Raw genomic sequence first — 144,179 nt, 5'->3', positions numbered from 1 at the left:
GAAATGAATGATATTGAGCATATAACAACTCAAAATTTATGGGACACAGCAAAAGCAGTACTGAGAGGAAAGTTCATAGCACTACAGGCACACTTTAAGAAGCTAGAAAAAGCTCAAATTAACCACTTAACTCTACATCTAAAAGAACTAGAGAAAGAACAGTAAGTAAAGCCCTGATGTAGTAGAAGGAAGGAAATAATAAAGATCAGAGCAGAAATAAGTGACATAGAGGCTAAAGAAACAATACAGAGGATCAATGAAACCAGTAGCTAGTTCTTTGAAAAGGTAAGCAAGATCGATGAACCTTTAACTAGATGCACCAAGAAAAAAAGAAAGAAGACTCAAATAAAATGAGAAATGAGAATTGAGAAATAACAATTGACACAACAGAAACATAAAATAGTGTAAGAAAATACTATGAAGAACAATATGTCAGAAAACTAGACAACATAGTGGAAATGGACAAATTCCTTGAAACATACAATCTTCCCAAAAAAATTTGGAAGAATCAGAAAACCTAAACAGACAGATTACAACAAATGAGATCAAAACAGTTATTAAAAAACTCCAAAACAAAGAAAATCCTTGGCCTGATGGCTTCACAAGTGAATTTTACCAAATATTCAAAGAAGAACTAACTCCTATCCTTCTCAAGCTATTTCAAAAAATTCAAGAAGAAGGAAGACTTCCAAGTTCCTTTTATGAGGTGAGCATAATTCTGATTCCAAAACCAGGCAAAGACAACACAAAAAAAGAAAATTATAGACCAATATCCCTGATGAATATAGATGCTAAAATCTTCAACAAAATATTAACAAACTGGATCCAGCAATATATGAAAAAAATTATACACCATGAGTAAGTGGGATTTATTCTGGGAGGCAAGACTGGTAGAATATTTGTAAATCAATCAATGTGATTCATCACATAAACAAAAGAAAGGAGAAAAACCACATAATAATTTCAATAAATGCAGAAAAAGCATTTGATAAAATCCAGCACACATTCATGATAAAAACTGTAAGCAAAGTGGGAATAGAGGGAACATACCTCAACATGATAAAGGCATCTATGACAAACCCACAGCCAACATCATTTTCAATGGGCAGAAATTAAAAGCAATCCACTTAAGATCAGGAACAAGGCAAGGGTGCCTCCTTTCACCACTCTTATTCAACGTAGTTCTGAAAGACCTAGCCATAGCAATCAGACAAGAAAAAATAAATAAAAGGCATCCAAATTGGAAAAGTAGAAGTAAAACTATCATTATTTGCAGATGATATGATATTGTGTATAGAAAACCCTAAAGTTTCAGTCAAAAAAATTAATAGACTTGACAAATGAATTCAGCAAGGTAGCAGGATATAAAATTAATACTCAGAAATCAGAGGCATACACCAACAATGAACTGTCAGAAAAAAAATTAAGGAAACAATCCCCTTCCCTACTGCAACCAAAAAAATAAAGTACGTAGGAGTAAGTTTAACCAAGGAGATTAAAGACTTGTACTTGGAAAATTATAAAACATTGATAAAAGAAATCAAGGAAGATGCAAAGAAGTGGAAGCATATACCGTGCTCATGGTTAGAAAGAATAAACATCATTAAAATGTCTATATTACCCAAAGCAATTTATAAATTCAATGCAATACCAATTAAATTACCAATGGCATATCAATACTTCAAAGATATAGAACACATATTCCAAAAATTTATATGAAACCAGAAAAGAATACAAATAGCCTCTGCAATCTTGAAAAGGAAGAAGAAAGTGGGAGGTATCACAATCCTGATATCAAGTTATACTACAAGGCCATTATACTCAAAACAGCCTGGTACTGGCATAAGAACAGGCATATATATCAATGAAACAGACAGAGAACCCAGAAATAAACCCACACCTTTATGGACAACTGATATTTGACAAAGGAGGTAAGAGATACAATAAAATAAAGACAGACTCTTTAACAAATGGTGTTGGGAAAATGGGACATCTACCTGCAAAAAAAGGAAACTAGACCATGAACGTATACCATTCACAAAAATAAACTCAAAATCGATAAAAGAAATAAATGTAAGCCGTGAAACCATAAGCATCTTAGAAGAAAACATAGGCAGTAAACTCTCCGACATCTCTCACAGCAATATATTTGTTGATTTATCTCCACAAGCAAGTGAAGTAAAAAACAGGGTAAACAAATAGGACTATATCAAACTAAAAACCTTTGCACAGCTAAAGAAAATAAGAACAGAATAAAAAGTCAAACTACACAATGGGAGAACATATTCGACAATACGTCTGATAAGGGGTTAATAACCAAAACTTATAAAGAACTTGTAAAATAAAACACCAGGAAGACAAACAATCCCTCAAAAAATGGGCAAAAGAAATGAATGTCTATTCATTTCTTCACTTCACCAAAGAGGACATACAGGTGGCCAATAGGCACATGAAAAAATGCTCAGCATCACTAATCATTAGAGAAATGCAAATTAAAACCACAATGAGACATCACCTCACACCAGTCAGAATGGCGCTCATCAACAAAACAACACAGAATAAGTGCTGGCGAGGATGTGGAGAAAAGGGAACCCTCCTGCACTGCTGGTGGGAATGCAGACTGGGGCAGCCACTGTGGAAAACAGTATGGACATTTCTCAAAAAATTAAAAATCGAACTGCATTTTGACCCAGCTATCCCAATTTTAGGAATATACCCTAAGAACACCATAGCACTGTTCCAAAAGAAGAAATGCACCCCCATGTTTATTGCAGCATTGTTCACAATAGTGAAGATCTGGAAGCAGCCCAAGTGTCCATCAGTGATTAAATGGATTAAAAAGCTTTGGTACATATATACTGTGGAATACTACTCAGCCATAAAAAATGTTGTCATCGTATCATTTATAATAACATGGATGGACCTTGATAACATTATACGGAGTGAAAGAAGTAAATCAGAAAAAAACTAAGAACTATTATGATTCCATGCATAAATGGGACATAAAAATGAGACTCAGAGACATGGACAAGAGTGTGAAGGGTATGGGGAGGGGAGAGGGAGAGGGTAGGGGAAGGGAGGGGTACTAAGAAAACCAGATAGAAGGTGATGAAAGACAATTTGACTTTGGGTGAAGGGTATGCAACATGCTCAAATGTCAAAATAACTTGTAGATGTTTTCTCTGAACATATGTACCCTGATTTATCAATTTCACCCATTAAAATGAATTAAAAAAATCATAAACTGACATATTTTTCTGAAAACTCTACTTCATATTGTTCTCTTATAGTCAATAAGATATGATTTGATATAAAACTTATTTATCTCCCTCTCCAGGGAATTAAGGAATGTGAAATATAATTCTTTGATTATTAACTGCTTTCTGAAACATTAATCAAAGGCATTAAATTTTTAAGTACATTCAAACAATTATTCAGGGTTAACTATTTATTTTAAAAATAAACTTTTTAAATTACATTCATAGAGATGACATTGGTCAATAATGTTATATCAATTTCAAGTGTACAATTCTATAATAAATCATTGGTATATTAGCTTTGTGTGCCCATGACCTGAAGTCTAGTCTCTTTCTATCACCATATATTTGACTGCCTTTACCCTCTTCAACCTCCCCTAATTCCCCTTCCCCTCTGATAACCAGCCTACTGCTGTCTGTGACTATGTGTTTGTTTTATTTGTTTCTTGTTTTCAGTTTTTTTTCCCACATTTTTTTTTTTTGTATTTTTCTGAAGCTGGAAACGGGGAGAGACAGTCAGACTCCCGCATGCGCCCGACCGGGATCCACCCGGCATGCCCACCAGGGGCGACGCTCTGCCCACCAGGGGCAATGCTCTGCCCCTCCGGGGTGTCGCTCTGCCGCGACCAGAGCCACTCTAGCGCCTGGGGCAGCGCCCAGGGAGCCATCCCCAGCGCCCGGGCCATCTTTGCTCCAATGGAGCCTTGGCTGCGGTAGGGGAAGAGAGAGACAGAGAGGAAGGAGGGGTGGGGGTGGAGAAGCAAATGGGTGCTTCTCCTATTTGCCCTGGCCGGGAATTGACCCTGGGTCCCCCACATGCCAGGCCGACTCTCTACCGCTGAGCCAACCGGCCAGGGCCATTTCCCACATATTTTTGAGGAAACTCTATACTGTTTCCATAGTGACTGTACCAATTTACATTTTCACCAGCAGAGGATGAGGCTTTTTTTTTACATCCTCTCTAACACTTGTTATTTCTTATCTTGTTGATAAGCGCCCTTCTAAACAGGTGTGAGATGGTAGCTCTGTGGTTTAATTTGCATATCTCTTGTAACTAGTAAAGTTGAGCATTTTTTCATGTATCTGTTGGCCATTTGTATGTCTTGTTGAGAAAAATGTCTTTTCAGGTTTTCCACCCATTTTTAAAATTGGACTTTTTGTTTCTTGTTGTGTTGCTGAGTTGTTGAGTTCTTCATATCTTTGGATATTAGCCTCTTTTTGAAGAGTATGCCTGTACATATCTTCTAAATTTTTGTTGGTTATGCTTTTGCTCTGTAGATTTTTTGCTTTTTTTGCTGTGCAGAAACCTTTCACTTGATGTAAGCTATTCATTTATAAAAATAAATTTATATTAGTAGTTATTGCATTATTCAAGTTTTAATATTTTATTTTATTTAGATCATTAGTTTCATAAGCAAGTTATGAAGCATATTCTTGGAGTTTTTGAGTATTCAAATATAGACTTATTTGGCTACATCACAAGAGAATGATTATTTCCCTGAGCAAAAAAATTTAGGATTATATTATTACCTTAGAATTCTGACATATTTCCCAAAATCTTGGAACATGAAGTGTTTGAAACCACTGTTTTAGAGTTTGGAACAATGGACAAGACTGAGTGTAAACTTTTCTCAATAACTCGGAGCACAATTCTATGCGTCCTTTATAAATGTAGAGGTTTTAGATTAGAATTTTTTACATTGTTTTGTTTTGTTTTAGCTTTTGCTTTATTTTCTCTTAAGTACTTGTCTGTGAAATCTTAGGTTCTGACATATGTTTCTGCACCAGGTGTTCTCTGACTAAATGTCAGTGGATTGTGTCTATGAAAACCATAGCATTAGTAGTTAAACTGCCTGCAGGTTGCACAGCAAAACATCAATGAAAATAACAAAAGTAAAGACTCAGCACATTAACTAATTTTCCCATGAAGCCTCCAGTCCCTGGAGACACATCTTGCCTCTAATAAAACTCTTCTATAATTAGCCACACTGAGGGAACTCCCCAGTAAATGAACTGTGAGGGGAAGGCTGCATGAATGCTCTTCATTCCCAGGGGACCTGGAGACACACTCAACTCATTTAGGGTAGAGTGGGAGCCCAAGGCCCTGTGCATCTCCTATAGACCTACTAATACAACATGAATGAAAATACATCGATTTATCTGCTTACCACTTTCAGATCAAGCATACTCATGATTATTTAACAGTGATAGTTGGCCTGACTGGAGAATCTGAGCAAAAGAGTATTTTTTCTTAAATACCTGATAATCTGTATTGCCACTGCTGCTCCTTCCTCATTGTGGATTATAGAGATTTGCCTGTGATTTATACAGCAACATTCAAAGTGCCTATTGTCTTCTGATAAAGATTTTGTGAAAATCAGGATTAAAAGACAGAGGGTAGTGAGAAAACAGGGAGAAAATATGAAATAACGACAAGAGAGGCAGTAGACTCCAGAGGATAAAATTGTGGATAAGTAGAGAAATATGGAGAAGACTACGAAAAAGAGGGAAAAAGAAGGCTAGGAAGGTGATTAGAGGAGGAGACCACAGAGAGATCAGGAGTGGGGACACTGCATAAAAGGCCACTGGGCACTACTGAGGACTTTCTGTTACTTCTTTTTATAAAAAAAGACATTGAGTATTCAAGTGTGGGCTTGAGTTATACAAGGCTAAGAAGTATTATATTTTTTAGTCAGAACACCAACTATTGATACATACTTTGTTAAAAACCAGGACCCCTTTTATACATGTTGGTGCAATGGGGAGGTCAGGAGGCAAAGAAGAAACAAAAGCAAATCTGGAATCCTAAGAGTGGAAGAGATGGAGGGGAAATGAGAAAGACCCTGTGGGAGGCTTGTGGCTGAGGGAGGTGGTCAGGTTTCTCTGATAGGGAAGTGAGTAGAAAGAGATGTTGGTTTGTGGCAAAGTAAGTGACAGAAAAGTTAGAAAGGGTTTGGAGGGGAAGCTGATATCTGAGTCAGCAGGCACTCATCCTGCTGAGGCATTCTTACCTAACAGAGTTCCAATGCTGCTGCTTCTGCCCCTGCTCTTCAAGGAAATTCTCTGGCATGGGCCAAGTACAGTAGGAAAGAAAACCCAGGTGAAAAGATACCTGTGCTTGGGAAAAGCAGGGTAGAAAGAAGTATTTGAGAAGATCTGGATGCAGGAGTAATCCTCCTACTGGGCGCTCTTGGAATCTGCATGCCAGGAGACTGCCAAGCACCAATCTTTATCCCAGTCTGTTTCTCATTTTGGGAATAAGAAGCTGGATCAGGAAAAGAGGTTATGAGACTATGTACAAACGTTGTAACTAATCCCATTTTTCTTTTCCTACATGGGTCCCTCATCTCCCCTTCTTTCACCCTCTCTCAATGGTCAATTCTCTCTCTTTCAAGTACCCCAAATAGAGCACACTATCATCTAGCAAAAGTAGAGCCACCCCTCCTATCACACACTCTGAACTTCATTTTTTCCCAACCAGAGCTGGCAGCACACCAAGGGCTCAGGCTCACTGGGCAAGATTCAGACTCATCGCTAGGACACCGTTAAACACCATTCACTTTCTGTTGCTCTGTTCCCAAAGTAATTTTAACAAGGAGAGTTGAAGAACAAGCAGGTGTTATTGCAGTTGTACATGCATAGTTTTCCCTTGAAAGTCTAGGTCTTTTCCAGTCAGTTTCAGTTTGAATGTGAGTTTTCTTTTCCAAGCTGATATTTGCCTGAAAACACAGACCAGAGAAGGAAATACATGGGCTCCACCGTTATTCAATCTTCCTGACCTTGTGTTTGGTCTCCCTTGGCTCATTCCTTCTTTGTTTCATCTTTCACCACTGTTCTGACTGTTCCCCCACCACCTCATACAAAGAAGGACTTACATGTATATATCTCCTCACACTCCTGAATATACTCTCATATTCATGCTTCTTGGTCCATCTCTCACCTTGGATGTTCATTCCCCCATCCTTGGCGTCAGACTCAGCCTTTCTCAACCAGAATTGGCCCTTCCTCCTTGTGGCCTAACCAGGACCTAACCACTCCTGAGTGAGCTCTTCCTGACTGGTTTCCTATATTTCTAACAGTCTTCCCATCAAGCCACTTCAAATTAATTATTTCAACATTCTTTTATTATTTTCACATTTTCATCCACAGATTTCCTCCCACTTTTTTTTTCAAACTGCAGTCTTCCACGTGATTCACCAGAAAATGTTCCTTCCCTTTAATCCCTTTACTTTGTACATTATTGATTTCCTTGCTACTATGTCATGAACAGAAGGTCATATACTGGTAGCAAATGTAATTTTCCTTGTCAACACCTTCTATGATATTAGATAATTTTGCTTGAAGTATAAACTGTAGTATTTACTTTATTTGATTTTAAGATATTGGTCTGCTGTACCATTGTTTTGGCAAATGTTTTAAATGCTTTCCTTTTAGGTCCCCGGCCAGGTAGCATATCATCCTGATATGTCAAGGTTGCAGTTTTGATCTCTGATCAGGGCACATGTAATAATTAATTAATTAATGCATAAATAATAGGAACAACAAATTGATGTTTCTATTTTTCTCTCTCCTCTATCTCTAATCCTTCCTCTTTTTACAATCAATTAAAAAGTGTTGGAAGAACTAAAAACATTAAAAAATGGAAAAAAATATGCTTTGCCTTTTGTAGTTGTTCATCAACACACATCCACACACAAATGTGTGTTTAGGGAGGCCAGACAAAAGGATAAAATGAGAAATAAGAGCCATTGAGAATGTGCAAGAGAAGAGTGGGCCATGTGGAGAAAGATGGAGGTTGGGTGGATGAACCAAAAGAATTTTTCTGAATTAAGGCAGGCAGTTGTTTCACAGTGCCTTCTGATTTAAAAGATGTTACAATAAAAGATTGAGGAAGTAAAATAACCTTTCAAAACCATATGATGGTTTTTTCAAGGTAGTATAAAGAGGACCGAGGTCAGAAAGAAGAGGTGGAAGCCAGGAGAATATGAAGAAATTCTGTTAGTCAAGGGCTGGAGTGGAAATGATAGGCAGAGTGGGAGGGTCAGGGTGTGGGAGGCACAACTTTTCTCTGATGTTCAACATAAATGAGGCAGAGTTTTGATCCTTGAAGAGGAAGTCACTATAGAGAACTGAGGAAACAACAGTTTGCCGAGTTCAGAGAGCAAACACCAGCTGTAAGAGGTAGAAGTTGTGTCTGTATCACCAGGAGGCGAAATGTTGCTATTGCCACTTCTGTTGCTAGCACATCTCATCCCAGGTGCTGACAACAAGGTTGTACACAAGAATGGTAAGAGTAACTCTGACTAACTCTGGGTGTGGGTGGTCTGGATGAAAGCATGCTGTGCATACCCCTGAGGGTCTGCGCCAGCCCATCTTCAGTCCTCTTCTTCTATTTTGGAGGCTGAGGATGGAGCCAGAGGTCCTGACACAGGCAACTGTTTCTGCCATTTTGCTGTTCAAACTCTATTTTTTTTATTTTTTTCTGTATCTTTCTGGGTTTTTTTTTTCACTTTTTCTATTCTTCTACTACCCACAGCTTTCCAGGGTCCAACCTCTTTCCATGTCATCCAGATATCATCATTTGTTAACAGCACCTATGCACAAAATCAAGGCTCAGGCTGGCTGGAAGATTTGCAGATTCATGGCTGGGATAGTGACTCAGGTACTGCCATTTTCCTGAAGCCTTGGTCCAAGGGCAACTTCAGTGATGCAGAGCTGACTGAGGTGGTGGAAGCTTTCCGAGTTTATTTCATCGAATTCACTCCAGTAGTACAGGATCGTGTCAGTGAATTTGAGTTGACATGTGAGTGCTGTTCTATGATCTGTGGAGATAACCAATAATTCCTCTCCCCCTCTCTCTCTCTCTCTCACTCTCTCTCTCTGTCTCTCTTTCTCTCACTCTCTGTATCTCTCTCGGTTCATGCTGTTGCTCCTCAGGATCTTTCTCTTCTCCTTCCCAGTTTATCTAAATGTGCACACACTCATCTCTAGAACAGTCTTCCTCTTAGACTCCATAACTACACAGGGTATTTCAGATTCTTCCTGCTTCTCGCACCCTTGTATGATAAAGAACCCCTTTCATTTGTGCACAAGTTTTCTCTCTGAAACCCCAAGCAAGAAGCCCTCACTTTTCCTACCCTGTCCCTGAGTGAACCAAAGTGTGACTTAGTTTTCAGTCCATCTGCTCAAGCATCTCCTCCCTACTCCCTCTTTTTAATGTATTTCTCCCATTCATCCTGGAATGTGTACTTCCTCCTGACTTCATCACCTGGCTCCTCACATTATGCTATTCTTTCTTCTTACCCACTGTACATTTTCCACCACTTTTCCCCTGGTTCTTTTCTATGGAAAGGTCTCTGAATAGCCTTGGCTGGGTTTCTCAGTAGTTTAGAGTGCTATCTTAATATGTTAAGTTTGCAGGTTCAATTCCCAGTCTAGGCACATAGAAGACTCAACCAATGAGTGCATGTATGGGTGGATAATAATGGATGTTTCTTTCTCTTTCTCCCTCTCTCTCTCTCTGTCACTCCCCCACCCCATCTCTGAAATCAATCAATCAATAATTTTTTTTAAAAAAATCAGCCTCTGAATATAGTCATACACTTGACAGTGAGGACATGTTTTGAGAAATACATTTTTAGACAATGTTATAGTTGTGCAACTATCACAGAGTGCACTTAAACATACCTAGATAGGATAGCCTACTACAAACCTAGGGTATACGATATATATTTTGTATCAAGACTAATATACTATACATCATATTGCTGTACAAAAAATATGTATCATTAAATCAAACAGAAGAGTAAATTATGCTATCAACTGATGCAGTAAACATGAGAGGTATAAGGCTATTGCTGGTATAACACAACATACTCCTTTACAACAAACTTTTTTTGTAAGTAGGAAGCATGCATTCTAAAATAACAAATAAAATATTTTATATAATAAATAAATATACTAGTTACATTATCTATTACCATTATCAAATACTATGTACTATACATATTGCATTATTATTTTCTTATACAACCAGCTGCACTGTGGTTTTTAACACAGCATCACCGCAAACACATGAGCAATGCATTATGTTGTTAACGATGGGCACAATATCAGTAAGCAATGGGACATTTTTAGCTTCATAATAATCTACAGGATTACCCTCTTGTATGTATTTTGTTATTCACTGAAAAGTCATTTTGTGGCATGTGACAGTATTAGATTGGCTCTTGGTTTCTTTCACATCTCAAACATTTCTGCTCACCCAAATCAAATGAGTAGGTTCTTTCCCCATCTCTTTCCTCCTTATTGGCTTTTAAATATGTTTTTCTCTTTTTTTTCTATCCAGATCCCTTTGAGATCCAGGCTATTGGTGGCTGTGAGATGCATTCTGGTGAAACCACTGTAAGCTTCTGGAGGGCAGCTTTGGGAGGAGTGAATTTAATGAACTTCCAGAATGATTCCTGTGTGCCTGCTGCAGAGGGTGGCAGCAGAGGACAGAGGTTCTGTGCAATTCTCTCTGAATACCAAGGTATCTCTAATATTGTACAGAAGCTCCTGTCAAACACCTGTCCCCGATTTCTCTTGGGTGTTCTCAATGCAGGCAAGGCAGAACTGCAAAGACAAGGTTAGTCCTGTTCTCTCTCCAAGACTTTTCTATTTCACTTTCCACCACTTCTTTAAATTCTAAGGGAGGAGTTTTCTAAGAGATAGAAGCTTAATCAATAAGTTATTTTGATTCCAAAGTAATGGGAGAGGTCACTGTTCAAACTTATGTTTTTTTTCAGTCCCTATGCTCTAATTAGAGTCATAATGTGACACTGTCCTGCTCCTTTCTGTCCCAGTGAAGCCCAAGGCCTGGCTTTCCAGTGGCCCCCCTCCTCTGCCTGGTCATCTGCTGCTGGTGTGCCATGTCTCAGGATTTTACCCCAAACCTGTACAGGTGATGTGGATGAAGGATGAGCAGGAGCATCCAGGAACTCATCAAGGTGACATGCTTCCCAATGCTGATGAGACGTGGTATCTCCAAGTAACCCTGGACGTTGTGGCTGGGGAGGAGGCTAACCTGAACTGCCGAGTAAAGCACAGCAGCCTGGGAAGCCAGGACATCGTCCTCCACTGGGGTGAGAAAGAATTGGCCCTGGACGAAAATGGAAGGAGATGGTCCAAAAACATGGAGGGAGGGGTGAGCAAAATGGTGAGACTTAGTGGGTGTGACAGAGAAACAAGGAGGGAGGAGAGAGAAAAAGAAAGAGGAAGAAAAAATAAGTGAGACAGAGAGATGAACTAAGGTAGCAATTTTCAAATGGTGTGGCACAAGATTTTTAAAAAAACACAGTACTTGAATATTTAGTTAGGGGTGCTGACCTTTTTTTTTCTTAGATTGTCATATTTTAAAAAATGACAACAGCCAACACAGTGATATCTGTCTGGTGTGAATGGATCAAAATTTTATCTATTTTTTTTATCAGATCAGCATAAAATATATTTTTTGGTGTGCCACAGAATATTAATTAGTGTGTGTCATTTGGTAAAAAAGAAAAGTTGAAAATCACTCACCTAAGATATAAAGGAGGTAAGAGTCACAAACCTATTAATTGGTTGAAGTGACACAAGAAGAAATGATAGAAGATAGATGTGGATTATTGTGTTAGAGAATCTGACAGGGGAAGTTGGATACACCCTTCAATCAAAAGCAGGTGAATGATGGAGCTGACACTCAGGTGAGCAAAGGAAGGGCAGGGGACTCAGGAATGGAGTTTTCAGTGACATCTGTGTGTCTTTTCCCAATTGCCAGGACATCTTACCTCTGCAATGGTGATAACTTTGGCAATAATATTACCCACCTTCATTCTTTTGATATGTCTTACATTATGGTACTTGAGGCGAAGGTAAGTTTTTAAAAATCTTTCTTTTCTGGCCTAACCTCCTGTGGTGGTGCACTGGATCAAGCATCGACCTGGAATGCTGAGGTCGCTGGTTCAAAACCCTAGCTTGCCTGGTCAAGGCACATATGGGAGTTGATGCTTCCTGCTCCTCCCCTCTTCTCTCTCTCTCTCTCTCTCTCTCTATCTCTATCTCTATCTCTATCTCTATCTCTCTTCTCTAAAATGAATAAATAAATAAAAATTAAAAAAAGTCTTTCTTTTCTGTCCACATCCCACTCTTTTATGCCATTTTTTATTTATTTATATCACTTCAGCCTCAATCTTTATTTTATTTATTTTTTAATTTATTAGGTTGACATGGTTCACCAAACCATACAGGTTTCAAGTGTCAACTCAATATTACCACCATCAGCACTCTGCATCCTGCTCCCTCTCCCCAGTTCAGTCTCTTTCTGCCCTCCTCCCCTCCCTCTGCCCTCCTCCCCCAACCTCTTTAACACACTTTCCCTCTGACTACTGCCACTCTGTTGTCTGTATCCATGTGTTATCTGTTTATGTTTTGGGCTAATCCCTTCACCTTCTTTGATCCAGTCCTCTCTTCCCCTGTCCCTCTGACAGCTGTGTCCCTGCCTCTGCACTTTCCCCCACTTCCCACCTATTTTATGTTAATCTGTTTTTTAATTGTGGTAAAGTATACATGACATTGAAGTTATTATCTTAGTCATTTTAAATACATAGCTTAACAGTATTAATTACACTTCCATTTTGTGTAGTTAATCTCTAGTACTCTTCTCATCTAGAAAAACTAAAGTTGTATACCCATTCAACAACATCTTGTCATTTCCTGGTCTTCTAGGACCAGACAACCAACATTCCACTTTCTGCCTGTATAAATTTGACTACTCTACATACCTCATGTCAGAGGAATCGTTATTTGGTGGTATTTTTATGACTGGATTATTTTATTTACATAATGTACTTATGGTTCAGCTATGTTGCAGCATATATCAGGATTTATTTTCTTTTTAAGGAAGGCTGAAGTATAGTCTATTGTATATATATAACATGTTAGTTTATTTGTTCACTTGGCATTGGATATCTGGGTTGATTCCATCTTTTGGTCATTATGAATAATTCTGCTATAAAATTGGTGTGCTAATTTGTCTTATGTAGAGCTAAAACTGCTTGTGTTCTTAACAGGTCATATCAGAATATCCAGTGAGATTTCATCATGTCTCCTTTTCCATTTGGAATAAGGACCCAGAAGACCAGAAGCTCAAGTTGTGAGCCCAGGAGTCAATGTCATCATATTTAATAAAATAATTATCATATTTTATCAACTCAGAGTTTTCATTGGTTGTGAGATATATCATAATTTACACAGTAGCATAAAAAGAATTAAGAATGATAAGATGGTATCAATGGTGGACTCCATCCAGATTTCAAAGACGTAAGATGTGAGAAAGAATATATGTTATAATAGATAAAATAAAGTACAGATGGTCCCGGACTGACATTTTTTTTATTCTATAATGGTGTGAAAGCGGTACATATTTAGTAGAAATGGTACTTGAACTTTGATTTTTTTCCTTACCTACCCACATGGAGTTATGAGATCATGAGAATAAACCACCAATATTCTACTGTGTGTTTATTGTGTTAGATGATATATCTCATATGTAGGCTAATCTGTTTTGAGCACGTTTAAGGTACATGAACTTAGTTATGCTGTGCAGTAGGCTACTTACATTAAATGCTTTTTTTTATCTTTTTTGCTTTTTTTTGTAGCAAGAGAGAGGGATAGACAGGGACTTTCAGACTGGAAGGGAGAGAGATGAGAAACATCAACTCATAGTTGTGGCACCTTAGTTGCTCATTGATTGATTTCTCATATGTACTTTGACTGAGGGGCTTCAGCTGAGACTATGACCCCTTGCTCAAGCCATTGACCTTGGGCTCAAGTTGGTAACATTTAGGTCGAGCCAGTGACCATGGGGTCATGTTATGCTCTAGCTTGTGACCTGGCACTCAAGCTGCTGAGCCTGCATTCAAGCCAGATAAACCTGTGTTCAAGCTGGTGACCTCGGGGTTTCAAACCTAGTTATTCAGCATCCCAGGCTGATGGTCTATACACTGTGTCACCACGTGGTCAGGTGTATTAATGCTTTTTGACATATGATATTTTCAATTTACAATGAATTTTTTTACATGTTTCTACGTTGTAGGGTCAAGGAGCATCTGTATATATTTTAATTATGACATATCTTTGTCTTCCTGTTTTAAAACATTTATTATGCTATACTGAAATAACATTTATCAAAGTAAGCTAACTAAAATTATACTGAAATAGTGTTTTCAGAGATACTGATCATTTTTAATGTAATTTCTCTGTCACTATCTAGACAACTTTCTAAACCTCAAGGCTCATTTGTGATGCTTCTTCCTCCTTCTCTAGTTCTACGATGAAAGTATCTTCCCTTGTCTGGTGTCATACAGAGATCAACTTTACTCTGTGTTCTTAACATTGCAGTGACTTTTTTTTTTCTTTTGTAGTTGTAAGTCCCTTGAGCGAAGGCTTGCTCTAGATGGATCCCTGGCTTGATCACTAACTTGCATATGTATTTGTTCAGTAAAATGATCTGAGTTGATATAGCTGCCATGTTAAATGGTTTCTTCAAAATTACTTCCTTCTGCTTGACCAGGCAGTGGCACAGTGGATAGAGCATCGGACTGAGATGTGGAGTCTCCAGGTTCGAGACCCTGAGGTCTCCAGCTTGAGTGTGGGCTCATCTGGTTTGAGCAAAGTTCATCAGCTTGGACCCAAGGTTGCTGGCTTGAGCAAGGGGTTACTCAGTCTGCTGTAGCCCCATGGTCAAAGCACATATGAGAAAGCAATCAATGAAAAACTAAAGTGTCGCAATGAAAAACTAATGATTGATGCTTCTCATCTCTTTTCGTTCCTGTCTCTCTGTCCCTATCTGTCCCTCTCTCTGACTCTCTCTCTTTATCTCTGTTAAAAAAAAAACCTTCCTTCCTCCTTTTATTCTTTATATTTGATTTCTACATTTCCCTCTTATTAAAATATTTCTTAAACAGCAAATATATTTATATATACCATGTTCTCCTTTTTGTGCCCTGAACCCCTCTGGAAAAACACCCTCATGCCCATACTATAACTAGAGTTTACCTACAAAAATTAATCAGAATAGGATCCTGCTCCTCATTCCTTAGTGATAGTGAATGAGAAGTAGGATGTGTGAAGGATAGTAGAGCAAGGCAATTGTTAAATAGTCAAATCAAAATCAAGAGGGCCTTTCTTACCTTTAGAGATTTTGAGATTTATGGTGTATCAATTCATTTAGATCTTTGATTTATATTTTTTATTTTTATTAATTTTTATTTTTTTGCTTATTCCAGTGGTGGGATTCAGATAATTTCACAACAGGTTCTCTGTCCTAATTATCATTTTAAGTATTAAAAAATGATATACCAAAAGGTAGTTTATTAGTTCATGCATTTAATATTTAAATAAGAACAACAAAAGAGGTACATAAAACTAGATTATATTATAAAAAAGAATTTTAAAATATTAATAAAAATATTAAATAATACCTGACAAAAAATAAATAAAATTATTTAAGATATTTCTATATTGTTTTTTGTTTTTTTGTTGGGGTTTTTTTTTGTATTTTTTTGAAATTAGAAGTAGACAAGCAGTCAGACAGACTCTGCATGCACCCCACCAGGATTCACCTGGCATGCCCACAAGGGGGAGATGCTCTGCCTAACTGGACCATTATTCCGATGTGACCAGAGCCATTATAGCACCTGATGTGGAGGCTATGGAGTTGTCCTCAGTGACAGGGCCAAGTTTGCTCCAATGGGGCCTTGGCTACAGGAGTGGAAGGAAGAGATAGAGAGGAAGGAAAGGGGGGAGGATGGAGAAGCAGATGGGAGCTTTTCCTGTGCCCCTGGCTGAGAATCAAACCAGGGACTTCCACATGCCAGGCCAACGTTGTACTGTTGAGCCAAGCAGCCAGGGCCTCCATATTGCTTCTTGATTGACATCCTCAATTGCAACTTTTTTCTCCTTTGGATGGAATGAACATTACTACGGGCACTTAGAATACTGAGTTGCACAGAAGAACACACACACAAAAAGAGTAAAGAATGTAAACTTCTGATTTCCACATTGAGTGGCTGCCCAGGAGTCCACATTGGATAGAACCCTGATTACAAGTGCCTTTTTAACAACCAGTTCACTGAACTCAACAAAAAAATTAGGTATTGGTTCTGCTGGACCAGTGTGAACTGGCTGAATCACACCACTGGCTTATTCCATAGTTTTCTAGAATCACTATTTAAAAAATCTAAATTCATTTGATTAAAAAAGCTGGAGAAAAAGGGTGGAAAGCATTTGAGTTTATTTTTTATAGAATTTGAAAAAGGAAGTCAGAGCAAGTAGAACTTTGGGAGAAGCGAGAGGTACTGGAAGCTTTTCTCCCACCTGGTAATTTTTAGGATAATGTCGACTCCTGGAATTGAGATGGGAAGGAAATGGCTGAAAATATAGGTTTATCGTCTCAGCATTAAAATAGCGATTACTTTTCCAGAATGCATTAAACTCCACCTTATCTTGTAGATTATGCATGTTATTGTCTGCTTTACTGAACTCTCAGCTATAGTCTAGGATTATAAATAATCCATGTTTCTTGGAGTGTGGACTATGAGTCACCACCAGTAGCAGTGCCTATGAGTTTGTTAGAAAAATAATTTTCAGACCCACTCTAAACCTACTACATAAAAAAACACAAAAAAGGAAACTAGAAAGCTGTGTTTTAACAGGCCTTTCAGATTATTTTTATATACATTTAAATTTGAGAACTCCTGGTCTAAAGATTTCTCAGCTGTTCAGTATTGACATTTGGGAGCAGATGATTCTTTGTTATGGAAGGTTGTCCTGTGCACCGTAGAAATTTTAGGAGAATCTATACTCACAAGATGTCAGTAATACATTTCCAATTTTGAAAACTATACATATCTTCAGATACTGTCAAATGTCCTTTATTGGTCAAATTTGACCTCTAATGGGAGCCTGCTTAGTTGGAATAATTTGTTCACTGTGTTATGTGACCTAATTTGGTCCAATCCAGCTAAAGCTGATTGATTATATTTGGTGGATGAGAAAAGAGAGGTCTTTATTGTCTGGATGGTATGCCACCTTCAAAACTCAAGATTGCCACAAAATTTTTTTCCATGAGTAAAGCTGACCAGGAATAAAGCACACAAATAAACAGAATGATGAATTGATAGAGCCAATGATCAAGTCCCGCTCTACCTGGAGATTCAGCTACCTCTGGATCTTAGTTATATAAACCCAACTTTCATTTTTCCTTTTAAACCAATTTAGTTGTAACTTTAAATTCTTTGAAAATTTCTATTTCTCTGCTGTCTAATGTCCTGGAACAGTTTTTTTATATTCTTTTTAAATTTTTCTCTACTTTATTTACTTTCTTATTCTCCTTCCTCTCCCAATCCATCATCGCTCAAAGATGGTTTTCTGAACTCATGATTTTCCCCTAAGTGTCCTTATGTTGGAACACATTAATTCACCCATGATTCTCATATGACTTCTGAATGAATGACTTTTAGAAAGAGAATTTCAGTTTCAAATTACATGTGCTTTTCCACTTATTCTATATTTATTTATTTATTTATTGTTGATAGTGTGTGCATGTATATGTGTTCCTATGTATTTTGCTAATACATAAAAATATGTTGAAAATATTTATACCTGGCTCCCAGTATCTATGTAAAATTAACTGAGGAACTTTTATATTTTATCTGTAGATTCTCTTGGATAGTCTATGCATATGACATCTTTAATTGTGAAATATTCAATTATCACTTTTTTTTGTATTTTTCTGAAGTGAGAAGCAGGGAGGCAAAGGGACAGACTTTTGCATGCGTCCAACTGGGATCCACCCGGCAAGTCCACCAAGGGGTAGTGCTCTACCCATCTGGAACATTGCTCCACTGCAACTGAGGCACTAATTCTAGTGCCTGAGATGGAGGCCAAGGAGCCATGATCAGTGCCGGGGTCAACTTTGCTCCAATGGAGCCTTGGCTGTGGGAGGAAAAGAGAGACATAGATAGAAAGGAGAGGAGGAAAGGCGGAGAAACAGATTGGTCTTTCTCCTGTGTGCCCTGGCCGAGAATCAAAACTGGGACTTCCACACGCTGGGCCAATGCCCTACCACTAAGCCAACTGGACAGGGCAATAGTCTCTTCTTAATCCTTTATTGCATTGTCTTGCCAAATTGCACTGGCTATGAACTCTAGTATCATATGAGGAGTACTGACAGCTGACATTCTCATCTTTTAAAATATATTAGATAAGAATTATTCAGGGGTTAACATTAGTTATTATAATTACTGTTAAGAGTTTGTGGCCCTGGCCGGTTGGTTCAATGGTAGAGCATCGGCCTGGCGTGCAGAAGTCTTGGGTTTGATTCCCGGCCAGGGCACACAGGAGAAGCGCCCATCTGCTTCTCCACAACCTCCCCCTCTCCTTCCTCTCTGTCTCTCTCTTCTACCGCAGCCGAGGCTCCACTGTAGGAAAGATGGCCTGGGCGCTGGGGATGGCTCCTCGGCCTCTGCCCCAGGCGCTAGAGTAGCTCTGGCCACAACAGAGCGATGCCCTGGAGGGGCAGAGCATCGCTCCCTGGTGGGCAGAGCGTCGCCCCTGGTGGGCGTGCCAGGTGGATCCCGGTGGGGCGCATACGGGAGTCTGTCTGACTGTCTCTCTCCGTTTCCGGCTTCAGAAAAATACAGGAAAAAAAAAAAGAGTTTGTGAATATCTTTTATAAAATTAAAAACATTTTCTTTAATTTCTAAATATTTATCAGTTACTGTTATTAGGAATAGCTATTGAATTTTATTAGGTGCATATTCTATCTGTCTTGAATTAACAAGATATTTTATATTTTGTACTTAATATAGTGAATAACATTCATTGATAATCAAATGTTAAATAAAATTGTATTTCTATAACATATCTCTCTTGTTCTTAATGTATGTATGTGAATTCAGTTGGTAATATTTTGTTTATAATATATTTTTATCTATCACTTATAACTTCCTTGTTAAGTAATTCTATTAAGGATTCTTTGCCTCATAAATTGAATCAAGAAATATCTCCCATATTTCTATTCTCAGAGACAGTTTCTGTGTTGTTTTACTGTTACTGTCTGGTATAATTCACCTGTAAAGCCATATATGTTGGAACATAATTTTCTGAGTGGGGTGTAAACCTCACAGCTAAATAAAACATAAATATACCTTTATTCAAATTATATACTTATTTTTGTGTCATATTTGGTATGTTGTATTTTTCAAGAATTTGTCTAAGTTTTCAATGTTCAATTTATTGTTGGCTCTATGCATAATATTTATTAATTATCATGTTAATGTCTGGAGGGTTCACAGTTATGTACCCTTTTTGCTAGGTCTTGGAAATTAATTCTCTTTCTCATTTTTTCTTTCTCTTCCTAATATTGACAGTTATTTAACAATTTTATTAATTTCTCAAAAACTAACTTTTGGCTTTGATGGGTGTCTCTGTAAGCATTTTATTTTCTTTTTTTTCCAATAATTTTTTTAATATATTGAGGTAACATTGGTTAATGAAACTATGTAGCATTAAAGTGTAAATTCTATAATAGATTATCTGTATATTGCCTTGTGTGTTCACAGTCCAAAGTTATATACCCATCACCCAAAGTCAAACTGTCCTCTGTCACTCTTCACTTGGTTTTCTTTATGCCCTTCCCTTTCCCCCACCCTTTCCCTCTCTTCTCTTCCCCTCCCCCTGGTAACCACTGAACTCTTGTCCATGTCCATGAGACTGAACTTCGTGTCCCACCTATGTATGGAATTATATGGTTCTTAGTTTGTCCTGATTTATTTATTTCACTCAGTATAATGTTATCAAGGTCCATCCATGTTGTTGTAAATTATCCAATGTCATCATTTCTTATGGCTGAGTAGTGTTCCATAGTATACATGTACCACATCTTCTCTATCCAGTCATCTATTGAAGGGCTTTTTGATTGTTACTATGTCTTGGCCACTGTGAAAAATGCTGCAATGAACATGGGGCTGCAAGTGTCTTTACGTACCAGTGTTTTTTAGTTATGGCAGTATAAACCCAGTAGAGGGATTGCTGGGTCATATGGTAGTTCTATTCTTAATTTTTTGAAGAACCATCATACTTTCTTCCATAATGGTTGTGCTACTTTACATTCCCACCAACAGTGGATGAGGGTTCCTTTTTCTCCGCAGTCTCTCCAACAATTGTTATTACATGTTTTGTTGATAATAGCTAATCTAACAAGTGTGAGGTGGTATCTCATTGTAGTTTTGATTTGCAATTCTCTAAAAGCTAGCAAAGATGAGAATCTTTTTATATATCTGTTGGCCATTTGTATTTCTTCCTGGGAGAAGTGTCTGTTCATTTTTTTATTGGATTGTTTGCTTGTTTGTTGTTGAGTTTTGTGAGTTTTTTGTATATTTTGAATATTAGGTCCTTATATGTGCTGTTCTTTGAAAGTATCATCTCCCATTTAGTTGTCTGTCTATTTGTTTAGTTGTAAGTTTTGTTTTGTTTTTGCTGTGCAAAAGCTTCTTAGTCTGATGTAGTCCCATTCATTTATCTTTGCCTTCACTTCTCTTGCCTTTAGAGTCAAATTCATAAAATGCTCTTTACGGCCAAGGTCCATGAGTTTAGTACCTATGTTTTCTTCTATGTAATTTATTGTTTCAGGTTCTATATTTCAGTGGACTCATTTTGAATTAATTTTGGTACAATGAGACAAACTGTATTCAAGTTTCATTCCTTTGCATGTGGATCTTTAGTTTCCCCAGCATCATTTATTGAAAAGGTGTTTTTTTTCTCCGTTGGGTGTTTTTGGCTCCTTTATCAAAGATTATTTGACCATATATATGTGGTTTTATTTCTGTGCTCTCTATTCTGTTTCAGTATCTGAGTGTCTATTTTCCTGCCAATACCATGTTGTTTTGATTATCATGGTTCTATAATATAATTTGAAGTCAGGTATTGTAATGCCCCCAGCTTTGTTCTTTTTCCATAGGATTACTATGGTTATTCGGGGTTTCTTATAGTTTCATATAAACCTGACGATGTTTGTTACATTTTTTAAAAAATGGACATTGGAATTTTGATGGGAATTGCATTAAATTTGTATAATATATTGCTTTGGGTAATATGGTCATTTTGACTATATTTATTCTTCTTATCCTAGAACAAAAAATAATTTTTCATTTCATTGTATCTTTTTTGATTTCCCCTAACAATGCTTTGTAGTTTTTATTATATAGGTCCTTTACATTCTTTGCTTGTTTATTTTTAGGTATTTTTATTGTTGTTGCAACTGTAAAACAGATTATTTCTTTGAGTTTGTTTTCTGATGTTTCATTGTTGACATATAGGAAGGCAATAGACTTCTATATATTAATTTTGTATTCTACAACCTTACTGTATTAGTTTATTGTTTCTAATAGTCTTTGTGGAGTCTTCAGGGTTTTCTATACACAGAATCATATCACCTGCAAAAAGCAAAACCTTTACTTCTTTTTTCCCAGTATGAATGCCTTTTATTTCTTTCTCTTGTCTGTTTGCTCTGGCTAGAACTTTCAGCACTACGTTGAATGAGAGTGGAGAGAATGGACATCCAGCCTTGTATTGTTCCTGATGTTAAAGGAAAAGTCCTCAGTTTTTTGCCATTTAATATGATGTTCGCTGATAGTTTATCATAAATGGCCTTTATTATGTTGATATTTTTCTTCTATACTGATTTTGTTGAGTTTTAAACATAAAATGATATTGTATTTTATTGAATGCCTTTTTGCATCTATTGAGAGGATCATCTGGTTTTTGTTCTCATTTCTTCTAGTTTCTTTTTCGTTGCTCAACCTTCTCTTGATTTCTTTGCCATAGTGCATAATTATATCCTAAAATATCTTCTGTCCATTTTTTTCAAAAAAATATACTTAATACAAAGCAGCAGATTTTAATAATATTTGAGAAACTTTGTGTTATGAAACATATGTCAATAAATTGTACTTTTTTTTTTGGTTCCTCAACTAGTATATACTCCCTGTGTTTAATGGGTTTTAGTATACACTGTGTTCTTTTTTTCAGGTTAACTCCTAATCTCTCAGAATGCAAATGTGTCATCATTTTATGAGAATCCTTTTTGATATCCTTGACTTGGTCCATCCTTCCAATCCTTTTTTATCATCTCACTGTATACTTAAAAAAAAATGTTGGCATGACCTGTGGTGGCACAGTGGATACAGCGTCGACCTGGAATGCTGAGGTTGCCGGTTCAAAACCCTAGGTTTGCCTGGTTAAGGCACATATGGGAGTTGATGCTCTCTGTTCCTTTCTCCCCCTTCTCTCTCTCTCTCTCTCTCTCTCTCTCTCTCTCTCTCTCTCATTCTCTCTCCTCTCTAAAAATTAATAAGAGTAAAAAAAAAAGAAAAATATCTAGCACACAGTAAGTGCTCAGTATTTAATAAATAAAGAAAATATAAATACTGGGGTCCTTTGGTTTTGGCATAGTTCTGTTCCTACAACAGTAACTTGAGCCAAATTTTGTTGTAAATCAAAACATATTCTAGCACAGGCATGGCCAACAGTTTTTGCCCCCAGGTCAGATTAGAAAGAAAACTTTATTCACAGGCTGGATGAAATATTAAAATTAAAAAATGTTAAATACAAGACAATTCATTTAGGTAAACAAAATTTTATTATGTAATTTGTTTATGAATAAATGTAAGTAATTTAGTACAACAAATTAACAAAAAAACTAATGTGATGTGTTGAAGTGCTTTGCATCACCTATTATTTTTTTAATGTCTGACTCCATACTTGTAGTAGCTATTCTTAACACAGCCTCCAAATGTAACTCATTCAAACTTGATCTTGTTGTACTTTTATTTAGATTCATTAAAGAAAATGTTTGTCCACAAATATAAGTTGAGCTGAAGATTACTAAATATTTCTTGGCAAGTTTTTTTAAATTTCCATATTTTCCATTATTCAATTGCTTATAAAAATTGCACAGACAAGTACAAAAGTTGTAAATCTTTATAATGGAATTTTTTAAAAAAATAAAGAAGTATCATGAATCCATTCAACCAATTATTGGAAGTTAACCCTAGATTAGTCACACATGGAATTCTTTTCCGTGTATCACAGTCTTCTTAAATATCTCGATTTCCAATAATCAAAGATGCTTCCACTTCTGAGTTGCTGAGATTTTAACTTTCATTGTTGTAACATGGTTAAGTATTGTAGTGTATGTATAATGATTTAAAAGTACCACTTATTTTGTTTCCCCAGCGCATTATGCAGATAATATTAAAAATTTAATCATGAGCCACATAAATTCATTACGCAGGCCAGATGGGCCGGAAGTTGGCCATGCCTGTTCTAGCCTAACACAAATGATACATTTGTGCTTTCCACAGTCCAAAATAGCAAAGGTAAGCATACCAGGGGACACCAACTTCCTCACTTATTTGCTCCATTACTGCATATTCTTCCACAGTGCAACTAAACTATTTTGCCCACGTAGTCTGAAAGTGCGACACTAATCATGTAAGCAGAAACACTCATATCTCACTTTTTTAAAGTTTTTATGAGAGTGAGAATAAAAAACTTGAAACATTGAATGTTAAGATTGTTGTAACCTAAGGACAGCCTGTGAATTCATTCAAGAGACTTGAACATTGCCCTGGCCGGTTGGCTCAGCGGTAGAGCGTCGGCCTAGCGTGCGGAGGACCCGGGTTCGATTCCCGGCCAGGGCACACAGGAGAAGCGCCCATTTGCTTCTCCACCCCTCCGCCGCGCTTTCCTCTCTGTCTCTCTCTTCCCCTCCCGCAGCCAAGGCTCCATTGGAGCAAAGATGGCCCGGGTGCTGGGGATGGCTCTGTGGCCTCTGCCCCAGGCGCTAGAGTGGCTCTGGTTGCAACATGGCGACGCCCAGGATGGGCAGATTATCGCCCCCTGGTGGGCAGAGCGTCGCCCCTGGTGGGCGTGCCGGGTGGATCCCGGTCTGGCGCATGCGGGAGTCTGTCTGACTGTCTCTCCCCATTTTCCAGCTTCAGAAAAAATGAAAAAAAAAAAAAAAAAAAAAGAGACTTGAACATTTTATAAGACACAAAAAATAAAAATTAACATCAAATTTTATTTGAAAATGACAGATTTACAGAACTCTACATTGCTTTCTATGGCCATGTGCTCAGCAGATACTGTTTAGCCCTTAACACCTTCTTGCAAAAATCTATATGCTGTGAATCACCAAAATACTTCAAGATGAAACCTCAATTTCAACATAACCCAAATGGACTGCGTATCTCAATACCCCCTTCCCTCCCTATAAAGCTAGTGGCTGTCACTATGGCCATGCAGGTTCACACTAGATTCTGGGAGACAGTAAAAGAACTGAGGAGCCAGAAAATGATTGGCCATTCCATTTATTAGAGTCTCATAATGGTGGATAAGCATACAGGCAGGGAAGACCACTTCCCTTTCTCCCATCTCAAGACCCCACCAGTCTCAGCAGTCCTCAGCCAAACAGGCATTTCAGGGCTTCCATGCCCCTCAGCACTCCTTCTCTCCCTCTCTGAATGCACTACCCAAAACAGGCTAGCGGAAAAAAACCCTTCTCCAGCAAAAAATCTCCCTTCTCCATGGAGGCAGGCAATCTGCAATTTGCAATCAGCTGCCCTGAGGGCAAGCACCCACAGGCTTCCATAGACTATACATACATGGTGTTGTCCCAGTATAAACCAGCATTCCTACAAAACATTTACTACAAACTTGTTTTCCCAACACTGCCAAACTGTGTTGTCTATCTTCATAAATGACACCATTTTATGTCTTCCTGATCACACTTTGTTTGACTAATCCAGCTTACCACCATGCTTTGTACTTTCTACTCTGCAGCCTCACTGCTACTGCCTTTGTTCAGGTCACTAAATTTATCTGCCTTTTTAGCTTTCATCACTGTCTGATTGCAAATCTCAACGTGAATTAGAAACTTTTCTAAATGCTATTTTAATCACATCACTCTCATGTTTAAAATTGTTCACTTGATTGAAAAACAAGACAGTTTTTCAATATGGCACCTGTTATCAGGGCTTCTCCTATGATGTATTTCTTTTTCTTTTCCCTTTGTTCCCTAAGCTTTAATGTTTACTTCTCTAATGTAAGATTTTATATATTTCCTACTTTCTACTATGTTTTGTTATGTGTAAAGCAAATAGGTCCATGATTACTTTATAGCAAAAATATGTATGATATTATGCTTTTATTTTTTTCAGATAAAATTTTTAAAATATGTCATATGTATTAGAACTTTCTGTAGAACTAGAGGGCTGCTACTCAGAATACACACTTTTACCCTTTATCTTTCTGTGTACATGAGGCAATTGATCCTTTAGTTTCTAGCAAGCACAAAAACGTAGAGTTGAGTGTCTAGTTAATTTTTCCATAATCTCCTTTTCTTTCAAGTATTGTGTCTGTTTTCAGAATGTAGTATCTTCCCAGGCAAACATATCCTTTTCGCTATAAGAAATTCCTGGATTACTGTTACATAACTGACTGCTCTTAAACCTTGAAATTCAGCGAAACCAGTGTTAATAAATAATTCTTTAGCTATTATAGGTAAGACAAGTAAATATAAGTTTTGAAGAGGTGATGTAGAAGATGAAATTATCATACACTGCTGATGGAAATGTAAATTGTTATAACTACTATTTTAAAAAGTATGGAGGTTCCTCAAAAAATTATAAATAAAGAAATCATATGAACCAGTAATTTGTCAGTTGATATATACCTGAAAATGTTGATAGCACTTATTTCTAAAGACATATGTACTCCTATGTTCATTGTAGAATTATTCACAGTGCCAAGACATGGAAACAACAGAAGTGTTGCTCAATATATGATTAAACAAAGAAGATGTGGTACATAAATACAATGAAATCATACACATGCATGAGAAAAATAAATATAATTATTTTATTTTCAATAACATAAATGTATCTTAAGAATAGTATGCTAAGTGAAATAAGTTCAATGGAAAATGTCAAGAAGCATAGGATTTTATGCATATGTGGAATATAAATATGGAAGCAGCAAATGAACAAAGAAAACAAACAAAAATATACAGCAAACAGTATGGTGATTCCCAGAGGGAAAAAAGTGCAGGGTGAAGTAAAAACAGGTAAAGAATGTCAAATATGTGCTGATGTAACATAAGAAGATGTGACTACACACATTGCAAAACACAGAGACAGTATTATAGAACTGTACACTTGAAAACTATATAATTTTATTAAACCATGTTATCCCCATAACTTTAATGTAATTTTAAAAATATTTAACATACTTTGTATGCTTTGTTTTCCTTTACAGTATTTATAAACATTCATTTTATGGTATTATTTTACATTTTTTAAAAGTTATATTTTATTGATTTTACAAAGTGAAGGGAGAGAGAGACAAGATGGTGATGGAATAGGCAGACATACCAACTCCCACCTCCCAGAACCAAAGTGGATTACAAACTAATTTTAAGAACCATCATCTGGAAAAAACAACTTTGGACTAAAGTAAGAGAACTCTTCAACCAAGGATCACTGAAGAAGGCACATTGAGACTGGTAAGAAAAGGAGAAACATGGAGAGGGCTGCCCAACTTCCCAGAGCGAATGGCAGCTGGAAGAGACTCGCGTGGTGGGAAGTGAGTTTAGCAGAGAGGGGAGGGTTCAGAGTTCCAGGAACAAAGCCTCAGCCTGCAGCCCCAGAGCCTAGAAGAGGTGTAAGGACAGTATTTAGCTGGAAACAAGACAGGATACTGTTTGTGAGAAAGAGACTGCTTTCTCAGACTCAGGATTCTTCTTAAAGGGACCGCGCAGTAAACCTCTCTCACAACCACTCACCCGGGGCCCTGGGAGATGGGGAGAGAGGAAAGGACCAGAGTAGCAGGAAGAGAGTGTAATCTAGGAGGAACAGGGAGAAACATTTTGAAAGACAGCCACCCTAACCCCTGGGCTGAGTCACTTCCCAAATCTAAAGTGAATATTTCCCTTGGAAGCAGCAATACCAGCAAAGAGAAGCAGGACAGCAGCCAAACAAGCTCTCCCATGGCACTCAGAGAAGAGTCGCTTAGAAGGAGGAAGCTTTTGGGGCTATAGTAGTGAGTCTTAGGGTCTGAGCTGCAGCACCCCCACCCACACGGCTGAGGGCGCGCCTGAGAACGGGTGGCGGCGGGACGCAAAAGTGCAGTTTTGTCAAGGGCAGGAGCTGTCGGGCCACCACTGAGGCCCAGGGGTGAGTTCAATCTTGCCCAACTAGAGAGGAAGGAACGTCCAAAGTGGTCAAGCCCAGCTGCAGGTCGCCTTCAATCCAGCCTGCTGGGGAAGGGCGGGAGCCCTGGAAGGGGCGGAGACCCACCCTTGAGCAAGGGCGCAGGAGCAAAGCCCTGCCCCACCCACGGAACCCAGGCTTGTGGCCTGACTTGGGAGCCAGCTCCTCCCACAGGGGTGGAGCCAAAAGCCCAGAACAGGCGAAGCGTGGACATGCAGCCCCGCCTAGCCTGTGGAGCCAAGGTTTGCAGCCATCCCAGAGCAGGTTCCTCCTGCAAGGGCAGGGCAAAAGCCCAGAATAAGGCAGAGACCCGCAGCTAGCAAAGGTGCTCACCCCTGCCCTCAGGGCCAAGCATAATGCCATCTGCAGGGGCGGGGCAAAGGCCAAGTCCACCGAGACTTGTATACCTGAGCATGTGATCAGAGCCACCCTCGTGAAGGAGAGGAAGATACCACAGCAACAGTCCCAAGGGGCAGGCACTGGCCAAGGACACACCTGAACGCCCTAGGCAGCAACAGCAGAGGGGGTGCTGGGCCTGCAGACAGACCACACATAGGGAACACAGAAGACACACCCAGTGGACTCCAATGGCCAAAACCTTCTTTTACACAGACAAAATTAGAAAGCAGAGAAATGCAACACAAATGAATCAAGAGAAATCCCCAGAAAAGGACCTGAATGAGTCAGATATAACCAAATTACCAGATACAAAGTATAAAATAACAATTGTTAGGATGCTCAAAGATATTAGAACAACAATAGTCATTACAAACACCTAAATAAAGAGATAGCAAATATAAGAAGGACATTGAAATAATAAAAAAGAATAAGAAATGACAAATACAATATCAGAAATGAAGAACACAATGGAAGGAATTAAAAGCAGGATGAATGAAGCTGAGAATCAAATCAACAAGTTAGAGGACACGATAAATAAAGGCACAAAAGCAGAACAGAAAAAAGAAAAGAGACTCAAAAAGTCTGAAGAAACTCTAAGAGAGCTCTGCAATAACATAAAAAAATATATCATCCACATCATAGGGGTTCATGAAGAAGAAGAGAAAGAACAAGGGATAGAGACTGTTCAAATGTATCATAGATGAAAACTTCCCTCAATTAAGGCAGGAAAACACCTCACAAGTTCAAGAAGCACAGAGAACTTCATTAAAGAGAAACCCAAAGTAATCTACACCAAGACACATCATAATTAAAATACCAAAGCTAAGTGATAAAGAAAAAATATTAAAAGCTACTAGAGAAAAAAGACTATCACCTAAAAAGAAGCCCCCACAAGGATGACTTCTGACTTCTCAAGAGAAACACTTGAGGCCAGAAGGAAATGGCAAGAAATATTGAAAGTAATGCAGAACAAGAGCCTACAACCAAAGACTACTTTATCCAGCAAGGCTATCATTTAAAATTGAAAAACAAATAAAAGGATTTCCAGACAAAAAAAAAAAACTCAAGGAATTCACTTCAATCAAACCAAGGCTGCAAGAAATACTAAGGGGCCTGTTGTAAACAGATCAAAGGTGAAAAAAATATAGCAAAAGAGGAATAGAGTTTTAAAGAATAAAATGGCAATAAAAAATTATATATCAATAATAACCTTAAATGTAAATGGTTTAAATGATCCGATCAAAAGACATAGGGTAGCTGCATGGAAAAAAAAAACAGGACCCATACATATGCTGTCTACAAGAGACACACCTTAAAACAAAAGATGCACACAGAATGAAGAAAAAAGGATGAAAAAAAAATTTAATGCAAATGGAAATGAAAAAAAAGCTGGGGTAGCAATTCTTATATCAGACAAAATGGACTTTAAAACAAAGACTATAGTAAGAGATAAAGAAGTTAACTACATAATGATAAAGGGAGCAGTCCAACAGGAAGATATAACTGTTATAAATATCTACGCACCTAATATAGGAGCACCTAAATATATAAAGCAGACTTGATGGATTTAAAGGGCGAGATCAACAGCAATACTATAATAGTAGGAGATTTCAATTCCCCACTAACAACACTAGATAGATCCTCAAGAAAATTAACAAAGAAACAGCAGACTTAAAGGGCACACTAGATCAATTTGATTTAATAGAAATCATCAGAACCTTTCACCCTAAAGCAGCAGTATATACATTCTTTTCAAGTGGTCATGGTATATTCTCTAGGATAGACCACATGTTAGGGCACAAAAGCAGTCTCAACAAATTTAAAAAGATTGAAATCATATCAAGCACTTTCTCTGATCGCAATGGCATGAAACTAGACATCAACCACAACAGGAAAACTGAAAAATACTCAAACACTTGAAAACTAAATAGCATGTTATTAAATAACAAATGGGTTAACAATGAGATCAAAGAAGAAATTTAAAAATTCCTAGATATAAATGATATCGAGGATACATCAACTCAAAATTTATGGGACACAGCAAAAGCAGTCCAGAGAGGGAAGTTTATAGCATTACAGGCATACCTCAAGAAGCTAGAAAAAGCTCAAATAAACAACTTGACCCTGCATCTAAAAGAACTAGAAAAAGAACAGCAAGTAAAGCCCAGAGCTAGTAAAAGAAAGGAAATAATAAAGATCAGAGCAGAAATAAATGACATAGAGGCTAAAGAAACAATACAGAGGATCAATGAAACCAGGAGCTAGTTCTTTGAAACGGTGAACAAAATTGACGAACCTTTAACCAGACTCACCAAGAAAAAAGAGAGAGGACTCAAATAAATAAAATTAGAAATGAGAGTGGAGAAATAACTGACACAACAGAAATACAAAATATTGTAAGAAAATACTATGAAGAACTGAATGCCAAAAAACTAGACAACCTAGATGAAGTGGACAAATTCCTTGAAACATATAATCTTCCAAAAATCAATCTGGAAGAATCAGAACACCTAAACAGACCAATTATACCAAATGAGATTGAAACAGTTACCAAAAAGCTCCCAAAAAAGAAAAGTCCTGGGCCTGATGGCTTCACAAGTGAATTCTACCAAATATTCAAAGAAGAACTAACTCCTATCCTTCTCAAGCTATTTCAAATATTCAAGAGGAAGGAAGACTTCAAATCTCCTTTTATGAGGCAAGTATAATTCTGATTTCAAAACCAGGCAAAGACAACACAAAGAAAGAAAATTATAGGCCAATATCCCTGATGAATTTAGATGCTAAAATCCTCAACAAAATATTAGCAAACTAGATCCAGCAATATATGAAAAAAATCATACACCATGATCAAGTGGGATTTATTCTGGGACGGCAAGGCTGGTACAGTATTTGCAAATCAATCAATGTGATTCATCATATAAACAAAAGAAAGGAGAAAAACCACATGATAATTTCAATAGATGCAGAAAAAGCACTTGATAAAATCCAGCACCCATTTATGATCAAAACTCTCAGCAAAGTGGAAATACAGGGAACATACCTCAACATGATAAAGGCCATTTATGACAAACACACAGCCAACATCATACTTAATGGGCAAAAATTAAAAGCAATCCCCTTAAGATCAGGAACAAGGCAGAGTTGCCTCCTTTCACCACTCTTGTTCAACATAGTTCTGGAAGTCCTACCCACAGCGATCAGACAAGAAAAAGAAATAAAAGGCATCCAAATTGGAAAAGAAGAGGTAAAACTATCATTATTTGCAGATGATATGATATTGTATATAGAAAACCCTAAAGTAGCAGTCAAAAAACTACTGGACCTTATAAATGAATTCAGCAAGGTTGCAGCATATAAAATTAATACTCAGAAATCAGAGGCATTTTTATACACTAACAATGAACTGTCAGAAAGAGAAATTAAGGAAGTAATACCCTTTTCTATTGCAACCAAAAAAATAAAGTACCTAGGAATAAATTTAACCAGGGAGATTAAAGACTTGTACTCGAAAAATTATAAAACATTGATAAAAGAAATTAGGGAACATACAAACAAACGGAAGCATATAGCATGCTCATGGTTAGGAGAATCAACATCATTAAAATGTTTATATTACCCAAAGCAATATATAAATTCAATGTAATACCAATTAAAATAGATATAGAACACATATTCCAAAAATTAATATGGAACCAAAAGAGAACACGAATACCCTCAGCAATCTTGAAAATAAAGTGGGAGGTATCACACTTCCGAATATCAAGTTATACTACAAGGCCATTGTAGTCAAAACAGCCTGGTATGGGCATAAGAACAGGCATATAGATCAATGGAACAGAACAGAGAACCCAGAAAAACCCCCACAGCTCTATGGACAACTGATATTTGACAAAGGAGGTAAGAACATATAATGGTTAAAGACAGCCTCTTTAATAAATGATGTTGGGAAAATTGGACAGCTACCTGCAAAAAAATGAAACTAGACAACCAACTTACACCATTCACAAAAATAAACTCAAAATAGATAAAAGACTTAAATGTAAGCCCTGAAACCATAAGTATCTTAGAAGAAAACATAGGCAGTAAGCTCTCTGACATCTCTCACAGCAATATATTTGCCGATTTATCTCCACGGGCAAGTGAAATCAAAGACAGGATAAACAAATGAGACTACATGAAACTAAAAATATTCTGTACAGCTAAAGACAATAAGAACAGAACAAAAAGCCAAACCATACAATGGGAGAATATATTTGACAATACATCTGATAAGAGGTTAATAACTAAAATTTATAAAGAACTTGTAAAACTCAATACCAGGAAGACAAATAATCCAATCAAAATGGGCGAAAGAAATGAATAGACACTTCTCCAAAGAGAACATATAGATGGCCAATAGGCATATGAAAAAAATGCTCAACATCACTAATCATTAGAGAAATGCAAATTAAAACTACAATGAGATATCACCTCACACCAGTCAGAATGGCACTCATCAACAAAACAACAAGAATAAGTGCTGGCGAGGATGTGGAGAAAAGGGAACCCTCCTGCACTGCTGGTGGGAATGCAGACTGGTGCAGCCACTGTGGAAAACAGTATGGAGATTCCTCAAGAAATTGAAAATTGGACTGCCTTTTTTTTTTTTTTTTGTATTTTCCGAAGCTGGAAATGGGGAGAGACAGTCAGACAGACTCCTGCATGTGCCGGATCAGGATCCACCCAGCACGCCCACCAGGGGGTGACGCTCTGCCCACCAGGGGGTGATGCTCTACCCCTCCGGGGAGTTGCTCCGTTATGACCAGAGTCACTCTAGCGCCTGGGACAGCGGCCAAGGAGCCATCCTCAGTGCCCGGGTCTTCTTCGCTCCAATGGAGCCTCAGCTGCGGGAGGGGAAGAGAGAGACAGAGAGGAAGGAGAGGGGGAGGGGTGGAGAAGCAGACGGGCGCCTCTCCTGTGTGCCCTGGCCTGGAATCGAACCTGGGACCTCTGCACGCCAGGCCGACGCTCTACCACCGAGCCAACCGGCCAGGGCCTGGACTGCCTTTTGACCCAGCTATCCCACTTTTAGGAATATACCCCAAGAACACCATACCACTATTTGAAAAGAAGAAGTGCACCCCCATGTTTATGGCAGCATTGTTCACAATAGCGAAGATCTGGAAACAGCCCAAGTATCCATCAGTGGACGAGTGGATTAAAAAGCTTTGGTACATATATACTATGGAATACTACTCAGCTATAAGAAATGATGACATTGGATCATTTACAACAACATGGATGGACCTTGATAACATTATACTGAGTGAAATAAGTAAATCAGAAAAATCTAAGAACTGTATGATTCCATATAGAGGTGGGACATAAAAATGAGACTCAGAGACATGGACAAGAGTGTGGGGGATATGGGGTGGGAGGGAGGAAAGGAAGGGAGTTGGGGGAGGAGAGGGCACAAAGAAAACCAGTTAGAAGGAGACAGAAGACAATTGGACTTTGGGTGATGGGAATGCAGCATAATCAAATGACAAAATAATATAGAGACGTTTTCTTTGAACATATGTACCCTGATTTATCAATGTCATCCATTAAAATTAATTTTTAAAAAAATTTAAAAAAAAAACAAGAAAGAGAAGGGAGAGAGCAAGACAAAGACAAGAACATTGATCTGTTCCTGTGTGTGCCCTGACCAGGGATCAAAATGGCAGCCTCTGCATTTTGCTACAAAACTAACCAACTCAGCTATTTGGCCAGGGCTTTGCAGTATTTACCTTTTGCATGATTTTAGGGCTCTGTACTTTGAGGCATTTTATTTGTTGTCTTTTTAAAGGACTTCTTTAAGGTTCCTCTTCACAACAGAATCTCTTCATTGTTTTCTAGAATGTGATGAATGTATTCATCATTTAAAAATAAATATTTAAAATATTTTCACGTTTTCAAGATAAGGAAAAGGCCAGTGCTCTCCACCACTGTGACTAAATGAAGTCTTCTATAAAAGTCATAATTTAACATTTTTCTGGAAAACTCCACTTTATATTGTTCTCTTGTGGTCAATAAGATAGGATTTGATATAAAAATTATTTACCTCCCTTTTTTTTCTGTCTCCCCAGGGAATTAAGTAATATAGAATAAAATTCTTTGATTAACTTCTTTCTTAAATATTAATCAAATGCACTAAATTTTTCAGTGCATTCAAACTATTATTTAAGGTTAACTATATATTTATATTATTTAAAGAAATTTTTAAATTTACATTCATTGAGATGACCTTGGTCAATAATGTTATATTTATTTAAGGTATACAATTTTATAATAAATCTTTGGTGCATTCCATTATGTTTCATGACCGAAAGTCTGGTCTCTTTCACTCTCCATATATTTGACCCCCTTTACCTTCTTCAGCCTCCCTTTATTCCCCTTCCCCTCTGATAACCACTCTACTCTTATCTGTGACTGTTTATTTTGTTTGCTTGTTGCTTTTTGCATTCTATCACTCATATTATTTTGGGGGGAAACTCCATACTGTTTTCATAGTGACTGTACTAATTTATATTTTCACGAGCAGTGGTTTTGCCTTTTTTTTCTACATTCTCTTAAACACCTGTTCTGTCTTATCTTGTTGATAACAGTCATTCTAACAGGTGTGAGGTGATAGTTCTGTGGTTTGATTTGCATTTCTCTTGTAGCTAGTGAAGTTGAGCATTTTTTCATGTATCTGTTAACCATTTGTATGTCTTCTTGAGAAAAGTGTGTTTTCAAGACTTCTACCCATTTTTTAAATTGGACTTTTTGTTTTCTGTTCTGTTGTTGAGTTGTATGAGTTCAATGTATATTTGGATATTAGCCCTTAGTACAAGATTTTATTTGCACATATTTTCTAAGGTTTTCGGTTACCTTTTGTCATGTTGATGGTTCTTTCTGTTGTGCAGAAACTTTTTTAAGTTTGATGCACTCCATTCATTTATAAATATAAATTTATATTGGTACTCACTGCATTTTCAGGTTAATGTTTGGTTTTAATTAGACCATTAGTTTCATAATGGAGTTATATGGCATATTCTTTGATTTTTTGAGTATTCTAAACAGAGTTATTTAGTCCTCACAAGAGAATGATAATTTCCTTGAACAAAAAACTTTAAGATTATTTCATTACCTTAGAATTCTGACATTTTTTCCCACAGTATTGAACATGAGGTGTGTAAAACCAGTGTTTTAGAGTCAGAAACAATGAATGACACAGGGTCTAAACATTTTCTATAATTTGGATAATTATTCTGTGAGTCCTTTATATTATAAACATAGAGGTTGTGGATTGGTATTTTTTGTTTTGTTTTGTTTTTTCTTAAGAAATTCTCTCTGAGCTCAACCAGGCAGTGGAGCAGTGGATAGAGGATCAAACTGGGATATGGAGGACCCAGGTTCAAAACCCCAAGTTCACTGGCTTCAGTGCTGGTTCAACTGGTTTGAGCAAGGCTCACCAGCTAGAGCCTAAGATCATTGGCTTCAGCAAGGAGCCACTTGGTCTGCACATATGAGAAAGCAATCAATGAACAACTAAGGTGCCGCAATGAAGAATTGATGCTTCTCAACTTTCTTCCTTCCTGTCTGTCCCTATTGGTCTCTGTCACACACACAAAAAAAGACATTCTCTCTGAAATCTTAGTGTCTGACATAAATTTTGCAACCAGGTGGGCTCTGATTAAAGTTAGTTGAATGTGTCTATGAAAAGCAAGGGTAGTATTTAAACTGCCTGCAGGCTGCCATAGCAAATATCAATGTAAAAAACAAAAGTAAAGACTCAACAGTTATTATTTCTCCCATGAACACCCCAGTCCCTGGAGTGCCTCTTGTAGTAGACGACTCTGCACCAATGTAGACAGCAGTTAACTGCAGAGCAAAGATTAATTGGAGATAAGAGATCTTGGAGTATATTGGCCATAAAGAGACATTGGCCAGGGTTACTTGAATGCATGTACGTAGGATTCCTTTTGGAATGCCTCCAAGAACCAGATGTCCTTTGTAATTGATAAGCTCTGGGATTCTGACTATTCTTGTGACCTGTTCATGAAAAGAAACAGTAGATGTGCAGGGTTGGAGATAAAACAGATAGGAAAAATGGTTTGTGTAACTTTCTAGTTTTATCTGCTAAGTTATGGCTTTTGGAACTCAGTAAATATGCAGTGGCGCTGTTTCTCAGGGCTGATTCCACTTAAGAGTTTCAGCCCTCTGCCCAGTTATTTGAATCTGGTGTGTCTTTAGCCTCACAAGCATGAACTGTAAAGAAATTCATAACAGCCTCCTATAGAATACTTCTCTAATTAGACACATCAAGGAGGCACCAGTGCTTCCAAGACATAAACCGTGAAGGGAAGGCTGCATGACTGCTCCTCATACCCAGGGAAACTGGAGACACACTCAACTCACTTAGCGTAGAGTGGGAGCCCAAGCCCTGTGCATCCTCGCTAGACCCACTTATGCAACATGAATGAAAATCTGTCTACTGACCAGCTCACCACTTCTGGGTCAAAAATTCTTATGCTTCCTTAACAGTGACAGTTGGTCTGACTAGGGAAACTGAGCAAAGGGGTATTTTACTGAGATTACCTGATAATCTGTATTGCCACTGCTGCTGTTTCTTCACTGTGGGTTATGGAGATTTGCCTGTGAATTATACAGCTACATTCAAATTAACTATTTTTTTTCTGACAATAATTTTAGGAAGAACAGGATATAAAGACAGAGGGTAGTTTGAGCAAACAGGAGGAACAGATAAGGCAATGAGAAGTGTGGCAGTAAACTCCAGAGAAAAAATAATGGGGAAATAGAAAAATACAGAGAAGATCAAGAAAAGGGAGAAGGGAAAGACGGGAAGCACATCATAGGAGGAGAAGACCACAGAGAGATCAGGAGTGGGGACACTGCTGAAAAGGCCACAGGGCACTACTGAGGACCTTCTGTTACTTCTTTTTATAGAAATGGACATTGAGAATCCAAGTGTGGGCTTGAGTTCTCCAAGACCAAGAGGTACTACATTTCCCAGGCAGACTACAGACTGCAGACATGGTTATCAAGCCACAACTCCTTTTATACATGTTGGTGCAATGGGGCGGCTAGGAGGCAGACAAAAGTAAAAAGAAAATCTGAAATTCAGACAGGGAAGAGATAGAAGGGAAATGAGAGACCCTGTGGGAGGCTCATGGCTGAGGGAGGCAGCTGGGTTCTTCCCACACAGAAGTGAGCAGAGGGAGAGGTTGGTTTCTTTTTGTGGCAAGGGATGTTACAGAAAAGTTCAAAAGGGTTTGGTGGGGAAGGTGTTATCTGAGTTCTGAGGACAATTTGTTTTGCTGAGGCATTCGTTATCAAACAAAGCTCCAATACTGTTGCTTCTACCCCTGCTCTTCCAAAAAATGATCTGCCATGGGCCAAGCAGAGTGCATGAGAAGAACCCAGGTGGAAACATACTTGTGGTTGGGCAAAGCAGAGTGAAGAAAAGTTCTTGACTGGACTGCTGTCTTTCTAACAGTATTCTCATCTAGCCCTTTCAAATTAATTATTTCAATATTTATTTATTATTTTTACATTTTCATTCCACAGATTTCTTCCTGCTTTTTCTTCCAAAATGTAGTCTTCCATGTGGTTCACCAGAATATGTTCCTTTCCTTGAATCCCTCTACTTTCTCTATTGTTGATGTTTCCTCCCTACAATGTTATCCATATTGACTCTCTCTTCCTTGAACATCCCCAGATCCCATTGAGATCCAGGTATCAGCAGCTTTAGAATGCAATCCCAGGGAGGCCTCAGAGAGTTTTTTTAAATGCGGCATATCAAAGATCAGATTTCTTGAGTTACCAAGGAAATTTCTGGAAGCCGTCTCCAGGAGCTGGGAGTCAGGCTCAGAATGTCTGTAATGTGCTTAATTGGTACAGCATTGTTAAAGTTCTGATTGGCCTTCTCAGTGACATTCTCAGGTCCTCGATTCTAGTCAGCCCTCCTGCAAGGAGGGAAGTGAGACCTGGAACGACAAGGTGAGCCCAACCTCCTCTCCCCTCACAGCCTCACTGCTTCATTCTTGTATTTGAGTTTTTTCTCTTTATCTTCCCTTTGAAACCCAGAATAAGAGACTTAAAAGTGAGTGTGGGTTCAAGGGTTCTAAGGTACCAGAGTCACAAGTTCTGGCTTGAGATACCTAAACTCCACTTCTTCTCATCTCTTTCCAGTGAAGCCACAGGCTTGGGTGACCAAATGCTCCAGGCCTGGTCCTGGCCATCTGCTGCTGGTGTGCCACGTCTCTGGCTTTCATCCAAAACCTGTGTGGGTGATGTGGATGCAGGTGCAACAGGGTACTTAAAAAGGTAAAATCTTGCCCAATGCAGATGGAACATAGTATCTTCGAGTAACCCTGAATGTGGCAACTGCAAAGGTAGCTGGGCTAAGTTGCCGAGTGAAACACAAACTGGGAAGCCATGATATAATTAATCATCCACTGGGTGAGAAAGAACAAGGACCCCATTGAAATGATAGTCTTCCCATAGTTCCAGAGCTAATGAATGAGCAATTGGAGAATGGATAGGACTCCTATGCACAAGAGAATAAAAGTGGGAGAATACAAATCATAAAGAAGTGTAAAGATTCAAAGCAGTTTTATTTCAAGAAAACAGAGAAAGAGGATTAGAGGTACTAAAGAAAAATGAAAGGAGACACATTGACTAGAAAGAATTGAAATGAGGGCTCTAGAAAATGCAAAGAAAACTCTTGTAAGGTCCCAACTCTGTGAAATGAGAGGCATTAACTGAGGTAGGATAGAGTGTATTTCATAGATTGACATTATTTAGTCCCTAATCAGAAGGACATTCTATCCTTTGAAACTGATCTGTTTGGCTGTAACAGTTACCCTGGTTATGCTGGTTGCTGTGAACTTATGGTTTAAATAGCACAGGTGAGACTTCTTGTTTTGTTTCTTCAACCTCTTATACACTTCTCTTTTTTTCTCTTCTATTATTCTTTTTCTCTCTGATTTCCTGTCTTTGAGATAAATATCCTCTTCTTCGCACTTAGCTCAGATCAGAATATCTACTCTCCCCTTTCCCCGAACCCTGGCTCTCCCATTGAAGGAACACCCGGGAACGCAGGAAATCAAGAAACCACCACTGCTTGGCACAGAAATCATGGGCCAAAAACAAATTGTTGAAGAAATGGTAAATGAGCCTGTTCCAACTCTGCTGATATATGTTTAACCTTATCCATGAAAATCTGGTCTGCTTCTTCTTGAACATGGTTTATACCAATAAACAAAGCATGGTTTTGTTAAAATAGTTTTCTGAAAGAGATTCTGACTCATTTAGAAACCTCTCCCCACCCCCGGCCCCTGATCTTTGACAATCTCTTTCCTGAGGGCACCTGTTTGTTGATCCTTCAAACTCTATTTCAAATTCCTATTTCTGAATCTTCCCTGGAAGTTTCCCTGAATGACTCAATTAAAATCACAGAACAAATACCATATGATCTCACTCTTATGTGGATTATAATGAAGAAAGTAAATTAATAAACAAAATAGAAGCAACTCATAGGTACAAAATATAGGTTAATAGCTATCAGGAGAATTTTGGGGGGCTGGTAAAAAAAATGAAGGAATTAAGCAGAGAAAAATGCACATAGACACAGAAAACATTAAGATGATTACCAGAATAGATGGAAAGGAGGGTGGTGGAGGCAGTAAAGGGGTCAGGGGGGAATAAATGTGATGAAAAGAAATCTGACATACAATAAAATATACAGATGATGTATTTTTGAATTGTACACTTGAAACCTATATAATTTTTAACCAATGTTCTCCAATAAATTTAATTTTTTGAAATTCTGTAGGGGAAAAAAAGAAATCTATTTTGTACTTCCAAAATTTGACTGATCTTCCTAAGTGCATTAATATTTCATACTCTGAACAATCATTATTTAAGTACTTATTCTATTTTTTTGTCTCCATTTTTTGAAAATAGAATTTAGATATTGTATTTGTGTCCATGACCAAATGCCTAGTCTGAATTCAGGGCCTGCTTGATGAGCAAGTGACTTGTGCGATTGTTGCCATCTTTAAGTTTTTAATAATCTTTGAAAAGGGATATTGCATTTTCATTTTGTACTGGTCCCACAACTTATATAGCTGGTTCTGCCTGAATGTGATATTTCTCATATATGCTGATTTGTGAGACTTAATTTGGGGTGGTGAGCACACATTGCAAAATAGAGAGAACATATTATAGAATTGTACATGTGAAACCTATATAACTTTATAAACCAATGTTATTCTAATAAAGAAAATATAATTTTAAAAATAAAAAATATATATAATTATCTAGTTATCATACTTTTATGTTTTCCTATACATTTCTAGTATTTGCAAACATCTTATATTTCTTTCATATGAATTTCAGATAGTGGATAATTAGGCATTTTATCTGCATTCATTTATTTATTTATTTACTTTGTGACAGGGACACAGAGAGAGAGACAGAAAGAGGGACAGATAGGAACAGACAGGATGAGAGAGAGATGAGAAACATCAACTCTTCATTATGGCACCTTAGTTGTTCATTATTGCTTTTCATACGTGCCCTGACCGGGGGGCTACAGCAGAGAAAGTAATCCCTTGCAACCTTAGGCTCGAGCCAGTGACCTTTGGCTTCAAGCCTGCAATGTTTGGACTCAAGCCAGTGACCATGGTGTCATGTCTGTGTTCCTACGCTCAAGCCAGCAACCCTGTGCTCAAGCTGGTGAGCCTACACTTAAGCCAATGACCTCGGGGTTTTGAACCTGGACGATTTGATCCCAGTTTGACACTCTATCCACTGTACCACCAGGCTCTGCTGTTTTTATGAAGGACTTCTTTAAGGTTTCTCTTCACAGTTGAATTGTTTCATTGTTTTCTAGAATGAAAATGAAAGTATTCATCTTGTAAAACAAATATTTTAAAAACATTTTTAGTGTTTTTGAGATAACTCTTATGTGTTCTTCCACTGTGACAAAATCAAGTCTGCTATAAAAATCATAATTTTAAGAAATTTTGACAAAAACTATTTTATATTGTTTTCATGTGGTCAATAAGCCATGATTTTATGTAAACCTTATTTATCTTCCTTTTTTATCTGAATCCCAAGGGAATTAGGTAATATGAAATTCAATTCTTTGAATAACTTCCTGCTGTAATATTAATCAAATGCATTAAATTTTACATGTCTGTTTAAACAATTATTTAGGGTTAACTATATATTTTAAATAAATTTTTAAAATTACATTTATTGAGGTAACAATGGTTAATTATTATATCAGTTTCAAGTGTACAATTCTATAATAAATCATTGGTATATTAGCTTTGTGTGCCCATGACCTGAAGTATAGTCTCTTTCTGTCACCATATATTTGACTCCCTTTACCCTGTCAACCTCCCCTTATTCCCCTTCCCCTCTGATAACCAGCCTACTGCTGTCTGTGACTATGTATTTGTTTTGTTTGTTTCTTGTTTTCTGTTTCCTATCCCACATATTATTTTGGGAGGAAACTCCATACTTTTTTCATGACTCTATCCAATTACTTTTTTTTTTTTCCTGAAGCTGGAAACGGGGAGAGACAGACTCCCGCATGCGCCCTACCGGGATCCACCCCGAGGCCCACCAGGGGACCACGCTCTGCCCACCAGAGGGCAACGCTCTGCCCACCAGGGGGCGATGCTCTGCCCCTCTGGGGCGACGCTCTGCCATGACCAGAGCCACTCTAGTGCCTGGGGCAGAGGCCAAGGAGCCATCCCCAGCGCCCAGGCCATCTTTGCTCCAATGGAGCTTTGGCTGCGGGAGGGGAAGAGAGAGACAGAGAGGAAGGAGGGGGGGTGGAGAAGCAAATGGGAGCTTCTCCTATGTGCCCTGGCCAGGAATCGAACCCGGGTCCACCGCAAGCCAGGCCGACGCTCTACCGCTGAGCCAACTGGCCAGGGCCTCTATTTTCTTTTGATAATGATTTTGTAAGGATCAGGATAAAAAGACAGAGGATAATGAGGGAGCAGAAAGAAGAGGTGAGATCATGAGAAGAGAGAGACTCCAGAGGATAAAATTGTGGAAAAGGCCCTGGCCGGTTGGCTCAGTGGTAGAGCGTCAGCCTGGCGTGCAGAAGTCCCGGGTTCGATTCCCGGCCAGGGCACACAGGAGAAGCGCCCATCTACTTCTCCACCCCTCCCCCTCTCCTTCCTCTCTGTCTCTCTCTTCCCCTCCCGCAGCCAAGGCTCCATTGGAGCAAAGATGGCCTGGGCGCTGGGGATGGCTTCTTGGCCTCTGCCCCAGGCGCTAGAGTGGCTCTGGTCGCGACAGAGCGACGCCCTGGAGGGGCAGAGCATCACCCCCTGGTGGGCGTGCTGATGGATCCCGGTCGGGCGCATGCGGGAGTCTGTCTGACTGTCTCTCCCCGTTTCCAGCTTCAGAAAAATACAAAAAAAAAAAATTGTGGAAAAGTGGAGAAATACAGAGAAGACCAAGAAGAAGGAGAAAGAAGGCTGGGATGCTGATTAGAGGAGGAGACCACAGAGAGATCAGGAGTGGGGACACTACTGAAAAGGCCACGGGGCACTACTGAGGACCTTCTGTTACTTCTTTCTATAGAAGACTACATTGAGTATTCAACTGTGGGCTTGAATTCTCCAAGGCTAAGAGGTACTATATTTTTAGTCAGAACACCAACTACATACTTTGTTAAAAACTAAGACACCTTTTATACATGTTGGTGCAATGGGAAGGTCAGGAGGCACACAAGAGCAAAAAACAAATCTGGAATCCTAATATTGGAAGAGATGGAGGGGAAATGAGGGAGACCTTGTGGGAGGCTTGTGTCTGAGGGGGGCAGGGAGGCAGTTGGGTTTCTCTGACAGGGAAGTGAGCATAGGGAGATGTCCATTTATGGCAGGGTAAGCGACAGAAGAGTTCAAAAGGATTTGGAGGGGAAGCTGATATCTGAATTTGCGTGCACTCATCATGCTGAGGTAGCCTTACCTACCACAGCTCCAATGTTGCTGCTTCTGCCCCTGCTCTTTAAGTGAATTCTCTGTCATGGGCCAAGCACAGTAGGAAAGAAAACCTAGGTGGAAAGATATCTGTGCTTGGGCAAAACAGAGTAGAAAGAAGTACTAGAGAGGATCTGGATGTAGAGAGTAATGCTCCTACTCGGTGTCCTTGAAATCTGCATGCCAGGTGAGTGTCAGGCACCGATCTTGACTCCAGTCTGTGTTTGATTTTGGAAATAAGAAGCTGAATTGAAGGAAGTGGGTATGAGACTATATGTAAACTTTGTAACTATTCCCATTTTTTTCTATCATCGGTCCCTCATCACCACTTCTTTCAACCTCTCTTGTTAATTCTCTCTCTTTCAGGTACCCAAAATCTAGCACACTAATCCAGCCCTCCTATCATATGCTCCAGATCTTCTTTTTTGTCAACCAAAGCTGGCAGCACACCAAGGGCTCAGGCTCACAGGGCAAGGACAGACTCATTGCTAGGACACTGCTAAGCACCATTCCTTTTCTGTTGACCTGGTACCAAATTAATTTTAACAAGGAGAGTTGAAGAACTTGCAGATGTTACTGCAGTTGTACATGCATAGCTTTGCATTGGAAGTGCAGGCATTTCCAGTCAGTTTCGGTTAGAATGTGAGTTTTCTTTTTCAAGCTGATATATCCATGAATGTCCTGACCAGGGAAGATGATATATGGGGGTTCTGATCATTATTCAATCTTCCTCACCTTGTGGTTGGTCTCCCTTGGCTCACTCCTTCTTTGCTTCTTCTTTTACCACAATTCTGACTGTTCCCCCACCTCACCACATACAAAGAAGAACCTCCATGCACATATCTCTTCACACTCCTGAATATACTCTCGTATTCATGCTCCTTGGAACAGCTGACACCTTTAGATGTTCATTCCCCCATCCTTGGTCTCAGACTCAGCCTTTCTCAACCAGAATCTGCCATTCTTCCTTGTGGCCTAACCAGGACCTAACCACTCCTGAGTGGGCTCTTCCTGACTGGTCTGCTATCTTTCTAACAGGCTCCCCATTTAGCCCATTCAAATTAATTATTTCAACATTCCTTTATTATTTTTACATTTTCAGCAGCAGATTTCCTCCCACTTTTTCTTCCAAACTGTAGTCTTCCACGTGATTCACCAGAAAGTGTTCCTTCCCTTTAATCCCTTTACTTTGTTGATTGTTGACTTTTCCTCGCTACTGAAACGAAGATCATATACTGGTAGAAAATGTAATTTTCCTTGCCAGAAACTACTATGGCATAAGATAATTTTGCTAGAAGTATAGACAGTAGTATTTACTATATTTGATTTTAGGATATGTGTCTGCAGTTACATTGTACTGGCAAATGTTTTAAATGTGTTCCCTATCAGACCCCAGCCAGGTAGCACATCATCCTGATAGTCCAAGGTTGCAGGTTCAATCCCCAGTCACAGCACATATAGTAATCAATAAATGCATAAATAAGTGGAACCACAAATTGATATATCTATTTTTCTTTCTGTTTCTCTTACCCTTCTTCTCTTTAAAATCAATTATAAGTGTTGGAAGAATTTAAAACATTGAAAATATGTAAAAATAACCTTTTGCCTTTTGTAAATGGTCATCTGTACACACACACACACACATAAATGTGTTGTTAGGGAGACCAGACAGAAGGATAAAATGAGAAAGAGGAACCACTGAGAATGTGCAAGAGAAGAGAGGGCCATGCAGAGGAAGATGGAGTTGGGTGGATGAACCAAAATAATTTTCCTAGATTAAGGCAGGCGACTGTTTCACAGTGCCTTCTGATTTAAAAGATGTTACAAAAGATTGAGGAAGTAAAATAACCTTTCAAAACTATATGATGGCTTTTTAAAGGTAGTATAAAGAAAGCTGAGTTGAAGAAGAACATCTGGAAGCCAGGGAGATAAGAATAAAAATCTGGAAGTCAAGGGCTGGAGTGGAAATGACAGGCAGAGTGGGAGGGTCAGGGTGTGGGAGGCACAACTTTTCTCTGATGTGCAACGTGGATGAGGCAGAGACTTGTCCCTTGGAAGAGGAAGTTGCTATAGAGCACTGAGGAAATAATAAGTTTGCTGAGTTCAGAGATCAAACAGCAGCTCAAAGAGTCAGAACTTTTAGCTACCGGTAAAATGCTGCTTTTGCCACTTCTGTTGCTAACAGATCTCATCCCAGGTGCTGACAACAAGCGTGGACACGAGCATGGTAAGAGTAACTCTGGCTGGAACTCTGGGTGTGGGTGGTCTGGATGAAAGCATGCTGTCCATACCCCTGAGGGTCTGGACCAGCCCGTCTCCAGCCCCCTTCTTCTATTTTGGATGCTGAGCATGGAGCCGGAGGCCCTGGCACAGGCAACTGTTTCTGCCATTTTTCTGTTCAAACTCTATTTCTTTTATTTTTTCCTAGATATTTCTGGTTTTCTTTTCCCCCACCCCCATTCCCTGCTGCTTTTCTCTCTTTTTTTTCACTATTCCTATCCTTCCACTACCCACAGCTCTCCATGGGCCGACCTCTTTCCATGTCATCCAGATATCATCATTTGTCAACAGCACCTGGACACAAAATCAAGGCTCAGGCTGGCTGGAAGATTTGCAGATTCATGGCTGGGATAGCGACTCGGGCACTGCCATTTTCCTGAAGCCTTGGTCCAAGGGCAACTTCAGTGATGCAGAGCTGACTGAGGTGGTGGAAGCATTTCGAGTTTATTTCATCGGATTCAGTCGGCAAATACAAGATCGTGTCAGTGAATTTGAGTTGACATGTGAGTGCTGTTCTCTGATCTGGAGAGATTACCAATAATATCTCTCTCTCTCCCTCTCTCTCTCTCTCTCTCTCTCTCTCTCTCTCTCTATTGGTTCATGCTGCTTCACCCCAGGATCTTTCTATCTCCTTCCCAGTTAATCCAACTGTTTGCACACACATCTATAGAGCAGTCTTCCTCTTAGATTCCATACCTCCACAAGGTATTTTAGATTCTTCCTGCTTCTTGCACCCTTGTCTGATAAAGAACTCCTTTTGTATATAAATATTCTCTCCTAAACCCCAAGGAAGAAGCCCTCACTTTTCCCACCCTGTCCTTGAGTGAACTAAAGTGTGACTTCCTTTGTTTTCAGTCCATCTCAAAAGCATCTCCTCCTCTCAATGTAATTCTCCCATTCATCCTGGAATGTGTACTTACTCCTGACTTCACCACCCTGCTCCTCACATTACCCCCTTCTTCCTTCTCACCCACTGTACTTTACTACAACAGCCTTTTCTCACCACTTATGATATGTTTACTTCTTCCCTGTTATCTTCTATAGAAAGACCTCTGAATAGCTTTGATGGCGTAGCTCAGTGGTTTAGAGAAGTCATCCCCAACCCCCGGGCCGCAAACCGGTACTGGTCTGTGGGCCATTTGGTACCGGTCCCTAGAGAAAGAATAAATAACTTACATTATTTCCGTTTTATTTATATTTAAGTCTGAACAATGTTTAAGTGTTTTCTTGTTTTTTTGTTTTTTTGGGGTTTTTTTTGCATTTTTCTGAAGCTGGAAACGGGGAGGCAGTCAGACAGACTCCCGCATGCGCCTGACCGGGATCCACCCGGCACGCCCACCAGGGGGCAATGCTCTGCCCATCCGAGGGGTTGCTCTGTTGCGACCAGAGCCAGTCTAGCACCTGAGGCAGAGGCCACAAAGCCATCCCCAGCACCCGGGCCATCTTTGCTCCAATGGAGCCTTGGCTGCAGGAGGGGAAGAGAGAGACAGAGAGGAAGGAGAGGGGGAGGGATGAAGAAGCAGATGGGTGCTTCTCCTGTGTCCCCTGGCCGGGAATCGAACCCTGGACCTCCTCATGCCAGGCCGATGCTCTACCACTGAGCCAACCAGCCAGGGCCTGTTTAATTTTTTAAAAAATGACCAGATTCCCTCTGTTACATCCGTCTAACTCACTCTTGAAACTTGTCTTGTAATTTCGAAAATTATATTTAAAAATACCACAGTTTTTACGCCAGTCGCATAATTTTATTTTGTGCATTTATCCATCCCACCCTAAAGGCCGGTCCGTGAAAATATTTTCTGACATAAAACCGGTCCGTGGCCCAAAAAAGGTTGGGGACCACTGGTTTAGAGCACTATCCCAATATGTTAAGTTTGTAGGTTTAACCCCAAGACAGGGCATATAGAAGACTCAAGCAATGGATACATGTATAAGTAGAAAATAATCGATGTTTCTCTCTTTCTCTCTCTTCTTCTCTCTCTCTCTTGCCTCCCTCCTTCCATATCTAAAATCAATCAATCAATAAAAATTAAAAATAAAATTAACAGTCTCTGAATACAGTCATACAACACTTGACATTGAGGACATGTTCTGAGAAATACATTATTAGACAATGTTATTGTTGTATAACTATCATACAGAACACTTAAATATACCTAGATAAGATAACTTATCACACACCTAGGCTATATGGTATATTTATTTGCTTCAAGGCTAATATACTATACAGCACATTACAGTACAAAAAATATGTATCATTAAATCAAACAGAAGAGTAAATTACGCTGGAAACACAAGAGGTATAAGGCTATTGCTCATATAACATGACATACTTTTACAACAGTTTTTGTAAGTAGGAAGCGTACATTCTAAAATTAAAATTAAAAATATAATAAATACATAAACTAGTCACATTACTTATTATCATTATCAAATATTATGTCCTGTACATATTGTACTTTTATTCTCTCAGTGGTTTTTTAACCCAGCATCTCCACAAACACACGAGCAACGCTTTATGCTGTTAACAAATGGACATGATGTCAGAAAGCGATGGGAATTTTTAAGCCTCATTACAATCTATGGGATTACCCTCTTGTACATAGTTTATTATTCACTGAAAGTCATTATGTAGCATGTGACAGTAGTGGAATGGCTTTTGGCTTCTTTCACATCTCAAACGTTTCTGCTCACCCAAATCAAAAGAGTAGGTTCTTTCTCCATCCCTTTTCTCCTTGTTGGCTTTTAAATATCTGTTTCTCTTTTTTCTTCTATCCAGATCCCTTTGAGTTCCAGGGTATAGGTGGCTGTGAGCTGCATTCTGGGGAGACCACTGTAAGCTTCTTGAGAAACGCTTTGGGAGGATTGGATTTCATGAGCCTCCAGAATAATATGTGTGTGCCTGCCAAGGAGGGCGGACGCAGAGCACAGATGTTTTGCGCACTCGTCTCTGAATACCAAGGTCTCCTTAATATCATAGAGACACTCCTCTCAAACACCTGTCCTCGATTTCTCTTGGGTGTTCTCAATGCAGGGAAGGCAGAACTTCAGAGACAAGGTTAGTCCTGTTCTCTCTCCAAGGCTTTTCTATTTCACTTTCCATCACCTCTTTAAATTTTATGGGAGTATTTTTCTAGGAGAGAAAAGCTTAATCAATAAATTTTGGGGTGTTCCAAAGGAGAGGGAGGGTTCACTATCCAAAGTTGTGGGTTTCTGAGTCCCTATGCTCTAGATTAGAGTCATAATGTGACACTGTCCTGCTCCTTTCTACCCCAGTGAAGCCCGAGGCCTGGCTTTCCAGTGGCCCCCCTCCTCTGCCTGGTCATCTGCTACTGGTGTGCCATGTCTCAGGATTTTACCCCAAACCTGTATGGGTGATGTGGATGAGGGGTGAGCAGGAGCATCCAGAAACTCGTCAAGGTGACATCTTGCCCAATGCTGATGGGACGTGGTATCTCCGAGTAACCCTGGACGTTGTGGCTGGGGAGGAGGCTAACCTGAATTGCCGAGTAAAGCACAGCAGCTTGGGAGGCCAGGACATCGTCCTCCACTGGGGTGAGAAGAACTGTCCCTGGCTGGATATGGGAGGAGATGATCCACAAACATGTAGGGAGGGGCAAGCAAAATGGTGAGACTTAATGGATGTGATCAAGAAGCAAGGAGGGAGAGAGGGTAAAAAGGAAAGAAGGAGGAAAAACAAGAGGGATAAAGACATAGGTGACCTAGGCAGCAGTTTTCAACTGGTGTGCCACAGGATTTTTAAAACACTCAGTACTTGACTATTTAGTAATGAGTGCTGAACTCTTTGTTTCTTAGATTGCCTTATTTTAAAAAAATGACAACATCCAACAAAATAATATCCATTTGGTGTACATGGATCAAACTTTACTTATTTTTCTAATCAGATCAGCTTAAAATATATTTTGGTGGGGTGCCACAGAATTTTAGTAATTAGTGTGTGTCACCAAATAAAAAAAATTGAAAATCACTCACCTGTTACAAAGAAGATAAGAATTATGGGCCTATAAATTGAGTGACATGAGACAAGAAGAAATGATTGAAGATAGGTATGGATGATTGTGTTAGAGAATCTGAGAGTGGAAGTTGGCCATGCATTTACATCAAAAGCAGCTAAGTGATGGAGCTGACACTCAGGTGAGCAAAAGAAGGGCAAGAAGAGTCAGAGAATGAGTTTTGCAGTGACATCTGTGTGTCTTCTTTCAATTGTCAGGACATCCTACCTACACGATGGTGATAATTTTGGCAATAATATTGCCCACCTTCATTCTTTTGATATGTCTTACATTATGGTACTTGAGGCGAAGGTATGTTTTTAAAAATCTTTCTTTTCTGTTCACCTCCCACTCTTTTATACCATTTTTATTTATTTATATCACTTCAGCCTCTATCTTCCTTTCAATTATTTTTTAATTTATTGGGTTAACATGGTTCACCAAACTATACAGGTTTCAAATGTACAACTCAATATACCACCATCTGCACTCCATATCCTGCTTCCTCTCCCCAGCTCAGTCTCATTCTGCCCCACTCCGCTCCCTCTGCCCCCCTCCCCTCCCTCTACCCTCCGCCTCCTCTCTCCACCCCCTTTCTCTCTGCCTACTGCCACCCTGTTGTCTGTATCTATGTCTTACCTGTTTATGTTTTGGGCTAATCCCTTCACCTTCTTTGATCCAGTCCCCTCTTCCCCTGTCCCTCTGACAGCTGTCCATCTGCTCCCTGTGTCCCTGCCTCTGCACTTTCCCCCACTTCCCACCTATTTATGTAAATCTCTTTTTTAACTGTGGTAAAGTATGCATGACATGAAAGTTATTATCTCAGTCATTTTTAAATGCATAGCTTAACAGTATTAATTACACTTCCATTTTGTGCAATTAATCTCTACTACTCTTTTCATGTAGAACAGTGGTAGTCAACCTGGTCCCTACCGCCCACTAGTGGGTGTTCCACCTTTCTTGGTGGGCAGTAGCAGAGCTACCAAAGTATAAATAAAAAGATAGATTTAAGTTGTTTTACAAAGATTTATTCTGCCAAACTTAGCAAAAATCTGACATAAAGTACTTGATAAGTAATTATTATTATATGCTTTAACTTGCTGTAAGACTGCTTTATAAATTTTAAAAAGTAAAGTTACTTCCCTACTTTATAAATCACCATTACTGTGGAACTGGTGGGCAGTTAGAAAATTTTACTACTAACAGAGACACAAAATTGGGCGGTAGGTATAAAAAGGTTGACTACCCCTGATCTAGAAAAACTATAGTTGTATACCCATTAAACAACATCTTATCATTTTCTGGTCTTCTAGGCCCAGGCAACCAACATTCCATTTTCTGCCTATATAAATTTGACTACTCTACATACCTCATGTCAGCGGAATCATTATTTGTTGTTTTTTTATGACTGGATTATTTTATTTAGCATAATGTACTTATGATTCAGCTATGTTGTAGCATGTGTCAGAATTTATTTTCTTTTTAAAGAACACTGAATAATATTCTATTGTATTTATATAACATGTTTGTTTATCTATTCACCTGGCGATGGATATCTGGGTTGATTCTATCTTTTGGTCATTATGAATAATTCTGGTATGAAACAGGTGTGCTAATATATCTTATGTAGAGCTAAAACTGCGTGTGTTCTTAATAGGTCATATCAGAATATCCAGTGAGATTTCATCATGTCTCCTTTCCCATTTGGAATAAATACCTAGAAGACCAGAAGCTCAAGTTGTCAGCACAGGAGTCAAATGTCATCATATTTAATAAAATAATTATCATATTTTATCAACTCAGAGTTTTCATAGGTTGTGAGATATATCATAATTTACACAGTAGCAGAAAAAGAATTAAGAACTATAAATGGTATTAATAGTGGACTCCAACTAGATTTCAGAGATGTAAGATAGGAGAAAGAATGTATCTTATAATAGATAAAGTACAGATGGTCCCCGACTGACATTTTTTTACTTTATAATGATGTGAAAGCAATACATATTTAGTAGAAATGATACTTGAATTTTTATTCTTTCCTTAGCTACCCACATGTGTTGTAAAGTACTGTACCCCAGATGCCGAAAAGTACTGTACCTCACTTCTGCGGGTTTATATAAAGACACTGTAAAGCCAGTAGCCACGGCCGCTATCACAGCAGCCTGGCCCATACAGGTTCGCATTGGATTCAGACAGTAAAGAAACAATGGAGACATAAACTGATGGGCCATCATCTTTAATCCTAGCTTGCACCCGGCAGGCAAGCGAAAACACACACTGGGCTCCAAAACCCACTCACATTCAGTGCTCACAAAGCTACTGACTTATCCGAGTTTCCTAGAATCAAAGGTTTCTAGCTCACCAGACTTATTCACCTCTGTTCCCCATCTCTTTCCTTCTCCGTGCACAAACTCTGCACAAACTGGCTTCTCACTCAACACTCCGCCATCTTGGCTGCTTCTCCTAGCCTTCTCCACATGACCTTTCTCTGCTCTCTTCTCTGCTTTCTCCTCACTAATGCTAATCTCAGGAACCAAGAGCGCAAGCTCTCGTTCTGCCCCCATTTTATAGTGTAGAAATCAAAACCTTTAACCCAATATACAAAATAGGGAAGTCTCTAATACAAACTCATTGAGGCATGATAGGATTGTACCATCCCACATCATAAAGGGTGGGAAAGGCTTAGTCCCAAAACCAAGCCCCAGGCCACAAGTATCCTGCCTGTCCACCGCCCATGCCCAACACACATTAATATCACCTGGGCAACAACTTCCACGTGGGCAGTGCCATCTTTAACAAAGTGAGCATAATATATTTTATCTGCCCAACAGACATGAAGTCCAGATGAATTTTGAAGGGTTTTATTAAAGGAGGAGATTTATTAAATATGCTGGCTGAATATGGCTGACATGGGGCATTTGCAGACCCCGTGTGCATAAATTGTGTGCATAAATATATTTCAGAGCCTGGATATATACCCTTGATCACACACAGGCTGAGTGGAGCATGACATCATGGCACAAGCTTACAACATTTTTTAGGGGATACACAAAAACATTAAGATTTTTAAGGTGATATAATCAAAGATATTTACAGAGCTTTCAGTGTCTCTCTCTCCTCCTTTGCTTAGAGGTATTTTACTCTCAGGATTCCAGGAAAGAAGGTATGTAAATTTTGTCTCTTATTAAAAGGTAAAAGAAGTTCCTCAGTTAACCTTTATTCGATAGTTAGAACTAAATGACCCACTGTCTTTGCAAGCCAGAAACTTCTACATTCTTTTCCCTCCCCTCCCCTCCCCTCCCCAAAGGAAGGACAGGACAGAAAAGCCTCATCTTTTCTCCTAGAATATCAATATTAGTTTTGCAGCTTTTTGGTACCTTACTACGCATGGAGTCACGAAGTCATGAGGACAAACCACCAATATTCTACTGTGTGCTTATTGTGTTAGATGATATTGCCCACATGTAGGCTAATGTGTTTTAAGCATGTTTAAGGTATGCAAAGTTTAGTTTGCTATGGAGTAAACTACTTACATTAAGTGCTTTTTTATTTTTATTTTTAGCAAGAGAGAAGAATAGACAGGGACAGACTGGAAAGGAAGTGAGAAGCATGAACTCGAAGTGGTAATACCTTAGTTGCTCATTGATTGATTTTTCCTATGTACCTTTACTGGGAGGCTCTAGCTGAAACTCTGACCCCTTGCTCAAGTCAGCAAGTTTGGGCTTAAGCCAGTGACCTTTAGGTCTGCCAGTAACCATGTGGTCATGTGTATGATCCCACACTCAAGCTTGTGAACTAGCATTCAAGCTGGTGAGCCCGCATTAAAGCCAGGTGAAACTGTACTCAAGCTGGTGACCTTGGGGTTTCAAACCTAGGTCTTCAGCATCCCAGGCTGATGCTCTATGCAACCACCTAGTCAGGTGCATTGTAAAACCAGTAGCCACTGCCACCATCATAGCTGCCTGCCCTGTGCAGGTTTGCATTTGATTAGGACAGTTGGTAATGAAACAACGAAGCCAAAAACTAGTGGGTCATTCCCTTAAACCTAGTTTGCACCCAGAGGGCAAGTAAAAACACACACTTGGATCCAAAACCTACTCATTCAGTGCTCACAAAGATACTGACTTATTCGAGTTTCCTAGAATCAAAGGTTTCTACCTCACTAGCCTTATTCACCTCTGTTCCCCAACTCCTTCTCTCTGCACAAACTCTGCACAAACTGGCTTCTCCTTCAGCATTCTGTCATCTTGGCTGCTTCTCCTAGCCTCCTCCACATGGCCTTTCTCTGCTCTCTTACAGTATGGGCTCCTCCTAGAACGTAATCACTCTTCTCCCGGAACAACATGATCTCTCTTTCCTTTAAAGCCTTTTGGCATGAAAGCCCTCCCCCAACACATATTAACATAATCATGCCCATCCCAAGCAATCACCTGGGTGATGGGCTTCCACGAGGGCAGCACCATCTTTAACACAGTGAGAATAATATATTTTATCTGCTCAACATGCATTAAAAGCTTTTTTGACATACAGTATTTTCCATTTACAATGGATTTTATGGCATGTTTCTACATTGTAGATCAAAAAGCTTCTGTATATAATTTAATGGTGAAGTATCTTTGTCTTCCTGTTTCAAAATATTTTTTCTACTTGTGCTGAAATAACATTTGCCAAAGTAAGCTAACTAAAATTATGCTGGAATAGTTGTGTTTGCAGAGATACCAATCATTTTAATGTGATTTCTCTGTCATTATCTAGATGACTTTCTAACCTTCAAGGCCATTTGTGATGCTTCTTTCTCTTTCCCTAGCTCTACAATGGAAGTATCTTCCCTTGTCTGGTGTCATGCAGAGATCCATTTTACTCCATGTCCTCAACATAGCAGTGACTTGTTTTTTTTTTGTATTTGAAAGTCGCTTGAGGGAAAGCTTGTTCTAAATGGATCTCTGGCAAGATTTTTAACTTGCATATGTATTGGTTCAGTAAAATTATCTGAGTTGATATAGCTACCATGTTAATAGGTTTCTTCAAAATTACTTCCTTCCTCCTTTTATTCTTTATATTTGATATTTTACATTTCCCTTTTATTATCAATAAAGTATTTCTTATATAGCAAATATATATATATATATATATATCATGTTCTCCTCTTTTATGCCCTGAACCCCTCTGGAAAACACCCTCATGTTCATACTATAACTATAGTTTATCTACAAAGATTTATCTGAATATGATTCTGCTCGCTAATTTCTTAGAATGAATGAGATGTAGGATGTGTGAGGGATAATAGTGCAAGAAAGTTATTAAATAGACAAGTCAGAATCAAGAGGGCTTTTCTTGCCTTCAGGGACTTGGAGATCTATGGTGCATCAATTCATTTTGATCTTTGATTTATCTATTTCATTTATTTATTTTGCTTATTCTAGTGGTAGGATTCAGATAATTTAACAACAGGTTCTCTGCCCTAATAATCCTTTTAAGTATTAAAAATGATATAACAAAAGGTATTTTATTATTTTATGCATTTATAATTAAATAAGAACAACAAAAGAGGTACATAAAACTAGATTATATTAGAAGAAACAGTTTTTAAATATTCATGAAAAAATTGAATAATACTAGACAAAAAGCAATACAACTGTTATTTAAAATATTTTCAGCCTGACTAGGTGGTGGTACAGTGAATAGAGCATTAGACTGGGATGCAGAGGACCAAGGTTTGAAACCCTGAGTTTGTCAGCTTGAATGTGGGCTCATTTGGTTTGAGCAAGGTTCACCAGCTCGTGCATGGTATTGCTGGCTTGAGCATGGGATCATAGACATAATCCCATGGTCTCTGCCTTGAGCCCAAAGGTGGCTTTCTTGAAGCCCAAGGTTGCTGGTTTGAGCTCAAGGTCACTGGCTTGAGTAAGGGTTCACTCGATCTGCTGTGGTCTCCCTCCCCAGTCAAGGTACATATGAAAAAATCAATAAACAACCCAGATGCCACAATAAAGAATTGATGCTTTTCATCTCTATTTTTCCTATCTGTTTGTCTCTCTGTCTCACTTTCTCTGTCTCTGTCACAGTAAATAAATAAGTAAATTAATTAATTAATAATAAAAAGATATTTCTATATTGCTTTATGATTAGCATCCTCACTTGCAATATTTTTACCTATGGATGGAATGAACATTACCACGGATGCTTATAATATGATGTTGCACAGATGAATGTTAAAAAAGAGTAAAGAATGTTAACTTGTGATTTCCACATTGAGTGACTGCCCAGGATTCCACATTGGATAGAACCCTGATTACAAATGCCATTTTAACAACCAGTTTGCCAAACAATAAAAAATTAGGTAGCAGTTCTGATGAACCAGTGTAAACTGGCTGAATACTACCACTGGCTTATTACATAGTTTTCTAAAATCACTACTTAAAAATCCAAATTCATTTGATTAGAACAGCAGCAGGAGAAAGGTGGAAAGCATTTGAATTTATTTTGTAAAGAATTTAAAAAGGGAAGTCAGAGCAAGCAGAACTTTTGGAGAAGTGAGGACTGGAAGCTTTTCTCCCAGCTCAAAATTTTAAGACAATGTCAACTTTAGAAGTTGAGATTGGAAGGAAATGGCTGAAAATATAGGTTTATTCTCTAGGCATTAGAATAGTGGATTACTTCTCCAGAATGCATTAAACTCCACCTCATCTGGTAGAGTAGGCCTGTTGTATGCTTTACTGCACCCTCAGCTACAGTGGAGGGCCCTAAATAATCCATGTTTCTTGGAGTGTGGACTATGAGTCACCACCAGCAGCAGTACCTATGAGTTTGTTAGAAAATATAATTTTCAGACCCCACTATAACTTACTACAAAAGAACCCAAAAAAGAAAACTAAAAAGTTGTGTATTAACAAGGCTTTCAGATTATTCTGATATACATTTAAGTTTGAGAACTCCTGATCTAAAGATTTCTCAGCCTTTTACTATTGACATTTGGGGGCAGATGATTCTTTGTTATGGAGGGTTGTCCTATGCACAATACAAATTTTAGCAGCATCTCTACTTACAACATGCCAGTAGTACATTTCCAATTTTAGCTACTATGTATATCTTCAGATACTGCCAAATATCCTTTAGAGAGTAAAGTCAACTTCTGATGGAAGCTTGCTTAATTGGAATAACATGTTCACAGTTTGTATGTGACCTGATTTGGTCCAAACCAGCTAACACTGACCGATTATATTTGATGGATGAGAAAAGATGGGGTTTTTTTTTGTCTGGATGGTATACCAACTTCAAAGCTCAAAATTGCCACAGAATTATTTTCCATGAGTAAAGCCAACCAGGAATAAAGCGCACAAATAAACAGAATGATGAATTGACAGAGCCAATGATCAAATCCTGCTCTTCATGGAGATTAGGCTACTTCTGGATACCGTAGTTATATATATAAATTCAGCTTTCATTGTTCCTTTTAAATCAATTTAGTTTAATCTTTAAATTCCTTGAAAATTCTGATTTCTTTGCCATCTCATGACTTGCAACAGTCTTTTCATGTTGTTCTTAAATTTTCTTTATTCTTCTTAACCTCCTTCCTCTCCCCCAAATCATCATCTTTCCGATGTAGTTTCCTGAACTCATAATTTTCCTCTAAGTGTCCTCAGCTTGGAACGTGTTAATTTACTCATGATTTTCATATGACTTCTAAATAAATGACTTTTAGGAAGACAATTTCAGTTTCATGATACATGAGCTTTTCAAGTTATTCTTTTTTTTCTTTTTTGACGATAGTGTTTGTGCATCGATATGTTTCTGTGATTTTTGCTAATGCATAAAAATATGTTTAAAATATTTATAACTGGCTCCTAGTATCTATAAAATTAACTTAGAAACTTTTATATTTTATCTTTAGTTCCTCTTGGATAGTTTATACATACTTTTATGACATAATAAAAGTATGTTTTAAGTCATACTTTTATGACTTTTATGACATAAATATGAAAAATTGAATTGTTTATTTTGATCCTTTATTGCATTGTCTTGCCCACCTGCACTATGAGCTCTAGTACTGATCAGTAGAACTGACAGCTGACATTCTCATCTGTTTAAATATATCAGATAAGAATTATTCAGGATTTAATATTAGTTATTATAATTACTGTTAAGAGTTTGTGAATATTTTTATAAAATTAAAAACATTTTCTTTCAATTTGCTAAATATTTATCATTATTATTGTTACTATGAATAGCTATTGAATTTTATTAGGTGCTTATTCTGCCTCTCTTTAAATAACAAGATATTTTATATTTTGTCCTTAATATAGTAAATCACATTTATTAATAATCAAATGGTAAAATAAAATTGTGTTTCTATAACACATCTCTCTTGTTCTTAATGTATGTATATGAATTTAGTTGGTAATATTTTGTTTATAGTATATTGTTACTTATTATCTGTAACGGTCCTGTTAAATAATTCTATTAAAAATTGTTTGCCTCATGAATTGAATCAAGAAATATTTTCCATATTTCTGTTTTCAGAGATGGTTTGTGTGTTGTTTTACTGTTACTATTTTGTATAATTCACCTGTGAAGTCATATATGTTGGAACATAATTTTTTGAGTAGGGTGTAAACCTCACAGCTAATTAAAAAATAAATATATCTTTATTCAAATTATATACTTATTTTTGTGTCATACTTGTTATGTTGTGTTTTTCAAGAATTTGTCCAAGTATTCAATGTCCAATTTATTGTTGGCACTGTGCATAATATTTATTAGTTATCACATTAATATCTGGAGGGTTCACAGTTATGTACCCTTTTTCCAGGTCTTGAAATTTATTCTCTTTCTCATATTTTCTTTCTCTTTCTAATTTTGACAGGTATTTAACAATTTTATAATTTTTCAAAAACGGAGCTTTGGCTTTGATAGGTGTTTCTATAAGCATATTATTTCCTTTTTCTGCCAATAGTTATTTGGTTTCTTAATTAAATTTATTGAGGTGACATTAGTAAATGAAACTATATAGGATTAAAGTATAAGTTCTATAATACTTTATCTGTATATTGCCTTGTGTGTTCACAACCCAAAGTCAAATCTTATTCCATCACAACATACTTGAATCCCTTTAACTCATATTACTCTCCCACCTCCTTCTCTCTGGTAACCAACCACCATACTATTGTCTGTGTCTATGAGTTTTTGTTTGTTTTTCTTGTTTATTTGTTGCTTCAGTTTTATGTCCCAAATGTAAACGAATGAGATCATATAGTTCCTGACTTTTTCTGACTGACTTACTTTGCTTAGCACAATATTCTCAAAATCTACTTATGTTGTTGTAAATGACAATATTTCATTTTCTTCTATGTCTGAGTAATATTCCATTGTGTATTGGTACTATGTCTTTTTTATCCAATTATCTATCAAATGACACCTTGGTTATTTCCATGTCTTGGGCACCATGAATAATGTTGTAATGAACTTACAGGTGTATAAATCATTGCAAATAAATAATTTCAAAATTTTTGTGTAGATGCCTAGAAGTGGAATACTGGGTCGTATGGTAACACTATTCTTAATTTTTTGAGGAACCTTCACACTATTTTCCATAGTGACTACTAGTTTTTATTTCCACCAGAAGTGAATGAGGGTTTATTGTTCTCCACAACTTCTTCAACTCTTATTATTACTTGTTTCGTTAGTAATAACGAAACATATTGTAACAGTGTGAGGTGCTATCTCACCATAGTTTTGATTTTCATTTCCTTAATGGGTAGTGAAGTTGACATTCATATACCTTTTGGCCGTTTGTATGTTTTCTTGGGAAAAATGTCTGTTCATGTCCTCTGCTCATTTTTTATTGAATTGTTTGTTCTTTGGTGTTGATTTGTTTAAGTTCTTTACCCTTTTTGGATTTAAACCCCTTTTCAGAGATATTTAAAAATATCTTCTCTCATTTGGTTGGCTTTTCTATTGTTTGCTGGTAGTCTGTTTCACTATACAGAAACTTTTTAGTTTGATGTAGTTCCATTCATTTATTTTTGCCTTTATTTCTCTTGCTTTGGGGTCAAATGCATAAAATCCACTCTAAGACCAAGGTTCATAAGTATAGTTATTCAAGTTTTATTTATATAATTTCTTCTTTCTGGTCTTATATTTAGGTTTTTAATCAGTTTGAGTTCATTTTTGCATGTGGGGACTAACAGTATTCTGTATCATTCCTTTTACATGTGGTTTCCAATTTCTCAGCACAATTTGAAGAGACTTTTTTTCTTCATTTTGTGTTTTTGGCTCCTTTGTCAAAAATTATTTTCCTTATACAAGTGGTTTTATTTCAGGACTCTCAATTTTTTCCATTGGTCAATGTAATTTATTGCCAATACCATGTTCTTTTATCCTAGCTCTGTGGTATAATTTGAAGTCAAGTAGTGTGATACCTCTGGCTTCATTTTCTTTTTTCACTTTGCATTGGTTATTCAGGATCTTTGTGATTGTATAAAAATCTGATGATTTCTTGTTCTATTTCTTTAAAAAAAATGACATTGGAATTTTAATGGGAATTACATTAAATCTGTATATTGCTTTTGGTAATATAGCCATTTCAACTATGCTGATTCTTTCAATCCATAAACATCGAGTATCTTTTCATTGCATTGCATATTTATCATTGTTTTTAATACAGATTTATAGTTTTCAGTAAATAGGTACTGCACATACATCCTTAAGTTTATTCCTAAATATTTTATTATTTTTGTTGCAATTTTAAAACAAAATGGAGTTTTTAAATTTTATTTTTTAAGAATTCATTGTTGGCATATAAGAAAGCAGCAGATTTTTTAAAATATTTTGGCACATTACAGTATTTATTGTTTTTAAGAGTTTTGGGGGGTTTTCTGTATACAGAATCATGTCATCTGCAAAAGTGACACTTTTACTTCTTCTTTTCTGATTTGGATGCCTTTATTTCCTTTATTGGACTGATTGCTCTGTCTAGAACTGCCAAAATTATGTTGAATAAGAGTGATATGAGTAAACAACCTTGTTTTTTTCTGATTTTAGAGAAAAAGCTTTCAATTTTTTACAATGGAGTATAATATTGGCTGAGGGTTTTCATACTTGACCTTTACTATGTTGAGATACTTTTCTTCTATACATCACTTATAGAGTTTTTCAATCATAAATAAATGTTGTATTTTATCAAATGCCTTTTCCTCATCTATTGATAGGATCATTTTTTTGCCCTGTATTTGGTTAACATGGTGTATTATATTGATTGATTTAGATGTGTTGAACCATTCTCATGCCCAGAAAAAAATCCCACTGAACTGTGATGTATTATTTTTCTAAGGTATTTTTATATTCAATTTGCTATTTTTTGTTTAAGATTTTTGCATCTGTATTCATCAGAGATATTTGTAGCTTTATATTTTGTGTTTTCCTTGTCACATGCTGAAATCAGGGTTATGTTTGTCTCATAAAATGTGTTAAAAAGTATTGCCTTTACTTCAATTTTCTAGAAGAGTTTGAGAAAGATAGGTACCAAATCTTCTTTGAACGTTTCTAAAATTCACTAGTAAAGCCATCTGGTCATGACCTTTTATGTCAGGGATAATTTATTGCATTTGTTTCAATTTCCTCACTGTTTATTGGTTTATTTAGGTTTTGCAATATCTTATGATTTAGTCTAAGAAGGTTATATAGTTCTAGGAAGGTATCCATTTTTTATGAATCATTTATTTTGGTGGCATGTAGCCTCTCACAATATTCTAGTATGATCCTTTGTATATCTATGATGTGTATAGTAACTTCCTCTTTATTTCTGATTATGTTTATATGAGTTGTTTCTCCTTTATCTTTAGTAAAACTAGTCAGGGGTGTTTCTATTTATTTTTTAAGATGTAGTGTTAGATTATTTATTTGGAATACCTCTTATTTCTTGATATAAGCCTGGAATGATATAAACTTCTCTCTTATTACTGCTCTCATTGGATCTCAGAAGTTTTAATATGTTGTATTGTCATTCATATTTGTGTCTATATATCTTTCAATTTCTTCTTTGTTTTTTCTTTGACCTGGTCATTTTTTAATAGTATGTTGTTTAATTTGAACATTTCTGTGGGTTTCTTTAATTGCTTCAATTCTAATCTCAAAGTCTTGTGGTCAGAGAATATGCTTGGTATAAGTTAAACCTTTTATAATTTGTTGAGTCTAGTTTTGGGACCCAACATATAATTGAGCTTTATGAATGTCCAATGTGCCTTGGAGAAGAATGTATGATCTAATGTTCTGTGATAAAAGGCTCTGTAAATGTCAGTTATGTCCATTTGGTTTAACATAAAATTTAAGGCCAATATTGTTTTATTGATTTTTTTTAAATCATTTATTTAGAGCTGTCATTGGAGTATTAAGTTTCCTAACTATGATTGTTTTTCTGTCTCTTTCTCCTTTTATTCTTGTGAGTACTTGCTTTACATATTTTGTTTCCCTATGATTCAGTGAAAATATACTAAGAAGTGTTATGTTTTTTTGCTTTTGTGTCTTCTTTATTATATAAAATGTCCATAAAAAATCTGTACTCAAAAAAGTTATAAGATTCTAAAGAAAAATTAAGGAAGATACCAAAAAGTGGAAAAATATATTGTTTTCATAATTAGAGAAAATTAATATTATTAGAATGTCCATACTACCCAAAGCAATCTATAGATTATATTAAATTCTTATCAAGACATCAATGATATTCTTTGAGGAACTGGAACAAATATTCTAAAAATGGATATGGAACTACAAAAGACCCCAATAGCTACAGCAATCTTGAGAAAGAAGAATGAGGTTGGAGGAAGCATGCCACTTAATATTGAACTTTACGACAAGGCCATAGAAATCAAAACAACAGAATACTCGCATAAAAACAGACATATATCTTAATGGAACAGAACAGAGACCTCAGAAAAGAAGCCATGCCTTGATGGCCAAATAATTTTTCTTTTGATTCTGAAAGTACATTTATTAAAGTTGGGTACAGTAAAACAGAGAGGGGCTAAGGACAGAAGAAACAACATGAGAGGGCCCAGACACAGCTGTTTTGCTCTCTAGAAATGTTATAGAAAAAAAATGTGCATAGATAGGGCTGCTTTGGCTTACTGGAAGTAAATGTCACAGTGGCAGAAGTGAGTCAAGGTAGTGCTATTATTTGCTTACTGATAAGTCAGAGAAAACAAAACTCGGGAGAAAGGTTCAGGATGAAGTTCTGAGAGAGCCACTACTGAGGATGGAAGGGCTCAAAGGACTGACTTAATCAGTTTATAAAGTAACAACCAACAAAAATGCAGTTTCTTTATCTGCTTCCTAGAACAACTTGCTGCACAAGTAAGGAATACAAGATATGTAAATGGTCAAGACAAATGGTCCCAAAATTTCCTTCATTACCCTCTCCTTCTGGAGACATTAGAGACATAGAGATACAGACAAAGGAAAGCTTTCAAGTGAAAGCTGTAAAGGTATATAATACTTAAAAAAGCCAACTTTGAGAATCCAGTGTCTTGATGTCTATTGGGCCACACTGCTTCACCAGCAAATAAATCCCCTTCCTCCAGCACATTGTCTGAGTGTGTTTGTCTTCCACGAGTTGTTTCCTTTGTCCCTGTAATAAAGTTTCCGCTGCACTGGCTAGAAAGCATAGAGGAATAACTTCCACAATTGGTGAACTTTGGGTACCTCCATTGGGAGCCCAAGAACCATCCTGTAGACATGGTCCACTGAGTGTGCACTGGGGCTTTTCCCTTATGGATGTTTCCTAAAGATGAAGCAGCAGGGGTTGGGGGGGGCAGTCCTCTCTATCATCCCAGCAAGGATCAGACAATGCAGGAATGGGAGATCAGAGGTATGCCTGAGTTACAGTAAGGCAAACTGGGCAAGCGTAGCTAGCTAAGAGATCCTGCCCCAGTTGGGCAGATGGAGAATTGATCACCCTCCAGAGGACAGGTTAGGAGTGTTGGGAGGTTATGTGAAAGAGACTGAGTGTAGAGTAAATGAGACAGACATTAGAGGGTTCCAACTTCCTCCCACAAGGCCAAAGTTACTGTTGAGTTCCAAAGCACTAGTTCATAGGGCACCTCATATGGCTCAGAGAAAGAATAGCATGCTGATGGTTTATATCAGCCTGCCATAAGCCAAGATGGTATGATATCTGCACAAAGATAGCTGCTGGTGAAGGAGGAAGTGAATGATGTCCCCACCAAATTCCCCCTATCATTTCCCCATTTTATCCATATGGCATGACCATTGCCTATCATAGAAGGTGTGGGAGGTTCACAGGGAAAATCCACTCCCCTGGCCAATAGGATCAAAAACTTTAAGAATGGGTTCTCAGAGGATTATGAAGTCACTATGTCCCCAGGGAAATTGAGAACCTTGTGTGAACTGGAAGAGCCCATGTTTGGGGTTGGGTGGCCAACATAAGGGAGCTTGGATAGGTCCATTGTGCAGAAAGTGTGGCAGATAATCATTGAAGATCCATGCAACCCCAACCAGTTTTCTTATATAAATACCTGGTTTACACTGGTATTGCACCCTTCCCCTTGGTTCAGAGGTCAGGCATCCACTGTACTAATAGCAAAAACAGGGAAGCATTCCATGCAACCCAAAAAGCAGCTACCGCCACTGGTACCAAAAATTTAGCCTCTGTGAATCAGAAGTAGTAGTAGAAACCTTGACTCCTCTCTTTATGCATCAGCAAAGCTTTACCTTTTCATACCTGGCCCTTCACCCAACCCAGAGACTACCCACAGTCTCTGTTGGAACATAATCTACTAATCCAATTAAAGACTACTATAACTATTGTTGACAAAAGCTAGCTGGACTTGCAGGTGTCAAAACCTAGGTTTGTTTTAACCCTAACCATTTTCAGAGAGGGTGAGTGAGAAAATTTTGCCTCCAAACCTGGAAAACACCTAGTCAGAATTTGACACAGATATGGTCCAAAGTCTGTACTGAAGGCAATCCTCCTATGTTGGGGACCAAAAGAGCCAACAGGGTTTTTGAAGTTTAGATTTTTGGGGGACAGAGGTATGGGGAACTGGCTGTAAGCTGACAGAATGCCCAACCCCCTCCACCTCACTTGCCTGATTAAGTTGCAAAATGCTAAGCCCTTCCCTACACCTCCATGTTAGCTGATACTCACCTTACCCCCCATGTTCCCCAAAAAGTTGGAGGCAAGTTTCTTTTATCCTTTGTTTAGTAAAGTTAAGATGATATGTATGGTGGGGGTTTTCTGTACTTGGTAAAATTTTTGGGTTGCCTTGAAAATGTGATCAGAGATCTTACTGATTTGCTAATGGCCCACTGTGCCCTACAAATAAAGCAAGATGCTGTTTTGGGGCATGGACTGTTTCTACTATCAGCATTGCAGAGCCCTCCCAATTTCATGCTTTAATTATTTAAGTGTATTTTTTAAATTCCATGCCATTTCCCCTCAGGACCTGGAATTACTAGTCATGCTGGTTCATGACAAGTGGTGCTCAAACAGGGACCTAAGAAAGGGAAAACTAAACTGAAGGCAGGTGACAAAACTCCCCAAGTGTGTGCAGTAAGTAATGTTATTGAGTAGAGTTTTAGGGAAGACTATAATCGGGAGTAATAAATTATGGGACAGTTAGGGTCAAAAGTGAGGGATCTTTTTCTTTTTGTACAAATGTTTTCATCTGAGGAGAAGCTGTTGTTTGATCAGAATGAGCTAGAAACAGAGAGATGTATGTATGAGAAGACCTTGGAGTCTGAGGATGACTTGGGAGATAATAAAAATGTTCCATCTAAGGCCGTTTTAATCATTGCACCTCCGCAGTCCTCTGCTCCTCCATACACTTATCAAGTTGCTTCCAGAGTCTCTAACTCAGACCTTTGGAAATCCCCATTCCAACAATCTTTAGACTAGGCTCGAGATAAAGTGGTCAAAACAGAGGAATTGAGCTAAATTAGACAAGGCACTGATGAGCCATTTCAAGAATTTGTTTCACGGCTGATTCAGGCAGTTGAAAGTACAGTAGTAGACAAAGAAATAAAAAGGATTTTAGTAAAACAGTTAGTGTATGAAAATGCTAATTTTGCTTGCCAGGTTGCACTTCGGCCTCACTGCAATAAGGAAGATACAGAGAACTATATCAGAATATGTGCTGATATTGGGACTTCATATATGACAGGTTTTGCTATTGCCATAGCGCTTAAGGAGAGACTTTCAGGATACTTTGATAAAAGGCAAAACAAACAAAAGAAGGAAGGTCAGGGAAGTACTTCTGCCCATAGATCCTGTTTCCAATATGAGGATTTGGGGTATTTTGCTAAAAATTGTCCTTCTCCCCCTGGATGTCAGTCTTGGCCTCTCCCTCAAGGGCAGCCAGCTCTTGTGACTCCTCTGTCCACTCTGGAGGAGAGGAAAACATTGGGCGAATGAATGTAAATATACTGCCAAAGGGCAGCTAACTCAAGGAAATGTGTGGTAAGGTACTAAAGAATTGCAAAAAATAATATTAATGTTTTAGGATAGTCAGGTTTCTTGCCCCCTCCTTTCTGTAGAGAATGAAGGGAGAGGAATGTGGGAGTTTTCTGGCTTACAGAGACATATTATATAAGAAACACCCTTTTATTAAGAAGCTTAAAAGGCATTTTATAATTTAGGCTAAGCATACAGAGAGATTTTGTAAATATAATTTTTATAATTGTATGATTTACACCAGCTCAGGATGACCGACAGCATTATATTGTAAATGGAAAGGTTTTATACTATGTTTTAAATGAAAGTAGGAAAAAACTTAGACCCCATCCCTTCTTCACAGGTGTGGGGAAGAAGGTGCAGGTGAAGGGAAGAAAGATTAAGCAGCCCTTTCTTCTCCTTCATTCTTTCGCCTTAATGAGTGATTTACAAATGCTTATCCTCTGACATCATGTAAGCTCGCCCCCACCCAGAAATCGTGTGATTAATGTATGTACCTCTAAAACAAAGGGATTGCAGATAAACACTAAAAGATTTGGAAAAGCCTTTTAATATGTAAAACAACATTTTTCTCTATTTTGTTACCTTATAAGTTTTAATATGTAGGAAATTTTTTTATAGATCTTATAGACAGATTTTATCAGCTTGATAATGATTATGTCATGCCCCCCCTCCTTTTCCCACCAACCTGTATGTGATCAAGTGTATATAGCCAGCCTCAGAGCTATATTCGAGATGGTACAATTTGGGTAAGGCTATACCCTGATTTGTCATATGCAGCCAGCTTATTAATAAATCATCTCCTATTAATAAAACTCCTAAAAACTTATTTGGACTTGGCGTCTCTATGTAAACATGGCAGAATGGTACTTTACAACAACCAGGCGTCCCCAAACTATGGCCCGCGGGCCTCATGTGGACCCCTGAGGCCATTTATCCGGCCCTCCGCCGCACTCCCAGAAGGGGCACCTCTTTCATTGGTGGTCAGTGAGAGGAGCACTGTATGTGGCGGCCCTCCAATGGTCTGAGGGACAGTGAACTGGCCCCCTGTGTAAGAAGTTTGGGGACCTCTGCCCCACCCACCTCAACTAAGTTTGCTGCTCGGCTAAAATTAAGTTAAAGAAATCTCACCATAACACTGGGGCACAATTCTTTTTCCATTTTCTGTTGCATGAGGTTTTAGGACTTTTTCTAAATATTTCTGTTTTGTTGATTTTAAATCTGAAATCCATTTTTGGTACATGCTCTAGTTTTTATGCAATTTTAATTTCTTTTTGTTACAGTTAATGGCATGCATTGGTTTTTAAATTGGAGTTAAAGGGCAACAACTCTTGGATTAAATATAACCAAAAGGCAATTAATGTTTTACAAACATCACTTTTACATAATTATAGTTGTTTTTAAGTGTAAAAAATTGTTATCTGATAAAAACACCCTCTTATTTTGTTTTAAGTTTAAATCATGACTTCTTTGAGTAGGAGTAAATGTAAAAACAATCCTGACACCTTCTGTTATATATGTGGCTGTTACACACTTCAACGTCAAAGGCATAATATTTCATCATTTGTGACACGTGCATATATTGCCTATTTTCAAGTTCCTCTTGGCAATCAAGACAAAAATTGGGCTCCTCATATTGTGTGTCATAATGGTGAAGAAATGCTTTGTGACTGGACAAAAGGAAAACGCAAAGGAATGCCTTTGGTATTCCCATGGTTTGGTGTGAACCTAAGGACCACAGCAGTGACTGTTATTTCTGTCTGATCCATTCAAAGGGCATCAGCAAGAAAAAATGGCATATGATCACATATCCTCATATTCCTTCAGCAATATGACCTATCCCACACTCTGAGACACTCCTGGTTCCAGTTTTCAATGGTTTTATTTCTTCTAATGACAAAGAAAGTGAACATGGTGATCAAGTGTATTTTGATAAGATACATGAGGAAATGGTTGTAGAATAGGAAGGGTCTTCTTCTGATGCCAAGCAGTCATTAACCCCTCAGCAGTTTAGCCAACCTGAATTGAATGACTTAGTAAGGGATTTGGGCCTATCAAAGAAAGCAGATGAGTTATTAGCCTCCAGCCTTCAAGAAAAGAATGTACTTTACCAGTCAGCTAAAGTATCCCATTTCAGGAAGCATGAACAAATTTTTGTGGACTTTTTTTCCAAAGACAAACACTTTGTTTACTGTCGTATCAGTAGTCTTCTTAGCCAGCTAGGTGTTACCACTTATAGTCCAACAGAATGGCGACTATTTCTTGACTCCTCTAAGCAGAGTCTGAAATGTGTTCTCCTACACAATGGTAATGTTTATGCAGCAGTTCTAATTGCTTATTCAACTCATCTGCGAAAAGATTATAATGACATAAAAATTGTCCTCAACTTACTGAAGTTTGAGGAGCATAACTGGATCATTTGTGGGGATCTTAAAATGGTAAATTTCCTGCTAGGACAACAGAGAGGTTTCACAAAGCATCCTTGCTTTCTGTGTTTGTGGGACAACCGAGCTCGGGGGAAACACTAGACACAGAAGGAGTGGCCAAAACGTGAAGTTCTGGAAGTAGGGATACAAAATATTGTGAATGAACCTGTAGTTAATCAAGACAGGATCATTTTTCCCTATATTTCACATCAAACTTGGCTTAATGAAGCAGTTTGTTCAGGCTTTGAATAGAGAAATTGAATGCTTTCAATATATAAATATTATTTCTGCTTTTCCTGTCTTGTCTTTCGAGAAGATAAAAGCAGGTGTATTTGATGGACCTCAAATTAGAACTTTCATATGTGATGAAGAATTTTCCAGGAAGATGAATAAGGAGGAGAAAGCAGCATGGCAGTCTTTTGTGGCAATTACAAAGAACTTCCTTGGCAACAAAAAAGTGAAAACTATGAACTTCTGGTTCAAAGGATGCTGTTGGCTTTCCATGACATTGGATGTAACATGAGCGTTAAGATTCACTTTCTGAACAATCACCTTGATAAGTTTCCTGAAAATCTTGAAGCTCTTAGTGATGAGCAGGAAGAATGTTTTCATCAAGATCTGAAGATGATGGAAGAGCGTTATCAGGGGCAATGGGTCAGAAATATGATGGCAGACTTCTGCTGGAGCATCAAATGAGATTGTCCTCAACAAGTACACAAACGCAAGAGCTACAAACGCAAATTTTTGCCTGAATAAAATTTAAATAAGTTTTGCACTAATTCTATGATTAAAATAAGTGTTTTAATATGTTCTATTTTGAAATTGTAGACAAATTCTGATGCAATCATATCTTTTAGTGTATTAGTGTATTTACTACATTATATAAATTATTATATTTTCACAAAAATTATGCCCAAGAAGACATTCTACTTTATTATTTTAAACTAAATGTTAAAGATTTTACAATAAGATAAAAACCTAAAGTTTTGAATTGCAAAAAAACCTGTAGCTTACAGAGAAAAACTAATGTCAGATTTGAGATCAGCATACTCGAATTAGGTAAGAACAAGTGTTTTTGTGGATGCAACAAAAATTTTGTTCTCCAGTCAATCTGAACTGCCATTTGCAGCAGCTATTGGAATATGAGAATTAAGACAACTCAGGTGGTAAGAAAGTTATAGCTTTTCTTATTATTGTCTAATTTTTTTTAATGTTTTAGGTACAATCCTCTGAACTATCATTTTGTTTCTTTCCTATTCTTTGCCTGGAAATTGGAGCAAAGGACACCTGTTTGGATCTAGCTATGCAAAATTTTTTGAGGCCTAAGATTTTTCTCAAAAGAATTTTGTTTAACCTCATTTATCTTTTGTTTCCCTCTCAAAAAATGAAATCCCAGGTTTCTCTCTGGTTTGTCTGGATCGTCTTATTTTGTGTGTGCTTAGTCTTTGTTTAATGTTGTCTAAAATGTGTCTATTTTTAAAGCCTGAATTAAATTATTGCATGCAAAAATTGGAAATGCTGGCACTAATATTGAAAAAAATAAAGTGATTTTATCCCTACATTTTTTTAATGGGAATTTGTAAAGAGTGCTCATTTAAATTTAAATAAAATAGAATGTGGATCCTAAAGACTTGCTAATTTGGTTAAGCTGATGCATCTGTTATTGCTAAGCAACATTGATTACTCACTCATGAAACAGTCACCAAGCCTCTGCAAGCTGCAAGCTATAAGGCTAGGGGCAGGGTGGATTTTCCATAACAAAGGTGTAACTTTAAAAAAAATGGGAATATAATAAAAGTCATATCAGATTTTTTCCACTCTTAATATGCTCTCTAAATTGCCTGTTAATTAATAGGGTTGAAATGTTTTGAAGAACATGGGAGTGTTAATTAGAAAAACATTTACTATATTTTGTCATACTTTTGGAATTAACCTGACAACAGGTATTTTCTTACAATCCTCAAGGTCAAGGCATTATAAAGCGTACCCAGCAAATGCTTAAAGGTCAATTATAAAAAATAAAAAAGGAGGAGTCATACCCTGGAACTCCTGCAAATATTTCTTGTCATGCTTTTTACTTATAAAAAAATTTTAAATGCTAATTTACAGTGCCATTCAGCAGCCGAGAGACTCTGGAATTCTTCAAGGAAAACCTTCCCTGAAGTGCAATGGAAGGATCCACTCAACAGGAATCTAGCAAGGGCCAGACCCTTTTTTTTCTGGGGCCGGGGATATGTGTGTGTTTCTCCTGAAGGTCCTCGGTGGGTTCCTGAACGTTTGGTGAGAGACACCATGAGCCAGAATGAGAGACTCACTTCAAAAGAACAATTGTATTTACTATGATATTATCCTTTTCTCTGTCAAACCTGTTCCATCTATCAAATTCTCTTAGCACACTCCAAACCTCTTTCTCCTGCAAATTCCTACCCTCCATTATTTGATTCAGCTAATAATCCTGTCCTGTCTTTTTTCAGTCAGCTTCTGTAAACATTTATATAAATGTTTACAGAAAACATTTATATAAGCAAAGGAGGATCCTCAAGCCCCTCAGCAAAATCTTCTAAGCATGGCTTTTAAGGTCTATAATGACTGAGAGGAATAGGAAAAGGCAGACAGAGAGATCAGGCAAAATACCAGCTCTTGGCATACATCCTTATAGGCTCCAACACCCCTAAGGGGCCTCATAAGATTCCATCAGGGTCATGCTTCAAGAGTGGAAAGGAAAGTCATTGGGCTAAAGCCTGCCTGGCTTTTTGGCCACTGCCAAGGCCATGCGCTTTCTTTGGGAAAAAAGGACACTAGAAAGTAAGCTGCCCCTTGCTCCTCTAAGGGAGGGTTCAGTCTCTTCCAGCCCTCCTCCAGCCACCTCTGACCTAATCTTTCCCAACCTACTGGGACTTGCCACTGAAGACTGAAGGTGCTAGGGCCATTGGCCACATCTCACTTCAGTGTGAGTGAGCCTAGGGTAGTCATCCAAGTAGCAGGTAAGCCGATCTCATTTCTTTTTTTTCTTTTTTTTTAAATGGTAATGGTATTTTTTTTTATTCATTTTAGAGAGGAGAGGGAGAGACAGAGAAAGAGAGAGAGAGGAGAGACAGAGAGAGAGAAGGGGGGGAGGAGCTGGAAGCATCAACTCCCATATGTGCCTTGACCAGGCAAGCCCAGGGTTTCGAACCGGCAACCTCAGCATTTCCAGGTCGACGCTTTATCCACTGCGCCACCACAGGTCAGGCCGATCTCATTTCTTATAGACACAAAGGCCGCTTACTCTGCCTTTCTTGCATATTCGGGTTATGCTCATCCCTCAAAGATCTCTGTAGTGGGTGTTGATAGTCTTATTTTTCTCCCTATTTGACATGGATCCACTGTCTTGTTTAATATATAGTGTCTTCTTTACACACATTTTTCTGCTCCTGCCTCAATGCTCCATGCCTATTTTAGGCTGGGACCTACTCCAAATTCAGAACCTCCATCTCTCTATCCTTTTGCCCACTTCTGTTATGAATTTACCTCTACCACCCAGCATAGTATATCCCAAGGTTCTCCTCACCACCCCATAGCTGCAAAGATCCAGGGAAAGGCCCCCTGGTTTCATCTCTCCAGGATAAAGAGAACAGAAGTTCCATCTCCATAAATGCTGCAAATGGACCTTCCAGTCTACCTGAATCATTGGCTAAAATCTAGTATTGACATTAAGCTTGAGACAAAAGCTTAATGTGCTAAAAGCAGTGGTCACTGGGACTTGGATACTAGCTGCAGAGTGTGGAAATGTGACAATTCCAGTGCCATGCAGACTTTTCCTAAATGTGTGTGACTCCTGCTCCTTGGGACAGTTCTCAGACTGAAGTGGGGTTGAGTTGCATTTACAAATAATGTGGAGCAGTGCTGGTGTCAACATGGACTTGGTGAAATTACATCAACAAGTTGAGGACATTCAAAACTGCAAAGGTTTTATTTTAGATTCTGTTGTATTAGCTTTGCTTGTATAAGAATTTGCTTGATAATCTAAAAGGCTTTAATCCCTTCATTGTAGTAAGACACTTGTTTTGGTATCTGTTAGTATTGGCTATTTTAATTTTGTGTTTCTTTTATATTTTTCCAGTCTGCCTCCAAATTGAAACATGGGAAATCAGATGAGTATGAATCACAGCACATGAATTGAAGTTAAAAAATAGAAAAGGGGGATATGTTGGGAACCCAAAACACCAACAAGGTTTTTGCAGTTTAGATTTTTTGGGGACAGAGGTATGGGGAACTGGCTGTAAGTTGACAGTCTGCCCAACCCCCCACCTCACTTGCCTGATTAAGTTGCAAAAGGCTAAGCCCTTCCCCGCACCTCCATGTTATCTGACACTCATGCTACCCCCTAGGTTCCCGGAAAGACTGGAGGCAAGTTTCTTCTATCTTTTGTTTAGAAAAGTTAAGATTTAATGTATGGTGGGGGTTTTCTGCATTTCGTAAAAAATCTTGGGTTGGCTTGGAAACATAATCAGAGATCTCATTGATTTGCCAATGGCCTACTGTGCCCTATAAAGAAAGCAAGATGCAATTTTTGGGTGTGGACTGTTTCTGCTATCAGCTTTTCAGAGCCTTCTTAAACCCATTCTTTAATTTTTTAAGTATATTTTCTTAATTCCTCGCTGTTCCTTTTCAGGACCTGGAATTACTAGTTGCACTGGTTTGCAACACTCCTGGGCTGGTGATAATCTAAGTGCACCTGTGAATAGAGTTAAAGCCTGGGGTCCTGCCTGTCAACCAGAGACAATACCCAATTCCTTAAGAGGCCTTGGAAGGAATCCAAATATATTTGCAAAGGCTAAAGGAACATGACATTATCATCTCATGCCAGTTGCCCTGAAACACTCTCTTACTCCCTGACAGAAAATCAGGAACCAATGACTACCAATCAGTACAAGAAATAAAAGCAGTAAACCATACAGCAGTAACTCTGCATCCAACAGTACCAAACCGCTACACCCCCCTGAGCCTTCTGCCTACTCAAGCTTCTTGGTTGACATGCTTGGACTTAAATGATACCTTTTTTAGTATAAGATTAGCTCCTGAGAGCTGTGAACTGTTTGCTTTCCAGTAGGAAGAGCCATCTACAGAAGCAAAAGTAAAGCACACCTGTACCCGACTTCCACAAGGGTTCAAGAACTCCCCCACCATCTTTGAGGAAGCTCTTGCTTGTGACATCCAGCTGTTTCAGCACAGGACATTGGAAGCATCCTCCTTCAGTATATAGATGACTTGTTGCTGGACCACAAGACTGTAAGGATGTGCTCAAGGAATGAATGAGCTCTTATATCATCTAGAAAAAAATAGATATAATGTCTCCAAGAAAAAGGCCCAGATGTGTCAGAGGCAAGTACCTGGAATTCATTGTGCAACAGTGAGAGAGAAGGCTAGGGATGGATCAGAAGCAAGTCATTCAAAACATCCTGATCTCCACCTCTAGGAGACAGATCAAAGAGTTCCTGGGTCCAGTAGGATTCTGCCATTTGTAGGTCCTCAATTTTGAAGTACTGGCAAAATCATTCTATGAGATCACAAAGGGAAGAGAAAAGGAACCCATGGAGTGAAGGCATGATCAGAACTGTGTTTTGCAGACTTTCAAAAAGGAATTGCAAGTTGCCCCAGAACTAGGCCTTCTTGTTCTAGCAAAATCTTTTATACTGCATGTCTCTGTGTTAATTCAGAACCTAGGGTCATGGCCTAGATCATTTGCTTACCTTTCCAAACAATTAGATGGGGTCGCTAATGGCTGGATCCCATGTTTAACAACATTGGAAGCTATGTTGGTACAAGAGGCAAAAAAATTAACTTTAGGAAAAGACTTAAAGGTGCAGGTGCCACACGCTGTACTGACTCTGATGAATGCCAAAGGACATCATTGGCTCACCATTCCTGCCTCACTAAATACCATATCTTACTATGTGAAAACCCAATACTGGTAATAGAAGTGGGTACCACTTTAAATCTAGTTACGCTATTCCCGGTGCAGGAGGAAGAACCATGGCACAATTGCCTGGAGATGTTTGATTCAGTGTATTCAAGCTGGCACGACTTGCTAGACCAGCCCATGAGAGACCCAGACTGGAAGCATTATGTAGACAGAAGCATTATGTCAACTTAAAGGGAGAGAGCCAGGCGGGGTATGCAGTGGCAACTCTGACAGAGACTGTGGAAGAGCAACACCTACCCCAAGGCACCTCCACTTAATGAACAAAACTGATTGCCCTGACTCGAGCATTGGAGCTCAATGAAGAAAAAAGAGCAAACACCTTTACTAACTTCCATTTTGCCTTTCTTACTCTCTGAGTACATGGGTCAATACTAAACAAATGGAATTAAATCAAACTAAAAAGTTTTTGCATAGCAATGGAAACTGTCAACAAGTGAAAATAAAATACATGAACTGGAAAGACATTTTCACTAATGATAATCTGATAAGGAGACATATTAAAAATATATAAAGAACTTATATAACTCAACACCAAAAAAAATCAATTTAAAAAATGGGCAAATGACCTGAATGCACACATCTCTAAAAAAGACATATAAATGGTCACTAGACATATAAAACAATGCTCAACATCACTAAGCATTGGAAAAATATAAAGTAAAACCACAAAGAGATATCCCCTTCTACCTGTCAGAATGGCTCTCATCAAAAAAAATCAACAAAAAGCAAGTGTTGGTGAGAATGTGGAGAAAGAAAACTGTGTACTTTTGGTTCAACCACTGAGGAAAGCAGTATGAAGTTTCTTAAAAATCTTAAAAATAAAATGGCCTTATAACCCAGTGATTTTACTTCTAGGAATATCAGAAAAGAGAACAGAAACACTAATCTGAAATTATATATGAACCCTATGTTCATTGCAGTGTTATTTACAATGGCTATGATTTAGAAGCAGACCATCAGTAAACGAGGGGATTAAAAACCTGTGTTACTTTTACACAATGGAATCTACTCAGCCATAAAAAGAAGGAAATCTTACCTTTTGTGACAACATCGATAAACCTGGAGACTGTTACACTAACTGAAATAAGCCAATCAGGGAAAAACAAATACCATATCATCTCACTTATATGTAAAATCTAATGAACAATCTAAGCAAACAAAAAGAAAAAAGAATCATAGATACAGGAAATGGACTGACAGTTGTCTGAGGGGTGAAGGTTTTGGGAGGAGAGCCAGGGTGAAAAAGTTACAGGAATTAAGCAGAAAAATAAAACCAGAAAACAAACTGATAGACAAAATAATATGTTATCTCTGACTTAGTCTGAAGCTATACATAGCACATCTCCCAAAGTTCTGCTTGGCTCACTAAAATTTGTTACTCAAACTTCCAAAGGTCAAGAGCTACTGAAAAGAAGGTCATGTACTAGTAGTATATGCAATATTCCTTTTCAACAATTGCTAAGGCATAAGATAATATTACCTGAAGAATAAATAATAACTAATAAGGAAGTATTTAGCTTATTAATTTTAGAATTTGGGTCTGCAGCACTTTAGTCAATGCAAATGTTTAAATATTTTCCCTTTGGGGCCTTGGCCAGGTATCACATCATCCTGATAAAGCAAGGTCGCAGGTTCAATCCCTGGTCATGGCACAAATATGAATCAACCAATGAATGCATAAATAATGTTTGCATTATTGTTTCTGTTTCTCTATCTCTTGCCTTTTCTCTCCTTAAAATCAATTTAAAAGTGATGGAAGAACGAAAAAACATTAAAAACATGAAGAAAGTGAATGCTTTGACTTTTGTAAATGGTCACCAACATACGCCACACAAATTTAGGGCTAGGGCAATGAGACAAGGGCATAAAATGAGAAAGAGGAGCCATTGAGAATGCAAAGAGGTAAAGGCAAAGAGCAGGAGAAGACAAGACCATGCTGAGGAAGATTGAATCGTATGGATGAACAAAAAGATTTTTTCTAAATTTAAGCAGGTGATTTTGTAACAGTCCCTTCCCATGTAACAGATGTTACAGTAAAAGACTGAGGAGGTAAAATAACCTTTCAAAACCACATAGTGGGCCCTGGCCAGTGGCTTAGGGAGAAGAGCATTGACTTAGTGTATGGTCGTCCAGCTTTCAATTCCTGGTTAGGGCACACAGGAGGAGCAACCATCATCTTTGCCCTACTCCCCTTTTCTTTTCTTCCCATTCACAGGCAGTGGTCCTCTTGGTTCTAGCATGGCCCTGGGTGCTGAGGATTGCTCAGTTAGAGCACAACAGCCTCAGGCAATAAATGTAGCATGGTACTCAGGCATCAGCTCCTGATGGGGTTGCTTGGTGGGTCTTAGTCGAATCACATGTGGGAGTTGGCCTCACTACCCCCTCTTCTCTCATTAAAAAAAAAAAAAGAAAGTAAAAGAAAACCATATAGTGGCTTTTTCAAGGTAGTATACAGAAAGCTGAGATTAGGAAAACAGCTGTAAACAAGGAAGATAATAAGAAAATTTGGAACTCAAGAGCTAGAGTGGAATTGACAGGCTGAATGGAAGGGGGACTGTGGGAGACACAGCTTCTTTATGATGTCCAATGTAAATGAGGCAGAATTTTGTCCCTGGAAGAGGAAGTCACTATAGAGCACTGAAGAAATAACAGTTGGCTGAGTTCAGAGATCAAACACCAGCTTTAAGAGTCAGAAGTTCTATCTACCGGTGAAATGCTGCCTTTGCCACTTCTGTTGCTAACAGATCTCATCCCAGGTGGTGACAATGAGCACAAATACGAGCATCTCCTGCCTGTAACTCTGGCCAGAACTCTGGGTGTAGGTGGTCTCCAGCCTGTATCCAGCCCTCTTCTTCTATTTTGGATGCGGGGGATGGAGCCGGATACCCTGATACAGGCAAATGTTTCTGCCATTTTGTTGTTCAGACTCTTTCTTTTTTTCTCATTTTTTTCTGGTTTTCATTTGTTTTTCCCCATCCTCTTCTTCTTTCTCTTCACTTTTACTATCCCTTCGCTACCCACAGCTTTTCAAGAGCTAACCTCTTACCATGTCATCCAGATATCATCAAATATGAACAGCACCTGGCAACAAAATGAAGGCTCAGACTGGCAGAATGATATGCAGATTCAAGGCTAGGATAGAGACTCAAGCACTGTCATTGTCCATAGCCTTGGTCCAAGGGAAACTTCAGGAATGTGGAGGTGACTGAGCTGGAGGAAATATTTAGGTTCAATATCATCTGACTCCTTCAGGTAGTACAGAATCATGTCAGTGACTTCCGGATGACATGTTAGTTCAGTCCTCTGATCTGCGTAGATTACCAATAACTTTTCTCTCTCTCTCTCTCTTTCTCTCTGCGCACATTTATCTAGAGCAGTCCTCCTCTTAGACTCCACACTTCCACAAAGTACTTCAGATTTCTCTTGCTTCTTTCACTCTTATCTGATGAAGATACCCCTTTGTTTGTGCCTAACTCTTTCTCTCTTAAACCCCAAGCAAGAAGCCATCTCTTTTCCCACCCTTTGCCTCAGTGAACTAAAGTGTGACTTCTTTTGTTTTCAGTCCATCTCCTCAAGCATCTCCTGCTTGCTCCTCCTCTCAATGTAATTCTCCCATTCATCCTGGAATGTGTACTTCCTCCTGACTTCACCACCCTGATCCTCACATAACCCCCTTCTTTCTTCTCACCAACTATTCTTTACCACAACAGCTCTTCCTGCCATTTATGACATGTATACCTTCCCCTGTTCTCTTCTTGTTGAAAAGTCTCTGAATAACCCTGGTTGGATAGCTCAGTTGTTTAGAGCAGTGGTCCCCAACCCCCGGGCCATGGACCAGTACCAGTCTGTGGGCCATTTGAAACCAGTCCGCAGAGAAAGAATAAATAACTTACATTATTTTTGTTTTATTTATATTTAAGTCTGAACAATGTTTTATTTTTAAAAAATGACCAGGTTCCCTTTGTTACATCCATCTAAGACTCACTCTTGGCACTTATCTTGTAAGTTCGACAATTATATTTTAAAATACCACAGTTTTTACGCCAGTCGGATAATTTTATTTTGTGCATTTATCCGTCCTACCCTAAAGGCGGTCCATAAAAATATTTTCTGACATTAAACCAGCCCATGGCCCCAAAAAATTTGGGGACCATTAGTTTAGTGCATCATTGTGATATGCTAAGGTTGCAGGTTTGATCCCCGTCAGGATATATACAGAAAACACAACCAATGGGTGCATCAATGAGTAAAAAGCAAATTGATGTTTCTATCTCTCTCTCTCTCTTTCTGAAATCAATCAAACAATTTTTTAAAAAGAAAAATCTCTCAAAACAGTCATATACTACTTAACATTGAGGACATGTTCTGAAAAATACATTGCTAGACAATTTTATTGTTGAGTAACTATACAAACCTAGATAGGGTAGCTACCACACACCTATGCTATATAGCATATTATATTGCTAAATAATTAAAATCCAGTATTGCACATTTCTGTAAAAGAGATATAGAACATTAAATCAAGCAAAAGAGAAAATTATCCAATCAAGTGATGCAGTAAATATGAGAGGTATAAAATTATTGCTGATCTGACATGACATACTGTGTTTCATAAACTTCTTTTTTGTAAGCAAAAAACATACATTCTAAAAAGCAATTAAAAGTAAAATAAACACATAAACCAGTAGCATCATTTACTATCATTCTCAAGTGTCATGTACTATACATATTGCATTGTTACTCTTCTATACAACCTGCAGCACAATGGAGATTTGACCCCGTCATCACCACAACACATGAGCAATGCATTATGCTGTTATCATGGCAAAAAAGTCACTAGGCAAATAAGAAATTTTCAACTTTACTATAATCTATGTGACTACCTTCTTGTACGTGATTTGTTGTTAACTGCAAAGCCATTGTTTGGCACATGATGCTGTTAGATTGGCTTTTGGCTTCATTTCACTTCTCAAACCTTTCTCCCCACCAAAATCCAAAACCTTAGATTGTTTCTATATCCTTATCCTTCTTGTTGACTTTTAAATATCTTTTTTCTGTTTCTCTTGTATCAAGATCCCTTTGAAATCCAGGCTATATGCAGCTGTGAGCTGCATTCTGGGAGACCACAATAAGCTTCTTGAGCGGAGCTTTGGGAGGAGTGGATGACCTTAGCTTCCAGAATGATTCGGGTGTGCTGCCACAGAAGGCGGCCACAGAACACAGAGGAACTGCACAATTTCCTCTCAATACCAAGGTATCTCTAGTATCATAGAGAAGCTCCAGTCAAGAAGCTGCCCTCGATTTCTCTTGGGCATTCTCGGTGCAGGGAAGGTGAAACTGCAGAGACAAGGTTAGTCCTGTTTTCTCTCCAAGATTTTTCTCTTTCAATTTATACCATCTCTTTGAATTCAAAGGTACAGGGTCCTAAAAAAGGAAGGGTTTAAACAATAAATTATTTGGTTTTCAAACAAGTGGGAAGGATCACTTTCCAAAGTAGTGGGTTTCTGAGCCCCTATGCTCTGGATTAGAGTCATAATGTGACACTGTCCTGCTCCTTTCTGCCCCAGTGAAGCCTGAGGCCTGGCTTTCCATTGGCCCCCCTCCTTTGCCTGGTCATCTGCTGCTGGTGTGCCATGTCTCAGGATTTCACCCCAAACTTGTATGGGTGATGTGGATGAGGGGTGAGCAGGAGCATCCAGGAACTCAGCAAGGTGACATCCTGCCCAATGCTGACGAGACGTGGTATCTCCGAGTAACCCTGGACGTTGTGGCTGGGGAGGAGGCTAACCTGAATTGCACAGTAAAGCACAGCAGCCTGGGAGGACAGGACATCGTCCTCCACTGGGGTGAGAAAGAACTGGACCTGGCTGGAAATGGGAGGAGATGGTCCACAAATATGGAGGGAGGAGTGAGCAAAATGGTGAGACTTAGTGGGTGTGACAGAGAAGCAAGGAGGGAGGGAGGGTGAAAGGAACAGAAGGAGGAAAAACAAGTGAGAAAAAGAGGAAGATGAACTAAGGCAGCAATTTTCAACTGTTGTGCAGTAAGAATTTTTAAAACACTTGGCTATTTAGTCAGGGGCACTGACCTCTTTTCCCTTAGATTGTCAAATAAAAAAAAAAGTAACAACAGTCAACACAATAATAGCCATCCAGAGTGAATAAATTAAAACAATATCTATTTTTCACTTCTCCCAGGAAGAAATACAAATGGCCAACAGATATATGAAAAGATGCTCAGCTTCATTCGTTATTAGAGAAATGCAAATCAAAACTACAATGAGATACCACCTCACCCCTGTTAGATTAGCTATTATCAACAAGATGGGTAATAACAAATGTTGGAGAGGCTGTGGAGAAAAAGGAACCCTCATACACTGTTGGTGGGAATGTAAAGTAGTACAACCACTATGGAGGAAAGTATGGTGGTTCCTCAAAAAACTGCAAATAGAACTACCTTATGACCCAGCAATCCCTCTACTGAGTATATACCCCAAAACCTCAGAATCATTGATACGTAAGACATATGTAGCCCCATGTTCATAGCAGCACTGTTCACAGTGGCCAAGACATGGAAACAACCAAAAAGCCCTTCAATAGAAGATTGGATAAAGAAGATGTGGCACATATACACTATGGAATACTACTCAGCCATAAGAAATGATGACATCAGATCATTTACAGCAAAATGGTGGGATCTTGATAACATTATACAGAGTGAAATAAGTAAATCAGAAAAAAAACAAGAACTACATGATTCCATACATTGGTGGAACATAAAAACAAGACTAACAGACATGGACAAGAGTGTGGTGGTTACCAGGGGTGGGGGGAGGGAGGATGCAGGAGGGAGGGAGGGAGAGAGTTAGGGGGAGGGGGAGGGGCACAGAGAAAACTAGATAGAGGGTGACGGAGGACAATCTGACTCTGGGCGAGGGGTATGCAACATAATTTAATGACAAGATAACCTAGACATGTTTTCTTTGAATATATGTACCCTGAATTATTAATGTCATCCCATTAACATTAATAAAAATTTATAAAAAAATAATAATATCTATTTTTTTCATATCTACAAATACATATAATTTTTGGTGTGCCACAGTATTTTACTAATTACTTTATGTGTGCCATGAGATGAAAAAGGTTGAAAATCACTCACTTAAGGTATAAAGGAGGTAAGAGTCACAAACCTGTTACAATGGTACCTTGGGATACGAACTGACCAACATACGTTTTTTTAGATACAAGCTGCAGCTCAGTCCATATTTTTATTCGAGATCCCAGCGAAATTCCGAGATACGAGTCATGATTCAAAAAGCTGCTGCTAGTTGGCGCATTGGCGCATGGGTACAGTATTGGCAGGTTGATATACGAATTGACGGACTTATGAGTTTGGTTACAGAACAAATTAAATTCGTATCTCAAGGTATCACTGTAACTGGCTGAAGCGGCACAAGAAGAAGTGATAGGAGATAGATAAGGATTATTGTGTTAGAGAATCTGAGAGGGGACGTTGAACATGCCTTTACATCAAAGCAGGTGAGTGATGGAACTGACACTCAGGTGAGCAGAGGAAGGGCAGGAGACTCAGGAATGGGGTTTACAGTGACATCTGTGTGTCTTCTCCCAATTGCCAGTGCATTGCACCTCCACTATGGTGATTATTTTGGCAATAATATTGCCCATCTTTATTTTTTTATATGTATTGCATTATGGTATTTGAGGTGCCTGTAAGTTTTTTAAAATCTTTTTTTCTGTCTACCTCCCTATCTTTTATACCATTTTTCTCTGTTTATATACTTTTAGCCTCAATCTTTCTTTTTCTTAAATTTATCTTTAATTTATTGTGTAACATGGTTCACCAAATCATACAGGTTTCAAGTGTACAACTGAATATACCACCATCTGCACTCTGGATCATTCTCCACCCCACCCCCACTGTCCCTATCTGCTCATCTTTTCTGCCCTTTGTCCCCTCGCTCTACCTCACCTTCTTTCCCTCTGCCCACTGCCACCCTCTTGTCTGTATCTATGTCTTATCTGTTTATGTTTTGGGCTAATCCCTTCGCCTTCTTTGATCCAGTCCCCTCTTCCCCTGTCCCTCTGACAGCTGTCCATCTGCTCCCTGTGTCCCTGCCTCTGCACTTTCCCCCACTTCCCACGTATTTTATATAAATCTGTGTTTTAATTGTGCTAAAGTATACATGACATGAAAGTTACTATCTCAGTCACTTTTAAATTCATATTTTAATAGTATTAATTAGACTTCTATTTTGGTACAATTAATCTCTAGTATTCTTTTCATCTGGAAAACTAAAACTGTTTACACCATTAAACAACATTCTGTCATTTCCTATTCATCTAGGCCAGGGGTCCCCAAACTACGGCCCGCGGGCCACATGCGGCCCCCTGAGGCCATTTATCCAGCCCTCGCAGCACTTCCAGAAGGGGCACCTCTTCCATTGGTGATCAGTGAGAGGAGCATAGTTCCCATTGAAATACTGGTCAGTTTGTTGATTTAAATTTACTTGTTCTTTATTTTAAATATTGTATTTGTTCGCATTTTGTTTTTTACTTTAAAATAAGATATGTGCAGTGTGCATAGGGATTTATTCATAGTTTTTTTTTTTTATAGTCCGGCCCTCCAACAGTCTGAGGGACAGTGAACTGGCCCCCTGTGTAAAAAAGTTTGGGGACCCCTGATCTAGGCCCAGACAACCGACATCCAACTTTCTGTCTATATAAATTTACTCTACATACCTCACAGTAGTGAAGTCCTCAGTGTTTGTCCTTTTATGATTGGATTATTTTAATTAGCATAATGTGCTCAGGGTTCAGCTATGTTGTAACATGTCAGAAATTATTTCCTTTTTAAGGATGGCTGAATAATATTTTATTGTGTTTATATAACATCTTTTGTTTATCCATTCACTTGGCAATAGGCATTTAGGTTGATTCCACCTTTTGGTCATTATGAATAAGTTGTTATGAAATGGGTGTACAACTATGACTTATGCAGAGCTAAAGCTGTTTGTGTTCTTAGCAGGTCATGTCAGAACATTCAGTGAAATTTCATCATGTCTCTTTTCCCATTTGGAATAAGTACCCAGAAGACTAGAAGCTCAGGTTATCAGCCCAAGAATCAATCTCATCATACTTTAAGAAAAGAATCATATTTGATCTACTCAGAGTTTCCAAAAGGTTGTGAGATATATCATAATTCACCCACTAAAAAAAAAAATATTAAGACCTGTGAATTTATTATAAGATGACATCAATAGTGAGTTTTACCTGCTCTCCTCCAGCATGGGCTCCTCTGCTCCATTTTATAGTGTAGAAATCAAAACCTTTAATCCAATATACAAACAAGGAAGTCTCTGATATAGAGTCACTTATCTGAGGTATAATGGGATTCCTCATGAGAGTGTACCACCCCCTATCATGCAACAGCCAAAGGTGGGGGTGGGGGGAAATTTAGTTTTAAAAAGATCTTAGTATATAAAGGACAGGAAAGGCTTAGTCTTAAAACTAAGCCTTAGGCTAAAATGACTTTGCGAGCTTACAGCCTGTCCCTCATATCCAATGCAAACTTAAGCAAGTAAACATATAAATCATATTTATAAATTTATTTGACTAACAAGGGCCTTCTTGTTTTTTGTTTCTTTTTTTTTTTCTATTTTGATTAGTCCCTAAGCTTCAATATTTACTTCTCTCATGTAAATTGTAATAAATTTCCTGTTTTCTAGTATGTCTAGCTGTGTGTAAGGTATATAGTCCCTTTATTACTTTATAGCAAAAAAATGTAGGATGTTATGCTTTTATTTTTTTCAGATAAAATTTTAAGAATATGTTGTATGCATTAGAACTCTCTGTAGAACTAGAGGGCTGCTACTCAGAATACACACTTGTACCCTTTCCCTTTCTGTGCACATGATGCAATTGACCTTTTAATTTCGAGCAGAAACCAAGAGAAATTGTTAGGAGTCTGTAAAGCCAAAAGCCACGGCCACTACTATCAAAGCAGCCTGGCCCATGCAGGTTCGCATTGGATTCGGACAGTCGGTAAAGAAACAACGAAGCCAAAAACTGATGGGCTGTCATTTTTAATTCTAGCTTGCACCCGGCAGGCAAGTAAAAACACACACTGGGCTCCAAAACCCACTCACATTCAGTGCTCACAAAGCTACTGACTTATCCGAGTTTCCTAGAATCAAAGGTTTCTAGCTCACCAGACTTATTCACCTCTGTTCCCCTCTCCTTCCTTCTCCCCGCACAAACTCTGTATAAACTGGCTTCTCACTCAACACTCGCCATCTTGGCTGCTTCTCCTGGCCTACTCCACGTGGCCTCCTTCTGCTCTCTGCTCTGCTCTCTCCTCTAATGATAATCTCAGGAACCAAGAGTGCAAGCTCCCATTCTGCCCCTATTTTATAGTGTAGAAATCCAAACCTTTAATCCAATATACAAAATAGGGAAGTCTCTAATACAAAGTCACTTCTCTGAGGCACGAATGGATTGTACCACCCCACATCAAGACGGGTGGGAAAGGCTTAATCCCAAAACCAAGCCCCAGGCTACAAGGATTCTACCTGCCTTTAGCCCACCCCCAACACACATTAATATCACCTGGGTGACGGCCTCCACGTGGGCAGCGCCATCTTTAACAAAGTGAGCATAATATATTTTATCTGCCCAACAGGGTCTAATTACCTTAGTCCCTGATCTGCTTTTCTTGCAAGTACAGTGCCTGTTTTCAGGATGAAATACCTTCCCTGGCAAACATGTCACTCTGCTAAGAGAAAAATTTTTGGATTACTATCATATGACCAACTGTCCTTACAGCTTGAAACTCACTCAATCCAGTGTTAATAAGTAATTTTTCAGCTATAATTGAGAAGATAAGTAATAATAAGTGTAGAAAAGGTGATGGAGAAAAATAAACCTTCATACACTGCTGATGGAAACATATATTGTTATAACCACTGTCAAAGTAAAATCACTTCCAAAACTGTAAGAATTTTAATGAGTTTTTTTGAGCCAAACTATTGTCAATTGCCAGGAAGCAAAGTCTAAACATATTGAGAAAGTGCTTTGGAAAATAGTATTTTCACTTACTTTACATATCAGAATCAAAGGGGAAGGTGTAAGGGGGTTACATGAAATTGACTGGTGATAGATTAGGGAGGTCAGACACAGCAGAGCTGACAAAGCAGGAATTCTCTGGGATTGGATAAAAAGAAAAATGTATATGCTGAAATTTCTTATACATAAGCAGAAACAAGTCAGTTAACAGTTAATGATTCACATGATCACAATAACAATGAGGGGGTTGGTTGGTTCCTGCTCTGGTGAGATGCCTGTCCTGAGGGGGCAGAAAAACAAGATTACAATTACATTTTTAAAGACATATTATCAGGTACATTATTGTAGACTTAAAAGACAAAGACAGGCTAGATTAAGGTAAGCATTGATCTTTCTTAGAGAAAAATAGCTCCCCTAAGACATGATTAACTTCATAAACTGCTTCTAGTTATAAAGTTTTCAATTTTGACCAACCTTTGTTCTTAGTTTAGGCCTCTCAGTCTGCAAGGCCACTATGCAGGCTTCCTCTGAGCTTGTCAGGGTCACAGTGTGGCCCCTTTTCCATCCATACCTGTAAGAAAAACAATATAGAGGTGTAAAGCCAGCAGGCAGGGCCAGGGCCACTATCACAGCAGCCCAGCCCATGCAGGTTCGCATTGGATTCGGACAGTCGGTAAAGAAACAACGTAGCCAAATACTGGTGGGCCATAGTCTTTAATCCTAGCTTGCACCCGGCAGGCAAGTAAAAACAAACACTGGGCTCCAAAACCCACTCACATTCAGTGCTCACAAAGCCACTGACTTATCCGAGTTTCCTAGAATCAAAGGTTTCTAGCTCACCAGTTTTATTCTCCTCAATTCCCCATCTCCTTCCTTATCCCAGATACAAACTCTGTACAAACTGGCATCTCACTCAGCACTCTGCCATCTTGGCTGCTTCTCCTGGCCTACTCCACGTGGCCTCCTTCTGCTCTCTGCTCTGCTCTCTCCTCTGAAGATAATCTCAGGAACCAAGAGAGCAAGCTCCTGCTTCGTCCCCATTTTATAGTGTAGAAATCCAAACCCTTAATCCAATATACAAAATAGGGAAGTCTCTAATACAAAGTCACTTTCTGAGGCATGATTGGATTGTACCACCCCACATCAAAAAAGGGTAGGAAAGGCTTAATCCCAAAATCAAGCCCCAGGCTACAAGGATTCTGCCTGCCTCCAACACACAATATCACCTGGGCGATGGCCTCCTCGTGGGCAGCGTAATCTTTAACAAAGTGAGCATAATACATTTTATCTGCCCAACAAGAGGCTCCTCAAAAAATTAAAAATAAAGTTACCATATAACCCAGAAATCTCTCAGTATCTACATGAAAAATTTGAAAGCTTTATTTCTAAAGATATATGTACTCCTATGTTCATTGCAGCATTTACTCTCTGTGGCCAGAACATGAAACAACTGGAGTGTCCCTCAATAGATGATTGAATAAAGAGGATTTGGTACATAAATATAATGAAATACTACACAGTGTGGAGGAAAAAAATGAAATATTTTTATTTGCAACAACATGGATGGATCTTGAGAATATTATGTCAAGTGAAAGAAATCAGATGAAAAAATAAAAAACTGTAGGACTTCAGGCATATGCGGGATATAAATCTAAAATCAACAAATGAACAAAGAAAACAAAAACTTACAGACACGAACAACAAACAGTGTGGTAGTTACCAGAGGGGAAAGAGGTAGGGTAAGGTAAAAACAGGAAAAAAATGTTAAGCACATGCTCATTGTAAAGCCAGCAGGCAGAGCCAGGGCCACTATCACAGCAGCCTTCTGGCCCATGCAGGTTCACATTGGATTCGGACAGTCAGTAAAGAAACAACGGAGCCAAAAGCTGATGTGCCGTCATCTTTAATTCCAGCTTGCACCCGGCGGGCAAGTAAAAACATACACTGGGCTCCAAAACCCACTCACATTCAGTGCTCACAAAGCCACTGACTTATCCGAGTTTCCTAGAATCAAAGGTTTCTAGCTCACCAGCCTTATTCTCCTCAGTTCCCCATCTCCTTCCTTATCCCAGATACAAACTCTGCACAAACTGGCATCTCACTCAGTACTCCACCATCTTGGCTGCTTCTCCTGACCTACTTCACGTGGCCTCCTTCTGCTGCTGGCTCTACTCTCTCCTCTAATGATAATCTCAGGAACCAAGAGTGCAAGCTCCCGCTCCATCCCCATTTTATAGCGTAGAAATCCAAACCCTTAATCCAATATACAAAATAGGGAAGTCTCTAATACAAAGTCACTTCTCTGAGCATGATTGGATTGTACCGCCCCACATCAAAAAGGGTGGGAAAGGCTTAATCCCAAAACCAAGCCTCAGGCTACAATGATCCTCAACACACATTAATATCACCTGGACAACGGCCTCTTTAGCAAAGTGAGCATAATACATTTTATCTGCCCAACACTCATGTAAGGAGACTTAATTTGGGGCAGTGAACACATTCAAAATACAGAGAAAGTATTATAAAACTATACACTTGAAACTTATATAATGTTGTAAAGCCAGAAGCCAGGGCCATGCAGGTTCGCATTAGATTCGGACAGTTGGTAAAGAAACAACGGAGCCACAAACTGGTGGGCCATAGTCTTTAATCCTAGCTTGCACCCGGCAGGCAAGTAAAAATACACACTGGGCTCCAAAACCCAATCACATTCAGTGCTCACAAAGCCACTGACTTATCCGAGTTTCCTAGAATCAAAGGTTTCTAGCTCACCAGCCTTATTCTACTCAGTTCCCCATCTCCTTCCTTATCCCAGATACAAACTCTGTACAAACTGACATCTCACTCAGCACTCCGCCATCTTGGCTGTTTCTCCTGGCCCCATGGCCTCTTTCTGCTCTCTGCTCTGCTCCCTCTGCTCTCTCATGCTAATCATCCCAGGAACCAAGAGCGCAAGCTCTCGTTCTGCCCCCATTTTATAGTGTAGATTCAAAACCTTCAATCCAATATACAAAATAGGGAAGTCTCTAATACAAAGTCACTTCTCTGAGGCATGATTGGATTGTACTGCCCCACATCAAAAAGGGTGGGAAAGGCTTAATCCCAAAACCAAGCCCCAGGCTACAACAATCCTGCCTGCCCCCAACACACATTAATATCACCTGGGCAAAGGCCTCCACGTGGGCAGCATTATCTTTAACAAAGTGAGCATAATATATTTTATCTGCCCAACAAATGTTATTAACCAATGTTGTCCTAATAAATTTAATATAATTTTAAAAATAAATAAATAATATTCTAATTATCATACTTTGTATGCTTCATTTACTTTAATAGTATTTGCAAACATTCCCTTATATTTGTAATTATTTTAAATATTTATTTTATTTATTTTAGAGAGAGGAAGGGAGAAAGGGACAAAAAGACAGGAACGCTGATCTGTTCCTGTATGTGCCCTGACCGGGGATCAAACTGGCAACCTCTGCGTTTTGCGACAAAACTCTAAGTAATTGAGTTCTGGCCAGGGCTTTGCATTATTTTTCTTTTGCATGATTTTTGGGGTCTGCACTGTGAGGCATTTTTATCTTTTTGAAGGACTTTTTCAAGGTTTCTCTTCACAGTAGAATCCTTTCATTGTTTTTTGAAAGGTAATGAAAGTAGTCTTCCTTTTAAAATAAATATTTTTAAACATTTGCAGCATTTTGGAAATAAAGAATAGGCTGGTGCTCTCTGCCACCATGACTAAATTAAGTTGTCTGTAAAAATCATAATTTAACAAGTATTTCTGACACATTTATTTTATATTTTTCATTTGTGGTCAATAAGTTATAATTTGATATAAAATTTATCTCCTATTTTTATATGCATTCCCAGAAAGTACAGTAATTTGGAATTCAATTCTTTGATTATTAACTTCTTTCTGAAATATTAATCAAATGCATTAATTTTTATAAGTACATTTAAACAATTATTTAGAGTTAACTAAAGTAAACTTTAAAGTAAAATTTTAAAATTACATTTATTGAGGTGACATGGGTGAATAACGTTATAACAGTTTCAAGTGAACAATTTGAAAATAAATCATTGGTATATTGCACTGTGTGCTCATGACCTAAAGTCTACTCTGTATCCATCATTCTATATTTCATCCCCTTTACCCTCTCAACCTCCCCTTACTTTCCTTCTCCTCTGATAACCACTCTACTTCTGTCTGTGGCTATGTTTGTTAGTTTGTTTTGTTTGTTTGTTGCTTTCTACTTTCTATCAAACATACTATTTTTTTGAAGAAACTCCATACTGGTTCCATAGTGACTGTACCAATATACATTTTTACCAGCAGTGGATGATGTTTTTTGTTTCTCTACATTCTCTCCAGCACTTGTTATTTCTTATCTTGTTGATAACAGCCATACTAACAGGTGGGAGGTGGTGACTCTGTGGTTTTGATTTGCATTTTTCTTTTAACTAGTGAAGTTGAGCATCTTTAAATCTACTGTTGGCCATTGCTATGTCTTTTTCAGAAAAGTCTTTTTGCAGATTTTCAACTCTTTTTAAAATTTGGACCTTTTTGCTTCTTGTTGTGTAGTTAAGTTGTATTAGTTTTTGCATATTTGGATATTACCCCTTCATCAGAGATATTTGTTTGCAGATATCTTCAATTTATTTGTTGGTTGCATTTTTGTTTTGTTGATGGTTGTTTTTGTTGTGCAGATACTTTTCAGTTTGATGTACTCCATTTCCTTATAAAAATAAATATATTTTAGTATTTTTGTATTATTCAAGTTAATTTTTTGGTTTTACACAGAGTATAAGTTTTATAAGAGAGTTATGTAAAATTTTCTTTCAGTTTTTGAGTTTTCAAATATAAATTTATTTTGGCCTCCTAAGATAATAATAATTAGCCTGAACAATAAATTTTAAGATTTTTCTCATTACCTTAGAATTCTAAGATATTTCCCCAGAGCATTGAACATGAGGTGTCTGAGCCAGTGTCTTACAGTCAAAAACAATGGATAAGACTGAGGGTATAATTTTTCTCGACCTGAGCAAGATTCTGTGGTTCCTATATATTATAAACATAGGGTTCTAGATTGGAGGGTATTTCTGTTTTGTTTTGTTTTCTCTGAAGGACTTCACTCTGAAATCTTAGTGTCTGACATATCTTTTGGCCCCAGGTGGTCTCTGACTAAATGTTAGTTGAATGTTTCTATGAAAACCAAAAAGGTAGTGCATAAAGTGCCTGCAGGCTGCCACAGCAAACATCAATGAAAAAACAAAAGTACAGGGGTCCTCGGGTTATGATGACACAGTTCCCTTTCTACGACAGTGACACCATCTGAATTTTAGTGAAACTCAAAACACACTCTAGCCTAATACAGACAAAAAAACTTGTGCTTTTAACAGGCCACACTGGCATAGATAAGCATACTGGGGGACGCCAAGTCCCTCACTCATACACTGTGTTACTGCGTATTCTTCCACTTCAAGAAACCAAATTTGTTTGCCCACATAGTCTGTAAGTATGATGCTAACAGTGTAAACCAAAACACTCATGACTCAATTTCTTAAAGTTTTTATGAGAGTGATGTTGTTAATTTGAAACATTGTATGTTGAGACCATCATAACCAGAGGACTCCCTGTAAAGACTCAATGTGGTAATTAATTCCCCTGTGAGCAATTCAGTCGCTGGAGTCACTCCCTACTTCCAAAAAAACTCTTCTCTAATTAGACATACTGAGGACACACCAGTGTTTCCAGTATATAAATTGTTAAGAGAAAACTGCTGTTTATAATGAGGAGACCTGGAGACACACTCAACTCATTTAAGGTAGAGTGGGAGCCCTAGGCCCTGTGCAACCACTATAGACCCACTCTTACTATATGAATGAACATCCACATTATCAGCTCACCACTTCCAACTCAAGCATATTCACAGATCCTTAAAAGTGCGAGTCGATCTGACTGGAGAAAATGAACAAAAAGGTATTTTTCTTAGATTATCTGAAAATCTGTATTGCTACTCTGCTCCTTTTTCACTGTGGGTTGTACAGCAACATTCAAAGTGCTATTTGTCTTCTGAGAGTGATTTCGAGAATAGAAGGATATAAAGACAGAGGGTGTTCTGAGGGGACAGGGAGAATAGGTAAAGCAGTGAGAAGAGTGACAGTAAACTCCTGAGAAAAAATAATGGATAAGTAGAGAAATACAGAGAAGACCGAGAAGAGGGAGAAATGGGGCTGGGAAGCTGATCAGAGGAGAAGATCACAGAGAGGTCAGGAGTGGGGACACTGATGCAAAGCCCACAGGGCACTACTGAGGACCTTCTGTTACTTCTTCTATTGAAAAGGAATTGAGAATCCAAGTCTGGGCTTGAGTTTCCAAGGCCAAGAAGTAGTACATTTTCCAGTCAGACCACCATCTACAGGCAATGTTAATAGCCAGTGCTCCTTTTATGCATATTGATGCAAAGGAGGAGGTTAGGAAACAGACAAGATCAAAGAAAATTTAGGAGTCAGATAGTGGAAGACAGGGAGGGGAAATGAGAGACCCTGTGGGAGGCTTGTGGCTAAGGGAGGCAGTTGGGTTTCTCCGACAGGGAAGTGAGCAGAGGGAGAGGTTGGTTTGTTTGTGTGACAAAGTAAGTGACAGAAGAGTCAAAAGGGTTTGGAGGGGAAGCTGATATCTGAGTCTGTGAGCACTCGTCCTGCTGAGGTATCCTTACCTACCACAGCTCCAATGCTGCTGCTTCTGCCCCTGCTCTTCAAGGGAATTCTCTGCCATGGGCCAAGCACAGGAGGTAAAAAGAATGCAGGTGGAAAGTTACCTGTGGCTGGGCCAAGCAGGGTAGAAAAGTACTAGAGAGGATCTGAAACAGGGCGTAATGCTCTGACGGGGCGTCCTTGGAATTTTCATGCCAGGCTACTGCCAGGCATCATCCTTGACCCCGTCTAAGTTTGTATTTCTGATTTTAGGGCTAAGAATCAGGATCTAGAGAAAGATGTCATGGGACTAAATGCTCACTTTGTAATTACAATATTCCAATTTTTCTTTTCCTACACAGGACCCCCTTCTCCCCTCCTTTGAAAACTTTTTAATTATCACTTCTGTTTTCAGCTACCCCAGTTTTAGCACTTTATCATCGAGCAACAGAAGAGCTCTCATCCTTTCGAATGCTTCAGATTTTCTCTGCCAACCAGAGCTGGCAGCTCATGGAGGGCTCAGGCTGACTGGGGGAGCTGCAGACTCATCGCTGGGATAGTGCTTCAAGCATCATCCAATAGCTGTGGCTCTGGTACCAGGGTAATTTCAGCAAGGAGGATCTGAAGAACATCCAGGTGGTATTGCAGTTGTACATGCACAACTTCTCTCAAGAAGTGCAGGCATTTTCAGTCAATTTCAATTTGATTGTGAATTTGTTTTCCCAAGCTGATATTTGCTTGAAAGCTCCCAGCAAAGCTGATATTGTTTGGGCTCTGACCATTATTCAATCTTCCTGACCTTGTGTTCTGTCTCCCTGACTCACTCTTTTTTATTTATTTGTTTATTTAGATTCATCTTTTTCCACTATTTGCAATATACCCTCACCCCAAATACAAAGAAGGACCTACGTGTACATATCCCTGCACACGCTGGAATATACCTTCATGTTCTGGCTTCTTATAATATTTGTTGCCTTTTGATTTCTTCCCCTCATCCTTGGCCTGAGGCTCAGCCTTTCACAACCAATATCTTCCCTTCCTTCTCCCTCTCCTGAGTGTTCACATGACCTAACCAGGATCTAACAACTCCTGAGTAAGGTCTTCCTGCGGGTCTGCTATCTTTCTAACAGTTTTCCATCAGGCCTCTTCAGACTAATTATTTTAACATTTCTTTATTATTGTAATATATTCTTCCCACAGATTTTTTTCACCTTTTTTTACCAAACTTTAGTCTTCCATATCTTACAACAGAAAATGTTTCTTCCCTTAAATTTTTTTGTTTTCTAAATAGTTGACTTTTACTCCATACAATATGATTCGTATTAATAATCTTTCTTGTCCACCCTCAGATTCCTTTGAAATCCAGGTTTTTGGTGGCTGTGGAATGCATTCTGGAAAAGCCCAGAGAGTTTTTTAAATGCAGTATATCAAGGATCAGATTTCCTGAGTTTCCAAGGAAATTCCTGGAAGCCATCTCCAGGAGCAGGGATTCAGGTGATAAAAGATTTCACTTGCAGTGGTGAACACACAATACAATATTCAGATGTTGCATTATAGAATTGTACACTTAAAACCTATTTAATTCTTTAACCAGTGGAATCCCAGTACATTTAATAAAAAATAAATAACGGAGATACCAAGATGGCAGGAGTGGGAATACATTCCAACTGCTACCACCCAGAATCAAATGGCAGTTACAACTAAATTTAAGAACATTCATCTTAAAAAAAAAAATCAACTTTGGACTAAACGAAGAGGAGTTTATAACCAAGGATCACAAAAGAAGCCACACCAAGACTGGTAGGAAGGGTGGAGATATGGAAAGGGCTTCCTAGCTTCTAGAAGTGAGCAGTGGCCAAGGGTCCAAAGGAACTCTCATGGTTGGGAGGTTTGCCCTGAGAGGGGAGGGTCCAATGCCCCAGGTCCAGAGCCCCAGTGTGGAACCCAAGACCTTAGAAGAGGTGACAGCAAGTTATGTGGCAGTGAAAAAACAAAGGATTCTGTCTGCAAAAAAGAGATAGAGCTCTCAGATATACAGGCTCTATCTTAAAGGGCCAGTGCAGAAAGCCTTATTCACAGTCACTTGCCTGGGGCTCCAGGAGAGGGAGAGCTAAGAGAACTGGAGTTGTATGAGGAGAATGTGAAGTTGGTGACTCAGGGAGAGATTCTTGAAGATGGCCACCAGAACCCTTATAATGAATCATTCTCCAGTGCTATTGTCATCATTTTTGGGGAGGAATAGTCTCCTCCTTGTGACATCAGCCTGGGGGAAAGCAACTGTTCCACCCTTGGAAATCTCCCCTGCCCCACCATAAGAAGACTGTGCCATTCTGAGAAGTAAGCCAGGAAGCAGGGGTTCCTCAGGGCCTCAGTTCTCTGGCATTCAGGCCAGATCTTTCCCCATATTCTCACAAGAATGTGATTGGTGCTTCTGCCTCACAAGAGAATCAGTAGAAACCGTCCAAACTGCAGGCAGGCAATATCTCTGGGTCTCTGAGGCCACACCCACCACAGTCCTTCTGTTTACACCCTACAGAAGTCTGTAAAATAAGTCAGGACAGAGTGACACCAAGGGATTTAGAATAGGAGCTACACTCACTGCCCTTTCTAATTCCTGAATTGTCAAAGGCTCTAGACTCTACCAGAGGTTTTATTTCAGTGATTGAGTCTAACAAGTGACTGAGTCGTGGCAGTCATAGGCAATGTCCCTCATTGGTTTGCACCAGGTTTTCTCCAGTGAGGCTGAGGGCAGGCACATCCTGATGCCAGCTACAGAAAGCATTAGTTCAGAATCTAATGTCCCTTGTTGGTGGTGTGTCCTAAGGGAGGGCATGTTGGACACAAGGCCTAGCCAAAGCAAGCTCCACTTTATATGGCCAAAACCTGCACAGAAGCTTGCCTAAAAATTGAACAGGGAAAAGTCAGCAAATCAGAGTCCCAGATATCTTCCCACACTAGGTCACATTCCACAGGGTAAGGGAGATAGGCTTGGAGCACGAATATTGAAGGTGTGGGTTCCTGGGAGCCCGTAGTTAGAATGAAGTGAGGGACTTAGCTTCTATCTGGAAGGGCACAGTCTGCACCAGTGGAGGACTTTTGGTCTTTCTCACTGAGACTAGGATTCCCCAGCTGGAAGAACTTCTGTAGAGGAGACTGTTGGCTCCACCCAATCTTAACCTGCTGCTAACCTCACTGGGGAGAAATATAATTGGAGCATCCATCAGTGTCTGATGGTTTGAACTCTGGCAAAGTAGAGCCACTTTCCCTTTCTGAGCTCCTAACCAAGAAGCCCCTGAAATAGGGGGATCCTGTAATGATGTCATCTTGACCTCAACTGCCCTAACCTACTATGCTTACAACCTGTGCAGGGGTTCATGTTGTGATGCCAGTCTGAACCGACACTACAGGCTTTCAACAGAAGACTCTGTGGGAAGACTAGGCAGCTATAAGAGGTTGTAGAATGACTGAAAAGTGGAGAAAACGGAGTTTGGGCTTTTGTAAGATGCTGCTGTCAGCTCTAAGCATGAGGAAGCTGATCCATATACATAGGTTGACACCACCCACAATACACAGGCCCAGAAAATGCAGACACAAACAGTGAACAGAGTGCCAGATCCAGACAGGTGGCCTAGAGTGGGTTGCAAATAATGGTTAATTCCAACTCATACCTGAATCCTGCAAGAGGACCAGAACCAACACAAACAATGATGGGTAACCAACCACACAAATGCTAGACTCAGCTACCTACAGAAGCAGCACACTCAATGGAGGAGTCCAAAAGGCATAAGACACAACAACAAATAAATATACACAACAGGGTAGACACTGCATAACATCTAAAACATGTGATCAAGGTTGACCCTTAGAGCCAGCCAACCTGAAGGGATAACCCTACAGATGAAAGGGTCAATGGCATTCAAGACTCACATACAACAGAAGATAAATATAACTGTCAAGAAACATTACTAGAGCACTTAAGTAACTCAGGCAACCTTGAGGTCAGTACCACAGAGACAATCTTCCTCATAAAGGCACCACAACAAATCTGAAAGTCAAACAGCACTACCTACTACACAGACAAAATAGGCAGACAATGAAATATGACCCAAATACATTAAAGAGAATTCCCCAGAAAACAATCTAAATGAAATGAAAGTAAAGAAACTACCAGACACAGAGTTTAAAATAATGGTTATTCGGATGCTCAGAAATTTAAAGTAAGAATGGACGATCATGAGAACTTAAATAGATAGTAATCATTATAAAGGACATTAAAATTATAAAAAGGAACCAGTCAGAAATGGCAAATACACTATCTGATATAAAGACTGCACTAGAAGAGAGAGACAAGATGGCGCTGGAGTAGGTGGACGTACCAACATCTACCTCCCAGAACCAAAGTGGATTAAAAACTAATTTTATGAACTATCATCTGGAAAAACCAACTTTGGACTAAACTAAGAGGACTCTTCAACCAAGGAACACTGAAGAAGCCACATTGAGACTGGTAGGAAAAGCAGAAACGCGGAGAGAGCTGCCCAGATCCTCGGAGCAAACGGCAGCAGGGAGAGACTAGCGTGGTGGGAAGTGAGTTTAGCAGAGGGGAAAGGGTCCTGAGCCCCAGGAACAAAGCCCCAGCCTGCAGCCCCAGAGCCCATAAGAGGCGTAAGGACAGTATTTAGCTGGAAACAAGTCAGGATACTGTTTGTGAGAAAGAGCCTGATTTCTCAGACCTAGGATCCTTCTTAAAGGGACCGCGCAGAACATCTCTCTCATAACCACTCACCCAGGGCTCCTGGGGACGGGGGGAGAGAGGAGAGGACCAGAGTAACAGGAAGAGAGTGTAATCTAGGAGGCACAGGGAGAAACATTTGGGAGATAGCCACCCTAACCCCTGGGACGAGTCACTCCCCAAAGCTGAAGTGAATATTTCCCCCGGAAACAGCAATACCAGCAAAGGGAAGCAGGAGAGCAGCCAAACAAGCTCCCCCGTGGCATTCAGAGCAGAGTCACATAGAAGGAGGGAGATTTTGAGTCTACAGTAGTGAGTCTTAGGGTTCAAGCTGCAACGCCCCCACCCATGCAGCTGAGGGCACGCCAGAGGGCGGGCAGCAGCGGGAAACAAAAGCGCGGTTCTGCTGGCAGGGGCGGAAGCCAGCTGGCCACCACTGGACTCAGGTGTGAGCTCAATCTTACCTGGCTGGGGAGCAGGGGGTGTGCAAAAGTGGTCAAGCTCAGCTGCCGGCAGACTATAATCCAGCCTGTGAGAGAAGGGCTGGAACCCCAGAAAGGGTGGAGACCAGCCCCTGAGCAAGGGCAGAGGAGCACAGCCTTGCCCCACCCGTGCAACCCAGGCTTGCAGTCTGACATGCTGGCCGGCTCCCCCCGCGGGGGTGGAGCCAAAAGCCCAGAAGAGGCTGAGTTCCGCTACTGAGCTGAGCTTGGGCACGCAGTCCTGCCTGGTGGGAGAGCCAAGGCTAACAGCCGTTCCTCGAGTGGGCTCCTCCTGCAAGGGCTGGGCAAAGCCCAGAAACAGGCAGAGACCCACAGCTGAGCAAAGGTGCTCGCCCGTGCCCTCAGGACAAAGCATAAAGTCACACACAGGGGCGGGGAAAGGCCAAGGCCATGAAGGCTTGTGCAACCAAGCACGTGATCACAGCCACATCCGTGAAGAGAAAATGCAGAGGCAGAGAAATACAACACAAATAAACCAAGAGAAGTCCCCAGAAAAGGACCTAAGTGAATCAGATATAACCAAATTACCACATGCAGAGTTTAAAATAACGATTGTTAGGATGCTCAAAGATATTAGAACAACCATACATGGCCATTACAAAAACCAAAATAAAGAGATAACAAATATAAAAAGGACATTGAAATAATAAAAAAGAATCAGACAGAAATGACAAATACAATATCTGAAATAAAGAATACAATGGAAGGAATTAAAAGCAGGATGGATGAAGCAGAGAATCGAATCAGTGACTTAGAGGACACGATAAATAAAGGCATGGAAGCAGAGCAGAAAAAAGAAAAGAGACTCAAAAAGTCTGAGGAAAGTTTGAGAGAGCTCTGTGACAACATGAAGAGAAATAACATCCACATCATAGGGCTTCCTGAAAAAGAAGAGAAAGAACAAGGGATAGAGACTTTGTTCAAACATATTATAGCAGAAAACTTCCCCCAATTAAGGCAGGAAAATATCTCACATGTTCAGGAAGCACAGAGAACTCCATTAAGGAGAAACCCAAAGAAACCAACACCAAGACACATCATAATTAAAATACCAAAACTAAATGATAAAGAGAAAATATTAAAAGCTGCTAGAGAAAAAAAGAATATCACTTACAAAGGAGTCCCCATAAAGATGACTTCTGACTTCTCAACAGAAACAGTTGAGGCCATAAGGGAATGGCAAGAAATATTCAAAGTAATGCAGAACAAGAACCTACAACCAAAACTACTTTATCCAGCAAGGCTATCATTTAAAATTGAAGGAGAAATAAAAAGCTTTACAGACAAAAAAAAAAAACTCAAGGAATTCACTGCAACCAAACCAAGGCTGCAAGAAATGCTAAGGGACCTGTTATAAACAGATCAAAGGAAAAAAAGAATATAGCAAAAGAGGAATACAGTTTTAAAGAAAAAAATGGCAATAAACAATTACATATCAGTAATAACTTTAAATGTCAATGGATTAAATGATCCTATCAAGAGACATAGGGTAGCTGCATGGATAAGAAAACAGGATCCATACATATGCTGTCTACAAGAGACACACCTTAAATCAAAAGATGCACACAGACTGAAGATAAAAGGATGGAAAAAAATATTTCATGCAAATGGAAATGAAAAAAAAGCTGGGATAGCAATACTTATATCAGACAAAATGGATTTTAAAACAAAGACCATACTTAGAGATAAAGAAGGTCACTACATAATGATAAAGGGAGCAATCCAAAATGAAGATATAACCATTATAAATATCTACGCACCTAATACAGGAGCACCTAAATATATAAAGCAGACTTTGATAGACTTAAAGGGCAAGATCAATGGCAATACTATAATAGTGGGGGATTTCAATACCCCCTTAACAGCATTAGATAGATCCTCAAGAAAGAAAATTAACAAAGAAACAGCAGACTTAAAGGACATATTAGATCAACTCGATTCAATAGATATCTTCAGAAGCTTTCACCCTAAAACAGCAGCATATACATTCTTTTCAAGCGCTCATGGTACATTCTCTAGAATAGACCACTTGTTAGGGCACAAAAGTGGTCTCAACAAATATAGGAATATTGAAATCATATCGAGCACTTTCTCTGATCACAATGGCATTAAACTAGAAATCAACCACAATAGAAAAATTGAAAAACATTGAAACACTTGGAAACTAAATAGCACGTTATTAAATAATGAATGGGTTAACATTGAGATCAAAGAAGAAATTAAAAAATTCCTAGACACAAACGATAATGAGCATACATCAACTCAAAATTTATGGGACACAGCAAAAGCAGTCCTGAGAGGGAAGTTTATAGCATTACAGGCATACCTCTAGAAGCTAGAAAAAGCTCAAATAAACAACTTAACCCTGCATCTAAAAGAACTAGAAAAAGAATAGCAAGTAAAGCCCAGAGCTAGTAGAAGGAAGGAAATAATAAAGATCAGAGCAGAAATAAATGACATAGAGGCTAAAGAAACAATACAGAGGATCAATGAAACCAGGAGCTGGTTCTTTGAAAAGATAAACAAGATCAATGAACTTTTAATGAGACTCACCAAGAAAAAAAGAGAGAGGACTCAAATAAATAAAATTAGAAACGAGAGTGGAGAAATAACAACTGACACAACAGAAATACAAAATATTGTAAGAAAATACTATGAAGAACTGTACGCCACAAAACTAGACAACCTAGATGAAATGGACAAATTCCTTGAATCATATAATCTTCCAAAAATCAATCTGGAAGAATCAGAAAACCTAAACAGACAAATTACAACAAATGAGATTGAAACAGGTATCAAAAAACTCCCAAAAAAGAAAAGTCCTGGGCCTGATGGCTTCACAAGTGAATTCTACCAAATATTCAAAGAAGAACTAACTCCTATCCTTCCCAAGCTTTTTCAAAAAATTCAAAGGGAAGAAAGACTTCCAAACTTCTTTTATGAGGCGAGCATAATTCTGATTCCAAAGCCAGGCAAAGACAACACAAAAAAAGAAAATTATAGGCCAATATCCCTGATGAATTTAGATGCAAAAATCTTCAACAAAATATTAGCAAACCGGATCCAGCAATATATGAAAAAAATCATACACCATGATCAAGTTGGATTTATTCTTGGGATGGAAGGCTGGTACAATATTTGCAAATCAATCAATATGATTCATCACATAAAAAAAAGAAAAGAGAAAAACCACAAGATAATTTCAATAGATGCAGAAAAAGCATTTGATAAAGTCCAGCACCCATTCATGAATCAAAACTCTCAGCAAAGTGGGAATACAGGGAACATACCTCAACATGATAAAGGCCATCTATGACAAACCCACAGCCAACATCATACTCAATGGGCAAAAATTAAAAGCAATCCCCTTAAGATCAGGAAAAGGCAGGGGTGCCCCTTTTCACCACTCTTATTCAACATAGTTCTGGAAGTCCTTCCCAGAGCAATTAGACAAGAAAAAGAAATAAAAGGCATCCGAATTGGAAAACAAGAAGTAAAACTATCATTATTTGCAGATGATATAATATTGTATATAGAAAACCCTAAAGTCTCAGTCAAAAAACTACTAGACCTGATAAATGAATTTGGCAAGGTGGCAGGATAGAAAATCAATACTCAGAAATCAGAGGCATTTTTATACACTAATAATGAACTGTCAGCAAGAGAAATCAAGGAATCAATGCCCTTTACCATTGCAACCAAAAAAATAAAGTACCTAGGAATAAATCTAACCAAGGAGATTAAAGACTTGTACTCGGAAAATTATAAAACATTGATTAAAAAAAATCAGGGAAGATACGAATAAGTGGAGGTATATACTGTGCTCATGGTTAGGAAGAATAAACATCATTAAAATGTCTATATTACCCAAAGCAATCTATAAATTCAATGCAATGCCAATTAAAATACTAATGACTTACTTCAAAGATATAGAACACATATTCCAAAAATTTATATGGAACCAAAAGAGAACACGAATAGCCTCAGCAATCTTGAAAAGGAAGAATAAAGCAGGAGGTATCACACTTCCAGATATCAAGTTATATTATAAGGCCATTGTACTCAAAACAGCATGGTACTGGCATAAGAACAGGCACATAGATCAATGGAACAGAACAGAGAACCCAGAAATAAACGCACAGCTCTATGGACAACTGATATTTGACAAAGGAGGTAAGAAAATACAATGGAGTAAAGAAAGCCTCTTCAACAAATGGTGTTGGGAAAATTGGACAGCTACCTACAGAAAAATGAAACTAGATCACCAACTTATACCACTCACAAAAATAAACTCAAAATGGATAAAAGACTTAAATGTAAGCCGTGAAACCATAAGCATCTTAGAAGAAAACATAGGCAGTAAGCTCTCTGACATCTCTCGCAGCAATATATTTGCTGATTTGTCTCCACAGGAAGTGAAATAAAAGACAGGATAAACAAATGGGACTGTATCAAACTAAAAAGCTTCTGCACAGCTAAAGACAATAAGAACAGAATAAAAAGACAAACTACACAATGGGAGAATATATTTGACAATGCATCTGATAAGGGGTTAATAACCAAAATTTATAAAGAACTTGTAAAACTTAATACCAGGAAGACAAACAATCCAATCCAAAAATGGGCAAAAGAAATGAATAGACACTTCTCCAAAGAGGACACACAGATGGCAATAGGCATATGAAAAAATGTTCAACATCAGTAATGATTAGAGAAATGCAAATTAAAACCACAATGAGATATCACCTCACACCAGTCAGAATGGGACTCATCAACAAAACAACACAGAATAAGTGCTGGCGAGGATGTGGAGAAAAGGGAACCCTCCTGCACTGCTGGTGGGGATGCAGACTGGTGCAGCCACTGTGGACAACAGTATGGAGATTCCTCAAGAAATTAAAAATTGAACTGCCTTTGGACCCAGCTATACCACTGTTAGGAATATACCCCAAGAACACCATAGTATTGTTTGAAAAGAAGAAATGCACCCCCATGTTTATGGCAGCATTGTTCACAATAGCAAAGATCTGGAAACAGCCCAAGTATCCATCAGAGGACGAGTGGATTAAAAAGCTTTGGTATATATATACTATGGAATACTACTATGGAAGCCATAAGAAATGATGACATAGGATGTTTTACAACAACATGGATGGGCCTTGATAACATTATACTGAGCGAAAGAAGTAAATCAGAAAAAACTAAGAACTATATGATTTCATACATAGGTGGGACATAAAGATGAGACTCAGAGACATGGACAACAGTGTTGGGGTTACAGGGTTGGGGGTTGGGGGAGGGGAGGGGCACAAAGATCGTGGCTTCTCACCATTTGCCATATTCCCCCCTTAATCTATAGACAGATAGCAAATATTTACTTATGGTGTTTCCAGTATGAAGACTGCTGTCCTAGGGACAAATGCTGATGAACTATTTCAGCAGTTCCTCCTTCTTCAAAGACTTATATGTCAACATAGAGCTCCATGTTTCATAGGACATTCTCAAGCTCATTCCATGCTCCCTGGAGCTTTAGCACAAGGGAATGCCCTTTTGTTTTTGTTGTTGTATTTTTTCTTTTATTTATTTATTTTTGTATTTTTCTGAAGATGGAAATGGGGAGGCAGTCAGACAGACTCCCGCATGCGCCTGACCGGGATCCGCCTGGCATGCCTACCGGGGGGGGGAATGCTCTGCCCATCTGGGGTGCTGCTCTGTTGCAACCAGAACCATTCTAGCGCCTGAGGCAGAGGCCATGGGGCCATCCTTAGTGCCCAGGGTGGCTTTGCTCTGGTGGAGCCTTGGCTGCGGGAGGGGAAGAGAGAGACAGAGAGGAAAGAGAAGGGAAGGGGTAGAGAAGTAGATGGGCACTTCTTCTGTGTGCTCTGACTGGGAATCAAACTTGGGATTCCTGCACACCAGGCCAATGCTCTACCACTGAGCCAACCGGCCAGGGCCTAGGAATGCCCTTGTTGATTAAGCTACCCAAAAGAAAATTATATGGAGCAACCATGACAGACCAAGCAAGTCAGTCTCATACTATTCATCACCAGAATGCTGCAGCCCGGTGTAAACAGTTTCAAGTTTCTCGGGAAGCAGCACGGCAGGTTGGGAATTCCTGTCCAAGGGGTTCTATACTGCCCCTTCATTTGCAGTTAACCCTCAAGGACCCCTACCAGGACAACTTTGGCAGATGGATGTTACTCATATACCTTCATTTGGCAAACAGTCGTATGTCCACATTACAGTGGATACATATTCCAGATCTATAGTAACCTCTGTCAGACAGGAGAGGCTGCTAAGCATGTTATAGCTCATTGTCTGTATGCATTGTTCTATTATTGGATTTCCTAAACTGGCTAAACTGAAAATACTCCTACATATGGAGCAAAAGCATTTACTGTATTTTGTCATGCTTACAATCTTTAAAGTTAAGGTATTATTAAAGTGTACTCAGCAAACATTTTAAGGTTAATTTAAAAAATTTTTAAAGGGGGTAGTCATATACTGGAACTCCTACGGGTCTACCATATCATGCTTCTTACTTTAAAAAAAAATTACATTTCTTTTGAATGCTGATGAACAGGAGACACCAAATCTTTTTCGCCTGCAAACTACTACCTTCTTTATTAGATCCAGCTAATAACACTTTTTTGTCTTTTTCCAAATAGCTCCAGATATATGGAAACGATTTATATAGGCGGATGGAGATCCTCAAACCCCTCAGCGAGATCTTCTAAGCATGGCTTTTAAGATTCCTAGAGGAAGAAAAAGCCCAATAGAGATCAGGGGAACTACCAGCTTTTAGGATACACCCTTAAAGGCTCCAATGCCCCAAAGGGGTCTCATAGGATGCCATATGGGTCCTGCTTCAATAGTGGAAAGGAAGGTCATTGAGCTAAAGCCTGCCAGGCTTACATGCCTCTGCTGTGAGGAAACAGGGACACTGGAAGGTGGACTTCCCCCTCGCTCCTCTAAGGGAGGGTTCAGTCTCTTCCAGCCCTGCTCCAGCCACCTATGACCTAACCTTGCCCAGAATGCTGGGGTTTGCCACTGAAGGCTGAAGGTGCCCAGGGCCATAAGCCCCATCTACGACACTGTGGACGAGCCTAGGGTATTTCTTCCAAGAAGCAGGTAAACTGATCTCATTTGCAGAAGGGCCACTTAACTATGTTTTTCCTGAATAGTCAGGTTTTTTATTCTTCCCTCAAAGATCTCTGTTGTGGGTGTTGATAGTCCTATTTTCTGTTGCTTTGCTTAATATATAGTGTTTCCTTTATCCCTGCTACCTCAATGCCCCACTCATATTTCAGGCTGGGACCTATTCCTAATTTAGAGCTCTCTTTCCCCCTTTTGCTAACTTCTATTATGAATCTACCTTTGCCACCCAGCTTAGTGTATCCCAATATTCTCTTTACCATGCCACAGTCGCAGAGCTCCAGGGAAAAGCAACCTGGTCTCATCTCTCCAGGCAGAGGAGAACAGAAGCTCCATATCCACGCATGCTGCAAATGGCTTTTCCAGTCTACCTGAATCATTACCAGCTAGAAGCAGCGGTCATTGGGACTTGGACATGAGCTGCAAAGTATAGAATGGTGACAACAATTCCAGTGCCATGCAGACTTTTCCTGGATGTGGACTTTTCCTGGATTCCTGCTCCCTGTGAGAGCTCCTAACAGACTGAACTGTGCTTGGGTTGCATTTTTCAGGGATTTGGCATGGTGATGGGGCCAACTTGGACTTGGTGAACATGTTAAGGACACTACTCTTTTATGGATTCTTGCTGTATTGGCCAAGAGTTTGATTAAAGGCTTTTAATCACTGTAAAAAAAATAGAAGACTGGATTAAGAAGATGGGGCACTCATGGTATACTATTCAGCTAGAAGAAATGACATCGGATCACTTACAGCAGAATGGTGGAATCTTGATAACATTATGCAGAGTGAAATAAGTGAATCAGAAAAAATCAAGAACTGCAGGATTCCATACATTGGTGGGACATAAAAATGAGACTAAGAGACATGGACAGGAGTGGGGTGGTTATGGGGGGTGGGGGGAGGGGAGAAGGGAGAGGGGGAGGGGGAGGGGTACAAAGAAAACTGGATAGAGGGTGACGGAGGACGATCTCTCTTTGGGTGATGGGTATGCAACAGAACTAAATGACAAGATAACCTGGAAATGTTTTCTTTGAATATATGTACCCTGATTTATTGATGTCACCCTATTAAAATAAAAATTTATTTATTAAAAAAAAAAAAGACTGCACTAGAATGCATCAACAGCAGTCTGGATGAAGTGGATGATCAAATCAGTGATTTAGAGGACAAGACAAAATGAAGTAGAACAACAGAGTGTTAAAAAAAATAGAGGCCCAAAAGACTGAGAAAACTCTGAGACCTCTGTGACAACATGAAGAGAAACAACATCTGCATCATAGGGGTTCCTGAAGGAGAAAAGCATGAACAAGGGATAGAGAACCTGTTTGAAGAAATCATAACTGAAAATTTTCCTAAATTGTTGAAGAAAAAAATATCACACATTTTAAGAAGCACAGAGAGTCCCATTAAAGAGGAACTCAAGCAAACCTACACCAAGACACATCATGATTAAAATGCCAAAGTTAAGAGACAAAGAAAGAACACTAAAAGATTCAAGAGAAAAGCAGTTAATTACAGAGAAGCCGTCATCAAGATGATATCTGACTTCTCAACAGAAGCACTTGAGGACAGGAGGGATTGCCAAGAAATAAGAAATATTCAAAGTGATGCAAAACAAGAACCTACAACCAAAACTTCTTTATCAAACAAAGCTATCATTTAAAATTGAAGTAGAAATAAAAAGCTTCCCACATAAAAAAAACAAAACTCAAGAAATTCATTACAGGAGTGACGTCACGGAAATGGCGCCGTGAGCAGCGCGTCCGACAGCTCTCCCCTAAATCACAACAAATTTATCAACTAGAAACAGAAAAATTTATCCTCGGAGCATTCCGGAGTTCCACACAAACTGATAGCGAAAGGACTGTTATCACTTGAATCTGAGAGACGAGGATGTGGAGGAATCGACCACAGGGACGTTCTTTCAAACCACAAGGAAGTGCGCCTGTGGTGAGTCAGCCATATACTTGGGAACCGCGAGCCGCCACCGCGAGCGGCTGCGAGCCCCCGCGAGCCGCCGCCGCCACGAGCGGCTGCCACGAGCCACTGCCACGAGCCGCCGCCGTGAGCCACCGCGAGCCGCGGCACGCGCGCCCGGTCCGGTTGAGCACCGCTGACGTTCCCAGCGGCCCGCACACTGCGAGTGGGGGTCGCCGGCCACCGGTGCCCGGAGCGCCCCATTCGCGCGCGTGCCTTGGGCATTCCACGCGCCCAGGGCGCCCTGCTGGCCCGCACACCCAGGGGGCTCCATTATCCTGCGCCTGGTGCGGTCCAGCCGCCAGCGGCGGGGCGAGCGGGAGAGGCTTGGGAGATTCTCTCCGTGGGCGGGGCACCTCACCCAGCCATTCAAGCTAACAATCAAGCGTTGGGGGAGGGGCGCGCGCAGGCAGCCTAAAATACCTTCGGAAGCACAGCTGCGACCCAATCACTGAAATTAGCTTAACCCATGAAATCTGCGCACCCTCGGTTCTAATTGATAAGATCTCTCTCAGTTCAGCGTTCCAAGACAAGAGGCGTGATATTTTTTAGTGCCTCTCGCTAAAGGGGCGGGGGCAACTTCTGATTAATAGAGCCTCCATATTTAGGGATAAACGCTAACAAGAAGGACTTGGCAGATAATAAGGTCTATACTACACTAGTCGTAAGCAGAGACTAGTGCCTCTTCTTCCCTGCAAAAACAGGCTACAAAGTGTGGAAAGCCTGGGTTGAGAGGTCCAACTAAATGATAGGCGCTGAACAGTCACCTTGACAACAATTGACTCCCACCCCCGCCTGATTACACTGGAGGCCCTGACTGTCAGAGCCTTTCCCAAAGCCTTGCACTGAGTGGGGATAGAGTGGGGATTTCCCAGCTCTTTGAGCCTCTTACTCCCCAGGCAGAAGCAGTTGCAGCCTTATAGCTGGATCACCAGGCTGCTAATTCAGAAAGGGGGGACTAGGAGAGAGAATCCAGGAAAGCAAACTCTCTCATCGTTGGACCCTGCAAACGCCAAGATATTCATTACAACCAAACCAGCACTGCATAAAATGTTAAGGAGCCTGCTGTGAAAAGAGCAAAGGAAAAGAAATCTGCAAAAAAAGGATTGTAGATTTAAAGAATAAAATGAGAACAAATAAGTACATATCAATAATAATCTTAAATGCAAATGGATTAAATGTTCCAATCAAAAGACATAGGGTAGCTGCCTGGATAAGAAAAAAGAACCTGTACATATGCTCTCCACAAGATATTCACCTCAGAACAAAAATACACACAGGCTTACAGTGTAAGGATGAAAAAAGTATTTCATGTAAATGGTAATGAAAAAAAAAGCTGGGTAGCAATAGTTATATCTGACAAAATAGCCTTTAAAACAAGGGCTATATATAGTAAAGAATAAAGACAGTCAATACATAATGATAAAGGAAGAATCAAACAGGAGGCTATAACCATTGTAGATATTTATGCACCTAATATAGGAGCATATAAATATATAAAGCAGATTTTGATTAATATAAAGAGTGAGATGAATAGCAACATTATAATAGTAGGGGATTTCAATACCCCACTAACATCTATGGATAGATCCTTAAAACAGGATCTTTTTATAGTTTCATATAAACCTCATTATTTTTGGTTCCATTTCTTTAAAAAATGACATGAAATTTTGATAGGAATTGTATTAATTTTGTATATTGCTTTGGGTAATATGGTCATTTTGACTATATTTATTCTTCCTATCTAAGAACAAGGAATATTTTTTCTTTTTTTTTTGTATCTTTTTTCAGTTTTCCTTAAAAATGTTTTGTAGTTTTCATTATATAAGTTCTTTACATTCTTTGTTATATTTATTCCTAGGTATATTATTTTTTTTGTTGCAATTGCAAAACAGATTTTTTTTTGAGTTTGTTTTCTGATGTTTCATTATTGACATATAGGAATGCAATTGGTTTCTGTATATTAATTTTGTATCCTACAACCTTATTGTATTGGTTTATTGTTTCTAATAGTCTTTGTGGAGTCTTTGGGGTTTTTTATACACAGGATCATATCACCTGCAAAAAGTGAAACCTTTACTTCTTCTTTTCCAATATGAATGCCTTTTATTTCTTTCTCTTGTCTGATTGCTTTGGCTAGAACTTCCAGCACCATGTTGAATGAGTGTGGAGAGAGTGGACAACCTTGTCTTATTCCTGATCCTGAGTTTTTTGGCCATTTAATATGATATTAACTGATGGTTTGTCATAAGTGGCCTTTATTATTTTGAGATATTTTCCTTCTATTTTCATTTTGTTGAGTGTTTTAAACATAAAATGATGTATTTTATTGAATGCCTTTTCCATTTTTGATAAGATCATATAGTTTTTGTTCTCATTTCTTCTATAATTTCCCTTTCATTGCTCAACTTTCTCTTGATTTCTTTACCACAATGCATAATTTTATCCTAAAATATATTTTCCCATTTTTTCAAAAGAAAATATACTTAAAACAGAGCAACAGATTGTAATGATATTTGAATAATTTTGTGATATAAAATATAAGTCAATGAACTGTATTTTTTTTGGTTCCTCAAGTGGTATATATTCCCTGTGTTTACTGGGTCTTAGCATACACTGTGTTCATCTTTTCAGGTTAACTCCTAATCTTTCAGAATGCATATGTGTCATCACTTTATGAGAATCCTCTTTGATATTTTTGACTTGGTCCATCCTTCCTATTTGTTGTTATCATGTCACTGTATGCTTAAAAAATGTCTAGCACACAGTAAGTGCTCAGTATTTAATAAATAAAGAAAATATAAATACAGGGATCCTTCGCTATTTGCACAGTTCTGTTCCTATGACAGTGACGTGAGCCAAATTTTGTTGTAAGTTGAAACACACTGTAGCTTAACACAAATGAAACATTTGTGCTTTTCACAGTCCAAAATAGCAAAGGTAAGCATATCAGGGACACCTACTTCCTCACTTATCTGCCCCAATAGGGCATATTCTTCCACAGTGCAACCAAACTATTTTGCCCACATAGTCTGAAAGTACAAAGCTAATTGCATAAGCAGAAACGCTCACATCTCATTTTTTTAAAGTTTTTATGAGAGTGAGCATCATAAACTTGAAACATTGAATGTTGAGATTTTGTAACTTAAGGACAGCCTGTGAATTCATTCAAGAGACTTGAACATTTTATAAGACAAAAATAATAAAATTGATTAAATTTAACTTCAATTTTTATTTGAAATGACAGAAGTCTACACTGCTTTTTATGGCCATGTGCTCAGCAGGTACTGTGTAGCCCATAGCACCTTCTTGCAACAATCTATATGCTGTGAAACACCAAAATACCTCTAGCTGAAACCTCAATTTCAACATAACCCAAACAGACTCCTATAAAGCCAGTGGCTGTCACTATGGCCATGCAGGTTCACACTAGATTCAGGGAGACAGTAAAAGAACTGTGGAGCCAGAAAACGGTCAACAATTCTGTTTATTAGAGTCTTGTAATGGTGGATGAGCGTATGCAGGGAAGACCTCTTCCCTTTCTCCCATCACAGGACCCCACCAGTCTCAGCAGTTTTCAACCAAACAGTCATCTCAGGGGTCCCATGCCCCTCAGCACTCTTTCTCTCTCTGAACTAACTAGCCAAAACAAGTTAGGAGGAAAAAACCCTTCTTCAGCAAACAATCCCCCTTCCCAATGGAGGCAGGCAATCTACAAACTGCAATTTGCAATCTGCTGCCTTGAGGGAAAGCACCCGCAGGCTTCCATAGACTATACACACATAGTGCTGTCCCAATACAAGCGAGCAAACCTAAAAAACACTTACTATAAATTGTTTGCCCAACACTACCGAACTGTTGTCTAGCTTCATAAATAACATTATTTTATGTCCTCCTGGTCACACTTTGTTTGACGAATCCTGCTTACCACCATGCTTTGTTCTTTCTACTCTGCAGCCTCACTGCTACTGCCTCTGTTCAGGTCTCTAAAGTCATCTGTCTTGTAGCTTTCATCACTGTCTGATTGCAAATCTCAATTTGAATTAGAAAACTTTTTTAAATGCTATTTTAATCACATCGCTCTCATGTTTTAAATTGTTCGCTTGCTTGAAAAACAAGACAATTTTTTTCAATATGGCACCTGTTATCAGGCCCTTCTCTTATAATGTATCTCTTTTTTTCCCCTTTGATCCCTAAGCTTCAGTATTTACTTCTCTAATATAAGATTCTATACATTTCCTACTTTTTACTATCTTTTGTTATGTGTAAGGCAAATAGGTCCTTGATTACTTTATAGCAAAAATACATATGATCTTATGCTTTTATTTTTTTCAGATAAAATTTTAAAAACATGTCATACGTATTAGAACTTTCTGTAGAACTAGAGGGCTAATACTCGGAATACACACTTGTACCCTTTACATTTTTGTGTACATGAGACAATTGATCCTTTTAGTTTCTAGCAAGAACAACAAAGTACCGTTGGGTGTCTAGTTACTACTTCCATGATCTCCTTTTCTTCAAGTAGTGTGCCATTTTTCAAGATGGAGTATCTTCCCAGGCAAACATATCCCTCTGTTATGAGAGAAATTTCTGTATTACTGTTATATGACTGTTCTTAAGGCTTGAAATTCAACAAAAGCAGTGTTAATAGATAATTCTTCAGCTATTATAGGTAAGACAAGTAATATTAAGTGTTGAGTTGATGTAGAAGAAGAAATCATCATACACTGTTGATGGAAATGTAAATTGTTATAACTACTATAAAAAAACAGTATGGAGGCTTCTCAAAACTTATAAATAAGAGACCATATGACCCAGTAATTTCTCAGTTGATATATACCTGAAAATGTTGATAGCATTTATTTCTAAAGATATATGTACTCCTATGTTCATTGTAGATTTATTCACAGTGCCAAGATATGGAAACAACAGAAGTGTTGCTTGGTATATGATTGCATAAAGAAGATGTGGTACATAAATACAATGGGATAATACACACTCCTGAGAAAAATAAATAAAATACTCTTATTTGCAATAACATAGATGGATCTTGAGAATAGTATGCTAAGTGAAAGAAGTCAGATGAGAAACCTCAAGAATCATGGAATTTCATTCATATGTGGGATATAAATATGAAAGTAGCAAATGAACAAAGAAAACAAAGAAAAATATACAGCAAACAGCATGGTGGTTCCTAGCGGGGAAAAAAGGGCAGGGTGAAGTAAAAACGGGTAAAGAATGTCAGATGTGTGCTGATTTAACATAAGAAGATGTGGCTACACACATTGAAAACACAAAGAAAGTATTAAAAAACTGTACACATGAAAACCATATAATTTTATTAGACCATTTTATACCCATAAGTTTCATATAATTTTGAAAATAAATAAATATTTAACTATCATACTTTGTATGTTTCATTTTTATTTATAGTATTTATAAACATCCTTTTTTGTATTATTTTACATTTTTTAATATATATTTTATTGATTTAAGAAAGAGAAGGAAAAGAGCAAGACAAAGACAGAAATATTGATCTGTTCCTGTATGTGCCCTGACCAGGATCAAAATGGCAACTTCCGCATTTTGCTGCAAACCTAACCAACTGAGCTATCGGATCAGGGCTTTGCAATATTTCTGTTTTGCATGATTTTAGGGCTGTGGATTTTGAGGTATTTTATCTGTTGTCTTTTTAAAGAACTTCTTTAAGGTTCCTCTTCAAAGTAGAATCCCTTCATCGTTTTCTAGAATGAAGATGAATGTATTCATCATTTTAAATAAATATTTAAAATATTGCACATTTTTGAGATAAAAAAAAGGCCAGTGGTCTCCACCACCATGACTAAATCAAGTCTCCTATAAAAGTCATAATTTAACATATTTTTCTGAAAATCTTTACTTTATATTGTTCTCTTGTGGTCAATAATATATGATTCAATATAAAACTTATTTATCTTCCTTTATTTTACTGTCTCCCAGGAAATTAAGTAATATGGAATAAAATTCTTTGATTATTAACTTCTTTCTGAAATACTAATCAAATGCACTAAATTTTCTAGTGCATTCAAACTATCATTTAGGGATAACTATATATTTTTTAGATAAATTTTTAAACTTACATTCATGGAGATGACATTGGTCAATAACATTATATTTATTTCAAATATACAATTCTATGATAAATCTTCGGTGCATTCCATTATGTATCATGACCTAAAGTCTGGTCTCTTTCCATCACCATATATTTGACCCCCTTTACCTTCTTCATCCTCCCTTTATTCCTCCTCCCCTCTGATAACCACTATACTGCTGTCTGTGACTGTTTCCTTTGTTTGCTTGTTGCTTTTTGATTTCTATCCCACATATAATTTTGGGGGGGAAACTCCATACTGTTTCCATAGTGACTTTACCAATTTACATTTTTACGAGTAGTGGATGAACCTTTTTTCTTTACATTCTCTTCAATACTTGTTCTTTCTTATCTTGTTGATAACACTCATTCTAACAAATGTGAGGTGATAGCTTTGTGGTTTGATTTGCATTTCTCTTGTAGCTAGTGAAGTTGAGCATCCTTTCATGTGTCTGTTGGCCATTTGTATGTCTTCTTGAGAAAAGTGTCTTTTCAAGTCTTCTGCCCATTTTTAAAATTGGACATTTTGTTTTCTGTTGTGTTGTTGAGTTGTATGAGTTCAATGTATATTTGGATATTAGCCCTTAATCAGAGATGCTGTTTGCACATATCTTATAAGTTTTTCGGTTACCTTTTGTCATGTTTATGGTTCTTTCTGTTGTGCAGAAACTTTTAAGTTATATGCACTCCATTCATTTATAAATATAAATTTATATTAGTACTTACTGCATTTTTCAAGTTAATGTTTGGTTTTACTTAGATTTTTAGTTTCATAATAGAGTTATATGGCATATTCCTTGATTTTTTTGAGTATTCCAAACAGAGTTATTTGGTCCTCACAAGAGGATGATAATTTCCCTGAACAAAAAAATTTAAGATTATTTTATTAAGTTAGAATTCTGACATTTTTTCCCATAGCATTGAACATGAGGTGTATAAAACCAGTGTCTTAGAGTCAGAAACAATGAATGACACTGAGTCTAAACTTTTTTAAATAACTTGAAGCATGATTCTGTGAGTACTTTATATTATAAAAGAAGAGGTTGTGGGTTGATATTTTTTCTTTTGTTTTGTTTTTTCTAAAGAAATTGTTTCTGAGTTCAACCAGGCAGTGGAGCAGTGGATAGAGCATCGGGTTCAAAACCCAGAGTTTGCCAGCTTGAGTGCAGACTCAACTAGTTTGAGCAGGGCTCACCAGCTTGAGCCTAAGGCTTGAGCAAGGAGACACTTGGTCTGCTCTAACCCCTCAGACAAGGCACATATGCGAAAGCAATCAATGAACAACTAATGTGCCGCAATGAAGAAATGATGCTTCTGAACTTTCTCCCTTCCTGTCTGTCTGTCCCTATCAGTCTGTCACACACACATGAAAAAAGAAATTCTCTCTGAAATCTTAATGAATGACAAAAATTTTGCAACCGGGTGAGCTCTGATTAAATGTTAGTTGAATGTGTCCATGAAAACCAAGGGTAGTATTTAAACTTCCTGTAGGCTGCCACAGTAAATATCAATGTAAAGAACAAAAGTAAAGACTCAACGCAGTTATTATTTCTCCCATGAACACCTCAGTCCCAGGAGTGCCTCCTATAAAATACTTCTCTAATTAGACCCATCAAGGAGACACCAGTGCTTCCAGTACATGAATTGTGAAGGGAAGGTTGCATGACTGCTCCTCATACCCAGGGACCTGGAGACACACTCAACTCATTTAGGGGAGAGTGGGAGCCCAAGCCCTGTGCATCCCCTATAGACCCACTCATACAACATTAATGAAAATCTGTCTACTGACCAGCTCATCACTACTGGGTTAAGAATTCTTTTGGATCCTTAACAATAACATTTGGTCTGACTAGAGAAAATGAGCAAAAGGATATTTTTCTGAGATTACCTGATCATCTGTATTGCCACTGCTGCTGCTTCTTCACTGTGGATTATGGAGATTTGCCTGTGAATTATACAGCTATATTAAAAGTGACTATTTTCTTTTGACAATGATTTAAAAAAGAGCAGGATATAAAGACTGAGGATAATCTGAGGGGACAGGAGGAACAGACAAGGCAATGAGAAGAGTGGCAGTAGACTCCAGAGAAAATAATGGGTAAGTAGAAAAATACAGAGAAGATCAAGAAAAGGGAAAAGGGAAGGCCAGGAAACACATCATAGGAAGAGAAGACCACAGAGATCCGGAGTGGGGACACTGCTGATAAGGCCACAGGGCACTACTGAGGACCTTCTGTTATTTCCTTTTATAGAAATGGACATTGAGAATCCAAGTGCGGGTTTAAGTTCTCCAAGGCCAAGGGGTACTACATTTCCCAGGCAGACCACAGACTGCAGACATGGTTGTCAAGCCACAACTCCTTTTATACATGTTGGTGCAATGGGGTGGCTAGGAGGCAGACAAAAGTAAAAAGAAATTCTGGAAGCCAGACAGGGAAGAGATAGAGGGGAAATGAGAGACCCTGTGGGAGGCTCATGGCTGAGGGAGGCAGTCGGGTTCTTCCCACACAGAAGTGAGCAGAGGAAGAATTTGGTTTGTTTTTTTTGGAAAGGGATGTTACAGAAAAGTTCAGAAGGGTTTGGAGGGGAAGTGTTATTTGAATTCTGAGGACAACTGTTCTGCTGAGGCAGTCTTTATCAAACAGAACTCCAATGCTGCTATTTCTGCCCCTGCTCTTTCAAGGAATTCTCTGCCATGAACCAAGCACAGTGGATGATAAGAACCCAGGTGGAAACATACTTGTGGTTTGGCAAAGCAGAGTGTAGAAAAGTTCTAGAAAATACTCTAGGAAGAGAGCAATGCTCCTACTGGGCACACTTGGAATCTGCATGCCAAGCGAATGCCAAGCACCATCCTTAACCCCACTCTGTTTCTCCTTCTGATTTGGGGGAAATGAAGCTATAGTTGGGGAAGGGGAAATTTGTAAGTATTATCATTACTTTTGTCTTACATGGGCCCCTCATCTTCCCTCCTTTCATCTTCCCTCCATTGTCACTTCTCTGTCTTTCAGCTACGCAAGTATCAGCACACAGAGGGCTGAGGCTGGCTGGGTGAGCTGCAGACTCATTATGGGTACAATGTTTCAAGCATCATCTGCATTCTGTAGCCCTAGTCCCAGGGTAATTTTAGCAAGGAAGAATTGAACTTTCCAGTGTTACTGCTGTTGTATATGCATAGTTTCCCTTAGAAAGTGTGGGCATTTTCCAGTCAGTTTCAGTTTGGATGTGAGTTTGCTTTTCAATGTTGATATTTACCTGAAAGCTCTGACCAGGGAAAATGATGTAATGGACTCCAACCATTATTCAATCTTCTGTTTACCTTGGCGTAACTCTTTCTTCTTTGCACCTCTTACCATTATTTTCACTCTACCCCTCCCCCACCACATACAAAGAACGATTTACATGTATATATCTTCACACTCCTGATTATACCCTTATATTCTGATACCTTGATCTCAAAGGGATCTGGCTCTATGTTATAGTGTTTCCCTATGTTCTCTCTCCCATTCTTGATCTCAGACTCAGCCTTTCCCAACTAGACCTGCCCTCCTTTCTCCCCAATCTGAATGTTCACCTGACCTAAGCAATACTCAATCAGTCTTGAGGGAGCTCTTCTTGACTGGTCTGCTGACTTTCTAAGAGTATTCCCATCTAGCTTTTTCAAATTAATTATTTCAATAATCCTTTATTATTTTCACATTCTCAACCCACAAATTTCTTCTTTCTTTTACTTCCAAAATCTAGTCTTCAATGTGGTTCAAAGAATATGTTTCTTTCCTTGAATTCCTCTACTTTCTATTGTTGATGTTTTCTCCCTACAATTTTTTCCATATTGACTCTCTGTTCCTTGACCATCCCCAGATCCCTTTGAGATCCAGGTATCAGGCAGCTTTATAGTGCATTCCCGGGAAGGCCCCAGAGAGTTTTTTAAATGTTTCATATCAAAGATCAGATTCCTTGAGTTTCCAAGGAAATTTCAGGATGCCGTCTCCAGGCGCTGGGAGTCAAGCTCAGAATGTCTGTAGTGTGCTTAATTGGTACAGCATTGTTAAAGTTCTGATGGGCCTTTTCAGTGATATTCTCAGGCCCTCAATTCCTGTCAGTCCTCCTGCAAGGAGGAAAGTCAAACCTGGAACAACAAGGTGAGCGTAACCTCCTCTCCCCTCACAGCCTTAGTGCTTCATTCTTATATTTGAGTTTTTTCTCTTTATCATCCCTTTGAGACACAGAATAAGAAGCTTGAAGGTGAGTGTGGCTTCAGGGGTTCGAAGGTAGCTGATTCACAAGTTCTGGCTTGAGATACCTAAACTCCACTTCTTCTCATCTCTTTCCAGTGAAGCCACAGGCTTGGGTGACCAAAGGCTCCAGACCTGGTCCTGGCCGTCTGCTGCTGGTGTGCCATGTCTCTGGCTTTCATCTGAAACCTGTGTGGGTGATGTGGATGTGGGGTCAACAGGAGCAGTGCGGCACTTGACAAGGTCAAGTCCTGCCAAATGCTGAAGGGACGTGGTATCTTCAAGTAACCTTGACTGTGGCAACTGTAGAGGTAGCTGGCCAGACTTGCCGAATGAAACACAGCAGCCTGGGAGGCCATGATATAATCATCCACTGTAGTGAGAAAGAACGAGGGCCCCATTAGGAAATGATAATCTTCCCATAATTCCAGGGCTAATGAATGAGCAGCTGGAGAATGGATAGGACTTTTATGCACAAGAGGATAAAAGTGGGAGAATACAAATCATAAGGAAGTATAAAGATTCAAAGCAGTTATATTTCAAGAAAATATAGAAAGAAGATTAGAGGTACTAAAGAAAAATAAAAGCAGACACAATGTGTAGAAAGAATTGAAATGAGGGCTCTAGAAAATGCAGAAGAAAACTCCTGTAAGGTCCCAACTCTGTAAAACAAGAGGCATTAACTGAGGTAGGATAGAGTGTATTTCATAGATTGACATTATTTAGTCTCCAATCAGAAGGATATTCTTTCCCTTTGATATTGATCTGTTTGGCTGTAACAGTTACACTGATTATTCTGGTTATTGTAGACTTATGGTTTAAACAGCACAGGTGAGACTTTTCTTGTTTTGTTTCTTCAACCTTTTATCCACTTATTTTTTTCTCCTCTATTGTTCTTTTTCTCTCTGATTTCCTGTCTTTGAGATCAAAATCCTCTTCTTCGCCCTCAGCTCAAATCAGAATATCTGCTTTCTCCTTTCCCCAAACCCTGCCTCTCCAAATTGAAGGAACACCCAGGAATGTAGGAGATCAGGAAACCATCTCTGCTTGGCACAGATATCATGGGTCAAAAACAAATTGTTGAAGAAATGGTAAATGAGCCTGATCCAACTCTGGTGATACATGTTTAACCTTATACATAAAAATATGGTCTGCTTCTTCTTGAACATGATTCATACCAATAAACAAAGCATGGTTTTGTTAAAATAGTTTTCTGACAGATATTCTGACTCATTTGGAAACCTTGTCTCCCCCACCCCCGATCTTTGACAATCTCTTTTCTGAGGGCACCTGTTTGTTGATCCTTCAAACTCTATTTCACATTCTTATTTCTGAATCTTCCCTGGAAGTTTCCCTAAATGACTCAATTGAAATCACAAAATAAATACCATATGATCTCACTCTTATGTGGATTCTAATGAACAAAGTAAACTAATGAAGAAAATAGAAGCAACTCATCGATACAAAGAACACAGTAATAGCTTTCAGAGGGGAGAAGTTTGAAGGGCTGGTAAAATGACGAAGGGGTGAAGCAGAGAAAAACCCACACAGACACAGAAAACAGTAAGGTGATTGCCAAAATAGATGGAAAGGAGGGTGGTGGGAGGCAGTAAAGTGCTCAGGGGGGAATAAATGTGATAAAAAGAGATCTGACACACAATAAAATATACAGATGATGTATTATTCAATTGTACACTTGAAAACTATATAATTTTTAACCAATGTCACTCCAATAAATTTAATTTTAAAAAATTATGTAGAAAAAAAGAAATCTCTTTTGTACTTCTAAAATTTGAATGATCTTCCTAAGAGCATTGATATTTTCATACTCTGAACAATTGTTATTTAAATACTTACTCTATTTTTTTTTGTCTCCATTTATTGAAAGCAGAAATTAGAGATTGTATTTGTATCTATGACCAAAAGTCTAACCTGAATTCAGGCCTGCTTCATGAGCAAGTGACTTGTGCAGTTGTTGCCGTCTTTAAGTTTTTAATAATCTTCGAACATTTTCATTTTGTACTGATCCCACATCTTATATATCTGGTTCTGCCTGAATGTGATATTTCCCATACATGCTAAATTATGAGACTTAATTTGGGGTGGTGAGCACACATTGCAAAATAGAGAGAAAATATTATATAATTGTACATGTGAAACCTATATAACTTTATTAACCAATGTTATCCTAATAAATAAAATATAATTTTAAAAATGAAAAATAATCATCTAGTTATTATACTTTTATGTTTTTCTTTCCATTTCTAGTATTTGCAAACATCTTATATTTCTATTATATTTTTTTCACATAAATTTTGGGTTGTGGATGTTCAGGCAATTTATCTGCTTTTATTTATTTATTTATTTATTTATTTATTTATTTATTTTGTGATAAGGACAGAGACAGAGACAGAAAGAGGGAAAGATAGGGACAGACAGGAAGGGAGAGATACGAGAAACATCAACTCTTCATTGTGGCACCTTAGTTGTTCATTATTGCTTGTCATACGTGCCCTGACCGGAGGACTACAGCAGAGAAAGTAATCCCTTGCATAAACCAGCGACCTTAGGCTCAAACCAGCAACCTTGGGCTTCAACCTAGCAATGTATGGGCTCAAGCCAGCAACCATGGTGTTATGTCTATGATCCTTTGCTCAAACCAGGAAACCTATGCTCAAGCTAGTGAGCCAGCACTAAGCCAGTGACCTCAGGGTTTAGAACCTAGATCCTCTGCATCCCAGTTTGAAACACTATCCACTATACCACCAGGCTCTGCTGTTTTTATGAAGGACTTCTTTAAGGTTTCTCTTCACAATTGAATTGTTTCCTTGTTCTCTAGAATGATAACAAAAGCATTCATCTTTTAAAATAAATATTTTTAAAACATTTTCAGTGTTTTTGAGATAACTCTTATGTGCTCTTCCACTGTGACAAAATCAAGTCTGCTATAAAAATCATAATTTTGTGAAATTCTGACAAAATCTATTTTATATTATTTTCATATGGTCAATAAGCTATGATTTCATGTAAACATTATTTATCTTATTTTTCTGAATCCCCAGGGAATTAGGTAATAAGAAATTCAATTCTTTGATTATTAACTTCCTTCTGTAATATTAATCAAATGCATTAAATTTTATATGTTTATTTAAACAATTATTTAGGGTTAACTATATATAATTTTTAATAATTTTTTTAAAAATTAAATTTATTGACATGACAATGGTTAATTATATTATATTAGTTTCAAGTGTACAATTCTATAATAAATCATTGGTATATTAGCTTTGTGTGCCCATGACCTGAAGTCTAGTCCCTTTCCATCACCATGTATTTGACTCCCTTTACCCTCTTCACCTCCCCTTATTCCCCTTCCCCTCTGATAACCAGCCTAGTGTTGTCTGTGACTATGTGTCTGTTTTGTTTGTTTCTTATTTTCTGTTTCCTATCCCACATATTTTTTGAGGAAAGTCCATACTTTTTTCTTTACATTCTCTTCAACACTTTATTTCTTATCTTGTTGGTAACAGCCATTCTAAACAGGTATAAGGTGGTAGCTCTTTGGTTTAATTAGCATTACTCATGTAGCTAGTTAAGTTGAGCATCTTTTCATGTACCTGTTGGCCATTTGTATGTCTTCTTGAGAAAAGTGTCTTTGCAGGTCTTCTGCCCATTTTTAAAATCGAACATTTTTTGTTTTTGTCGTGTTGTTGAGCTGTTAAGTGCTTCATATATTCAGATATTAACCACTATTTGGAGATTATGTTTGCACATATCTTTTAATTTTTTGTTTGTTTCTTTTTTTCTGTTGATTTTTTTTCACTGTGCAGAAACCTTTCAGTTGATGTTATATATTTATTTATAAAAATGAATTTATATTAGTAATCACTGCATTATTTAGGTTAATTTTTGCTTTCATTTAGATCATTAGTTTCATAAGCAAGTTATAAATCATATTTTTAGAGTTTTTGAGTATTCAAATATAGATTTATTTGGTCACCACAAGAGAATGATAATTTCCCTGAACAGAAAACATTAGAATTATATCACCTTAGAATTCTGATATAGTTTCCCAAATCTCAGAACATGAAGTGTTTGAAGCCACTGTTTTGGAGTTGGAAACAATGGACGAGACTGATTGTAAACTTTTCTCAATAACTCAGAGCATAATTCTGTGTGTCCTTTATATTATAATTGTAGAAGCTTTAGATAAGGACTTTTTATATTGTTTTGTTTTGTTTTAGCTTTTGTTTTATTTTCTCTTAGGGACTGGTCTGTGAAATCCTAGGTTCTGACAAATCTTTCTGCACCAGATGTGCTCTGACTCAATGTCAGTTGAATGTGTCTATGTAAACCATAGTGATAGTAGTTAAACTGCCTGCAGGTTGCACAGCAAAACATCAATGAAAATAACTAAAGTAAAGACTCAGCACATTAACTAATTCTCCTGTGAACACTCTCATCCCTGGAGTCACTTCCTGTCTCTAATAAAACTCTTCTCTAATTAGACACACTGAGGGGACTCCAGTGCTCCCAGTACATGGACTGTGAAGGGAAGGTTGCATGACTGCTCTTCATACCCAGAGACCTGGAGACACACTCAATTCATTTAGGGTAGAGTGGGAGCCCAAGGCCTTGTGCATCTCCTATTGACCCACTCATACAACATGAATGAACATCCATCTACTTATCTGCTTACCACTTTCAAGTCAAGTATGCTCATGGTTCCTTAACAGTGATAGTTGGCCTGACTGTAGAAATAGAGCAAGAGTATTTTTTCTCAGATTACCTGATAATCTGTATTGCCACTGCTGTTCCTTCTTCAATGTCTTTATGTCCGCACATCTGGTGCGGAAAGATAGGTCAGAACCTAGAATTTCACAGACAAGTCCCTAAGAGAAAATAAAACAAAAGCTAAAACAAAACAAAACAATATAAAAAGTCCTTATTTGAAACCTCTAAAATTATAATATAAAGGACACACAGAATTGTACTCTGAGTTATTGAGAAAAATTTACAATCAGTCTCGTCCATCGTTTCCAACTCCAAAACAGTGGCTTCAAACACTTCACGTTCCAAGATTTGGGGAAATATGTCAGAATTCTAAGGTGATGATATAATTCTAATATTTTCTGCTCAGGGAAATTATCATTCTTTTAGATTATGGAGATGTCCTTGTAGAATATACAGCTACATTCAAAGTGCCTATTGTCTTCTGATAAAGAATTTGTGAAGATCAGGATTAAAAGACAGAGTAGTGAGAAAACAAGGAGAAAATGTGAGATAACGAGAAGAGAGGCAGTACTCCAGAGGATAAAATTGTAAAAGAGTAGAAAAATACACAGAAGACCAAGAAGAGAGAGAAAGAAAGCTGGGATGCTGATTAGAGGAGGAGACCACAGAGAGATCAGGAGTGGGGACACTGCTGAAAAGGCCACGGGGCACTACTGAGGACCTTCTGTTATTTCTTTCTATAGAAATGGACATTGAGTATTCAAGTGTGGGCTTGAGTTCTCCAAGGCTAAGAGGTACTATATTTTTAGTCAGAACACCAACTACATACTTTGTTAAAAAACAAAGACCCCTTTATAGATGTTGATGCAATGGGGACATCAGGAAGCACACAAGAGCAAAAAGCAAATCTGGAATCCTAACAGTGGAAGAATCAGTTGGAAATGAGAGAGACCCTGCGTGAGGCTTGTGGCTGAGGGAGGCAGTCGGGTTTCTCTGACAGGGAAGTGAGCAGAGGGAGATGTCAGTTTGTGGCAAAGTAAGTGACAGAAGGCTTCAAAAGGATTTGGAGGGGAAGCTGATATCTGAGTCAGCAGGAACTCATCCTGCTGAAGCATTCTTACCTAAAAGAGCTCCAATGCTGCTGCTTCTGCCCCTGCCCTTCAAGGGAATTCTCTGGCATGGGCCAAGCACAGTAGGAAAGAGAGGTGGAAAGATACCTGTGCTTGGGCAAAGCAGGGTAGAATGAAGTATTTGAGAAGATCAGGATACAGGGAGTATTGCTCCTACTGGGCATCCCTGGAATCCGCATGCCAGGCAACTGCCAGGCACCAATTTTGACCCCAAGTCTGTTCCTGATTTTGGAGACAAGAAGCTGGATTGGAGGTAGAACATTAGACTATGTGTAATTTTTGTAACTGTTCCTATTTTCTATCATGTGTCCCTCGTCACCACTTCTTTCACCCTTTCTCAATAGTCAATTCTCTCTCTTTCAGGTACCCAAAATCTAGCACCCTATCATCTAGCAGAAGTATATCCACCCCTCCTATCACACTGCTCCAGATCTCGTTTTTTGTCAGCTGACAGCATACCAAGGGCACAAGCTCACTGGGCAAGGTTCAGACTCATAGCTAGGACACTGCTAAGCACCATTCGCTTTCTCTTGCCTGGGTCCCGAAGTAATCTTAACAAGGAGAGTTGAAGTACATGCAGGTGTTACTGCAGTTGTACATGCATAGCTTTGCATTGGAAGTCCAGGCATTTCCAGTCAGTTTCGGTTTGAATGTGAGTTTTCTTTTTCAAGATGATATATCCATGGAAGTCCTGATCAGGGAAGATGATATATGAGCTCTGACTATAATTCAATCTTCCTGACCTTGTGTTTGGTCTCCCAGGATCATTCCTTCTTTGTTTTATCTTTTACCACTGTTCTGTTTCCCTACCACTCACATGCAAAGAAGGACCTACATGCACATATCTCTTCACACTCCTGAATGTACCCTCATATTAATGCTCCTTGAAATAGCTCTAACCTTTAGATGTTCATTCCCCCATCCTTGGACTCAGACTCAGCCTTTCTCAACAGAATCTGCCCTTCTTCCTTGTGGCCTAACCAGGACCTAACCACTCCTGAGTGAGCTCTTCCTGACTGGTCTGCTATCTTTCTAACAGTTTCCTCATCTAGCCACTTCAAATTAATTATTTCAACATTACTTTATTATTTTCACCCAAAGACTTCCTCCCACTTCTTCCAAACTGCAGTTTTCCATGTGATTCACCAGAAAATGTTCCTTCCACTTAATCCCTTTACTTTAAGATTGTTGACTTTTCCTTGCTACAGTGTCAAGAGATACTAAAAAGAAGGTCATATACTGCTGAAAAATGTAATTTTCCTTGTCAAAAGCTGTTATGGTATACGATAATTATATATAAAGTATAAACTGCAGTATTTACTTTATTTGATTTTAGGATATGTGTCCGTAGTTCCATTGTACTGTAAAATGTTTTAAATGTATTCCCTTTAGGGCCTAGAATGAAGCATATCATCCTAATAGGCCAAGGTTGCAGGTTCAATCCCCAGTCACAGTACATATAGTAATCACTAAAGGCATAAATAAGTAGAACCACAAAATAATGTTTTTTCTTTCTCTCTCTCTCTCTTACCCTTCCTTTCTCTAAAATCAATTAAAAAGTGTTGGAAGACCTTAAAACATTAAAAACATGGAAAAATAATGCTCTGCCTTTTGTAAATAGTCATCAACACACACACGCGTGCGTACACACACACACACACACACACACAAATGTGTGGTTAGGGAGACAAGACAAAAGGATAAATTGAGAAAGAGGAGCCACTGAGAATGTACAAGAGAAGAGAGGGCCATACAGATGTCGATAGAGTTTGGGTGGATGAACCAAAAGAATTTTCCTAGATTAAGGCAGGCGATTGTTTCACAGTGCATTCTGATTTAAAAGATGTTACAATAAAGGATTGAGGAAGTAAAATAACCTTTCAAAACTATATGATGGCTTTTTTAAGGTAGTATAAAGAAAGCTGAGGTCAGGAAGAACACCTGGAAGCCAGGGAGATAAAAAGAAAAATCTGGAAGTCAAGGGCTGGAGTGGAAATGACAGGCAGAGTGGGAGGGTCAGGGTGTGGGAGGCACAACTTATCTCTGATGTGCAACGTGGATGAGGCAGAGACTTGTCCCTTGGAAGAGGAAGTTGCTATAGAGCACTGAGGAAATAATAAGTTTGCTGAGTTCAGAGATCAAACAGCAGCTCAAAGAGTCAGAACTTTTAGCTACTGGTAAAATGCTGCTTTTGCCACTTCTGTTGCTAACAGATCTCATCCCAGGTGCTGACAACAAGCATGGACACGAGCATGGTAAGAGTAACTCTGGCTGGAACTCTGGGTGTGGGTGGTCTGGATGAAAGCATGCTGTGCATACCCCTGAGGGTCTGGGCCAGCCTGTCTCTAGCCCTCTTTTTCTATTTTGGAGGCTGAGGATGGAGCTGGAGGCCCTGGTACAAGCAAATGTTTCTGCCATTTTGCTGTTCAGACTGTTTCTTTTATTTTTCTCTAGATATTTCTGGTTTTCTTTTCCTCCTCCCCCATTCCCTACTGCTTTTCTCTTTTTTTTCACTTTTCCTATCCTTCCACTACCCACAGTTTTCCATGGGCCGACCTCTTTCTACGTCATGCACATATCATCATTTGTCAACAGCACCTGGACACAACAGCAAGGCTCAGGCTGGCTGGAAGATTTGCAGATTCATGGCTGGGATAGCGACTCGGGCACTGCCATTTTCCTGAAGCCTTGGTCCAAGGGCAACTTCAGTGATGCAGAGCTGACTGAGGTGGTGGAAGGATTTCGGGTTTATTTCATTGAATTCAAACAGCAAATACAGTATCGTTTCAGTGAATTGGAGTTGACATGTGAGTGCTGTTCTCTGATATGGGGAGATACCAATAATATCTCTCTCTCTCTCTCTCTCTCTCTCTCTCTCTCTCTGTCTCTCCCCTCTCTCTCAGTTCATGTTGCTGTCCCCAGAATCTTTCTCTCCTCTTTCCCAGTTAATCCAACTGTTTGCACACACATCTCTAGAGCAGTCTTCCTCTTAGATTCCATAACTCCACAAGGTATTTCAGATTCTTCCTGCTTCTTTAACCTTTCTCTGATAAAGAATTCCTTTTGTGTATAAATTTTCTCTCCTAAACCCCACGCAAGAAGCCCTCACTTTTCCTACCCTGTCCCTGAGTGAACTAAAGTGTGACTTCCTTTGTTTTCAGTCCATCTTCTCAGGCATCTCCTGCCTGCTCCTCCTCTCAATGTAATTCTCCCATCATCCTGGAATGTGTACTTACTCCTGATTTCATCACCCTGCTCCTCACATAACCCTCTATTCCTTCTTACCCACTATACTTTATTACGACAGCCTTTTTCCACCACTTATGATATGTTTACTTTTTCCCCGTTCTCTTCTATGAAAAGGTCTCTGAATAGCCTTGACTGGGTAGCTCAGTGGTTTAGAGCACTATCCCAATATGTTAAGTTTGTAAGCTCCACCCCCAGTCAGAACATATTGAAGATTTGCCAATGGGTGCATTTATAAGTGGAAAATAATCGATGTTTCTCTCGATCTTTCTCTCTTTCTCTTTCTCTCTTTCCCACTCCCTCCTTCCATCTCTAAAATCAATCAATCAATCAATCAGAATAAAAAAGAAAATTAACAGTCTCTGAATACAGTCATACAATACTAGAAAGTGAGGACATGTTCTGAGAAATACATTGTTAGACAGTGTTATTGTTGTGTAACTATCATACAGAACACTTAAATATACCTAGATAAGATAGCTTACCACACACCTAGTCTATACAGTATATTTTTTGCTTCAAAGCTAATATACTATACAGCAGATTACTGTACAAACAATATGTATCATTAAATCAAACAAAAGAGTTAATTATGCTATCAAGTGATGCAGTAAACACAAGAGGTATAAGGCTATTGCTGGTATAACATGACATACTTTTACAACAGTTTTTGTAAGTAGGAAGCATGCATTCTAAAATAAAAATTAAAAATATAATAAATACATAAACTAGTCACATTATTTATTATCATCATCTCATATTATGTCCTGTACATATTGTACTGTTATTCTCTCATAAAACTGGCTACACAGTGGTTTTTTACCCCAGCATCTCCACAAATACATGAGCAATGCTTTATGCTGATAACAGTAGACATGATGTCAGTACACAATGGGAATTTTCAGCTTCATTATATTCTATGGGATTACCCTCTTGTACATAGGTAATTTATTCATTGAAAAGTCATAATGTAGTATGTGACGGTAGTGGATTGGCTTTTGGCTTCTATCACATCTCAAACATTTCTGCTCACCCAAATCAAAAGAGTAGGTTCTTTCTCCATCCCTTTCTCATTATTGGCTTTTAAATATCTTTTTCTTTTTTTTCTTCTATCCAGATCCCTTTGAGGTCCAGGGTGTAGCCGGCTGTGAGCTGCATTCTGGGGAGACTACTGTAAGCTTCTTGAGAAATGCTTTGGGAGGAGTGGATTTCATAAGCCTCCAGAATAATTCATGTGTGCCTGCTGCACAGGGTGGCAGCAGAGCACAGAGGTTCTGTGCAATTTTCTCTGAATACCAAGGTCTCCTTAATATCATAGAGACACTCCTCTCAAATACCTGTCCTCGATTTCTCTTGGGTGTTCTTGATGCAGGGAAGGCAGAACTGCAGAGACAAGGTTAGTCCTGTTCTCTCTCCAAGACTTTTCTATTTCACTTTCCACCACTTCTTTAAATTTTATGGGAGAATTTTCTATGAGAGAGGAGCTTAATCAATAAACTTTGAAGGGTTCCAAAGGAGTGGGAGGGTTCACTGTCCAAAGTTGTGGGTTTCTGATTCCCTGTGTTCTAGATTAATGTCATAATGTGACACTGTCCTGCTCCTTTCTGCCCAGTGAAGCCCGAGGCCTGGCTTTCCAGTGGCCCCCCTCCTTTGCCTGGCCATCTGAAGCTGGTGTGCCATGTCTCAGGATTTTACCCCAAACCTGTACTAGTGATGTGGATGAGGGGTGAGCAGGAGCATCCAGAAACTCATCAAGGTGACATTCTACCCAATGCTGATGGGACATGGTATCTCCGAGTAACCCTGGACGTTATGGCTGGGGAGGAGGCTAACCTGAATTGCCAAGTAAAGCACAGCAGCCTGGGAGGCCAGGACATCGTCCTCCACTGGGGTGAGAAAGAACTGGACCTGGCTGGAAATGGGAGGAGATGGTCCACAAACATGGAGGGAGGGGTGGAGGGGTGGGCAAAATGGTGAGATTTAGTGAGTGTGACAGAGAAACAAGGAGTGATGGAGGGTGAAAAAGAAAGGAGGAAAAACAAGAGAGAAAAAGAGATCGATGACCTAGGCAGCAATGTTCAATTGATGTGCCACAAGATTTTTTTAAAACACACACTACTTGACTATTTAGTCATGAGTGCTAAACTCTTTCTTTCTTAGATTGCCATATTTTAAGAAATGACAACAGCCAACACAATAATATCCATCTGGTGTGAATGGATCAAATTTTACTTATTTTTTTATCAGATCAGCTTAAAATATATTTTTTGGGAGGTGCCACAGAATTATAGTAATTAGTGTGTGTTATCAGATGAAAAAAGGATTGAAAATCACTCACCTGTTATAAAGAAGATAAGAATTATGGGGCCTATAAATTGAGTGACATGAGACAAGAAGAAATGATAGACGATAGATAAGAATTAATGTGTTAGAGAATCTGAGAGGGGAAATTGGCTATGCCTTTACATCAAAAGCAGGTGAGTGATGGAGCTGACACTCAGGTGAGCAAAGGAAGGGCAGGAAGAGTCAGAGAATGGATATTTCAGTGACATCTGTGTGTCTTCTCCCAATTGTCAGGACATCCCACCTCCACCATGGTGATAATCTTGGCAATAATATTACCCACCTTCATTCTTTTGATATGTCTTGCATTATGGTACTTGAGGAGAAGGTAAGTTTTAAAAAAATATTTCTTTTCTGTTCACCTCCCACTCTTTTATACCATTTTTATTTATTTACATCACTTCAGCCTCAATCTTTCATTCGTTTATTTTTTAATTTATTGGGTTGACATGGTTCACCAAACCATACAGCTTTCAAGTGTACAACTCAATATACCACCATCTGCACAACGCACCCTGCTCCCTCTCCCCAGCTCTGTCTCTCTGCCCTCCTCCCCTCCCTCCACCCCCTTTCCCTCTGACTACTGCCACTCTGTTGTCTGTAACTATGTTATCTATTTATGTTTTTGACTAATTCCTTCACCTTTGATCCAGTCCCCTCTTCCGCTGTCCCTCTGACAGCTGTCCATCTGCTCCCTGTGTCCCTGCCTCTGCACTTTCCCCTACTTCCCACCTATTTTATGTAAATCTGAGTTTCAATTGTGGTAAAGTATACATGACATGAAAGTTATTATCTCAGTCATTTTAAATGCATATCTTTACAGTATTAATTACACTTTTCATCTAGAAAAACTAAAGTTGTATACCCATTAAACAACATCTTGTCATTTTCTGGTCTTCTAGGCCCGGAAATCCAACATTCCACTTTCTACTTTATAAATCTGACTACTCTACATACCTCATATTGGTGGAATCATTATTTGGTGTTGTGTTTTATGACCGGATTATTTTATTTAGCATAATGTACTTATACTTCAGCTATGTTTTAGCATGTGTCAGAATTTATTTTCTTTTTAAGGAAGACTGAATAATATTCTATTGTATTTATATAACATGTTTGTTTATCTGTTCACCTGGTGATGGATATCAGGGTTGATTCTATCTTTTGGTCATTATGAATAATTCTGGTATGAGATGGGTGTACTAATATATCTTATGTAGAGCTGTAGAGCTAAAACTGCTTGTGTTCTTAACAGGTCATATCAGAATATCCAGTGAGATTTCATCATGTCTCCTTTCCCATTTGGAATAAATACCCAGAAGACCAGAAGCTCAAGTTGACAGCCCAGGAGTCAATGTCATCATATTTAATAAAATAATTATCAAATTTTGAACAATTCAGAGTTTTCATAGGTTGTGAGATATATCATAATTTACATAATAGGAGAAAAAGAATTAAGAACTATAAGATGGTATCAATGATGAACTCCAACCAAATTTCTGAGATGTAAGATGGAAGAAAGAATGTATCTTATAATAGATAAAGTACAGATGGTCCTCGACTGACACTTTTTTACTCTATAATAGTGTGAAAGCAATACATATTTAGTAGTAATGGTACTTGAATTTGATTCTTTCTTTAGCTACCCACCTATGTTGTAAAGTATCATACCCCAGATACTGAAAAGCACTGTAAGTCACTTCTACGGGTTTATGTAGAGACACCAAGTCCAGATGAATTTTGAAGGGTTCTATTAAAGAAGGAGATTTATTAAATATGCCAGCTGCATATGGCTGACACGGGGCATTTGAAGACCCAAATCATGTGCATAAATATATTTCAGAGGCTGGATATATACCTTGAACACACACAGGCTAGGGGCAGCATGAAATCATGACACAAGCTTACAACATTTGTTTAGGGGATACACAAAAACAGTAAGACTTTTAAGGTAATATATACAATCAAAGATAAGATCTTTCAGAGTCTCTCTCCCCTCCTTTGCTTAGAGTTATTTTACTCTCAGGATATCAGGAAGGGAGGTATGTAAATTCTGTCTCTTACTGAAAGGTAAGAGAAGTTCCTCAGTTAACCTTTATTCTATAGTTAGAGCTAAATGACCCATTGTCCTTGCAAGCCAGAAACTTCTATATTCTTATCCCTCCCCTTCAAAGAAAGGACAGGACAAAAAAGTTTGACCTTTCCTCTTAGAATATCAATATTAATTTTGCAGCTTTTTGGTACCTTACTACACGTGGAGTCACGAGATCATGAGGATAAACCACCAATATTCTACTTTGTGCTTATTGTGTTAGATGATTATGCCCATATGTAGGCTAAAGGGTTTTCAGCATGTTTAAGTATGCAAAGCTTAGTTATGCTATACAGTAAGCTACTTACATTAACTGCCTATTTATTTTTATTTTTAGCAAGAGAGAAGAATAGACAGGAACAGACAGACTGGAAGAGACGTGAGAAGCATCAACTTGAAGTTGTAGCACCTTAGTTACTCATTGATTGATTTCTTTCTTACTGGGAGGATCTACCTAAAACTGTGACCACTTGCTCAAGCTAGAGAGTTTGGGCTTAAGCCAGTGTTCTTTAGGTCTGCCAGTAACCATGGAGTCATGTGTGTGATCCCACACTCAAGGTTGCGACCTAGCATTCAAACTGGTGAACCTGCATTCATGCCAGATGAACCTGTGCTCAAGCTGGTAAACTTGGGGTTTCAAACCTAGGTCTTCAGCATCCCAGGTTGATGCTCTATTCATGGTGCCACCAGCTGGTCAGGTGCATTAAATTCTTTTTTGACATACGATGGATTTTTGGCATGTTTCTACACTGTAGGTGAAGAAACATCTGTATACAATTTAATGGTGAAGTATTGTTTGTCTTACTGTTACATAACATTTTTTCTGCTTGTGCTGAAATAACATTTGTCAAAGTAAGCTAACTAAAATTATGCTGGAATAGTTTTGTTTGCAGAGATACTAATTATTTCAATGTGATTTCTCTGTCACTATCTAGATGGCTTTCTAACCCTCAAGGCCCATTTGTGATGTGTCTTCCTCTTTCCCTAGCTCTACAATGGAAATACCTTCCCTTGTCTGATGTCATGCAGAGATTCATTTCACTCAGTGTCCTCAACATAGCAGTAACTTTTCTTTCTTTTGTATTTGAAAGTCCCTTGAGGGAAAGCTTGTTCTAAATGGATCTCTGGCAAGATTTTTAACTTGCATATGTATTGGTTGAGTAAAATTATCTGAGTTGACATAACTGCCATGTTAATAGGTTTCCTCAAAATTACTTCCTTCCTCCTTTTATTCTTTATATTTGATATTTTACATTTCCCTCCTATTATCAATAAAGTATTTCTTATATAGCAAATATATATATTTATATACATATAATGTTCTCCCTTTTTATGCCCTGAACCCCTCTGGAAAAACACCTTTATGCACATACTATAACTAGAGTTTACCTAAAAGATTAATCTGAATGTGATTCTGCTTTTCATTTCTTAGTAAGAATAAATGAGAAGTAGAATGTGTGAGGAATAACAATGCAAGGAAGTTGTTAAATAGTCAAGTCAGAATCAAGAGGGCCCTTTTTGCCTTCAGGGACTTTGAGATCTATGGTGTATCAATTCATTTTGATCTTTGATTTATATATTTTATTTATTTATATATTTTATTTATTTATTTATTTATTTATTTATTTATTTATTTATTTAGCTTATTCCAGTGGTAGGATTCAGATCATTTCACAAAAGGTTCTCTGCCCTAATTATCATTTTAAGTATTAAAAAATAATATACCAAAAGGTATTTAATTATTTTATGCATTTAATACTTAAATAAGAATAAAAGATGTACATAAAACTAGATTGTTATAAAAAAGTTTTAACATATTTATTTAAAAATTGAATAATACTCAACAAAAAGCAATAAAATTGTTATTTAAAATATTTTCAGCCTGGTCAGGTGGTGGTACAGTGGATAGAGCATTGGACTGGGATGCAGAGGACCAAGGTTTGAAACCCTGAGGTCGCCAGCTTGAGTGTGGTCTCATCTGGTTTGAGCAAGGTTCACCAGGTTGTGTGTGGTATTGCAGGCTTGAGCATGGGATCATAGACATGACCCCATGGTCTCTGCCTTGAGCCCAAAGGTGGCTGGCTTGAAGCCCAAGGTCACTGGCTTGAGTAGGTGTTTGCCCACTATGCTGTAGCCCCCTGCCCCAGTTGAGGCACAATGGAAAAAATGATTAATAATCAATGAACAACCAAGATGCCACAATGAAGAATTGATACTTCTCATCTCTATTTCTTCCTGTCTGTTTATTCCTCTGTCTCTCTCTCTCTGTCTCTGTCACAGTAATAAATAAATAAGTAAGTAAATAATAAAAAGATATTTCCATATTGCTTTAGGATTTCTACTTGCAATCTTTTTTTACCGATGGACAAAATGAACATTACCGCAGGTGCTTACAGTATGATGTTGCACAGATGAATGTTAAAAAAGAGTAAAGAATGCTAATTTGTGATTTTCACATTGAGTGGCTGCTCAGAAGTCCACATTGGATAGAACCTTGATTAGAAGTGCCATTTTAACAACCAGTTTGCCAAACTCAACAAAAAATTAGGTATCAGTTCTGATGAACCAGTGCAAACTGGCTGAATCCCACCACTGACTTATTCCGTAGTTTTCTAAAATCACTACTTTAAAAATCCAAATTCATTTGATTAAAATAGCAGCAGGATAAAGGTGGAAAGCATTTGAATTTATTTTGTATAAAATTTAAAAAGGGAAGTCACAGCAAGCAGAACTTTTGGAGAAGTGAGAGGTTCTGGAAGCTTTTCTCCCACCTGAAAATTTTAGAAAATGTCAACTTTAGGAGTTGAGATGGGAAGAAAATGGCTGAAAATATACAGATTTATGCTCTCGGCATAAGAATAGCGAGTTACTTATCCAGAATGCATTAAACTCCACCTCATCTTGTAGAGTAGGCCTGTCGTATGCTTTACTGCACCCTCAGCTACAGTAGAGGGCCCTAAATAATCCATGTTTCTTGGAGTGTGGACTATGAGTCACCACCAGCAGCAATACCTATGAGTTTGTTAGCAAATATAATTTTCAGATCGCACTATAACTTACTACATCAAAAAAGAAACTAAAAAGCTGTGTATTAACAAGTGTTTCAGATTATTCTGATATACGTTTAAATTTGAGAATTCCTGGTCTAAAGATTTCTCAGCCTTTTACTATTGATATTTGGGGGCAGATGATTCTTTGTTATGGAGGGTTGTCCTGTGCACCATAGAAATTTTAGCAGCATCTCTACTCATAAGATGCCAGTGGTATATTTCCAATTCTGGCTACTATATATGCTTCAGATACTGCCAAGTGTCCTTTAGGGGGTAAATTCAACTTCTGCTGGGAGCCTGCTTAGTTGGAATAATTTGTTCACAGTGTGTATGTGACCAATTTGGTCCAATCCAGCTAACGCTGACTAATTGTTATATTTGGTGGATGAGAAAAGAAGGGGTATTTTTTGTCTGGACTGTATGCCACCTTCAAAGCTCAAAATTGCCACAGAATTTTTTTCCATGAATAAAGCTGACCAGGAATAAAGTGCACAAATAAACAGAATGATGAATTGACAGAGCTAAAGATCAAATCCTGCTCTTCGTGGGGACTTAGCTACCTCTGGATACCTTAGTTATATAAACTTTGCTTTCATTGTTCCTTTTAAATCAATTTAGTTTAGTCTTTAAATTCTTTGAAAATTTTGATTTCTTTGCAGTCTCATGACTTGCAACAGTCTTTTCATGTTATTCTTAAATTTTCTTTATTTTCTTCATTCTTCTTAATCTCCTTCCTCCCCCAAATCATCATCTCTCCAATGTAGTTTCCTGAACTCATGATTTTCCTCTAAGTGTCCTCACCTTGGGACATGTTAATTTACACATGATATTCATATGACTTCTAAATAAATGACTTTTAGAAAGAGAATTTCAGTTTCATGATACATGAGCTTTTCAACTTATTTTTTTTTCTTTTTTGGCGATAGTTTTGTACATGTATATGTGTTCCTGTGATTTTTGCTAATACATAAAAATATGTTTAAAATATTTATACCTGGCTTCCAGTATCTATAAAATTAACTGAGGAACTTTTATATTTTATCTGTAGTTCCTCTTGGATAATCTATACATACTTTTATGACATCTATAAATTAGAAAAATCCAATTGTTTCTTTTGATCCTTTAGTGCTTGTCTTGCCCAACTGCACTGTCTACGAGCTCTAGTACTATTGAGGAGAACTGACAGCTGACATTCTCATCTGTTTAAATACATTATATTAGATAAGAATTATTCAAGATTTAACATTAGTTATTATAATTACTGTTAAGAGTTGTGAATTTTTTATAAAATTAAAAACATCTTTCAATTTGCTAAATATTTATATTTATCATTATTACTGTTATTATGAATAGCTATTGAATTTTATTAGGTGCTTATTCTGCCTGTCTTGAAATAAGATATTTTATATTTTGTCCTTAATATAGTAAATCACATTTATTAATAATCAAATGGTAAAATAAAATTGTGTTTCTATAACATATCTCTCTTGTTCTTAATGTATGTATATGAATTTAGTTGGTATATTGTTACTTATTATCTGTAACTTTCCTGTTAAGTAATTCTATTAAGGATTGTTTGCCTCATAAATTGAATCAAGAAATATTTTCCATATTTCTATTGTCAGGGACTGTTTGTGTGTTGTTTTACTATTACTATTTTGTATAATTCACCTGTGAAGCCATATAGTTTGGAACATAATTTTTTTAGTAGGGTGTAAATCTCACAGCTAGTTAAAAAATAAATATATCTTTATTCAAATTATATTATTTTTGTGTCATATTTGTTATATTGTGTTTTTCAAGAATTTGTCCAAGTTTTCAATGTCCAACTTATTGTTGGCGCTGTGCATAATACTTGTTAATTATCATGTTAATATCTGGAGGGTTCATAGTCATGTTCCTTTTTTTCAGGCCTTGAAATTTTATTTTTTTCTTTTCTGGTTTTTACAGGGACAGAGAGAGAGTCAGAGAGAGGGATTGATAAGGATAGACAGACAGGAATGGAAAGAGATGAGAAGCATCAATCATCAATCTTTCATTGTGACACCTTAGTTGTTCATTGATTGCTCTCTCATATGCGCCTTGACCGCAGGCCTTCAGCAGACGAAGTAACCACTTGCTCGAACCAGCAAACTTGGGTCCAAGCTGGTGAGCTTTTTGCTCAAGCCAGATGAGCCTGCATTAAAGCTGGTGACTCCAAGGTCTCGATCCTGGGTCCTTCCACATCCCAGTCCAACGCTCCATCCACTGCACCACCGCCTGCTCAGGCAAATTTTATTCTCTTTCTCATATTTTCTTTCTTTCTCTAATTTTGACAGGTATTTAACAATTTTATAAATTTTTCAAAAACTAACTTTTGGCTTTGATAGGTGTTTCTATAAGCATATTATTTCCTTTTATATATTTCCTGCCAATAGTTATTTGGTTTCTTAATTAAATTTATTGAAGTGACATTGGTTAATAAAACTATATAGGATTAAAGTATAAGTTCTATTACACCTTATCTGTATATTGCCTTGTGTGTTCACAACCCAAAGTCAAATCTTATTCCATCACAACATACTTGAATCCCTTTAACTCATACTACTCTCCCACCTCCTTCTCTTTGGTAACCACCATACTATTGTCTTTGTCTATGAGTTTTTGTTTGCTTGTTTTCTTGTTTATTTGTTACTTCAGTTTTATGTCCCAAATATGAACAAGATCGTATAGTTCCTGACATTTCTGTCTGACTTACTTTGCTTGTCATAATATTCTCGAAATCTACTTATGTTTTTGCAAATGAAAGTATTTCATCTTCTGTTATGTCTGAGTAGCCCTGGCCAGTTGGCTCAGCGGTAGAGCGTCGGCCTAGCGTGCGGAGGACCCAGGTTCGATTCCCGGCCAGGGCACATAGGAGAAGCGCCCATTTGCTTCTCCACCCCTCCCCCTCTCCTTCCTCTCTGTCTCTCTCTTCCCCTCCCGCAGCCAAGGCTCCATTGGAGCAAAGATGGCCCGGGCGCTGGGCATGGCTCTGTGGCCTCTGCCTCAGGCGCTAGAGTGGCTCTGGTCGCAATATGGCGACGCCCAGGATGGGCAGAGCATCGCCCCCTGGGGGGCAGAGCACCGCCCCTGGTGGGCGTGCCGGGTGGATCCCGGTCGGGCGCATGCGGGAGTCTGTCTGTCTCTCCCTGTTTCCAGCTTCAGAAAAATGAAAAAAAAAAATAAATAAAATAAATAAATAAATAAATAAAAAATGGGCTAATAACCTGAATGCACACTTCTCCAGAATAGACATACAGATGGTCACTAGACATATAAAACAATGCTCAACATCACTAAGCATTGGAAAAATATAAAGTAAAAGCACAACGAAATATCCCTTACACCTGTCAGAATGGCTTTCATCAAAAAATCAACAAAAAACAAGTGTTGGTGAGAATGTGGAGAAAGGAAACCGTGTACTCTTGATGCAACCACTATGGAAAGCAGTATGAAGTTTCTTAAAAATATTAAAAATAAGATGGCCTTATGACCCAGTGATTTTACTTCTAGGAATATCACAAAAGAAAACAGAAACACTAATCTGAAATTATATATGCATCCTGTGTTCACTGCAGTGTTATTTATAAAATCAACCAATGAATGCATAAGCAAATAAAACAACAATTTAATGTTTCTGTTTCTCTTTTTATCTCTTGTCTTTTCTCTCTTTAAAAGTGTTGGAAGAACTAAAAACATTAAAAACATGAAGAAAATGATTGCTTTGCCTTTTGTAAATGGTCACCAACTCATGCCATACAAATGTAGGGCTAGGGCAATGAGACAAGGGAATAAAATGAGTAGAGGAGCCATTGAGAATGCAGAGAAGAGGTAAAGGCAAAGAGCAGGAGAAGACAAGGTCATACTGAAGAAAGATTGAATTGTATGGATGAACTAGAAGAATTTTCCTAAATTAAAGCAGGTGATTGTGTAACAGTTTCTTCCAATGTAACAAATGTTACAATAAAAGTCTTAGGAGGCAAAATAACCTTTCAAACCACATAGTGAGTCCTGGCCAGTGGTTCAGGGAGAAGAGCATCGACTTAGTGTATGGTCATCCAGGTTTCAATTCCCGGTTAGGGCACAGGAGAAGCGACTTATCAGCTTTGCCCTACTCCCCTTTTCTTTTCTTCCCTTTCACAAGCAGTGGTCCTATTGGTTCTACCATGGCCCTTGGTGCTGAGGATGACTCAATTAAAGCACAACAGCCTCAGGCAGTAAATATAGCTTAGTACTCAATTTTTAGCTCCTGATAGGGTTACTTGGTGGACCTTGATAGGATTGCATGTGGGAGTTGGCCTCACTATCCAAACCCCTCTTCTCTCATCTAAGAAAGAAAGAAAGAAAGAAAGAAAGAAAGAAAGAAAGAAAGAAAGAAAGAAAGAAAGAAAGAAAGAAAGAAAGAAAGAGAAAAAGAAAATCATACGGTGGCTTTTTCAAGGTAGTATAAAGAGAGCTGAGATCAGGAAAACAGCAGTAAACCAGGAAGATAAGAAGAAGAATTTGGAATTCAAGAGCTAGAGTGGAAATGACAAGCAGAATGGGAGGGTCAAGGCTGGGGGAGACACAGCTTCTTTATGATGTCCAATGTAAATGAGGTAGAATTTTGTCCCTGGAAGAGAAAGTCACTAAAGAGGACTGAGGAAACAACAGTTTGCTGAGTTCAGAGAACAAACACCAGCTTTAAGTATCAGAAGTTCTATCTATCGGTGAAATGCTACTTTTGCCACTTCTGTTGCTAACAGATCTCATCCCAGGTGGTGACAGTGAGCACAAACACGAGCAAGGTAAGAGTAACTCTGGCTGGAACTCTGGGTGTGGGTGGTCTGGATGAAAGCATGCTGTGCATACCCCTGAGGGTCTGGGCCAGCCCGTCTCCAGCCATCTTTTTCTATATTGGATGCTGAGGATGGAGCCAAAGGCCCTGGCACAGGCAAATGTTTCTGCCATTTTGTTGTTCAGACTGGGTTTTTTTCTCAATTTTTCTGGTTGTCATTTGTTTTTCCCCATCCTCTTCTTCTTCTTTCCTTTTAATTTTACTATCCTTTCCCTACCCACAGCTTTTCAAGAGATAACCTCTTTCCATGTCATCCAGATATCATCATTTGTGAACAGCACCTGGCAACATAATTAAGGCTCAGACTGGCAGAATGATATGCAGATTCAAGGCTGGGATAGAACTCAAGCACTGTCATTGTCCTGAAGTCTGGGTCCAAGGGAAACTTTAGGAATGTGGAGGTGTCTGAGATGGAAGAAATATTCTGGTTCAATATCATCTGATTCCTTCAGGTAGTACAGGATCATGTCAGTGACTTCCAGATGACGTGTTAGTTCAGTCCTGTGATCTGAGTAGATTACCAATTACTTCTCTCTCTCTCTCTCTTTCCCTCTCTCTCTCTCTCTCTCGATTTATGCTACTGCACCCCAGGATATTTCTCTCCTCTTTCCCAGTTTAGCCAACTGTGTGCGCACATTTATCTAGAGCAGTCCTCCTCTTAGATTCCACACCTCCACAAAATACTTCAGATTTCTCTTGCTTCTTTCACTCTTATCTAATGAAGATTCCCCTTTGTTTGTGTCTAACTCTTTCACTCTTAAACCCCAAGCAAGAAGTCATGACTTTCCCCACCCTGTTCCTGAGTGAACTAAAGTGTGACTTCCTTTGTTTCCAATCCATCTCCTCAATCCTACTTGCTCCTCCTCTCAATGTAATTCTCCCATCATCCTGGAATGTGTACTTCCTCCTGACTTCACCACCCTGCTCCTCACATTACCCTTTTCTTTCTTCTCACTCACTGTTCATTTACTACAACATCTCTTCCCCACCATTTATGACATGTATACCTTCCCCTGTTCTCTACTCTTTGAAAAGTCTCTGAATAGCCCTGGATGGGTAGCTCAGTTGTTAGAGCATCATCTTGATATGCTAAAGTTGCAGGTTTGATCTCTGTCAGGGCATATAGAAGACTCAGCCAATGGGTGCATCAATGAGTAAAAAATAAATTGATGTTTCTCTCTCTCTCTCTCTTTCTGCAATCAATCAACCAATATTTTTAAAAGAAACATCTCTGAAAACAGTTATATACCACTTGACACTGAGGACATGTTCTGACAAATACATTGCTAGACAATTTTATTATTGTGTAACTATCCCAGAGTGCATTTAAACAAACCTAGTTAGGGTAGCTACTGCACATCTATGCTATACAGTATATTTTATTGCTAAATAACTAAAACCCAGTATTGCACATTATTGTAAAAAATATATAAAATATTAAATCAAGCAAGAGAAAAAATTATCCAATCAAGTGATGCAGTAAATATGACAGGTATAAAATTATTGCTAATCTGACACAGCATACTGTGTTTCATAAACTTCTTTTTCGTAAGTAGAAAATGTACATTCTAAAATAGCAATTAAAAAAAATAAACACATAAACCAGTAGCATCATTTACTATTATTCTCATGTATCATGTACTGTACATATTGCATTGTTATTGTCTATACAACCAGCAGCACAATGGAGATTTGACCCCATCATCACCACAAACACGTGAGTAATACATTATGCTGTTATCATGGCAAAAAAGTCACTAGGTAAATAAGAAATTTTCAGCTTCCTTATAATCTTATGGGGACTACCTTCTTGCACGTGGTTTGTTGTTAACTGAAAAGTCATTGTGTGTCACATGATGGTGCTAGATTGGCTTTTGGCTTCATTTCATTTCTCAAACATTTCTCCCCACCAAAATCCAAAACTCTACGTGTTTCTCCATCCCTATTCTTCTTGTTGCCTTTTAAATATCTTTTTTCTGTTTTTCTTGTATCGAGATCCCTTTGAAAACCAGGCTATAGCCAGCTGTAAGTTGCATTCTGGGAGACCACAGTAAGCTTCTTGAGGGGAGCTTTGGGAGGAGTGGATTTCCTGAGCTGCCAGAATGATTCATGTGTGGAGAGCGGCCGCAGAGCACAGAGGAACTGCACAATTCTCTCTCAATACCAAGGTATCTCTAGTATCATAGAGAAGCTCCAGTCAAGAAGTTGCCCTTGATAACCCTTGGGCATTCTCGATGTAGGGAAGGCAGAACTGCAGAGACAAGGTTAGTCCTGTTCTCTCTCCAAGACTGTTCTATTTCAATTTAGACCACCTTTAGGAATTCAAAGGTATAAGGTGCCTAAGAAAGGAGGGGCTTAAGCAAAAAATTATTTGGTTTCCAAATGAGTGGGAAGGGTCCTCCAAACTACCGTGTTTCTAAGCCCCACTGCTCTAGAATAGAGCCATAATGTGACACTCTTCTGCTCCTTTTTGCCCCAGTGAAGCCCGAGGCCTGGTTTTCCAGTGGCCCCCCTTCTCTGCCTGGTCATCTGCTGCTAGTGTGCCAGGATTTTACCCCAAACCTGTACAGGTGATGTGGATGAGGGGTGACCAGGAGCATCCAGGAACTCATCAAGGTGACATCCTGCCCAATGCTGACAAGACGTGGTATCTCCAAGTAACCCTGGACGTTGTGGCTGGGGAGGAAGCTAACCTGAATTGCCGAGTAAAGCACAGCAGCCTGGGAGGCCAGGACATCGTCCTCCACTGGGGTGAGAAAGAACTGGACTGGCCGGAAATGGGAGCAGATGGTTCACAAACATGGAGGGAGGAGTGAGCAAAATGGTGAGACTTAGTGGGTGTGACAGAGAAACAAGGAGGGAGGGAGAGAAAAAAGGAAAGAGGAAGGAAAAACAAGAGAGAGAAAGAGATAGATGAACTAAGGCAGCAATTTTTCACTGGTGTGCTGCAAGAATTTTTAAACACTGTAATATCTGACTATTTAGTCAGGGGCAGTGACCCTTTTTTTTAGATTGTTAAAGAAAGAAAGAAATAACAATAGCAGGCACAATATAGCCATCAGGTGTGAATGAATCAAAATTATACCTATTTTTTTGTCTAATAAGAAAAAATATATTTTTTGGTGTGCCACAGAATTTTAGTACTTTGTGTGTGCCATGAGATTAAAAAGGATGAAAATCACTCACTTAAGATATAAAGGTGGTAAGAATCACAGACCCATAAATTGGGTGATGTGAGGAAAAGAAAGTGGTAGAAGATAGATGTGGATGATTGTGTTAGAGAATCTGAGAGGGGACGTTGGATTTGCCTTTGCATCAAAGCAGATTGTGATGGAGCTGACACTCAGGTGAGCAAAGGAAGGGCAGGAGACTCAGCAATGGGCTTGGCAGTGACATCTGTGTGTCTTCTCCCAATTGCCAGGACATCCTACCTCTACCACGGTGATAATTTTAGCAATAATATTGTCCATCTTCATTTTTTGATTTGTCTTGCATTATGGTATCTGAGGCGCCAATAAGTTTCTTAAAATCATTCTTTTCTGTCCACCTTCCACTCTTTAATACCATTTTCATTTATTTACATCATTTTTTAGCCTCATTTTTTTTCAATGTATTGAGTTGGCATGGTTTGCAAACCATGCAGGTTTCAAGTGTCCAACTCAGTATAATACTATCCACACACCACATCATACCCAACCCCAGCAAAGTCTCTTTCTGCCCACCTTCCCTCCCTTTGCTCTCCTCCTCCTCCCTCCACCACCGTTTCCTTCTAGCTATGCCACTCTGTTGTCTGTGTCTATATGTTATGTATTTCTATTCTGGGCTAATCCCTTCGCCTTCTTTGATCCAGTCCCCTCTTCCCCTGTCCCTCTGACAGCTGTCCATTTGCTCCTGTGTCCCTGCCTCTGCACTTTCCCCCACTTCCCACCTATTCATGTAAATCTGTTTTTTAATTGTGGTAAAATATGCACAATATGAAACTTGCGCCTGACCTGTGGTGGCGCAGTGGGATAAAGCGTTGACCTGGAACACTGAGGTCGCGGGTTTGAAACCTTGGGCTTGCCCGGTCAAGGCACATATGGGAGTCAAAGCTTCCTGCTCCTCCCCCTTCTCTCTCTCTCTGTCTCTCTCTCTCTCACTCCTCTCTCTCTCTAAAAAAAAAAATCAATAAATTAAAAAAAAAATTAAAAAAAAAAAATATGAAACTTGCTATCTCAGTCATTTTTAAATACATAGTTTAATAAGATTAATTACACTTTTTTATGGGCACAAACAATCTCTAGTACTCTTCTCATCCAGAGAAACTAAAACTGTATACGCATAAAACAAGAGCTTGTCATTTCTGGTCATCTAGGCCCAGACAACCAACATTCCATTGCTAGTATTTATTTATGTGTTTGTTATCCATTCACCTGGCAATGAACATTGGGGTTGATTCCACCTTTTGACCATTATGAATAAGTCTTCTATGAAATGAATGTACAAATATGTCTTATGCAGAGCTAAAACTGCTTGTGTTCTTACCAGGTCATATCAGAGTATTCCATGAAATTTCAGCATGCCTCCTTACCCGTTTGGAATAAATACCCAGAAGACCAGAAACTCAAGTTGTCACCCCAGGAGTCAATCTTATCATACTTAATAAAATAATTGTCATATTTGACCAACTTGAATTTTCATAGGTTGTGAGATATATCATAATTAACAAACTAACAAAAAAATAATTAAGAACCGTGAATTTATTAAGTGATGGTATCAGTGATCTTTCTGTTTTAAAACTTATTTTTCTACTTGTTCTAAAAAAATTTGTGAAAGCAACCTAACTATAATTATGCTGGAATATTGGTGTTTGCAAAGATACTGATCATTGTTAATGTAATTTCTGTGCCTCTATCATGATGCATTTGTAACCCTCAAGGCCTATTTGTGATGCTTCTTCCTCCTTCCCTAGTACTACAGTGTTAATAACCTTCCCTTTTCTGGTGTCATGCAGAGATCCACTTTTCTCTGTGTCCTCAACATTGCAGTGACTTTTTTGTACTTGTAAGTGCAAAAAATAATTCTTCTTTCAAGGGATCCCTGGCTTGATTATTAACTTGTATATATATATATTTGTTCAGCAAAAATAATCTGAGTTGATATAGCTGCCATGTAAATAGGCTTTCTCAAAATCACTTTTTTCATTTATTTTTTAAGTTGATATTTTATATATATTTCCCTCTTATTAAAATATTTCTCACATAGCAAAGAGTAGATATACCATGTTCTTTTTTTCTGCCCTGAACCCCTCTGTGAAAACCCCTCATGCCCATACTATATGACTAGAGTTTACTTACAAAGATTAATCAGAATAGAATCCTGCTAATTTTTTTTGTAAGAATGAGTGAGAAGTAGGATGTGTGGGAGATAATAGTGCAAGAAAGTTGTTAAATAGGTTAAAGTCAATAGGGCTTTTCTTGCCACAGAGACTTTGAGATCTATGGTATATTGATTTATTTTGATCTTTGATTTACATTTATTTATTTGTTTTTATTTATTTTCCTTATTCTATAGTTTTCTAAAAACACCATTTTAAAAATTCAAATTAATTTGCCTGACCAGGCAGTGGGGCAGTGGATAGAGCTTGGACTGGAATGCGGAGGACCCAGGTTCGAAACCCCAAGATCACCAGCTTGAGCGCAGGCTCATCTGGTTTGAAGAAAGCTCACCAGCTTGGACCCAAGGTCACTGGCTTGAGCAAGGGGTTACTCAGTCTGCTGAAGGCCCATGGTCAAGGCACATATGGAAAGCAATCAATGAACAACTAAGGTGTTGCAACAAAAAACTGATGATTGATGCTTCTCATCTCTCCGTTCCTGTCTGCCCCTATATATCCCTCTCTCTGAATCTCTCTGTCCCTGTAAAAAAAAAAAAAATCCAAATTAATTTGATTAAAACAGCAGCAGGTAGAGGTGGAGAGCAATTGAGTATATTTTTTTATAGATCTTAGAAAGGGAAATCTAAGCAGGCAGAACT

At 38.6% G+C, this 144,179-nt stretch overlaps 3 protein-coding genes and 2 pseudogenes across 7 annotated transcripts; all 5 read left to right on the top strand.

Moving 5' to 3' along the window:
- The first annotated feature begins 8,408 nt into the window (after positions 1 to 8,408).
- Positions 8,409 to 13,662, top strand: LOC136330554 (T-cell surface glycoprotein CD1b-2-like). 3 transcript variants are annotated; one of them, XM_066267514.1, is made up of 6 exons: positions 8,409 to 8,544; positions 8,794 to 9,060; positions 10,606 to 10,788; positions 11,102 to 11,380; positions 12,055 to 12,148; positions 13,346 to 13,662. In XM_066267514.1, the coding sequence occupies exons 1-6, from the start codon at positions 8,472 to 8,474 to the stop codon at positions 13,365 to 13,367; spliced, it is 918 nt and encodes a 305-aa protein (XP_066123611.1). In that variant the 5' UTR covers positions 8,409 to 8,471; the 3' UTR covers positions 13,368 to 13,662. The 3 variants fall into 3 exon arrangements, with proteins under 3 accessions (XP_066123611.1, XP_066123612.1, XP_066123610.1); XM_066267515.1 differs by having other exon boundaries at positions 10,606 to 10,884; XM_066267513.1 differs by lacking the exon at positions 13,346 to 13,662 and adding an exon at positions 13,002 to 13,082.
- A 31,445-nt stretch (positions 13,663 to 45,107) lies between these two features.
- Positions 45,108 to 54,418, top strand: LOC136330549 (T-cell surface glycoprotein CD1b-like). 2 transcript variants are annotated; one of them, XM_066267506.1, is made up of 6 exons: positions 45,108 to 45,271; positions 45,561 to 45,827; positions 48,104 to 48,382; positions 48,601 to 48,879; positions 49,556 to 49,649; positions 50,995 to 54,418. In XM_066267506.1, the coding sequence occupies exons 1-6, from the start codon at positions 45,199 to 45,201 to the stop codon at positions 51,014 to 51,016; spliced, it is 1,014 nt and encodes a 337-aa protein (XP_066123603.1). In that variant the 5' UTR covers positions 45,108 to 45,198; the 3' UTR covers positions 51,017 to 54,418. The 2 variants fall into 2 exon arrangements, with proteins under 2 accessions (XP_066123603.1, XP_066123604.1); XM_066267507.1 differs by lacking the exon at positions 48,104 to 48,382.
- A 22,488-nt stretch (positions 54,419 to 76,906) lies between these two features.
- On the top strand, positions 76,907 to 117,806 carry LOC136330548 (T-cell surface glycoprotein CD1b-2-like; annotated as a pseudogene).
- Positions 117,807 to 124,676: 6,870 nt separating this feature from the next.
- LOC136330550 (T-cell surface glycoprotein CD1b-2-like) lies at positions 124,677 to 130,314 on the top strand. 2 transcript variants are annotated; one of them, XM_066267508.1, is made up of 6 exons: positions 124,677 to 124,830; positions 125,116 to 125,382; positions 126,939 to 127,217; positions 127,434 to 127,712; positions 128,399 to 128,492; positions 129,420 to 130,314. In XM_066267508.1, the coding sequence occupies exons 1-6, from the start codon at positions 124,758 to 124,760 to the stop codon at positions 129,439 to 129,441; spliced, it is 1,014 nt and encodes a 337-aa protein (XP_066123605.1). In that variant the 5' UTR covers positions 124,677 to 124,757; the 3' UTR covers positions 129,442 to 130,314. The 2 variants fall into 2 exon arrangements, with proteins under 2 accessions (XP_066123605.1, XP_066123607.1); XM_066267510.1 differs by lacking the exon at positions 128,399 to 128,492.
- A 7,727-nt stretch (positions 130,315 to 138,041) lies between these two features.
- On the top strand, positions 138,042 to 142,713 carry LOC136330558 (T-cell surface glycoprotein CD1b-2-like; annotated as a pseudogene).
- Positions 142,714 to 144,179: the final 1,466 nt, after the last annotated feature.

Source organism: Saccopteryx bilineata, chromosome 3 (assembly GCF_036850765.1).
Source record: "Saccopteryx bilineata isolate mSacBil1 chromosome 3, mSacBil1_pri_phased_curated, whole genome shotgun sequence".
Taxonomy (NCBI): Eukaryota; Metazoa; Chordata; class Mammalia; order Chiroptera; family Emballonuridae; genus Saccopteryx; species Saccopteryx bilineata.
The sequence above is the reverse complement of the archived record's forward strand: the minus strand, read 5'-3'. Positions and strand labels throughout refer to the sequence as shown.

Excerpts from the sequence above, each read along its gene's own strand:
- LOC136330554 (XM_066267515.1), top strand. The coding sequence starts at position 8,472 with ATGTTGCTATTGCCACTTCTGTTGCTAGCACATCTCATCCCAGGTGCT. Across the intron at positions 9,061-10,605 it reads CAGTGAATTTGAGTTGACAT|ATCCCTTTGAGATCCAGGCT; the intron begins GTGAGTGCTGTT and ends TTTTCTATCCAG. Across the intron at positions 10,885-11,101 it reads GGCAGAACTGCAAAGACAAG|TGAAGCCCAAGGCCTGGCTT; the intron begins GTTAGTCCTGTT and ends TTTCTGTCCCAG.
- LOC136330550 (XM_066267508.1), top strand. The coding sequence starts at position 124,758 with ATGCTGCTTTTGCCACTTCTGTTGCTAACAGATCTCATCCCAGGTGCT. Across the intron at positions 124,831-125,115 it reads CAAGCATGGACACGAGCATG|TTTTCCATGGGCCGACCTCT; the intron begins GTAAGAGTAACT and ends CACTACCCACAG. Across the intron at positions 125,383-126,938 it reads CAGTGAATTGGAGTTGACAT|ATCCCTTTGAGGTCCAGGGT; the intron begins GTGAGTGCTGTT and ends TCTTCTATCCAG.
- LOC136330549 (XM_066267506.1), top strand. The coding sequence starts at position 45,199 with ATGCTGCTTTTGCCACTTCTGTTGCTAACAGATCTCATCCCAGGTGCT. Across the intron at positions 48,383-48,600 it reads GGCAGAACTTCAGAGACAAG|TGAAGCCCGAGGCCTGGCTT; the intron begins GTTAGTCCTGTT and ends TTTCTACCCCAG. Across the intron at positions 48,880-49,555 it reads GGACATCGTCCTCCACTGGG|GACATCCTACCTACACGATG; the intron begins GTGAGAAGAACT and ends TTCAATTGTCAG.